Source organism: Lacerta agilis, chromosome Z (genome assembly GCF_009819535.1).
Source record: "Lacerta agilis isolate rLacAgi1 chromosome Z, rLacAgi1.pri, whole genome shotgun sequence".
NCBI lineage: Eukaryota > Metazoa > Chordata > Lepidosauria > Squamata > Lacertidae > Lacerta > Lacerta agilis.
Window position 1 is genome coordinate 20920872 of NC_046331.1, and position 144179 is coordinate 21065050.

General features: G+C 41.3%; 2 protein-coding genes and 1 long non-coding RNA gene across 4 annotated transcripts; 1 reads left to right on the forward strand and 2 right to left on the reverse strand.

Moving 5' to 3' along the window:
• Window positions 1–31760: 31760 nt before the first annotated feature.
• On the forward strand, window positions 31761–71554 carry LOC117040073 (ligand of Numb protein X 2-like). The gene is made up of 10 exons (XM_033137618.1): window positions 31761–31880; window positions 50968–51427; window positions 57036–57262; window positions 58570–58766; window positions 61479–61847; window positions 63375–63551; window positions 66439–66613; window positions 67461–67689; window positions 70438–70596; window positions 71254–71554. The coding sequence occupies exons 2-10, from the start codon at window positions 51027–51029 to the stop codon at window positions 71387–71389; spliced, it is 2070 nt and encodes a 689-aa protein (XP_032993509.1). The 5' UTR covers window positions 31761–31880; window positions 50968–51026; the 3' UTR covers window positions 71390–71554.
• Window positions 71555–74561: 3007 nt separating this feature from the next.
• LOC117040191 lies at window positions 74562–76334 on the reverse strand. The gene is made up of 2 exons (XR_004425825.1): window positions 76197–76334; window positions 74562–74949 (listed from the first exon to the last, which is right to left on the reverse strand). It is a non-coding gene; the product is annotated as an uncharacterized LOC117040191 (long non-coding RNA).
• Window positions 76335–99738: 23404 nt separating this feature from the next.
• On the reverse strand, window positions 99739–126265 carry CHIC1 (cysteine rich hydrophobic domain 1). Of its 2 annotated transcripts, XM_033137588.1 has the most exons (6): window positions 126027–126257; window positions 110860–110914; window positions 108539–108694; window positions 102915–102971; window positions 102485–102544; window positions 99748–100872 (listed from the first exon to the last, which is right to left on the reverse strand). In XM_033137588.1, the coding sequence occupies exons 1-6, from the start codon at window positions 126200–126202 to the stop codon at window positions 100822–100824; spliced, it is 555 nt and encodes a 184-aa protein (XP_032993479.1). In that variant the 5' UTR covers window positions 126203–126257; the 3' UTR covers window positions 99748–100821. The 2 variants fall into 2 exon arrangements, with proteins under 2 accessions (XP_032993480.1, XP_032993479.1); XM_033137589.1 differs by lacking the exon at window positions 102485–102544 and having other exon boundaries at window positions 99739–100872; window positions 126027–126265.
• Between the last annotated feature and the right edge of the window lie 17914 nt (window positions 126266–144179).

Consider the following 144179-nt stretch of genomic DNA (forward strand, 5'->3'; position numbering starts at 1 on the left):
CGTTTCAAATCTCTGTGATGGGGTGAGCTCCCATTGGTCTGTCCCAGCTCCTGCCAACCTAGCAGTTCAAAAGCATGTCATTGCAAGTAGATAAATAGGTACCACTGCGTAAACGGCATTTCTGTGCACTCTGGTTTCCATCATGGGGTTATGTTGCGCAAGAAGAGGTTTAGTCATGCTGGCCACATGACCCGGAAAGCTGTCTGTGGACAAACGCCGGCTCTCTCGGTCTGAAAGCAGAGATGAGTGCCACAACCCCATAGTCACCTTTGACTGGACTTAACCGTCCAGGGGTGCTTTACATTTTTACCTTTAAAAAAAAAACCCTCTAGCCTAACTCAATTAGTTCCCAAACTGGGGCATTCAATTATTTCCCACTGGGGCATTCCCAGTGCCCCCAACCCTATAAAAAAGCATTAGTCAGAATTGCAGTCTGCATGAATAAGAAAGGTAACAACACAATAAAATTCAAAACAGTAACAATTAATTGACAGCTATTCAAAATCCTATTAAAACTATTTAGTTTCATTAATTCCACAAGATTGAAGAAGTTAATCCAGTGATACCAGCTTTGCAAAGTCCGATAGTCATTTACGCTTCCAGTGCCTGCTGCCACCCCCATGCCTCTTAGTGTCTCCCTAGGTAATCCCACCCCCCCACCTCCTGTCCACTTTGGGAACCACTGAGCCCATTGGCTAGTCCCAGGCAAGATTGTTGCATGTCTGATTTCTTTTTATAGGCCTGTCTTGTGTCCTAATCCCTTTTCCAAATCCCTTAGTCACTGCATATTGTGGCCAGGGCTTGACATATTTCTTAAAAGTTTCCAAATCTTATTCACTGAGGACCTGCCAGGCAAAACCTTCCCCACCACTTCTTCCTTTTAAAAAAATACATTTTAAAGCATTCTCCATTTTAGACAAATTCCTCTAAAGCTAGATTTCTGGAAACTATCTCAGGGCACCTTACTTGATTCCCCTGCAGTCAGAAAAGCAAAGAACTCATATCCTTTTTCTAAATTTGATGGCTGAAGGACTACACAGGTCTTGAGCTGTTATTATAACTGATTGCTCTCAGGCTGCTTTTCCAAATCAGGCGGTTTCCCCATCCCCTGCCCCATCACTCCGCTGAGAATTTTAGCAATCTGGAGCAGGTCATGTCGCAAAGGAAGGCTTTCACTCACTGAAGTGGGAGGACAGGCTGTGCTTTTCCCCGCTAGCCAGAAAACGTGACAGTTCTGTGTGGGGTGAGCAGCTCTGCAGCCGTTGAATGCTCACAGACAAGCAGCTGAACTGCATACATCTTGGCCATGATCCATACTGGTCCTTGTACACTCACTGCTGGACACTGGACATTAACTGAATTCCACATTGCTTGAAAATTCCCAGTATACAACTTCATTCCCCAGGAAAGCATAAGTGTGTTTTTTATTTTACTTTTGCCCTTTGGGAACTAGACACAGCATGCTTTCCAAAGGAAACGAGTACTGTAAGAAATTTGTGACTCAACAACACTGTTAGGATCATACTAGGGCTGCAAACTGGGGGGGGGGGCGCAGCGGGGCACTGGATATTACCTGAGTGTTAGCCTGCAGTTAAAAACACAGCTACAGAAGCTGGTTTTTTAAAAAAATTAATGGTTTATTAAAGATTTTCTTGGGTTACAAAAGTACATACAGTGCCTGTGCTTTCAGTTCATAGAGTCCTTTCCACAGATCAGTTATATTCAATGTGAAACACTAATGTTATATAGACAGAATAAGGTTGGGGGAGAGAGGGGGGAGGGGAGAGAAGTGGGGGGAGGTAAACTTTCATTGTGTCAGCGTCACATGGGTAGGTTCTATTCTATTCTTTTTTTAGTTTTTGTTGGCAGTGAGAGAGATTTGGGGGGGGGGTCCAGGTTGGTTGCCTTCAGTTGACTGCAATGAGTTTTTTGTTGTTTATGAGGGGGAAGCTACAGATGCTAGTTGAAAAGTTGGCAACTTTACCAATAATCATCCAATCCATCTCAACAGTGGTACCATAACATAGATATGGTCAATCTACCATAACATAGATAAGAAAGATAGATAGATAGATAGATAGATAGATAGATAGATAGATAGATAGATAGATAGATAGACAGATATTTGTTCCTACAGCCCACCCTTCACTCAATGGTCCTAGGCCAAGTTGCAAAAATATCACAATTAAACAAAAAAACAAAGTAATCAATAAGAAGTTAAGAGAACAGCAGCAATAATAGTAGCACAGGAGAAAGGAAGACACTCATTCAACCAAAGGCTTTAGTCAAGAGGCGCATCTTGATCAGCTGTCAAAAATCATACACAGATGGCGCAAGAATTGAACTCAGTGAGGTGGTCACTTTCTCTCGGGCCAGTGCTCTTCATACTGTGGGGGGGGGAGAGAAAGGAGGAAGCAGGAAGGGAATGAGAGAGGAGGTGGCAGAAAGAGAAACAAGGCCTTGTGTACTTTGGCCTCTGGTTACACCCACTGCTGGATTTGGTCCTGCCCACCACCAGCATGTAACCTCCAGCAGATTATAGGAGAGGGAGTGACACAGCGGTGTGGCTGTCTTCTAGATGGGAGCCACCAGCAACATACCCTCCAACATTTGACAGATGACAATTGGAACAGATGTCCAAAAGCCTCCCCACTTCCTTCCCCAAGGCCCATAAATGCTTGCTGGCTTTGGGAAGAAGGCAGGGGGACTGTAGGATCGTCCCCGGAACCTCACCTCTACCCAGGCAGCTCAGGTCTTGCTCCATTTTGGGGACATTTCTGGATTAAATCAGAAGCCATCATGGCATCCGTATTTCTGGGAATGCCACAATGAAATCATGGCAGTTGGAAGGTATGCAGCAGTCTCCCCCCACTTGTCTGCTGTGCTAACAAGTTTGCAGAGGTTTAGAGTATTATTTTACAATCTAGTTAGCAGGAAGTTCCTTCTTCAAATCTTGCCTTTGCCATGAACCCAATATGTGCAAGCCAGTCTTTCACAGCCATCAGCATTTTAGTGTACATTTCTAATACACACAATTTTGCATGCAGTTTCCCCTAATTTTCTATGTTATTTTCACTGATATATGTGTTGTTGTTTTTTGCTGTTCTTATAGCTATTGTTCCCCCCCCCCCCCCCGCTTTTCTTTATTAAGGATTTTCTTGTTTTACAAAGGTATATGCAATGTCTCTCTCGTATTTTTCCATGTGGCATTTTTACACATCAGTTTTATTTGTTAAGAGATTAGGCACGAAGGGGGGGGAGAGGTGGGTGGGGTGGGGAGATGGGTGGGGTGGGGTGGGGTGGCGATGTTTCTACTTTACTTAATATATGTAGGGTTTGGTGTTAGCGTCGTTCGTGATATATGTTTTTTATGCAGTTTCCCGTACTATGTGCATATTTGTTTACATTAGTTTATTGAAAAACTGTATCACAACATTTGGAGAGGTGCAATTTCTCCCCAAAAGCTGGTCTTTGGTTCTCATATTGCCTCAGGAATTGCAAATTGGGTAATTTTGCATAAAAATGTGATCCAACCCCAATATCTCCCTTCGATCCTTACTTAACTTGCATGGTTGCTGTATGGATAATGCAACTGGATAATGCGTGTGAAGAATTTGGATGCTTGGGAGCATTGTACAAATGTCCAGTATAGTCTTGAATTTTCAGGGTTACCCAGTTGGCCTGTTCAATCAGGAATGCCAAAGCAAGGTATGAAAGCCGCTGCTAATATTGTGGACCTGCTTCACCACATTATGATAGCCAACTGGGGAAATGGCCAAGAGAAAAACAAATAAGACAGGCTGGGGGTTGGGGGAGAACTGTGTACAAAATTAGTAAGCCAGCTTCCCAGAAAACAACTCCAGCTCTGCTGGAAGGGTGAAGAGAGTGTGGCTGACCCTGAAGCATTTCCTGCTCTGAATATGGGAGTGCAGCTTTTGCTCTAAATATGGTTCCCACGCTTGCCTGTAACATGCTCCTTGCTGGGTTCCTCCCACCCAGCCAGCCAACGCTTCCTTTCTACTTGATCCTGTTCCTCTCCGAAGACTAAGTGGCCTCTTGCTATCGCGTAAAGCACGTCCAGCCATTTGGGATGCCATTTAGGGTCAATAATGATTGTTCCATAATAGCTAACTGCTGCAGACGTTTGACAGACGTAAAGCGGGGGATGGGATGGTGAGCCCTCTCCGCTGTCCTTCTCCCCCCCTTAATTCTTCCTCTTCCCTCTTTTCCAACTCAGAAGCTGAGCTGGAGGACAAAAAGAGAGGCACTGCTCCGCTCTGCATTGCCTTCTTCCTTCCTCCCATCCTTCCCAAACCCATCACCTATGTTAGGGGGGGTGGGTGGGCAGGGGAGAGGAGGAGAGCTGTTATTGGACATGGAGCTGCCACCCCTGCTCACATTGCCCACCTACCCCCCCTTGCCGACATACCACACTTTTTACACCTCACCCAATGACCCCATCCCCTCCCAGCTCCCTCAACTGCCACAACTCTGCCTACCCCCACTCCGTTGCCAATCCCTGTCCCCCTCACACAACTGGTCCTCCCTCCCCTCCCAGCTCACCCTAATCCCAAAATTGTGCTGCCACTTGCAGAGAAGAACAGAATGAAGAGAGAAGGTTTGTCTCCCCTTTGCTCTGCATCACCGACAGAAGGAAGTGTAGCAGCACAGCGCAAAGGGAAGAAAGAGATGAAAAGGAGAAAGTCTATATACATGTCTGTCACTGAACTAAATCTGCTTAGTACACTGTAAAGCAGTGGCTTGGATCTTTTAAGTGTAGATAGATTCACTGTTTAACCTGTGGTTCCTGAAATTTTGCAGACCACCGCCCCCTTGGTTCCATAAACTCATCCCCAGTGCTCCCTATCATACCCTATAAAAAGCATTTGCATAACCCACTAAGGAAGACACAATAAAATTCAAAGCAGTAACAATTAATTGCACATTTATTCAAAATATAGTCAAAACTATTCAGGGGCGCCCCCTGCTACCCCATTGCCTCTTAGCACAAACTCCTAAGTAACCCCATTTTGGGAACCACTGCTTTGTAGTATCCTAATGGAGGGTCTGGCTGCAATGGAAGCCTGGTGATGAACACTCCTGTTGGGAGATAAGGAAGGTATGCTGCAACATTTGATATATATATACAAGGTAAGGATCTACAATGCACTGTTGCAGTATATCTAAATAGTGCTTCTCTTCAGAGCTCAAGCCAAATGCCATTTGGGGTAATCACAAGGAAACGACGCAGGCCTGCACAGAGCTCCAAGTCAGTAACTTGCTCCAGCCAAGGTTGAGAGCAATCTGAGGTCACATCTGGACTACATATTTAAAGCACATTGCTTCTCCAAAAGAAAACTGGGAGCTGTAGTGACCTCAGCCTTCTTAAACCTCTGCCCCCAGGCTTCAACACCTTGCAGATTCTTAAAGGGCCAAACCACTGATCTGAAGATTCCTCCTCCGTTCCAAAGTACTGTATTGTGCCTGGCAAGCTCATGGACCGGTAATATCTTATGGGAGGCATTGGATATCTCAGGAGAAGGCTCTGTAGGGCGTTAGCATTTTCTTCTATGGGCTCATGTTAATCAGGCCCTGCGACCTCCTGATCCTCAGCAGCAGGCTAATAATAATGATAATAATGATAATAATGATGATAATGATGATAATGATAATAATAATAATAAATTATTTATTATTATAATTATTTATTATTATTATTATTATTAAATTATTAATAATAATAAATTTTAATTTCCCCCCCGACCTTCCCCGCCAAACCGGGCTCAGGGCGGCTAACACCAATAAAATCACAACGTAAACATAAAACAATTCATTGAAATACAGATTAAAATACAATTTAAAATTTAATTTAGACTGCAGCCTCATTTTTAAGTAGCCCACCAATCACACCAAAAGAATGAAACATCAGGGTTAAACTGAAACCAACCCAAAGGCCAGGTGGAACAGCTCTGTCTTGCAGGCCCTGGGGAAAGATGCCAAATCCCGCATTTGATCTGGCTCCTTCGCTGGAGACTCTGCATCCTCTGACTTGATTGCTTCTGATGATCTAGCCCACCCCCCTTACATGCAGGAACCAAAGCTAAAGTTGGTCATCCAACTTCTGTTTTAAAACCTCCAATGAAGGAGAGTCCAACACTTTCCAAAGTAGTCTGTCCCACAATTCTTTTCTTCAGAAAGTTCTTCCTAATGTTTAGTTGGGATCTCCTTTCTTGTCATTTGAATCCATTGATTTGGGTCCTACCCTCCGGAGGAGCAGAAAACAAACTTCCTTTATCATCCATAAAATACAGGTTTCGTTCCTTGGGGTTCAATGTGAATAATTGGATTTGGAATAGGCAGCAGTCAGGAGAGAAGATCAAAATCAGAAGGAGCTGAAGGGTTAACTTTCCAAGAAGGCAACCTGCAACCACATAAACCCATTATTGCATAAATAGTACATTGCACAGAAATGGATTTTGATAAATAATCTGCTTGTTGTGCCAATAAATTTGCAGGAACATTTGGCTCACTTTTCCCTTGAAGTGTGAGTGTGCAGGGAATTTGCATCAAGGAAACAGTCCAGGGGGGATTTAACCTTTCCCCAGCAAAGAACTACAGATTCAAAACAAAGTAGCAGCATTTACACCTTCAAAAATGGTGGGTGGTTATAGATCTCACCCTCTGCTTTGTCTGGGTATGCCTTAAAAGACTTAAGGGTTTTATAAGCAAATCTTGATGATAGTTTCATTGCGCTGATGGTATGGCTTGTTGTCTTATCAGTGGTCCTTAACCTTAGATGTTGAACTCCAACACCCATCAACCCTGACCATTGGGCTAAGATGGTTGGGAATTAGAGTGCTGCAGTTCAGCAACACCATGAGACCCAAGCTTGGAGAACACTGGTACACAGTTCATTAATGCTGCCATCCCACCCCTGCTTACCTGGGAGTAAGGTCCAGTGAATATGGTGAGACTTAGTTTCTGACTAAATATGCATAGGATTCCCATGGAAGTTACTGTTGTCTGGTGTTGGTGATTGCCTGTATGCTTGTGGTTGCGTGTTGTTTGATGTCTTGTTTTCCTCATTCCCATTCTTCATGATGCTGAAGTAGGTTCCTAGTTCCCAGTCCCACATAGAGATCATCAGCACACACCGCATCACACACTCTGCAAGCACCCCAAAGACATGCACACAGACTGCCGCTGCCACCACCCGACCCCCCCACCCTCCCGAACACACAGCACACATGGGGAGAAGTGCAATGATAGTTTATTGAAAGCACCCTATAAGATAGGGGTGCAATCTGGATATTTTTGTACTGGTTCAGTTGTTGATTAGCCAAACTTGTTGCTTGTCCCATCTCGTCACAGTACTACTAATATTCCCATTCTGATCTTTTCCATTGTTGAAAAATAGCTTGTCATTCTTTTCCTGAAGATTGTAACCATTGTTAATTTCAAAACAACAACAACAATGAACCAGTAATTGCCCAGGCTAGTATGCATCTTGCCTCAGAGTTGATGCAGTTGTTGATGTTGTTACAGCTATGTAATGTTGAAAAATTGAAACCTGAACAGAATGCAACTTCAAGCAGTGCACTCTATTAGAAGTTGATAAAGCTTAAAGAATGGAATGTATTTTTAATTATTTTACTCACTCACTCAGATGGCCAATGCATTCTTTCCATGCCCCTCCCCCCCAAACAGCACAACTTTACAAAGCAACTTTCTATTCACAAGATTACCATCTTTTGCGGATGGCAGGGAAAATGGTAATAATCACCCACTTTGCAAAGCAATAAATGGAATGACCTAGAGACATGCCTACGCTAAAAGTGGTATTCCATTGTCTCTGTGTGTGCGTAAACTGCATTGACTGTCTCTGTTTGCAAAGCACAGTTGGCCACCAGCCCAAATCAAGGTGTAAAGGAGACACTGTTTTAGATGTGTGAGTCAGTCTTTCCTATCTTAAAGAAAGCAAACTGAAGTGGCACACTGGGTGTCTGTCTGCAACACAACTGAATGCATTGGGTTAAACCAGATTAAAATATGGTATAATAATGTAGCCCAGTGGTGCTAATACCCTCCACATGCGTTGCGCACACTAAACTTGGGCATGGCCTACAAGTTGCAGTGGATGTGTTGTGCATCCCTTGCAGTCATTCACCCACCTGTTCTTACAATATGGAGATGCTGCTGCTAAAGGTGGAGGCTTCATTGTTCAAGTCAAGTGTTAGGGATGGGCCCCTGGGAACCATTATTCTTTTTTTAAAGTGGAAGATTTAAAATTATAATGAATTGGGATGGGGACTGCTTTAGGTTCCTCAGTAGGAATTTAATGGGGGATAAGTGGGACATATTAACATTAGCCAACTTTATATAGAAATGATTGTGGGTAGAGAATCCCTGAAAGGAAATAAATTGATTTGGAGCCTGAACTGGTGGGAAATGGGTAGTGATGGTAAAATGAATTGTAGAGGGGTGCTGAATGGGACAGGTTGCAAAATCCCAGTAGAGGGGTGCTGAATGGGACAGGTTGCAAAATCCCAGTGGGATACTGTGACAGTACAGTGCGAGTAATGTGACTTGCAGTAAGTGACTTCTATAAAGCTATTAAGTAACACTGTGTTATTAATTTACAGCTCATGATTCCCACCCCCACCCCCAAAAAGAATCCACTTTCTTCTAGAATGGCACAGCTTTCAGGGTCCTGTGTGTTTTAAATTTTCCTCTAACAACCCACTTTTCACAGAAAAAGGACAAAAAAATACAATTTGCATGGACTGAAAATAATAGTAATTAATAAGCATAAATGGGATGATAGAGAAATCAACTGTTTATTAAAATCTATATATATATATATAAATGTTCAAGATGGGTCATTTGATGTAGCCGCAATGCTCCGTAACCGCTTTACCGATTCTCTTTGAATTTGGACACAACATTCCATGGGTATATGGGAGTGATCTTGCGTACCTGGATTACAAATATACCACACCTTTCATAGGTAGAAATATGATTTTACATCAAAAAATTTACCCCCTCCAGTGGACGTTTGAAGGTATAGCACATTGCACCCGTTTCTAGCCCCTCCTCCTCTTTTTTGACCAGCACTGCCAGCAGCCAATAGAAAGACATATCGCCCTAAGACATTGCCCGACCCACGCGGACCTGCAAAGCGCTGTCCGCCATTTCCGACCTCACGTCGCCCACACGCAGAGTCGAGGCGCGCAAACTGCAAACCGGTAAGCCCCCATCCACAAGTTGCTCCCTACCCTCGCCCACCTACACAGGCAGTGACTTTTACACAGAGTGAGCTTATTGCGTCCCCACCACCCCCTGTGCAGAACCGAGGGCCGAAAACAAAACTTTACCCCATTCCCACTTTGTGCCACTTCCTCTGTCACCTCCATACAGCCAGTCCGCCAGAAAATCACACCTCCACAATTGCCACACTCGCCTCGACGTACCCAGAGTCGCGGAGCCGAGGCGCACAAACCGTAACCTGCAAAGCCTCCCCACCTCAAGTTGCTGCCTCCCCTTGCCCACCTCCACAGGCCGTGACTTTACAACAATGGAAACACCGCCTGTAAAGAGCAAAGGCGGAGAAAAAAGCCGCGGCAGCCATTTCCTCCCTCAACTCGCCCACCTCCACAACCAGGACGCCGAAAAACAAAATTTACCCAAGTCCTGATTTCGACATCCTACACTTCAACAAAACAAGGTATAAAAACCATACATTTCCTCTTTTTTCCACTATACTTCCTTTTCCAATCCACATTATTAGCCACAGCAACGTGTGGCCAGGTCAGCTAGTATCTATATATATATAAAAGTTCCCATTGTGTGTGCGGCGGACACCGATGTTCTCCATAACCGCTGGACCAAAACACATCAAATTAGTACAAAGCATAACATGACCACCGAGGAAGGATCTGGCATAATAAAAATTAAAAACCACACCTGTCATGCCTAAAATATAGAATAAAGGCCAAAAAATGGTGTGCCTATTATACCTCACCAGCAAAAGGAATGAAGACTCCAACAGCATCCAATAGAAAGGCAGATGGCCCGTCGACATCATCAGACCTGGCCAGAGCAACAATGCCTGTGCCCTCACCTAAAATGGCCGCCGCAGCTTCGCATGCTCCGAGAGAGAAAAAACCACGGAGCAGGAGGCATGACTGAGAGGTCGCACTGAGTAAGACCAGCTCTGAGGGGATTGTGTCGCAGGGGTGCGTGATTTTGGGACTGGGTAATTTTGGGACTGGGGTGGGGGAGAATGCTCTTTAAGGTCGCCAGTGCCCTCACCTAAAATGGCCACCGCAGCTTCGCATGCCTGGTGTTTTTACATGAGATTTTTAAAGAAATAAAATGGCTTAATACACTGAAAGCTATAAAACAAATATCAAGAGGAGCAATGCCCATTGCTGAGCAAGGTTGCTAAAGTAACAGTGACACATCCTTACTTGTTACATATTGCTGCTGGGTGACTTGCAAGGGAATTGCAATGCTTTGAGGGGAGCAAAGTTATAGAACAAAAACTGATTTGTAAAAATGTTATATGGAAAAATACGAGAGAGACATTGCACTACCTTTGTAAATCAAGAAAATCTTTAATAAAAAATGTTTTTTTAAAAAAAAAGAAAGGTAGAAAGTGACAAAAGGGGAGTCAGAAAGAGCTAACGTGAGAGAATCAGTAAGCTAGAGGGAGTTGGTGCTTAATACTACATGCAAGCATGCCCCAGAAAAGGCATCCATGACCAGTATTAGTCCCAATCCTATTTGTGAGACCATTGCTTCCTCTGGTGCTCCTATCCACTCTCATCAAAGTTCAACTGCATGAAAGATGATATTTCCTTTTAAGTCCCATTTTCAAAGTCTTAGAAAGGCTGGGGGTAACTTAAGTGCCAGTTGTTATACTGCTGCTCTTTGTGTCAATGTTAACATTCCCACTATGGCCTGGGTACTGCACCCAAAATCTTCTTCACCCCCAGAAGATCTCATTTTTTTCTACTCTAGATCTTCAGTGATGAAAGCAAGAATTTCTGGATGGAAGGGAAAAGAAGAGAAGCAACACTCAAGGGAAGGGAAACTACTGTAGGCACCACATCCCACTACAAACTGTTGGCTGCAATAGGATGCTTGTTTCAAGCCAAATTTCAAAGTGGGGAGGGAACCCTGTGGGCACCAGAAGAGGCACCTCTCTGTTCACATGTGTGCCCATGAGTGGCACATTCACACCCCTGACCTAACTACTGTACCACATGAACTCTCAGAATTAGACTTTCACTTCAAAAACAGTGAGTTGGGAGTGGTACCTTTTGCCCACTCTTCTGGCCACAGGAAAACTTCCATGGTTGGTGGTTTATTCTTGAATTTCTTGAGTCTCAGCTGGTGGACTCAGTAATCCTGTTGATGAAAAGATAAGGTCAGAGAGGAACTTAAATGGTTATCACACTTCCTCAAATGTGATTCCTTCCAATTCTTATTAAATCAGAGACTATTTATTTTTTATTTATTAATTCGTCACTTGTAACCCAAAGGTCTCCAAGTAACTTACATAAACACACACACACACACACACACACACACACACAATACCATAAGGGAGGGGGGAAAGAAGGGATCATATAATACATTTATATATCGTCTAACATAATACTTATGAAAAAGACAAAACAAAAAATCACGCTCTCCATATAAATAATAACAGCCGTTTCAATGTGTTCTTAAAAAAATTCCCTTTTTGAAAGCACTTCCCAAGCTATCCTACATCCCTAGCACAGAGCTAGACATTTGGTAAGTCATAAAATATTTTACTTAACAAAACTCTTCAAAGGTCAGATTCATTTGCTTGCTTTAATTTACTAACAACTTACCATCAAATTACAGTATTATTAAACAGTTAACAGTTAAGTAAATAATAAGTAATAGTAAATGAATAAATAGCCATGTAAATAAATAAGCACATAAATAAGTAAGTAAATATTGGCTTTGTGGTTTCATTTCAGTTGATAGTAAAAGGCAGTGAGATGTACCATCTAGATATTGTTGGACTCTATTTCTCATGATCGTCCATCAACATGGCTAAACGTCAGGGATGGAGTTGTAGGTAACTTCTGGCAAATGCCACAGTTTAACTATGTGTTGCATGAAGAAGTGTGTTCTTTTATTTGTCCTGAATTCTCTAATGTTCAGCTTCATTGGATGACCCTGAGTTCTTGTATTAAATTTTCTCCACACCGCACACAATTTTATATACATCTCTCCTCCCCAAAAGAGATGTTCTGCCTAAGGCAGAAAAACAGAATAGATTGGTGGGAGGGCTGATAGTCCAGGAGCTCACAAAAAAACTGAAGCTGCAACTTCCACCTCACCCCATCCCATGGAGGTGTACATAATGATGTCATTGCAGGTCACATAGTTGATGGGTCAATGTAATTGTGAGAAAAGTCAACTGTATCTTTCTAACAGCAGCAGGCACAAACGGAAAAGAAGGGATCTGCGATTGAGCTCTAGTTGAACAACGTCACATGCCACCCACTCTAACATCTTGCTCTGTGGAGAAAACAGACACCCATCCAGCCGGAAATGCTCTTGACCTCTGAATGGGGCCATTTGGTTACCAGGAGACTGGATGCAGTATCTAAAGCTACCTTTAACTGATTAACCACTTGTTGATCTGCTTACAAGTTTTTCACTGTCAGTGGTTAGTAGCTAGGGGCTAAATAAGCTTTTCCCAACCTGGTGCCCCCCTTCAACGTTTTGGACTACATCTCCCATGGTCATGCTGGCTGGAGCTGATAGGAGTTTAAAACATCTGTAGGACATCAGTTTGAGGAAGGCAGAATTAGCTTAAGCGTCCACCTTCAGAAGCTGCAGCTCTGCAATGAGGGTACATAAGAGCTTGGTTCTGTCTTGTGAGTATATACAAAAACAAGAAGAGCCTTGCCGTACTGGTGTAAAGGCTTGTTTAGTCCAGTCTCCTGTTCTCAGTGGCCAACCAAGTGGCAATGGAAAGCCAACAAACAAGACATGAGTGCAACAGCACTCTCCAACTCTGTTGCCCCAGTGGTAGTGTAGTGGCAAATTCAGAAGTGCCTTCATGATAGTCATAGCCATGCCCCTTACATCCACCCCCTTATACAATAATTTTATAAGTACATATTAACAATAGGGATGCATTGCAAAATCAATGCAGATCTTCATGTGTTGCTATGCAGCGACATCTACTATTTCTTTGCACTTATATTGGCAAATGATTTGGAGTGTTCTTTCAGAGTGACTTCAGTTGTGTTTTCCTTGAAGTTCCTGGATATGCATGGGGTAGGTTGTTGCTGCTGTGGTGACTGCAGAAGCTGCCTCTTCCCTTAGTTTAATGTTGTGGAGATATGCACTCCTTTTGAATCTGTCAAAACATCCCTTGCTTGGCTTGAATTCCATGTCTGCAGCACTCTCATTTACCTCCTCCACCGCCTTCTCCTTCAGGTCCTCAAACAACAAAAGCACTTTCTCCTGAATAAGAAGAAAGGGCAACAACATGCCTCCATTACTGTAGCATGCAATCCACTGCACTAACAGTCTCTCCAGAGTTTCATAAATTTCTGCCCATCCTCTTGGTATTTTGGGTAACTTTTCACTTTCTAGATTTCCGCACTTGTTTTTATTTTCTCACAATTGTTGAATACAATACAAATTGTAGACTTTGATAAGCCCATTGCTACAGAAATGAAGTTATTTTGCTCCCCACGATCCAACACTTCCAGGTTTACTTTCAACATACGTGCTTTTCCAGCCCTCCTGCTCCTTGCCAGATGCCAGATGTTTGGATTCTGACATAGACTCAGATCAAGAATCCTCTAATTCAAGTAGCTTTGCAGAGGAAAAATCTGATTCACTCTCTGGTCTTTCCCATGTGCATCCACTGGCACTGGAACCCAAATCTGATCCCTTGAACCCTAAATAGATACCTCAAACACTAGATTGATAGCACAGGCGAACCTTGAGTAGCTTTCCTCTAAAAAAAACCCTGCAGCTTGGAACTCCATTGGAAGCCAAATGATTCAGAAATGGCACAGTACTCTTAACTGCCCAGTGTAGTACTCAGGGGGCAGAGTTTTCTTTTTTCTTTTGAAAGCTTTTTATTTACTTATTATTACAACACACAAACACACACACACACACACACACACACTTAAAGAACAAACAGAAAAACCACAAAACAAATGATAAACATATATCCATAAAGCAGCAAGTTTCTGCACACGGACTTATGTTATCCTGTTTTCTATTTCCTATTCTCATTCTATTCTAATAGACTTTCTTCCTCCTCAACGTGGGTCTGATTTTATACTTGATAAACTGTTTCTTTCTTGTTTCTTCTTTTCTACCTTTCTCCATATGCTGTACTTGTAAATCGTATTTTGTTTGGAAAAAATACTCAAAGCAAGTTTTAATTTGAGGGCACTCTTTTTAAAAATAATCTCTGTACTTTCCTCACTCTTTTTGAGGTTTTTGTTTAGACTGGCCCCTAATCGCATCTTTTGCCAATTCAAGGTAATCAAATAGCATATCTTGTCACTCTTTTTTTGTTGTTGTTGGTACTGTTTCACTTTCCAATTTTTTGCAATTAGTATTCTTGCTGTCAGGGCAGTCAGGGGGCGGAGTTTTTATCTTGACTACTCAGTCCTGGTTATAAAGCTCTGCTAGCTACTCCAGGCTAGTGCTGAGACAACCTTCTCTTCTGCCTCAGCTGCAGGACTGCTAATCATGGTTCTGAACCAGTCCTTGTCCAAGGTCTGGTGTTGCCTTAAGCTTCTGGTCTGTTCCACAATGCTGAGCCTACTGTTCATTATCTTCCTTGTGCCATCTTCCCATAGTTGTGGACAGATCAGTTCTTAATACCTAATAACTGGCTAGAAGAATGACTTGGTGTATTTTATTGGTTTTCCATTTTTAACATTAATATAACATCTTATTTCCTTTTACAAATTTTTAGCTCCACTGAGCCACTCAACTTCCTTCCATCCCGTCGTCTGGTTTTTGTATACCTACATCATATTTCCACACATTTATACCATCTCAATTCTACCTTTTGCCTTAATATAATTTTAGTCTTTAAGCACATGTAGAAGCTTCTTTCTATTTAATGTTGTGAGATTTATCTCAGTCCTGCTAGTGTCTTTATATGTTTACAATGATTGTCTATATATAGAATAAATTTACTCCACTCTCTCTGGAACACTTGGTCGCTCTGGTTTTGGATTTCCCATCAGCTTTGCCAGTTACACATAGTCAATCATCTTCATTTGCCATTCTTCAGCTGTCGGTAATTCTTTTTGTTTCTACTTTTGGGCTAATAAAGTTCTAGCTGCTGTAGTGGCATACATAAACAATTTCCGGTCAACTTTTGATATTTCCTCTTCTGTCATACCCAACAGAAATGCTTCAGGTTTTTTTTTGGGGGGGGGTGTATACCTAAACATGTTTTTTAACTCATTATAAATCTTTTCCCAAAATAATTTAACTTTATCGCATGTCCACCACATATGGTAAAAAAATCCTTCTTTAGCATTACATTTCCAACAATTCTTAGTTCTCATTCTATACATTTTAGCTAATTTAGTTGGAGTTAAATACCATCTATATATCATTTTCATTATATTTTCTTTCAATGCCATACATGCCGTAAATTTAATTCCTACATTCCATAACTTTGACCATGATTCAAGTTGAATATTATATCCAAAGTCTTTCACCCATTTTATCATTACCTCTTTTACCTCTTCATCTTTTGTGTGCCATTCTAATAATAAATTATACATTTTTGACAGAATTTTACTTTTACCTCCCAACAGTTTCTAGCTTAGATCTTGTACACTGGCGGAGGAAGAGGGGGGCGGGGGGAGCACACTGCCCCCAGCACCACAATCCCGGTGGGGTGCCATTGTGGCTGCCCCTCCCATGCTGGGCACCACACCCCCGCAGGCGGTGCGCCACGCCCCCAGGACGCGTGCCAGCCATGCCCCCACCTGCTCTCTGTCCCTGGTGCCAGAGCATGAAGCTCCGCCACTGATCTTGTAGTTTCAAAGCCATTTTTCTTTTTGTCTTTGTTAAATATATTGTTTACTTGATAAATCACCAACTTCATCAAATGGTTTCATTTCTAACTCATTATCAGTTTCCATCAAAATCTCTCTATAGGTGGCCCATTTTCCTTTCATATTTAATCTTTCAACTGATATTGCTTCCACGGGGGATAGCCACCAAGGTGTTTTTCTTTCTAATAGGTTTTTATACCTCACCCAAACATCATATATGGATTCCCTTATTGCGGCAACATTTACTCCAGCAACACGAGAAGGAAACTCTCAAGAGTTTCAATTTGAATCTGCATCGAAGTGATTTTGCTTTGTGGCCTGAATCAGTTACTGCAATGTTTATTGTTCTGGCCAGATGAATTTCCTGTTCTGTAAATCTACACTGACATCTGCTGGCAGGCTTGAGGTAATTAAAAGCAGAAGTTTTTTATTCATCAAAAGTAGAGATCCATGATTGTGATGAAACTTACCCGCCAAAACATCCCATGTTCCCCTTCCTAAAGTTCCAGCTTTAATTTTTCTACCCAGGAAGCTGCTTCATACTGAGTCAGACCAATGGCCCTTTTAGATCAATACTGCCTACGCTGGCAGAAGTTCTCCAGGGTCACAACATGGTGCTGATCAGTGATACTACCTTAGTTTCAGCCAAGTAGTGGCCTCATGTATGTAGCTTTGGACTGTACCCAGGGCCCATCTGCTAGAGGAAATATGCAGCAATCAGTACTCTACCCAAATATTCAGTAAGAAGTAAGCATGTTCCTGATTTCTAGAATTTCAGGCCAATGAGTGCAAAGATCAAGGGATAGTTGAAAAAACACACACTTTGAACTTATTTTGATTATATTTAAATGTTGGTTCTATTACTGTGTCTTACATCACTTTAAATATACACTGTAAACATTATTCAGCTCATTTCACATTCATTGTGAAGATTTCCCAGTACTCCCTTCACCTTGTCAGCCACATTTCTGGCCACAAGCCTGTGACTGAGACTGGCTGGCAGCTCCTTTATGGAACTATAAATAGAATAATTTTCCATGCCAGGAAAGTTGATAGCTCCAGTTTTTGTGTGGAAAAGACAGTATATAAACCTTATGTATAAATAGATAGCAAACCCATTTTCTCATTGATGTTGCCAGGTTACACCTGTTCAGAGGGGTGATGGCTGGAACTTCCACTGCTACCAAATAGGGAACCTTTGTGATTGCAAATATAGAGAAACACTTGAGTCCAGTTTTCCTCCAGCCTGGTGTTTTGGACTCCAGTTACCACCAGCCCCAGCTAGCACAGCCAATTGTTAGAGGTGACTGGAGTCACATTTGGTAGGCACCAGGTGGTAGAAAGCTGCTCTTGATGCTCTGATATGGAATGACCACTTTAATCTACACTGAAACTATGCAAAGATCTCACTTGAACAAACTGGAATGCTTGTAAACTGAGTTGTTGGCATAAATGAAAATGAACAAAGCATAAACCCAAATGTTCTACTGGCAGCTTTATAGTTTGTGCCCAGTGTTGGCTGGCACCCATTGAAACTGGTAGAGCAAAAGGCAGGGAGACGAATAGTAGGTAGAGGCAGAGGCAATGGCAGGCAGGAAAAAAATGATTCTAATGTTTTCCCCTATCTTCCTCCCCAGTGAATTCTACAGGGGCAACACCGAAGCAACATTGTTGTTGTTGTTGTTCAGTCGTGTCCGACTCTTCGTGACCCCATGGACCAGAGCACGCCAGGCACGCCTATCCTTCACTGCCTCTCGTAGTTTGGCCAAACTCATGTTAGTAGCTTCGAGAACACTGTCCATACTCACACGTTTGTAGCAAAAAAATGCATTATTTTTCAATATGGAATTGTTCATGCTCATCCTCAATTAATCAATCTAGATTTATTCTAGCTCCTGACATCCACAAGGGTGGGTGTACATGTTCCCTTATCACAAAGAAGTCCAATAAAGAAGACAACTTTGATTGTGCAGCCTGAATTTGCTGCTGTGTGGTTGAATTGCATTTTGAAATAGTGACAGTCTAGAAGCGCCCTAAGCTTCTGCTGGCATGTTTTCTCTTCTTTGTACTGGTGTGAGTCTTCCCAAATTTTTGATTAATTGGTCTCTGAACTTTTGTATGCATGCTAAAATCTAATGTAGAAACTATTCCAAAAGAGCAGATTAACCTTGATTTAACAGCTAGCAAATTTATATTTAAAAAAAATTCATTGCCCATAAATGGGTAAAAAGTCAGGTCAAGTTCTGCCTTGGGAAACTGCTGTCATCTTCAGCATTAAGCATGCCATATACCATAATAATACTGCAAACTGACCACTGACTTGCAGACACTACTTCCTGAGTTCCATTAAAAAAGAAAAAAAGACCTGTTTTAACCTTCTCTTGCCTACTTAAGTTGTGTTCACCTGACCCCTTTAGACTATCATAAAGAGGTTTTTTTTCCCTTGGTGCATTACACAGTTTCCCTCTCATCCTGTTCACATCAGTACGACTTCATTAATTTCTGTTTTTGTTCATACAGCAGAGGGTGTCTTCACCCTGTGCAAAGGTGCTCACCTTGTCTAGAGACAAATTCAGAGTGGTTTAGGGACTCCAATCAATGTCAGTCTTGCTCCAACCTGGCTTTGTCACTGTGAGTCTGCATCTTTTTCCATTTCCAAAAGTAGTGATGCAGGCCTTACAGATCCCAAATGAATATTCAATTTAAGAGAACAATGTGCAAAACAGCAGGGCTTTTTACAACAAACATGGACATTTTCCCCACAACACGAAACTTGCAGAGGAGAAAAATACAGATGTGGTGGTAACCCTTTATGTATATTTTTAAGACCTACTTTCCCCCTCCCCGTTTTTTATTATATTTGATTTGATGCAATTTTATAAAGCTAAAAATGAAAACAATAAGTATGGCATAATAACAGAAAAGGAACATCCCATATTCCCCATCCTACCACCTCCCTAGCCCTCACAGTGTTTCTCACACTTGGGTCTCCAGCTGTTGTTGGAGTACAACTCCCATCATCCCTGATCACTGATCCTATTAGCTAGGGCTGATGGGAGTTACAGTCCAACAACAGCTAGAAAAGTTAGAAAAACACAATGTGATTCAGTTGGATTACAAATTAGTTAAGAATTCTGATGCTCTGGTGTAAGGACACTAGCAGCCTCTAAAATATTTTATCCTATATATCTCCATTGTGCAACTTGGAGTGATTGGAAGGAGTCTGGGTGGAGTTTTGTTTGTCCATTGTAGTGGAGATGAAAAAGACAACCATTAACCTCTCTAGTATTGCTATCTGATGTTCAGATGTTGATGTTATGATAGTATCTGTTGTTGAATGGGTGATAATTGGTCTGTCCTGTGATTGTCATTAATATATGAAATAAGCCTCCAAATTGTAAAGAAAGTGTCTAGTTTCTCTTTGCTTTGAGCAACATGGAAATTGTGTATTACCTTTTTGGCAATAGCCAATTCCATTTATTTATTTTTTATAACGTAGGTCTATATGTAAATCTTTCCATTTGGGAGCAACAGATAGATCTCAAGTCACTGCACGGTGTGGTGTGGTGTGGTGTGGTGTGGTGTGGTGTGAGGTAATCTCTTCCTTAAAGACTGAGGTATGGGCATTAAAGTTGTTTATGTTTCAGAAAGCAGACTTGCTGGACAGAGACTTGTTTGACAGAGTGCAAGCCATACAAGCTTCAAATGTGAGACATCTGATCTCCAGCCCACAACTGATTCCACCTAGCTCAAGTCCCCGCATTTGTGCAGGATGCATACATCTGAGGCTCTATCATGCTCACTGACTCTATTTGAGGATCTCTCTAATTCTGGCACAAGACAGCAATGAGGTCTCAATTCTACACTATTTAAATTCCTAGTGGACCTCAAGTATGAAGGTGGAGGCAAAGCATGTCAAGCATGGGAAAGAGATATTGGGTTTAAATTTATGAATTATGCCTAGGAAAGTATGTGGTCTAGTGCTTACCTTGACTGCTACTTCCATAGTCATACACAAGGCATATAAATATAACTAACACTGAAGCAAGTAATAATATGCTTAGAAAATCCCCTTTAAAAGCACAACTGCTCTTTTAGTTACTGCATCATTACAAAATGAAATTTAATGGATGCTTGTCCTTATATTATTGTGTTTATTGAATATATATTTCCACAAGGCAACAATTTGGCAACAATTTGTTAGCTAATTGCTCATTTTATATGATGCAGCCATTTATGTGGGAATCTCAGTTGCAGCACATAATAATTATTCAGACATTTAGATTTATCCCCCTGCCCTTTCACTCTTACCATGTTGCAACATGAACAGAACCATGTTGGAAACATCATGTCCCTTCACTTAAGCAGTGACAGAAACGTAGGTGGAACCAGCCAAGTGCCTCTTCATTATCTCCCTGTATCCTTTTTGTGTCCTCTCCAAGCTTTTCTCAAATTTGTGCTGCTGTCCATTACAGTACTTTGTTATTTATTACAATTAACATATAATTTCCCCACAGATATGGCAGGCAGGCACTTATGTTGCCTGCTGAAATTGCTAAAAATGCCACTGTTGTCTTTACATCCAACCTACTTAATGTTCCCAGTGACAAAGTAAGCAAATATGAGGTTTTATGGAAACAATTACAGGCAAATGAGGCTTTCACATCAGTCATGATGTATAACAACACCTCTCCATAGAATATTACTCTGATCTAGCCAACAAATAGATAATACTTATTCATAATATCTCAGCCCACATGATCAGCATATGCATTTGCTGCCTTAAAAACCTTTATCAACTTGCTTACTCGCTGGATCATCACCTTGTCATGGTGCATGGGCTTGCATGTCCCTGTGCTCCTTGTGAGCGAAGCTGTTGGGAGTCTTGTACTCCCAGCAGGGTCACCCAAGGTGGTAAGGTCAAAGGAAGAGGAGCTACAGCAGTAGTTTTCAACCAGTGTGTCATGGCACCCTGGGTTGCCTTGAATGATGGTCAGGGGTGTAGCAGGCAACACTGGCCTATATCCCTCTTTCCTTCCCTCCCTCCTCTGACATCCTCTCATGTCTCTGCTTCCCAAAGGCTTGCACACCTGTTTATTGCAGCAGCCATGGCTATATTCTCCGCAGGTGAATGGTGCCTCTAGGAGGCACCTCTCTTGGGTGGGGGGGTTGCAGCTCAGAGACCAGGGATGGCAGCAACAGCTGCCTGGAGGAGAGGGAAGAGGAAAGGAGGCTGGGGGAACACTCCAGAAGGGAGGGTGTTCAAAAAAGGATGAGAGGCTGCCAGCTCTGCAGGAAAGGGGTGACATAACTGGGCTTCTAAGCACCACAGGGGTGCCACAGAAAGATTGTAGTTGGTTAAGAGAGCCATGGGCTCAAAAAGGTTTAAAATCTCTGAGCTAGACAAAGAATGATCCAAGAAGTCCTCAATGTCAGAATAGGCAGAAGATAACAAGCAGTGTGTTACAACAGCTGTGAAGGCGGATGAAGGCTGCACCAGATAAGAATCTACTAGTTGTCATGATGCTCATGCTATCAGAATAGAGCCTTACTGCATGCACTGATCTCAACACATAAAACAAATTCACACAGAATCATCTTCCAAATACCCATCCCAAAACCCAACCCAACCCCAAAATGAACTTACTAGGGGCTGACATCCCAGGTTGCTTTGCTCACCAGTCCCCTAAAACCCCACCAATCCCCTTCCAACCCGCATCACCAAAGTCTGTCCCTCCTTACTCCTTGCCCAAGCCCCCTTCCCTAATCCCCTCCCTTTACTCACCAAACCTCTACAGCTTCCCAGTGATGCTGCACTGCACTTCTCAAACCAACTACCACCGCAAGCCCAGCTCCCTCACCCACTTAAACCCCCTGCTACAAGCCCAGGTCTCTTGCCTGCTGTCTCTCTTCCTTGCCTGTTCTGCCCTTCTCCTCTATCTCACCTGATGCTTCCCCCAGCCATGAGGTCTGCTTGGTTTGTTGCCTGTATCTTACTAGTACAAATAAAGAGTGTTTTATAAATAAAAAGTATAAAGAGAAACTTACATACCTATTCCAAACTCTTCCCATCGGGATCCTCCTTAGTCACATCTGTAAGTGGAAAAGGAAACCATTTATCCTTTCCTGTAAAAAAAAACCAACCAAAAAACAAACCAGGATAAATTCCAAATTTTTGTACCTTTCTTCATCAGGCTGGGGAGTCCCTAACTTGAAATAATATTATATTGCTCATGAAGTCAAACATGGTTCTGTTCATCTTGGAAGGTGACTCTGAGCAATGGGTACAATTAGAAACATATATAATAGATAATACCCCAACCACAGTCTACCACTTCTTTAAAACTAGAATTAAGAACACTACTACTATCAAAAATAGATTTATGCATACTATGTTTAATGTATGGAAGGAGACACTAGGAACATTGTCTCCAGGTTCAACCCCCCCTCCCTTTACGTTTCCATCCATTCTTTTGTAAATCTGTTCACCAACTCTCTGTGACAAGAGGGAAAGCCAAGAGTCTATACTGCTTAATGAACATTTATGACAGCAATAGCCCACTAAGGGTACGAGAACTGCAAACTAAATGGGAGAAATTCATATATCATGGCTACCGTGCTACCAATTGGAAGTTTTTCTTCTAGGTTGTCCCATGCCGCCGCCCCCCCCCCCCAATGCAGGGGCAGGGGAGCACAAAAATCACACCACTCCACTCTGGCTTGGAGCACCTAGGAGCCTGTCTGCCCATTCACAAGCTCCCCAGGCAACTCGTTTGCTGCTTTACAAGGAGGGAGGCACAAATACATCTCATTGCCAAGTGAGTAAGGGGTGGGTGGGGGTTTGCCCTGATACAGTTCCTTGCCAAGGGCACAAGGGAGCCTAGGTATGCCTCTGTTCCTGGCATGCTACTCTGTCCTGCTTTTTACTAGTCCAGCTGACCATTCTACTTCTATAGCAGGTTGGGTTTGTTTTCTTTAGCAGATTTCTAGCTGCACAAATGCCCTTCCCTATAAAAGTGGGAGAGCCAAACAAACAGAAAAAGTACCGGTACTTTGTCCCTTGGTTGCACTCTGTATCAGTGGAGGTTTCTCCATAGGAGTCAGTGGTTCTTATCTACTTCACAACAATGATTCATACATTTATCTACTTCAGTAAATAACAGGTGCAAAAACAGGAATATTTTAAGATACGATGATGTGTTACTTGCACAACTATAATGGATGAAAAAAATGAAGTTCTTACCAAAAAGAAGATGATGTTTTCATTTAGTTTGGGGAGTTTGTTTTAGGTATGGCAATTGAGCTTAGGTAATTTATTGCAAGTTCTGTTGCTTTACTCTCAAAACAAAGCAAGTGTGAAATTTAAATGAGAGACTACCATCAATTCCTTAGCAAATATATCATAGTGGCTCCCTATTTTAAAGAAGGGAATAATGTTTCATAGTGGAACAAAATGAGAGGAAATTAAATATTAATTTAAAATAATTGCCGTATTTCCAGAATCAAATTTAAGCTTGCCGTGAGATCATAATGACTGCATAACTACAGCAATTATAGCATTGGGTTTCATTAAAAAGATTATTAAGTGGACATGAATATTATTAAACTGAATAAACTAAAAAAAGTCTGGTACATTATTAACCTTATGCGATCTTCTTTTTTGTAAAGTTTTATATTATTATATGTTATGATGTATATAAAACACAGAGAACAATTATTATAACAAATAAAAATTAAAAAGATGAAAAACAAAACTATAAAACAGGCATGAAGAATGAGTACGGTTGCAAATGGGTTAAAAAACAAAAACAAAGTCCAACTAAGAATATCAAAGTTATCAAACCATCAAATCTGCTTCCAGATTTGCCAGAATTGCAATGAGGGCTGCCTTGAAAATGATAGTTCCACTGCATATGCCATAAAGGGATGCCAAATCACAGAAAAAGTGTGTGGCGGTTCTAGTCCTTGTCAAAATCTCAAATTATTCGTAATTTTTCCCATTATAGCTATATTCCAGAGTGATTGATACCAAGCATCCAGTGTAAGATTTGGGGCTGTATTCCACTGAGTTGCAATTACTATTCATGCTGCCCAGATCATAGCCTTATACTACTAATCTTTATACTTGGCATGCAAGCCTCAGTATTACGGGTTATCTTCCTATTGAGAAAAAGTATTAAGCTTTTCTCCTAGATATGAATATTTACCTTTCTAAAAACAAAGCACTGAGAAGGAAACATACTATACCCATACTATGTTCAGCACTTTAAAAAGTATATAAATTTTAAATTATTTCCTACCAGACTTAACATATTGGAAAGAACATTAATCATGACCAGTTGGGTCTTATCCCTCAAAGATATATAGCTGATCTGAAGGGTCTTTAGTTTCATGAAGTTCCATTAAATACACAAAACACCCCTAATACTAGTGGCCCTGGATGTATCAAAAAATGTTGACCCTGTTAATTGTAATTTTTCATTAAGCTCTCTTTCTTGTTATAGGTTTGGCCTCAAATTTACTGCCACATGCTATTTATTCAACCTACCACTGGATAGATATGAGCTAATGATCTGGATTTGTGGGGGGAGAGGGAGAGGGAGAGGGAGAGGGAGAGGGAGAGGGAGAGAGAGAGAGAGAGAGAGAGAGAGAGAGAGAGAGAGAGAGAGATGTACCAAACAGGGCTGCCCACTGTCCCCCAACTTTTCATATTAGTTATTGAATTTTTGGCTAACACTCTATGGTCCAACCTTAGTATCACAGGCATTAATGCTAATGGCACAGAACAGCCATTAAGCTTTTATGCTGATGACATTCTGCTCCTCCTACAAGACCTCCAGACAGTTGTTCCCCTACCTCATATCTGAGTTGGAAATTTTTGTAATGAGAACAGGCTTTTGAGTGAATTTTGGAAAGACATACGATGTCAGATGATGTATTTGAATATATACCCAAATTTCCTTATTCCAGATGTTAGGTATTCCTCTCTCTATAATTAATACTTTGGGGTATATAAGCATCTGCATAAATCATTTAGAGCAAATTATTGTGTCATATGGCAGAAAATACTTCCAGTGGAACAGACCATGGGTGTAGCCAGGATTTTTCGGGGGAGGAGGACTTTTGTTTCGGGGGCAGAACTGAGCTATCTGTGACTCGGTCGGTCAGTTTAAGGTTTTTTTTTATTATTAACTTGTTTGAGGGGGTCAGCTGCCCTTCCTGCGCCCATGGAACAGACTAAATTTAAAAAATTCCAGCTGTCTGGCAGCTATAAAGAAGGTGCTCTTCCCAAGCTGTCCTGCCTGTATATTTTTGTTTTTTGTTTTAACAACAGTGATTCTGTCCTCGGTACTAAGCTCCTGGCAGAGTATAGTTGAATTCTTAACTTTAAAAAGTCAGAGATCAAGAACCTCTAAAGTTCATAGATACAGACCTGCCTCTGAAGAAGGCTGGGACATTCCTCTATTTAAGATTTATTATGAGTCAAACCAGATTCAACATCCAATTTATTTCATGGCAAGAAGGCAAATAAATCAGTGGGTGTAGGTGGAAAAGGGAATCTTAGGTTGGATTATACAGACAGCATTCATTTTGTTAAAATGGTGTTATGTCACTTCTCTGAAAAGAAACAGACTTCACTTTGGCAGGGACTCACAGAAACACAGAAAATAAAGTCCTTTACCTAACATATCCTTCTAAATAATACTACATTATTACCTTGACTCTGCCTTACATGATAGGCAATTTAATATTAAAAACTTTGAACAGGCAGGTCTTTACAGATTTAGATATTTCATCCAAATTTCACTTGCCTTAGCTAGGGATTTGTCCAAATCTTTAAATTATATAAATTAAAGGAAAGTGTAAGCAAATGCCGGGTCTTTGAGCCACTATCCTTAGTAGGGCAACAACTGATCGATAAAGACTTTGGCACAGTAGACAAACTGAAGGAAGTGTGGGAATCTGATTGGTCTATTAATGTTGAAAATACCCATTGGTCTTCTATTTTTGGAACCTTTATTTTTAAGTCAACACCTGTATCCATCTAACAGACAATGCTTAAAAAATTGTTGTTCTTTTGCACCAAATACTTCAATCCTTCTGCTACTCCTGTGTGTTGGAAAGGATACAGAAAAGTTGGCTATGTGGTGGCTCTGTTGTAAGGTTTCCAAATTTTGGGATTTTTAATGAAATGAATAGAAAAAAATAACAGGGCAAAAAACTGTAAAATCCTCTGATTTGGCACACTTTTTCCAGGGAATAAATGTGGGAGTGCTATTTAAACATCTTATTGGAAGCTTATTTGTGCCAGCTCAGTTGGTTATTGCTTGATACTTGAAGGATGACACTGGAGCCACCATGGATAACTGGCATAGTAAGGTTGGGCAAATTGCATTATTGGAGGAGTTAACTAAACAACAGCATGCAAAAGTGTTGGTTGGCCATGATGCAATACTTCTCCTGCAGTACCCCTCCTTAGCGGCTCAGATGTGCCTGGCTAACAGAGCCCACCCACACCCATCCTGGTGTGGGGACATACCCTGGATTCAAAACTATTCCACCCAGCTACAGTCCTCCTGTGGCTCTTGGTGTATGTTATGTCTTGACGATGGAGGCAAAAGAAAATGCCCCATGATGCATATTATCTGCCGCTGTGGCTGAATAATTAGGGAACTGCTCTGTGGTGCGATGAGCTGAAGCCTCTCCAAAACTATCCATGCATTCTTAAGGAGAACAAGTAACACAGTTCTAGTGGAAATGAACCTCTTAGCTCTTATCCAGATAAGAAGGGAAATATTCATTAGGTATTCTTTTAAAAAAACACACACAACTGTGAGGTTGTACAGGTACAGTTTTATCAGTAGGTATATTTCTGACTTCAAAAACAAACAGTATCTTATGAATAAAGCTTAATTTAGAAACCATTATTGTACTCCACCAACATAAGTATCTTAGTGAACCTGGGGGGATTTTTTTATTTGGCTCTGTATCCTGTGGTTTCAGCTCAGAGCAAACTGTTTCATAATCAGTGCTGGTGTCTCATCTTATTCAGTAGGGTGTGTCCATTTGTTTCAGACATATAGAGACATATGACACCACAGAACAGGAAGAAAAATGAAAGACAAACCTACCTACCTACATGTTAAGAGATGCAGAGACACAGGATCTAATGCTGAGAAATGGGCAGGTACTGAAGAAAAGCAGAGGGTACTTGTTGTTAGTAAGGGCTTCTGCTGAGGTTTTCAGCTGAGTAAAATTTTGAAAGTTGTCTGTGAGGTTTTGAGGAATTTTAAATATTATGTCAAAATGAATTAACAAAATGAATTGGATTGTCATACGTTTCAAAATGAAGTGACTGTAATTGTATTGATGTATTTTTATCCATTTTTCTATTATGCTGTAGGACATTTTGGATATATTTATGTGGGAAAATGGTGAGCAGAGAAGAAGAAGAAGAAGAAGAAGAAGAAGAAGAAGAAGAAGAAGATTCTAGAGAAGCTATTTAAAGAATTTCAGTTGCAGTGATGTTTTATGGTAAATTTTGAAGTGCAGCAGTTCATCATGACAGCCCCAATAGCAATTTCCCTTGGGAGAGTTAAAAATGCAGATGTATTTATCTAATATTTACACACAAACATGCACACACATTAAAGAGCAGCTCTGTGCAGCATAATACTCCATGTATTAGAAAAAAGCATGACTGCCATCTTATGCATAGCCAGTCACCAGGAAGTAAGCTCCAATAAACTCAGTAGTATGTATTTATGACTGAAGAAGAAGAAGAGTTGATATCCTGCCTTTCACTCCCCTTAAGGAGTCTCAAAGTGGCTAACAATCTCCTTTCCCTTCCTCCCACACAACAAACACTCTGTGAGGCAAAGATGAGAGACTAGCCCAAGGTCATCCAGCAGCTGCATGTGGAGGAGCAGGGAATGGAACCCGGTTCACCAGATTATGAGTCCACTGCTCTTAACCACTACACCACACTGCACTCATTAATGCCAGTAGGGACTTCCGACAAGAGCTTCACAAGATCATTTTTTATAGCAAAGCCTACTCCATGTATTCAATGTTCTTGTTCATGTATTCCAGAAGAATGTGTAGCCTCCTTTTTCTTACTTCAGTTGTCCCTCTCCTGCTCTTCGAGTTTCTTGAAGTGCTGCAATATCAATGTTAAAACGTCACAACTCTCTTGCAATGATGGCAGTTCTGCATTCGGGATGCTCATTATCTGTGTTATCCAACGAAGTCCATATATTCCATCTTCCAAAGTTCAATTGTCTTACGACCACTGGGTGGTGACCCCACTGGGTGTGGTAATCCAGTCAGGGGAAAAGGAGGGTAGACTATGTTTAGGGAACCTTCTCTAGCCCCTCCGCCTTTTGGGGGTGAGCAGAGTGGATCCTAAATAGGGCTGCTCAGTCATGGACACAGCTGTGGAGCTGCTCAACTGCCTCATTCCTTAGGTCAGAGTGACTGAATATGTATCCATGTGCTGGTTCATGACTAGGGGCTTCCAGATTTCACAGTCCTGCCCCTGTTACCATTTGCTGATCACCATGGGACATTTTTGGGTTTGGAATGGGGTTTTGGAAGACACCTGTGCATGAATTTGTTTTATGTGTGTAGAGCAGCGCACACAGACCAACGCACAATTTTTGCAGTTAGGCTCTATTACGATGGCACAAGTATCACAAAGTGGTGCCCCGCTAGACGAAAATAATTTGTTCTGCGAAAATTTTCGTCTAGCGGGTTTTTCATCTTGCGGAGCGGCAATGACAGCCGCGCTCCGCAAAACGGAAAAAAAAAGACGAAAATTTTTCGTCTTGCGAGGCAGCCCCATAGACTTTTTCGTCTAGCGGGGCAGCCTTCCGCTAGACGAATGCCTTCGTCTAGCAAGTTTTTCGTCTAGCGAGGCATTCGTCTAGCGGGGCACCACTGTAGATTGTTATCTGCTGCAGCCTTCATCTGCCTTCACAGCCATTGTAACATGCCACTTGTTACCTTCTGCCTGTTCTGCTGTTGAGGACTTCTTGGATCCTTCTTTGTCTAGCTCCTCCCCTTTCACCTTACTGCCTTGGGTGACCCTACTGGGAATACAAGACTCTTTGCTCACAAGTGTCATAGGAACATGCAAGCCTACTCACCACGATGAGGTGATGATCCAACAAGTGTCTGAAAATCACAATACCAGTGATTGCATAGGGTAAGATGAATTCCAGATGACAGCTATAAGAATGAATGATATTGATCAATATGTCTAAAATAATGAAGAACATTTATAATTATATTATTGATCTTGTATCTTTTATTTTTAAATAAACTACCAAGAATGAGGGATAGCTGGGACATGGACTGAATGGCATAAAAGGAATATTTGGGTATCCTTAATTGGGGCCCTTGTGCATCAAGGGGAAGATAGTGTGGGATACTGTGCAAATAAATGATAGGCAGGGAGAAATGCCAGTTGTTGGGGAGGATGACATACAAATGTTATACATGGGTTAAAAGGGGAACAGAGTAGTGCTAGGTAATGGGTATGCATCCTATATATTGCTATAGGCTGGTTAGGTAATGAAACTATGAAATGCCAAATGTTTTATGTAGTACAGTGCCTGGGGTAGTGAACAGATAGGTTTGCCAACAAAGATAGCACAAGGATCCTAAAAAACCCTACAAAATATGAAATTACTGGCAAGAAAAGGGCTAGAAAGTTTTAAGAATTCCTCTCAGGTAGCATCCCATAGAAGATGTTTAAATTGGTGTTTGTATTTCTTAAGACTGTGGTTTGCTGTTCTTGTTATAACAGCACTATGAATTTTGTTTGCTCCTTGGATTTATGCTAATTCTTTTTATGTATATTGACTTATATTTTAATATTTTTGTCTTACTGTAATATTACTGCTCAGGGGCCTCTTGATGCAAAGGAAGCCAGAGGAAAAATGAAAATCTAGATAAGCTTGCAAATCTGAACACCATAAAACAGTGGCTGGACAGTTTGACTTCAAGGTCAGTTCTCTGACCTAGGACCAGTTGCTGTTTTTCTCCTCACAGAATATTTTTATGAGTTTGGTGCAGGGGAGTAGGCTGTATACCAAGACCCAAGTGTTAAAATGTAAACAAGGATTCAAATTCCTGGTGAGATGAAAGCCTAATTAATGGGCCATTAAGTGAACAAAAGAAGTGAATCTGTGCCAGACAATAAATGGGTTGAGCCCTTTCCTCAACTGGCTGGTAGTTAGAAAGACAAAGGCGAGTTGAGAGATGTGAGCTAGGAGCTAACAGCAGAAAGCAACAGGTTGGAAAGCCAGAGTTGTGTGATTTATGTTTAAATCCAAGGCTGTGGCTATGGGGGAAGCAAAGCCCTCTTGGAGTGTTAATGCTGTGAACCCCTCCATCCAGTGCCAGGTGGCCTTTTAGGAGCCCCACGACAATGGATCAAAATTGGTTTATTAGAATTATTGGTTGGTAAAATAAAAAACGTATTAGGAGATAATCTGCAAGAGGGGCCTGGATATTTGGACTGCCTAGGGGCCTCCACAGGCTTTAATCTGGCACTGCCTCCATTGTAGGCTCAGGTTGTATATATGTGTAAATAAACCATTTATCATAAAGATACCAGTCTCCGCTGTGCCTCATTCTTAAGGAAGTGATTGGAACCCTTGAAATCTCACACCACTTGGGAGTCTGGGGTGACATGCGTATAAATGTGGGATGCAAACTTAATAAATGATAATAAATATAAAATGGGCACAGTTTATGTAACACCCCACCACTTTTTAGGACTGATGGAGAAACTGTGTAGACAAGAAAAAACAAAAGCACATTGTGTTCAATGGGTCTGACTCCCTAGGATGTGCGTTTAGGATTGGGCTACAAGTGTAAGTTGTAAGTGTAAGTTGTAAGTCCTTGACTGGACCTAATGGTCAGGGGTCCCTCTACCTTTTACAAGTGTAAGTGCAGGAACCCATCAGGAGGTTTGAATGTTTTAACTTTTTTATATTTTAAAGTAGCGTTGCGGATATCTTTTCATAAACATCTTGTGTGTGTGTGTGTGTGTGTTACAATCAAGCGGTGTATGAATTATATGAAATAAATAACTCCCCCCCCGCACCTGCAAGGAGCATAAGGTGGCCTCACAACAACTCTGCTCGGTAGGTTAGGTTGAGAGCAGGCAAAGACGACCTGGGGGCCATTCACCGCGGCTTGAACCCTGGTCTCCCAGGTCTCTCGAACCGCGTCCGCACCGCGCTGTAGCCTGCGATTTGGGGCTACATTTTGGCCAAGAGCGGTGGCATCTGAGCCAGCCATTCATTTTATACATCTTTTGTGTGTGTGACAGAGAAAGGAAACTTATTTGGGGGGGGGGGGAGAGGGCACCTGGCCGGGGAGGACAACCAGCCGGGCGCGCGTGTGAGGCGTTGTTTTGAGGGGCGGCGGCAAAGGCAGGCGGGGAAAGAGGCAGCGGCAGCAACAGCAGCGGCGGCGGCTGTTTCGAGGGGTGGAGGCGGGCAAGCTGAGGCACCTGAGCGGCATCCGCCTCCTCTTCCTCCTCCCTCTCTCCGCCCTCTCGGTGGTTTCGTCTTTCTTTCTTTCCTCCGCCCGGAAACTCACAGGCGAAGCAGCCACGTTGCCTCAGCCCGAAGGACCTGGGCCGGGTTCGGCGGCAGCGGCGGGTCCCCTGAGGAGAGCCGGGAGCCCGCGCTTTTCCTTGGCGCCTTTCCCGCCCTCCCGCGGGCTTGAGGAGCCCTCTCCCCCTCGCCTTACCTCCACCAGGTGAGTCCGCCTCCCTCTTCCTCCTCCTCCCTCCTCCTCCTTCTCCCGAGCTGCCGTGGGATTGAGACCGGGTCAAGCGCGGAGGGGAAGACGCACCCAACATCGTTAATTTTTTACCACAACACACACACACACCACCCCGCACGTTAGAGTTTAAAAGTTTCGGGGTTTGGATGGGAAGTGTAAGTTGTGAAGGAAGGCAGGAACTCTTCGCTGCGGCTCCTTTCAGAAAGGATCGCCGAGTTCTCTCGCTCTCCTTTGACCACCTCAGGATGACTTCCGTGCCCTGAGAGTGAGAGGGGTGTGGAACCAATAATAGTAACAACAGCAGCAGCAACAAGGCATAAAAAATGACTCATGTGGTCAGGGAGAGCTTCAAAATGTTACTTGGTTTGTGGTGAAGATGAGTTCAGTTCAGTTCTGTTGTTGTTGTTTGTTGTTGTTGTTATTTTAACTATTCGCTGACTTCTGTTTTGAGAAAAATTAATCAGGCGATTTGCAAAACTCCGATTAAAAAATTGGATTAGTGGGGGAGGTTAATTTGAATGGGGGTTATGCTTGGCGGATTATTATTTCTCTGCTGTCTCTCTCTCTCTCCCCCCCCCCCCATAATTCCCTTCATGATACTTGTGTATAGGTGAATTTCTAGTTCAGAGCTCTGTGATGTGTTTGTCGCCCTCAGTGTCTTTAGGTCGAGCTAAGAGTGAGCAATTGTCCCATCTCACAGGGTGGTTGTGAAGATAAATTGGGGAGAGAGGTTCCATCGCTAATGTGGTCCTGATCCCCCATGGAGGTAGGGCAAGATAAAAATGCAAGTAGTTAGAATTGTGCAACAGGGTTTAGAAACTATGTCCTTGGTTCATGGACAAACATGAATGGGAAGGGTGGAACTCAGTAGAGATTCAGGTGCTTTATAATACAAATACATTATATTATTAATATTAATCTTATTGAAATGGTTGTGATCAACACAGAAACCAAACCGTGTTTTGAACCACCCAGCAACAGTGCAAGAGCAATTATTATGGATTAGTGACTTCTTAATAAGTTTTAGGTGCTCTTTTTGCCTTGTGACATAAGAAGTGGGTTTATTCCGTCATTTGATGCAATAGCAAGTTTAGATTGTACAGAGCATGTCTGCCATAGTTGTAACAACTTGTGATCTCCCAAAACTGCAAGCAAACCCAGCAGTCACTGGCGAGTTATTCTCTGTTTTTTTCTTACCTGCCTATTAAATACTGGGTGATTGGGATGGGTTTGTCAGGCTAAAATAAATACACACAGGCTGGTATGGTCATATTTGGTGTCTCACAGTTTGTGCAGCCTAACCCATGGCTATCACAAACACTGATGAATGTGTTTAGTATATTTCTATCCAGCTTTTTAAGACAAGCACTCACAAACTTGGTAAAAACAATTAGATTTAGAGCTAATTAGGCTTAACTAAGCGTTAGTCCCATTGAACTCAGTAGGGCTACTTCTGAGTAGGTTTTCTGTTATAGATCTGGGAGATAGCAGTTTTTAGTTATGCGGTGAGCGTTTCCTGAGAAGCAAATCACATCAAGGTCACTGGGATTTGTTTACCTTCTAGTAAGTGTTTAGTCTTGCATCCTATTTAGGAGTCATATGCAAGCCTACTCAGTAGTTTTTCCTGTTTAGAGAAATGCGTATAATATTGCAGTCTAAATCCTGATTAATTGTGATGTTATGTATTAAAATCTAACAGTTGCTTCTGAAATGCAGTGATCACAACACACCCACCCCATGTGCTCTTATGACTAACTCTATATGGTATATTTACTTCTGCCTAATTTACCATTTTTCCTTTTTTGTAGTGCCAAAAAAAGAAACCTAGTTGCAAAGCTAATGTAGAATAAACAGTATTCTGAAATAATGTTTTGATTCACAGTTGCCTTTTTCTATGTAAATCTGAGTTTGGACTTTGCCCTTTTTGATTACTGGTAGGTAATCTTGTTTGCCTTCAGTTTTGTGAAACAGGTAATAATTGAATTGGCTCTCTTTTGTGGAGTTCTTTGGAGCCTCTGTACAAAACCCATTGCTACGTAAGCATTACTTCACTCCAGGTACAATCCAAAACCTGGCTGCTACCCAATGGGCTTTTTGATGTAGCCTCTCCGTGCACCTCACAATGCCATTTTTCAAGGCTTTCCAGTGCAAGCAGGCAGAAGAGACAATTCTGTGACAGCAGAGTGATGTTGGTGTTACTCCACAAGTGCAGGAGAACAGGACTGCGCCTCCACTCAATCTAACCCTCTTCTACCCTGGCAGAAAGGGAATTTGGCGGCTTGCACAGTTTGTCTTGATTTTTAAATGAGCAATTACACATTTGTGCAATAAACACAGTGATCCAATTCACACATAGTAAATCATAATTAATGGTATGCTCTGTATGCTCCTCACTAGTGCTGGGGGGAAACAAACAAGCATCCCTGGCTCTGCATTGCATCTGAACCAGGGATCATGATTTGCTTATTCTGTGCCCTCTTAGGCATGAGCATGGTAAGTCATTAACCATGATGTGATGTTCAAATGGGGCCAATTTCAATGGCCTTTGTTTTCGAAATACGCAACTGAGAAAATAAATAGTGACACAATAACAAAAAGAACAATGTGTTTTGGCACCTTAATGACACACACATTTATTATGGCATTAGCTTTTGTATAATACAGCCATTTAATCAGATGTATGAGGTGTTATCTGAGTTGCAGGTATATATATACCCACGGGGTGGCATGTTGGAATTATAAACAGTCAGATCAAGAGTTCAGGATAAAACTTCATGCATCTGATGAATTGTATTGTGGACCATGACAGCTTATGCCTTAATAAATTTGTTAGTCATTAAAGTGCCACAAGATTTGTTTTGTTGTTTTTGCTGCAACAGATGAACATGGTTATGACTCTAGACAATGAATAACAAAGTGAAAGATGCATGAAAAATGTAAAGACAAGGAAGAAGAAATGTTTTTCTTATGCTGTTTTACTAGGGTGGGACTAATGAGATACATCCAGGCTCTTAAGTGTCATGTATTGCTTCCTTTCTTATGAACCATCAGTTTATTTTCCTGTGAGCTGATTGAAGTTGTGATGAATATGATCTCTCCTGTCCAAAGTCTACTTTTGTAGCTCATAGTCAAAAGATGAGAGACAGACGTAAATATAAGATTCTCTCATTTCAGCTTCCAGCTAGTGATAAATGAAAGAGAAGGATTGTAGAGCTCTACATATATTGCAGATAAAGATGGCTTTGTGCTTTCAAAAACCTCATCTTCCAAAAGCCCAAGTCTTACAGAGGAAATTGCTGGTTAAACCCCTGACTTTGACTTTCGAGGCAATATAATAACTATGTTTCTTCACTGAAAAGGATGGTTGAAGAAGAAAATTAAATAGAGCCTTACCTACATATTATGTGGATTAACCACAGAGAAATATAGAATCACAGAATTGTAGAGTTGGAAGGGACCACAGGGGTCACCTAGTACAGTCCCCTGCAATATAGGAATCTTTTTGCCAAATGTGGGACCTGAACCCATGACCCTGAGATTGAGTCTTGTGCTGTACTGACTGAGCTATGCTGTGGGCAGCGCAGGAGCAGAGTACATAATTTTTTTAGTCACTTGGGAGGTGTTTTCTTGATGATAACAAAGACTACTTTATATACTATCCATAGCATTTTTATTGAAATGTTAGCGTGAGAGTTCTGTAAAGATAATGTTAAGGGGAGCAATCATGCTTGCTTTTCTAACTGTATAATTCTTGGTGCTCTTTGTGTATCCTAGAACAAATAAGGGAGTGCCTAATAATCCATTGTTTGTAGAGAGAAAAAGTGAATTCTGATGTATGGGATACCAAAATCTGGTTTGTTGGTTTGAATGTCATGCCAAGCAACAGTTTGTCCAAAGCCTCATTTAAGGTTTGGTTTTACAGCTGCTCTCAGCCCATTGTTTGTCAGATGTTGTCTGTTTGGTCAAGGTTGGCTCGGTGAACAATGTCAGGACCATCTCAGTATATGGAACTATGGTGGAGCATGGACACGGCTGTCAACCTTCCTTTTTCTTGCATTGGGAAACGGCCATAGCTGCCAACCTTCCCTTTTTTGCAGTGGGAAACGGTGCTGGATTAGGGGAATTTCCCGCAAAAAAGGGGAAAGTTGACAGCTATGAGCATGGAGTGATCCAACATAGAACCTGAAAACTGTTGGGAGTATTACTACCTAGAAGCTCTAATATGTAGTCGCTTACACCTATGATGTAGCCAAGTTTGGGACTGTGAAATTGTGGCGATTGCTCATATTTTTTCTTTTCTTGTTCTTAGATGATACCATGGCCATTGGCTAGTGTAATGAAAGTTTACTGATTACTGAAATTGTATACAGGTAAATCCAGTAATTTTTAATACCTTGGCTTAAACCTTAGACTGGGCCTTAGGAATTCTCTTGAAACTGCTGTGGCTGTTGCAATCCACATAGTTCACCTATACCATGGACATTAGTTCCATAAGATGTGATGATGGTACCGACGTAGATGGTGTCGAAAGAGAGTAAGACAGATTGATGGCTACTAGACATGTTAGCAATATGCTACTTTCTGGAAGAGTACTTTTGCCTCCATGTCCTGCTGTTGACTTCTTATAAGAATCTGATTGGCTGCTGTGAGAAACAATAACTGGACTAGATAAGCCAGTGGTCTCATCCAGCAGGGTGGCTCTTATGTAAATGTGTAAGAACAAAGTTATGGGTTGAAATACTTTAAAAATGGTTCTATAATAATGTGTAGATTCTGTGCCTAAAACATCTGCACCAAAGAAAATGTATTCTCTGTCCATAATAAATTATGCTAAATAAATGTGTTTATTTGTTTTAGTTACCAGAAGCTGTTTTGCTGTTTTTCAAGGGTTAAAGGTGTTTTTGACAAAGGACAGAAAAGGAGTATCAGACGAACATGATGGTTGTGGCTAGATGATAAAGTAGTGGAATGAAGACATATAATAGTGATTGTGAGAGCCGTGTATGGAATTGTGCATGATAGTATAGATGTGTATGGAGTTGCGTGGGGTGTTGAGACCTTGCCCTATTAATGTGGAATTTGAGAAACTCTAAGGGGGAAGCAGAAAATTCACAGTATCATTCACAGTGCTATTTCTTCTCATTGTTCTGTTCCTGGCATGCACTATCTATTTCTGCTTTGTTACATTAATGACTGTCTGGCTAGACATTCTGATTAACATTTTCAAATTATATTAGATAAGGAGCATTTCTTACTGTGCTGTCTTGAAGAATGATAGGTGAGAGAAGTGTACAATTATGACTGTTTGGCTAGACATTCTGATTAACATTTTCAAATTGTGTTAGATAAGGATGATTTCTTACTAGGCAGTCTTCATGAATGACTAAATAATAGGTGACAAAAAGTGTGTGCCTGTGATCTGTTAATATGGACAGTTTCCCAATGTTGGAAGTACACGTCTGAGGCTGCTGACGCTATCTAGTATAGCATGATTGGACAGGAGTGAAAGAACATGCTAGAAATGTGGCTGTAGGCATTATAATTTGCTAAAGCTTCATAAGGTAAGGTAATTACTTAGCATTATCTCTCTTAAAATTAAGTAAAGTGGAATTTTCTGATAAACATATAGGATGATATGTGTTTTGAAGTGGGCTTTTCAAAGAAATTAGGTAGTAGACAAATGGTCTCCATTTATTAACACTTTACCACATCCTTGGAAGGTAACCATTTTGTTGGCAACTCTTCTTTTAGCTGCAGTTACTTGGATAAATCCTAGGTTTTAACTTTTGCTTTTAGTTGGGATTTTGTATGTTAATTGCAGGAGACATTATTTGTTCAGTCTTGAGCCTTAAGTTTGGGTGCTTTCTTTGTGAAGTCACTAATATCAATAAAAAGAATGGCGACACTTAATAAAGTATGATATATCAAAACAGCTTGTTAGTTCAAAGCGCATTTGGAAATGGAGGACAGTATCTTTCAAAAGGAAAAGTTGTTTAGTTTGGAAGACAGAGTAGAAACATTATTTAGCTGCTGATCGTGAAGTTTAATAGGGTAATTTTCTAATATTTTCACTTAGGCTTCCATCCTATACTTACTTACCTATCTGAAGAAGTGTGCATGCACACGAAAGCTCATACCAAGAACAAACTTAGTTGGTCTCTAAGGTGCTACTGGAAGGAATTTTTTATTTTTTATTTTGTTTTGACTTTGGCAGACCAACACGGCTACTTACCTGTAGCTGATACTTACCTGGAAATAAGTTTCTTTGAACATAGCTGTATACCTCACTCCTTAGTCTGAAGACATTCTGAGTGGTTTACAGAATTCTTAAAAACACCATAAACAACAACGTCTTTAGCATTACAAAACCCAGCAGTACAGTAAACTCAGCATAAAAGCCTAGAAAACTAAAAATCTGAAAGACTTGGGCAAATAAATTGTTCTTACCATGCATGCTAAAAATAAATCAGTGCTGGAAGCCTTCCCACAGTAAGTGTTCCATAACTTGGGTACCTCTTCAGAAAAGTTCCTCTCATTGGCCATTGGCCATCTTACTTTTGGAGGTGTAGGGACCCAGAGAATGGTCCTTGAGAAAGACTTTAATACTCAGACAGGTTTGTGCAGGAGAAGATTGTCCTTCATATATCTGGATTCTAGCCTGGTAAGATGAGAACTAGCAATTTGAATTGCTCCTGGAAATGGACTGGGAATTGGTGCCGATATTTCACTGCTGCTGAGATGTGCTTCATATGCTAATCATAAATCTAGTTTCTTTGTTTTGTACGAACTGAGGTTTCCATGTTGTCTTAAAAGGCAGCCCTTGTACAATGCATTATAGAGTACTCTTTAAGTGAGATTTTACCAGAGCATGGGTAAGCTAGTCACACTATCTCTTTCTGGGCATGTTTAGTACCATCATTAGTTAGTCAAATGTTCTTTATGATACAGAAACTACTTGGGTTTATAAATTTAAGGCTGAGTATAAGGGCAGCTCAGCATCTGGTTCTGATTCATTAGGGAGAGGGCAGTCTATCCAGAAAGGGATCCACTTCTGAAGCCAGACGAACTACTCATCAGAACTTCCTCCATCTTAATCCAACTTCAGTTTATTGGTCCTCATCCAGTCCATTACCAACTCAAGGACCAGTTCAGCACTTTCACAGCTTCAATCTAAGAAAAAGCAAAATAGAGTTGTAGATCTACATATTGATGACATCTCTCCTCAGATATCTAGATGACCTTGTTCAGTGGTTTCACATAGTTCAGAGATGGAGAACCTATTGCCCTCCAGATATTACTGGATTACAACTCCCATCAATCCCAACCAACATAGTCAGAGGTAGGGATCATGGAAATTGTTTTCTAATCGCAATTGTAGGGCCACAGGATTGATCCTCACCCCCAGTGCAGATATTAAATAGCCTAGGCAACAGTATCAGAATTTACATGTTATATAGGAAGAATTGGAATTATAAGAAGCATATGAAAAAGAAAGTTATTAATAAGGGTGAACTCCTAAAGAATATGGGAGACATTTTAACCTTCAGGGAACCATTTCTCCATAGACTAATCTTCTGAGGAAACCCTTAAACATTTCAGAGCACTCTAGGTCATGATTCGGGGTAGACAGTAAATTCACAGGTAAGTTTCCCTGGGTGTCCTCATTGTCCTGTGTGAAGTGTGCATGCTACAACATGCCCACAGCTCGACACAAATATTAGTAATGGTGGGCAAGCTGTCTCTCAAGAGAGCTTGTGCATTATTACAGTACTTCACACTTAGGAACTCCTCATAGACTTCCAAGGTTTTCTTGGAACAAATTCTCATAGAGTCATAGGTTTTCTTGTAACAAATGTGCAAATCACCAGTATATGAGAAATTGTGTGCCGTCTTCAGGGTGATGGCCATAGCTTGGTTGTAGAGCAGATGCAAAAAGTCCCAGGCATCTCCAGATGGGTGAATAAAGCTTCCTGTATGAAACGCTAATCAGGGTAGACAACACTTAACATAGGACAAATGGTCTGACTTTATAAGGCAGCTTCCATTGTGGATAGCTACTATTCTTCCTAAATTATTCTGCTTATTATCTATTGACTTTTTATATGCTTCCACCCACAATATGCCAGATAAGCACATGCTGAACTGCTTTAGTTCTTCCCTTTGACCTCTTTCTAAACTTATGCCATGACTACATTCCTGTGTAACCTGACTCACAAAATTCCTGTTTAGATCTTTAGCGTAGATAAATTTAGGTGGCTAGGCAGAAATTTATTTATAGGCATTAATAACTGGGAAGGGAGAAATCCACAATAACTTTAATTTATTTCTAGGCTCAAATATCCACTTGTTGGGAAAAGTAGAAGAGAGAGACTGGGCAGATTGTTTACCTGGTTAGTAGACCATTAAAAGTTACATGATTGTGTTGTTGTGTCCTCCTATATGTGTGGTAACAAAATGTGAGTGGTTAAAACCACCTCATTTCTCAATTTGAAGCTGCACATACCTGAACAGTATTTGTCAGTACTGACATCTATTTGACCATGATTGTGCAGAACAGCATTACAGTATCTGGTTGAATCATTCTTACTTCGAGGAAAAGCCTTGTGTAGAAATGGAGAGGCAACAAGGTACAAGAGGAACACTTACGGTACATTACTAGCATTTAAGTGAATTTCCAGTGTACAGAGTGCCCTGTGAGAGGCTGCTCAGCTCAGAATGTAGAGACTGAAGCAGCTTGGTTCAAGCTAGGCAAGATGGGAGCCAGAAGGAGCCAACTGGTTGGTAAGCTGCCACTTGACTACCCCTTTAATAAATCGGGTAGCCAAAATGGTGACCTCCAGATGTTGTTGATCATTACTCCTGACCATTGGCTATTATGGCTGGTTGGTTATTCCTGCCATGAGGTATGCTGGACCCTTGCAGTTTGAGGCTTTGAAGATAAATGCCAAGAAAATGATAATATGTGAAGCTGAAAAAATACAACTCTTTTATGCACCCTACAATCAATAACAGACAGGAGGCAAGCATTCATATATTGCAATAACTCAATCTTTTCAAGCAACAACTCAAATTGTCGTCAAGACCAGCTTGCCAATGTCAGTCACCAACCTGGCAGCCAGAGTTCTTCACATGGTCGCAATTGGCACCTGCCTGGCTAATTTCTGAACCTCAGCTCTCAACATCTCATAATATCTCTATTTATTGATATTTGTCCAAAGATACACAAATGGAGGAGGGAATGTAAAAGGGGAAATATGAAAGGAGGGGGGGGGAGAGAAAGGAGAGAGAGAGAGAGAGAGAGAGAGATGGAAAAAGGTAAAAGATTTGTCCTGCAGCTGAATGTAGTATCTACTCATTAACACCCAGCTATTCTATTTTCTATGACCCAATATCTTTCAATATTGCTCTCAACATCTTAGGCTGTTTGCTATGCTGGCTAAGGCACATGGCAGTTGTAGTTCACCAACTTCTGGAGAGCCACAGGTTGGCTTTCCTTGCCATTAAGGTATGTTGGGCCATGGCAACTCTTTGTCAGCCGCATGCCTGTAGATAGACCATCCTCTCTGAATGCCTTTTTAAGAGCTGGTGTTACATTGACTTTCTCATCCTTGGGTATGGAGGCTGATCTTATGGATACTTTGCATAGTTTTGTTAGAAGATCTGCACTTTCACATTTGAGTTCTTTAAGAACTCTTGGGTAGAGTTAGGGAAGTGCTGGCCTAAGGGATCTCCTGTCATTATGCTTTGCCTCGGCTTCCAAGACTCTAGGACTTCCAGATAAGTTAGCTCAGTGTTTTTCAACCACTGTTCCGCGGCACACTAGTGTGCCGCGAGATGTTGCCTGGTGTGCCGTGGGAAAAATTGAAAAATTACTTTATATATAGTCAATATAGGCACAGAGTTAAATTTTTTAACATTTTCTAATGGTGGTGTGCCTCGTGATTTTTTTCATGAAACAAGTGTGCCTTTGCCCAAAAAAGGTTGAAAAACACGTGAGTTAGCTCATGCACAGGGATCTGCCCTACATCTTCCACAGTGAAGAGAAATGATTTCAGCTTCTTGCCAATCTCCTTTTACTCTTTTAACATTTTAAGTCCCTTCTATACCAAAGGTTCAACCACCTCCTTAGCTGGTTTACTACTCCTAGTGTATTTAAAGAATTGGTGGTGGTGGTGTTAATTGTGGGCTTTGTGAAGGCAGTGTATATGGAAGACTGGCATCCACAGGAAAATAGGCTGCTGCAGGAGGCTGTAGTGAAGACTGCTTCATATGTTGCTGTAACACCTGAAACAGTGCTTCATGAATGTAGTTAGACCAGGAAACTGCTTTGAAGAGTTCTGGAAATAAAACCCTTTGAAAGTTGCAGAAGAGATGGCAATGCCTCTAGTTTAAAGACCTCAACACCTTGGGAGAGGTTGATTTATCAGCTTGTAACACAACTTAATAGTGAAAACAATCCAGCATGAGAGCAGTTGACAGGAAATGCCCCTTCTTGTACCTTCATAGGACCACATGTTTATGTCCTTTCACAATGTAGCCATTCTGAGATAGCTAAAGATGTGGTCTATATCCTATTTTGTTTCCAAAAGAAGACTGTAAGAGCCAGAGTACTGCTTCTGTTGAGGCAGGCTGGGTGACAAATTCCTAGTTCTAGTTACAGGTAGGTAGCCGTGTTTGTCTGCCATAGTCAAAAAAAAATAAAAAAAAATTCCTTCCAGTAGCACCTTAGAGACCAACTAAGTTTGTTATTAGTATAAGCTTTCATGTGCATGCACACTTCTTCAGATACCCTAGTTGTTAGTCTTTTCTTGCCCCACCCCCACCCCACCGTGTTCCTGGTGAGCACCTACATTTCAGGAGAAAAGTGAACAGTTATTACTCTGGTATTAATTCATCTCTTAATCCACCAAAAGAAAGAGCAGAGAAATATGATTGTGTTGGGGATGGGAAATAGAGTTTCTGCGAGCTAAACTCTCAGAACTGGTTGCACAAGTATTGTGGCTGAGAAACAAATTTGATCGCTGGCAGGCAAGGTTTTGCTACCCAGGAGCAAGGTAGCAGATGTTGTATCAAATGGTTTTGATACCACTTAGTGTTTTAAGGCTGTGAAATGTGACAATATCTTATGCTGCCTCCAAATTTCATGGGTATTAAAAGACTCTTGGAGAGTCTGTCTGTTTTAAATGACAGTGATCAAGAAAATATTATCTTTCCTCCACATTAACACTCTATATAAAATCTCCTTTGTTCTTGACCTCAGGGCCTCAGCCTCAAAAAGTGTTTGGCTAGGAGGAGACTAGAGGTTGGGAAGAGTCAGCTGCACACATAGTTGCTGCATTCCCTCGATCATTTTGGTTGCCCATTTCTGAACATTTTCAGTTTGGAGAAGTCCTTTTGGAGTTCGTCACAATTTTGGGCAAAAGATTCTTGCACTGCAGGAGACTGGACTAGATAATCCTTGTGGTCCCTTCCAATTCTATGATTCCATGATTCTTTTTGCTTTAATGCCTCTGAACACCATCAGCAAACCTGGCTGCCTCACTACTGTACTTGCACCTAATTTTAGATACAGTTGTATCTCTTGTTACGAATGCTTCAGGATGCATACAACACGGGTTACGAACGCGCTGGACCAGGAAATAACGGAACGCGTTACTTCCGGGTTCGGTGGTTCGCGCATGTGCGGACGTGCCGAATTGTGTCGTGCACATGTGCAGACATGGTGCTTCAGGTTACGCATGTCACGGGTTATGAACGGGGCTCCGGAACAGATTCTGTTCGTAACCAGAGGTACCACTGTAGTTTATTAACAAGTTACTTTTTAAATATTGATAGTCATTTCTCAGGTTACGGCCACTTCAGATTGCTTTTTTTCAAGTTAAGAATGTGGCAAACCCGGAAGTGTTTACTTCTGGGTTTTGCCGTGCGCACATGTGCAGAAGCGTTCTGCGTGCATGCGCAGAATGCTCTATCGCACTTCGCACATGCGCAAAACCGTCGCTCTAGTTGCGGACTTTTCAGGGTGCGAACGGCACCCTGGAACAGATCATGTCTGCAACTAGAGGTACCACTGTATTACTTGGACTACTTTCCAGTCCTAAAGTATGGAGGCTGATTTGAGGGGCAAGTTACATATTTTTGTTAGAAGATCAGCAATCTGACATTTGAGTTATTTGAGAAAACTAGGGTGGGTACCATCTGGACCTGGCTATTTGTCAGTTTTTATTCTATATAGGAAGTTTAACAAATTCAGTGTTGTACTTAACAATGTAGTGCTAGTCATGAGCAACCAAGAATTTGATGCAGGTGGATATGTAGGATAGTTGATGGCAGAAGGATCATACTCACATACTTCTTTACAAGACTGAACAAATGTATTATGGTGCAAGCTTTCACAGACTAGTCAACCTCATCAGATACAAGAAATGTTATCCTAGGTTGCCAAGTACATACATATATTCATATGGGTATGCATTGAAAAGTTTAAACCAAATACTGTAGCAATGAAACTGTTTTAGTAAATATTTTGCTTAACACTTTATCAGAATTCAGATAATCCCACAAACCAAATATCTCAAGTCCAACCATAGGGTTCCAAAATTTTGACTACAAGCTGACATAAATAGTGACAGTGACACTTGGCCTTTTGTCTGACTGTCAAAAGATATGAGTTGGCAGGTTGGCTGGAAGACATTTTTTATTAGTTAGTAATATATGTACGGTTGGTTTTGCAAGATTGCGTGATCATGGATAGGAAAAAGTGATGGCAGAATAGTGCAGTAGTTTACTCTTTTGGGATGATACTGATTGCATTAAACGCATACTTCCACCGGTTTTTCTAGTTCCTGTAGGACACTGGGTTGGTTGCACATAAATTCTGTTGCCATGTCTAATCTGCTTGTCAATATTTTTGCCACCTGGACTGTGAAAAGGCTCAAGACATATGACCTTCTCATGTTCTTATCAACCCTTAACACCGGGCTTATCTTTTGATCTACTCACAAAAGCACACAAGGACTGCTACACTTGTTTATTTGCTAGGCAAGGAACTGGAATGTTGCATATCCTGTCTTCTAGGATGAGGTCCATGCTGCTTATGCAATGTAATGTTCTATTATACAGTTGACTTAATTGAAGAATTAACTATGTGCAAATCTTTAAAGTTTGAGGATTCCACTTTTAGCATTTGGTGAATTGGATTGACTAAAATTCTTTTATTGAATGAGTGTTTTAGTTAATTTCAAAAGTGCATGTCAACTAGTCTAATATATGTTCAGAGTTTTTCTTACCCAATTCCTGTATTAGCAACAGCATAAAAAGGAATAAATTCCAGGGTCTAAACATGAGTATTGAAATTCATCTTGTTAGTTTTTGTCCAGTTCTCCAATCTGTTATAAAGTCATATTGAATCCTATCTTCTGCAGTATTTAGCTACCCCTCCCAGTTTTGTGCCATCTGCAGATTTGTTGAGTATCCCCTCTGTTCCTTCATACAAGTCATTCAGAACGCTACATATGACACTCCACTTGCGTTTTTTCCAGGGAGGTGAGAAATTGTTAGTGAGCCATCCTTGAGTTTGGTCAGTCAACCAGCTACAAATCCACCTAAGTTACATACATTGTTAGTTCCATGGTTCCCTAAGCATTTATTTCAAGTATAAAAATTGAGCTGCCCATTATACATGTTCCTACTAAACAGGCTTACCGGTATTCTGCTTTGTAGCAGCCTAGTACTAACACCTCCCACCTTGAAATTTCTAGTTGTTGGGTTTTTTTTTGTTTTTTTTTTTTTACTGCCTGAGGCCAGGATTCTATTTTACTTTTCCTTGAGATATATTATTATTTTGTTTGATAGGAAGAACAGAATATGATGTTGCCTGTAGGATCTTAAAAGCTAGGTGTTTTGCAGTTGAGCCAGCAAAAGTTGAAGAACACTGCTTTAGTCAGCATTTCATTCCTTGGATTTCTTCCTAGATTTGAAGATTAAATAAAATGCAAAATGAACTGAAAGACTCAACATTGTCTTTATATTTGGCATAACTAAGTTATTAGTATGCTATAATGCCATAGATGTGTAAATACAAAGAGAATATGTGTGATTCAGCAAATGGTGAAAGCACTGTAATTTGACATGATTAGAGGCAAGAGCAGACAACTTGCTACTATTGTAGGGAATAATTTTAAATTAGCAAGACTATAAAGCATAATGGGTGCCTCATTTGGCATTTTATAGCTAGAAACCAGCAGCATGCAATTGTTCTTTTATTTCAGGCATCAGGGGTTATTAGAACAGCGGTAATGATAATGTAAACTGGCCCCTGGAGTGGGGAGATAACCCTGCTGCTTGAAAGTAACAATATGGCTGAGAGGGTAAAAATGCCTGGAGTCTGCACACAGCACTCTCTACCACTGATGCATGCCCAGGGACATCCTTTAATTCCCACCACCACCCTTAAGTTCTGACTGTTGTTGGTCAGGGCTCACTGTTTAAATTTATTACAATGCTGTGGAACTCTGCTACATCAAGGTTATTGTGGAAAGTGATGGCTCCCAACTGCCCAGCACTTACCATGGCACTTCTGCCTGCCAGACAGCCTCTGCAACCACCACCAGGTAAGCCCTCTATGGAAAATCCATAGAATAGCCCCAATAGACAGGACTTTGCTGAGGAATCCTGCAAGCCTTTAACTGTTCAGGTTGGCTTCTGTAGCAGCCTTCATATAGCCACTGTTTCATGCTACTTAAAAATGTAAAAACTTCTCTCTGCTTTTGATGTTATAGCACAGCATGGGCAGGTTTTCAAAGGTTCTTCCTTCAGGAATCCATTCCATATTGACTTGGAATCCTCAAGTGTCTGCTATGGAATTCATGATACTGAAACAAATCGGAGGGTGTAGGTAGCTCACATGGAACACTGGCCAGTCGTGTTGGGTCTCATCAGCATATCCTAGGATGCATCCAACACACTAGCTGCTGCACATTGCTTGGGAAGCAGCGGCGTCGTGAGGGGGGCAGACCGCCCCAGTTTCCAGGGGAGGGGGTGACACTTGGGCGGGCCCTGAGCAAGCCACGGAGCGAGGCAGCCTCGCCCCGCAGCCTTCTCGCAAACCTGCTCTGTGGCCTGTGAGCAAGCAGCGGAGTGAGGCTGCTCTGCCCCAGGGCCCACCCACCGGCGCCGCTATGGGGCTGCCCCGCCCCTGCTGCTTTTCGCTCTGCGGCTTGCAAGGTCGCCACAGAAGCAGCAGCGCCGACCCAGACGGAGTGTGCCTGTGTGTGCACTCCATCGTCGGGCCGCTGCTGCTTCTGTGGCAACCTTTCGAGCCGCAGAATGAAAAGGTGGCTCGTGGAGCTGCCGATCGCGTGCGGTAGCCCCACAAGCCACCTTTTAGCTCTGCGGTTCGAAAGGTCGCCGCGGAAGCAGCAGCGGCCCGACGATGGAGTGTGCACGCCCCCAGGGAGTGCCTCCGTTCGTCACCCTGGGTAGCAAGGAGGCTTCCTCCATGCCTGTTGGGAAGAACAAGTAGTGGACAAGCTTTTAGAGGAATTTCCCCCTTGTTACCAATCTGGTTACCAAACACTCATAAGCTTGCATAGAATGCCAAGCTCTCTTGGAACACAGCTTGAAAACCAGTGAGCGGAATAAAGCTTCATTTCCTCTCTCAGTAATCTGGGAACTTTTAAAAGCTGAGTTTATTTAAACTTTAGAGCAGGGTTTCCCAAACCAGTTGTTGGGACTACAACTTCCATCATCCCTAGCTAGCAGGACCAGTGGTCAAGTATGATGGGAATTTTAGTCCAAAAACAACTGGAGACCCAAGTTCGGGAAACCCTGGTTTAGAGTAATAAAATACTGCAAATACTTAAGTTCTAGCCTGATAACTGTAGGATATATAATTTATATAGTTCTTCACATTTTTAAAAGAAACACTTAAGCAGTTCACAGGTATTACAAGCAAAGTACAAAAACTGCTATAAAATATTAGAGATAAAAATCAAAAATTATAAATACATTGCAGAACTTCCATCATTTAAAATACATTAACACAGCCAGTGACAGAACAGTTTAACCCTCCTACACATCAAAGAAGACAGTGTGTGAAACATTAAGTAGATGGGGCTTCGGGAATCTCTTTTAAGAGGTTGCTCCAGAGGGTTGTTGCAGCAGCTTAAACAGCTTGCCATGGAATTTCATGCACACTGCCGAAGGAGGGACAGGGTGCTGCATCTCTCTACTGTGCCCAGCATAGGCCTACTCACTTTTGTAGACCCAGAACAAGATGCTTTTTATTGATTATCAGCTTAATGCAACTGCATAGGAAAATGAAAGTAACCACAAGAACACTAACAGGTGGAGACTTGGCTCCAACCTATAATACCTGGAGACAATGTTTAACTTGTATCATTACCCATTACTACAGAAACCAGTTGGGCTGCCAGAGGAAGCAAAGCCCTTCCTCGTTTGTCATAGAAATGCAGGTAGCTACTACAGGAGAATCAGAACTCTTTTTAGCCTAAGAAGCATTTTTTGTGGGGCAATAACTTTTGCGGGTTCATTTACAAGGCTGAAATAATGCCCAGTTTTACACATAATTCAGAAACTCTTATTGAATAACACCACATGGAACATCTGCTTTCTGATTCAGTCACTGAGGACTCAACAGACTAGTTTCAGCTTGCCATGCTTAGGAGGGCTTTTCATTTTACCATTGTGCAGACAGGTGTGGATTGTCTTTCATCGCTAAGGTCAGGCCTGAGTTTTTAACAGTCTGAGCAGCTTCCTTTTATGGACTTAAGAGAAGTAATGAGGTATGTTCAACACTTTCTTGGATGTTAGAAATATGAGCCTCAGTGGTTAAGAGCTACTTCGATTTGATCTCCAAGAATTTTGGTGTAAAACTTGGGCAGTAATGGAGTAAAACATCAGTATTTGAAAGAAAATTTATTTTACTCTGTTTATTTTTATTCTGTCAGGACTTCAAGGGGGCTGATAACAATGAAGAATTAAAACAGAAGCTGAAATTGTATGTTGGGCAACTTACAGTCCTCCCCCCCCCTTTTCCTGTACATTATTATGAACCAGCATAATTTTTACCCCATTGAATGCAGACCTTGGCCAATCTAGGTGGGTTGCTCAAAGTGGTAGTAAGCTGTGATTAGCTTGATGGGTCACAAGGTGTTCAGGGCTATGTTAAATATGTAGAAATCTGAGGGCATAAAGCAGGGATGGGGAACTTGTGGTCCTCCAGGGGTTGCCAGATTACAACTCCCTTTGTGCCTGAACCATTGATTGACACTGATGGGAGTTGGAGTAGTATAACAACATTTGGAGAACCTTAGTCTCTACATCCTGCCATATAGACTGCCTTCCATTACTCTGATATTTCATTTTGTCATGTTGGGGAAATTCTGGGGTTCCAGACCAATACACTGGGCTGCCTGGAACAGCCAATAGAATTCAAACACTAATCATCAGTCAAACAGGAGGTCATTATTTAGCATTGCAAGGGACACTAATTAGGCCAAGGGGAAAGTGCCGCATTGGGTAGAAGGTACAGCAATATTTATACTTTAAGCATTCCTAAACAACAGCTATGTGTCCGACTAAGTCATGTGGCATATCAACTGCCTTCTGACATAGCAACAGACTTCAGCCTTACCTCCTTCCAACAGTTTCTCCTGCAAACACAATATTCACATTCATTTCCTCGACCCTTCTCTCACACATTTCAATTTTCATTCTATAATGTCAGTTTCTCCCACAACATATTTTTAGTCCTTTTTCATTGCATCTTTTCCCTGTTGACCAGTCTATTTCCTTATAATTTGTTATGAGTATCTATCATAACAAATTTTAAAAACAGATGTAAAATATATCTTTATTATGTGATTATGAAATGGGTTAGGTTGGAAATGTAAAATAAAGTTACATAAATACAACTAGAGTTAGATATTTTACTGAGTGTTTGTACTCTGTTTATAATTACTATCTGCAAGGGTCACAATGAACATCTGCTGAATATGACTTTAGTTACTTAATGAAGGGTGTTAACTGCTTGCAAAGTTAATAATCTTATTGAATTGTATTATAAGATGCTTGGGTGATAACAAAAATATTCTCTTCTAAGTTTGTATTAGAAATTGTCTAAGGAAATGACACTGATATCTGTATCTGTTTATAGTTGCAAAACTGCTCGGCTTAAAAGCATCTCTTCTCAGACAGCTTTGTCAATGTCAAGCAATAAATCTGTCAGCAGACTGAAAATGAGTTTTGAATTGGATCACAAGTTGCAAAAGTAGCATAAATGTTCCCAATGACATCAGTCTTAACTGGGTGGGTGGAGAGTGGATCAATTGCAGGTAATTTTAAATGGCCTTACAAACAAATGTCTTCAGTTATCTAAAGTACATTACTTATATAAAAATATTGTATCTTTTACTACATAAAATTTGTATACATTGGAGAGTAAAGTAAATTAAAAATTGATTTGATGTTTTGAAATATTACCTAATTTAAAATTTTTCCTTTCTACCTTATCAAGTAGGAAGGGGCAGAATTCCTTCTGTAAAGATCCATTGCAGCACTTCCCGGCGTTGTAGTTGGAAATATTGGGATAATTTGTTGACTTAACACATTTCACACAACTCCTGCCACTGTTATTGAATAGTGGTTCATAGTTCTTATTCACATCAGTAAATATTTACCAACCCAAGCCACAAGGCAGAGAATGTAAAGTCAGACTAATTAATGACCTCAGGTGAAGCACACATTGCAGGGGAAGATCTCTAACCATAGAAAAGCACTTTTGTTTGCCCCCAATCATTTTCTTATTGATGCTGCCCTGGTGAGAATTTCATGGATAAAATTTGAAAGATGCTGTCTACCACTTTTTTGTTAAACACATTGGCCCTTATATCATCAAAGATAAACTTTTTAAAGTGTACTTAAACAAAATAGGCAAGGAGAAGAGTGACATGTGACATCACAGCTTTCCCCCAGAAGACCAGACTTGGATCAGTCTGCTGGTGTAACCTTCTGATAAGCATTCGTTTCTTCATTTTAGGTATCTTCTCTTCACTACCGCCAAAAGACCTGCCTTGCCCCTGATTGTAAACACGCCAGATGTTGGGTGCCATGGCTGAGACGGCAGGAGAAGAACCAGTCTTCAAAGTTGGAGAACTGTGCCATGAGTGTGGGCAGCTCCACTTGTTGCCAGACAATCATCTTTATAACTTCCAGGATGAAGTGGATGATGAGCTCACTTGCCATATTTGCCTTCAGCCTTTGCTGCAGCCTATGGACACACCTTGTGGACACACATACTGTTTTAAGTGCCTTGAGAACTTCATGCAGGAGTATGACTTCTGCCCTATGGATCGGAAAAAACTGTCCTTCCAGCAGTGCCGGAAGTCTTCCCTTTTAGTGCGGAATTTACTTGATAAGCTCATTGTCCTCTGCCCCTTTCAAGAAGATTGTAAGCACACTATGCAACGGTGTGAGTTAGAGGCTCACTTACAAAACAGGTGTGTATACGGTTCAGTAGTGCCATTAAGTATACTTGCATCTTATCCTCTCTGGCTCCTTCACCTTTATTAGTAACTTAAAATTTTTGTTTATTTTTGGCCTGAATATTGCATATATTAACAATAGAGGGCAACTGAGCAGCATTCTTGGTTAAGAAATAGATTGCTTAACCACTAAAGTATGTTAATAGGCTATTTCCCATTTTTCAAATGTGTGTATTCATGTGGAAGTTTTCTGTTTCTTTTTAAATAATAATATTTATTAAATTTTCTATTTTAACAATCCAATAAAACCACATTAATAACATTCCAAATTATATAATAATCAAATGATCCAAATTTTATGCCAAATTATAAGTCTTTGGTTGGCTTCCCATGCCCTGAGGTTCGGGGGGTGATGATAATCTCACATTTATGCTGCTTCTCTTAATTAGTTCAGGTAGTTCCAATAAAACAATCCGATGTTAAACCTTTGTTTATTTTTAACAGCCTCTGAGTTCACCTGGCAAGCAGGTTAGATCAATATAGTACGTTTCTGTGTAGGAGTTTACTTTCTTTATTTCTCTCTTTATAGTCTTTGTACTCCGACAGTCTGTCTGTGGTGTTTCACTTTCGCTCTCTCGCACCTGTGATTTTCCACTATGACACGTCCCAAGATGGAGGAAATCCAGGTTTCTGCCAATTGTACCTGGCATATGTCCAAACTTCTTTGTTTTATCTCCTTCCGAAACAAACAAGCCTGTACTTTAGCTAGAAACCATAATTTCCATCTTCTATTCTTAAAAATCTGTTGAATGTAATTGCAAATTCATAAATCATTTCCACACAGTTAATAATTAGACCAAAATTATAACAATAATAAAATATTCTCCAGTCCTGCTTGCATACATAAGCAATCCGGCAGTCAGTCCTTCCAGGGAGATTTGCCAAGTAAGACAGCAAATACAAAGTATATAAAAAAGAAGTAATGTAGGCTCACCCCCCCTTCCGTTCCAACATACCAGTCCCGTAGTGATGGTAAACCTTCTTCCACTCAAATCCTTTGGCACCCCAGTGGCTGAATCAGTTAGCAGAGTAATTTACCTCCCCTTGCTCAGAGCATGCCCGTTAATTAAGTCCAAATTTCATCTTAAAAAGCAGGTGTTCATTGCTCATGGCAGTGGTTTGGGAGAGTTGCCAAAGAGATGCACGGTGCTTTCCATCCAGCGCCCCCTGCCCGCTCATTCCTTCTGGATTGGGAGTAGGTGTTGGGTGATCTGCGGGTGAAGCTGCCCTCCCCCCCCCCCCGGCCCTGGGGTGGGGTGGGAGGGTGATTACTCCCATCTTATCTTCAAAATATTCCGTGCAAGACAGCTCTGATGTAATGGGCAGCTGTTCATCATGGCAGCCAAACAGGAAGTCTGGAAGTTTTCTGTTTCAAAGGAAGCGGGCAGATTATAAAAGTAACTTAGACATTTAATGTCAGTATACTTGGAGAGGGTGCATATGAGGATGAACCAGATAAATAGGAGCAATTTGTGGTAATGAAAAGCAAGGCCTCTTGCTGACATAACTCTGCATCCCTTCTACCCACAGTTTTTAAATAGCAGGCTAGTCTTATGAAAGTGCCATCCTTCCTCTTTCCGGAGTAATTTTAATTCCCCTTTCCTTTCCTGACATAATCATAGTCTTATGTTATGTGTATGCACTAATGTAAACCATCTTTCTCTAAATTAAAATATTGACTAGTGAAGAAAGCTATATGGATAGTTTCAACAAAAAATGTTTTTACATTGTCAGACATATGAAGTTTTTGACTATAATCTTAGCCTCACTTCTGAGTAGACATGGTTAGGATTGTACTGTTAAGCTGCAAAGCTGCTGATGGCTCTCACAAGCACCTGCATGTGAAGAGCTGCTGGTCTAATTGGACGTTAATTGTTCATTTGGCAAGTATTCACACAACAAGCTGATAATTTCTATTATTTCTTATGGGAACATTTCTAATCCATGATATGTCTCTTCTCTATCCCTCCCTGGTTTCTGCCTGAGATCGCTGCAGCCAATCAGGAAAGGCCAAACAAAGGGAAAACAGCTCTCCTCCCTGATTCTCCAATCTCTCTCCCTGCCCCCCTGAAATAGCTGCCACCAACCAGCAAAACACAAGAAAGAAGTGGCAAACTCAAGCTGCTTGGTTATCTGAATCAGCCATTCGGGAATAATTATTTGTGTTCAGATAACAGATTTCAGATACCGAGCTTTCCAGTAGTGGAGCCTGCCTGTATTACAGCCTTTTCTCTGTAGGTTGTGGTGTGCCTATAACATTTATTTCAGTACTAGATTGTAAACAGAACCTATCTTGGGTTTAACATATATATCATACATATCATGAGCTAATAAAAAGCTAATAAAAAGAGCAAACGTGTTTTAGTAATTTGAAGGCTACATGTTTGTTTCTAGCAGAACAACATACTTTTTTCTGTAGCTGTAAGGTGTAACATAGCAGACTGGTGCTGATACAGCCAGCCAGACTGAAGACTGTCCAGATGGCAATTGAGTTAGAATTTCAGTACTGTACTGTATGTCTGAATGTTACTTTTAAAAAAAGTTAATTTTTTTCTGATATAGTGCACACTCAAAAAAAATCTTTAAAAAATACTAAAACAATTCATAATTTGTAAAACAGCATTGCAAACAAAGTCCAAAAATTTAAAATATTCTAATATTTTGTCCTCAATCTCTTAATTTTATAAAGAACAGATAATGTTTTGGCGAACTAAGACCTTATTAACTGTTTCTAATTAGGATATGTATTTAATGAGCCCTGTACCACTGCTTAACTGATCCAAGAATGATTAAGTGGTCTCCAACTAAGTTTTACTCAGAGTAGACCTAATGGACCTAAATTAGTCACATTAATTCATTTGAATGGGTCTACTCTGAGTAGGATGTGCATTGGGTACAACTCACCCTTCCTCAAGCTGGTGTGTGGACAGCTTGGTATTCTGAAAAAAACATTTTTTAGATGTTTCGATTTAGTGTTTGTTTGGCTGCCACCCTAGGCAGCTTTGGAAGGAAGAGCAGGTTATACATCTAATAAATTAATAAATAGAAACGGTAGTTCAAGTCAGACTATCCTGGAAATGGGCCATGGATTTGTGACTTTCCTCCTTCCTTCTCATTTGGCTTAGCTCTTATCATATTTAACACAAACAGTACGGTAGTTTGAACATTTGTCATCTCTGCAAGCTAAAAGTGAAGCCAAGAGAGAGTAGGATGGAAGAGAATGTGTGAGACTGCTGCTAATTTGGCTTTTCAATTGAGCCAATGGGTTATAAATGGATAATCTATTTACATTTAAGACTTAAACCCACCTGGTACCACCTGGTAAGGTAAAGGTAAATGGATCCCTGACCATTAGGTCCATTTGTGGATGACTCTGGGGTTGCGGTGCTCATCTCACTTTATGGGCCGAGGGAGCCGGCGTACAGCTTCCGGGTCATATGGCCAGCATGACTAAGCCGCTTCTGGCGAACCAGAGCAGCACACAGAAATGCTGTTTACCTTCCCGCCGTAGCGGTACCTATTTATCTACTTGCACTTTGACGTGCTTTAGAACTGCTGGGTTGGCAGGAGCTGAGACCGAGCAACAGGAGCTCACCCCGTCATGGGGATTCGAACCGCCAACCTTCTGATTGCCAAGCCCTAGGCTCTGTGGTTTAACCCACAACACCACCTGCGTACCACCTGGTACAAAGTCTCAAATAAACATGAATAGTTACGCTTCCTCTGAAACATGGTTCTCCTAACTAAATAGAGTGTAGTTCTTATGTCCTTCTGAGTCAGTATCATTGGGGAGTATTTTCGAAGTATATGGCTTGAGGATATTGGTCGTAGTGCTTTGTGTTCTCATGATGGAGCTCTAGAGTTCATATATTTCCGAGAGAGTAAAAATGCAGACTTTCCCTCTTCACAGAGCTGTAGAATTAATAGTGCAGTGAACAGAATGCAAAATTAATAGTGTAGTTTTATGCTATGCAGAAGCAAGCTCAATCAAGTTCAGTGAGTCTTAAATTCCAGGTAAGGGTGCATAGGATTACAGACTAATGTGCTCTCTTACTGGTATTAGGTAAGCCTCTCTGAAGCCATTGGGACTTGCACCTAAGTGAGCCTCAATTGACCTGTGTATCAGTGTTCCAGAGATATCAGCTGGCCAGCGTTGGAAGCTGGATGCTATGCTAGATGGACCCTTGTTCTGATTTAGCAGGACTCTTCTTACATCCTTAGCCATTGCAACTTTTGGTGTCCTTTCACACAGACACTTTCTGGTATGGACTTGAAATCACAGAATTGTAAAGTTGGAAGGGACCCTGAGGATCTTCTAGTCCAACCACGTGCAATGCAGGACTTAGCAGAAGGCTGTCTCTTTTAGTCACTCACATTCTTGTGTCTTTTTAGATCTTTTTCTTCTCACATTTACTCAGCTCAGAGTTTTAAGTTAGAGTATGACTAAGCTGGAATGTTTAATTATGTATTAACCTTAGGAAGAAACTGAAACCCAACAGAAGCAGCAGGGAAGGGGTGGGCTGTAGGGAAACGTTTGAGTTGAGGAATATGGATGCCGAGTCAAATACAAAGCTAGCAATACACTAGCTTATGGATTTGAGGTAAAGGTAAAGGGACCCCTGACCATTAGGTCCAGTCATGGATGACTCTGGGGTTGTGGTGCTCATCTCGCTTTATTGGCTGAGGGAGCTGGCGTACAGCTTCCAGGTCATGTGGCCAGCATGACAAAGCCGCTTCTGGCAAACCAGAGCAGTGCATGGAAACGCCGTCCCTAGAAGATGAGATACTTCCTAGTTAATTTTTGCCCTAATTGTCAGAACTTAAATGCACACTAATGATAATGCTTGGCAGCATCACTGATAAACCAAAGAAAAAAGGAGGGATCCTTATTAACATAAATGCAAACTTAGTACCAACAAGTCCTCATCTTGACTCATCAATGTGCAACCCACCCCCCAAATACCCCTAAGCTCTAATGCATCTGGGAGTCTAAATTTGCTGTCTTGTTCATTCCTTGGCAGACCTAGACAGAGCTTAACCTTTGGAAAAAAATCTTTGAACTAAGCAAACTTAAATAAATGAATCACTGTAACCTGTTATATAATTGACTTGACAGAAATCATTAGAAAATATATGGGACGTACAAAGCACCTCTTGAAAACTAAAGTCGTGGACTACCAATATGCTTAATTCACAGCAATTCTTTTGCTCTTCTTGAGTCCCAAATATTTGCTTATGCATTAAAAGATGTATATATTGTAAATAATATACAGTGCTTGATTAGTAAACAAGGGAGCAAATGAGAGTTACTCCATAGCAAATGAAAGTAACACCTTTCTCTCTTCTCTGATTTCTTAAATTTACGGATTTATTTAAGCTGACAATGGCATCTGCATATTGGATAGGAAAACTATGTGAAAGCAGCCACCCCACCCATCTTGTTGGTGGAAACTGTGTGGTTGTCAGAATTTGTGGTGCTTTGTGAAGTACTTACATGTCCCTATCATAATGGTGTGTAATGGAAGATACATCTCCTTTCATAGATTTTTGCCTTCTCATGCAGGTGTCCTGGGTTCAAGAAGTTCAAAGCTCATCTTGAAAGGAAAAAGAACCCTCGCCTCAGGTTGAAGGGAGATTCTCTTTCCAGACAGGAAGCGAGTACTATAAAGGAGCCTGAGATATTGAACGTAGTGTCATCCCTTGTTTCTGGAAGTTCAATAGCTGCAGTGGTTTCCCTGGAGACACCGGAACCTGGATTGATTAATCCAGCCTTTGATGGGAGTGAAGAAGGTATGCATTCATCTCTCAGAATGAATTCTATGGTCAGAGAAAGCAAGTCTGCCTTTGCAAAAATTATTTTGAGTTTTCATTCCATCTGATAAGTTTGCAAAAATTCATTAGTTTGTGGTAAAAGAGTTGAAAGCCACAGTTTTATAAGCAAGGCTGCTCAAATTGTGGTATAATCAGACCTCGGTTGTCGAACGTAATCCATTCCGGAAGCCTGTTTGGTTCTGGAATGTTCAACAACTGAGGCGTGACTTGTGATTGGTTGCAGGAGCTTCCTGCACTCAAGCGGAAGCCATGTCGGAGGTTTGGCTTCGAAAAACATTCAAAAATCAGAACATTTACTTCTGGGTTTTCAGCGTTCGGGAGCCAAAAGTTCCAAAATGGAGGCGTTCGGGAGCCAAGGTTTTACTGTACTGGGGGCAGAACCCAACTTTCTAAGAATCTTGACTTTACAGTGGAACCCCGGGTTATGCACATCCCGGGTTGCGGACGTTCGAGTTAAGAACACTTGCAACCCGGAAGCATTTCCGGAGTGCACGCAACCCCCGGATGCGCAGAATGCTTCTGCGCACTTTGCAGATGCACAGAAGCGCTCAAATCGCGGTACTTCCGTTTTTTGAGGGGGCGTTTGTGTTACGCACGCCCGTGTTACGTAGCGCGATCAGGAATGGATCACGTGCATAACACGGGGTACCATTGTATTTTTTATTTTTTTAAAGGTAAGTTGCAAGGATACATGTTTGAAAGTGTATAGACAATGCATTTGAAATCTCAGAAGCCAAATAAGTAGCTTTGTAGGATTTCTAGTCATTTGTAAGCAGGGATTCAGTGTCTTACATAGATTTTTACTCTCCTATGAATAATAAAACCTAAATAAGAGGAAATGGTCAAATCTGCCCATTTGCATTGTTTATATAGATTGCATAGTTCAGATTTTCTTAGTGCAGAAGTTTAAGTGTAGAATACATAGCCCTGTTTATATAAGTTTCTATTTTAGTTTATTTATTTCTGTCCATAATAAGCACAGGTGCTGATGATTGTACTGTATTTGTACAATACATATCCACAGATGAACCAAGGAGAGGAGACAAAAGTGCACTTTTGGAAACATCCTGTATAGTTCACTTTTGTTTCTGTTTTGCTAGGAATAAATGAAAATTAAGTCTTAGGAAATGGAAAGTTATATTTATTTTGCATACTGGGCTGTTCAGAACCAGTGAAATGGGTAGCCAGTATTTAAAATTTCTAGATTTGATGTGCAAGTGTGTCTCCTTTGTCTTCCCACTCCCATCTCTGATTCTCACTTTCAGATTTACCCCAAAGAGCCAGTCTTTTAGCAGAGACAAGTACAATTGAAATTCACCGAGAAGACCCTGAGGAAGAACTTGGGATGCGGATAGTTGGGGGTAAAGACACCCCACTTGGCAACATTGTTGTCCAAGAAGTTCTTCGGGATTCAGTTGTTGCTGCAGATGGAAAAATAGCGCCTGGAGACCATATCCTGGAAGTAGGTTTGATATAATTAAAAGGCTTCAGAGTAAAATTACAAATCAGTTCCAGGACATTAAAATGAAAAATCATGTTTGAAAATTAGTTTGCAAGGGGAGGAGATATATGGGAGCATTTTGAAAGTCTTTAAACTGGTGTAAAGATTTGGAAGAAAAGAATATCCACTATAATGAGAATCTATTCATTTAAATGGATATCAAACTATCCTTAAAATGACAAGTGGCAAAACACTAGGATTGGATGGATTCCCCACTGAATGGTATAAGACATATATAGATATATATATTGGCACCAAAACTTCATTAATTATATGATGAGATATTTTGTCAACAATATTTAATCAAGCTTACATTACAGTTATTACCAAACCAGATAAAGACCATACACAATGCACAAATTATTGCTCTATATCCTTGATCAATGTTGATACAAAGATCCTAACAGTGATTCTAGCAAATAGAATTCAGCAGGTAATAGCAGCGATTATCAAGAGTGATCATACTGGCTTTATAAAAACAAGATAAACTGCAGATTATATTAGATTAGTGGTGGATTTGGTAGCTCTAAATAAAAATAAAGCCCATTTGTAATCACATCACTAGATGCTGAAAAGGCTTTTGACAAAATCTATAAACAGTATATGGAAGTAGCTTTACTTAAATTTGAATTTCCATTGGATTTCATAAAATGGATTAAAGTAATGTATGAAGCACTTACATCGAGTCAAAGTGAATGGTATTATGTCTACCACTTTTCCTCAGGCCTGAGGAACCAGACAAGGATGTCCACTCTCACCGTTGCTTTTTTTAAACATTTGCTTAGACCCGTTGGCTTGCACTATTAGACAACATTGTGAGATTTACAGTGTAGTTCATAATACATTCAAATATAAATTAGTTTTATTTGCTGACAATATTTTATTGTTTATTTCGAAACCTCAGACTAGCATTCCCATTTTGATGCAAACGATTGATGCTTTTGGTAAAATAAATGGTTATTCTATTAATTGGTCCAAATTGGAATTGATGTCAGTAGGTCAAAATCTGATTACACATTCTTTCAAGGAGTATCAGTTCCGGATTTGTTCTGAATATATTAAATATCTAGGCATCCTAATACAAAGAGATATAGTACAGATAGTTAAACTTAATATAAATTAATTAATAAAAGAGATTTCTTCTGATATAGACAAATGGGAGTCATTGAACCTTACCCTTTGGGTGGCGCTGTGGGTTAAACCACAGAGCCTAGGGCTTGCTGATCAGAAGGTTGGCGGTTCAAATCCTCACAACGGGGTGAGCTCCTGTTGCTCGGTCCCAGCTCCTGCCCACCTAGCAGTTCAAAAGCACGTCAAAGTGCAAGTAGATAAATAGGTACCCCTCCGGCGGGAAGGTAAATGGCATTTTCGTGCACTGCTCTAGTTCGCCAGAAGCGGCTTTGTCATGCTGGCCACATGACCCGGAAGCTGTACGCTGGCTCCCTCGGCCAGTAACGCGAGATGAGCACCGCAACCCCTGAGTCGGACACGACTGGGCCTAATGGTCAGGGGTCCCTTTACCTTTACCTTTAATGCTCTCAAAATGAATATTATTCCCAGATTAATATATATTTTGAGAGGACTTCCAGTTTTTATGTCTGAATCATATTTCCAAAAGATAAACTTCCTGTTTAGGAAATGCCTTTGGGGCTCAACAAGAAGAATATTCTTGCTGAGAATGCAGTTACAAATTAAATAAGGCAGTTTTGAAATTCCAAACTTGGAACTATAACATCATGCTTATTTACTGTCATGTATTAAATTCTGGAAACCCACTGTTGGTTTTAATTTACAAAATGTACAAGTTATTATTAGAATGGGAAACAAAAGATGAACTGGTAAAATCAACTATGATTCACTGGGCAAGAGATATAGGTCATAATATAGATATGAGTGCATGGGAGAAACTATGGAATTTTTTAAAAAAATACAGCATGTTACACATGAAAATAGTTAAGACTTACTGGGATATTATATATAATGAACTGGGAGAAAATGTTTCAAAAGACATTTGTTAAAAGCCCAGAAACTTTTATTTTAGGTATAATAGACATAAGTGTATTTAAAGACCAGAAATCACTTTTTATGTATACAGCAGCAGCAGCAGCAGCAGCACAAATGGTATATGCTCTGAAGTGGAAAGAAGATACAATACCAACAAAGGAAAAAATGGCAGATGAAGTTAATAGAATATATAGATATGGCAAGATTGACAAACAGAATAAGAGACCAGGATGAAAACGTATTTAAAGAAGAATGGAAATGTTTTGTAGACTATTTGAAAAATTAAAAAGTTAACAGTAAAAGAGTAAATTCAGCAGTAAGAATTGAGATATAAAATTGAGAAAAAGAAACTATTGGGGAAATTAGAATATGTAATGGAAAATAAATTAATAAAATGAACCATGGAAGGGGGAAGGGAAGTTGAAAATAATTGTGTGTTTTATATTTGGATTATTCTTATTGCTTCAGTTGTAAAAAGGGAAATGATAAAAAAATGAAAGAAATTATTGAGGAAATGAACTGCTCCTGTGAAGGGCCAGCAATCTCCCTGCATTGCTTTTCTATATTTTCTTTTTTTTTCCTGGAAGAAGGGAGGGGCAGGATATCATAGTATAAGGCTCTTTACCAAGTAGTATAGTGATCAACTCCTTGTTTTTATTTTCTTCCAAGGTGAACGGTGTCAACATTAGCAGCGTGACCCATACTCAAGCTATCTCCTTACTGCGTCAACGCTGTGCTGTGTTTCACTTCATAGTACTGCAAGAGAAAGGGTTTACCACCAGAACTGGGCAACTGGATTCCAGCCGTTCAGTAAACCAGGAAGTGATCCATGTTACCCTTATAAAGAGAGACCGATCTGAACCCCTTGGCATCAAATTGATCAGAAAAACAGACGAGCCTGGGATTTTCATTCTGGACCTTCTAGATGGAGGCTTGGCAGCCAAAAATGGGAAACTTAGTCAGAATGATAAAGTTCTGTCTATAAATGGCCAGGATCTAAGACAGGGAACTCCTGAAGCAGCTGCACAGATAATCCAGGTAACTAAGTCACAGGTGGGGAATTTTGGGCCTGTTGTTGAATTTGGCTCTCCAGATTGCTTTACAAAGGTAAGTGTTGTATTTGTTGCCATGGGCACTTTTTGTCTTTGGCCCCCAGAATGTTAACCACGAGGGAATTCAGCACTGGCTGTAAAGGGTTCCCCACCACTTGCTTTAAGGAGTGCCACAGTCAACACTCTAATAACCTATTTGAATTTTCAAATGTTGCAAGAGGGAAGCCTTGGTAATATGAAAAGATCTCTTTCCCAGACCTGCAAGTGGGATCTTTTTATTGATGATAATTGAACCTGGTTTATTTACTATTTATTTTTAACTCGCACAACAAAGCAGTGATCTGTCTCTTCCTTTTGCAAACGTTTGGAAGTTCTGTCTTCAGCTCGTTGTCTTTGCATATACTCTATGTATAGACACAGAAATAAAAATAAATTAATTTCACAGTTTGCCCCTCTCATTTCTGTTTTAATGCAAAATACCTGTCAGCTATACAAGCGAAGATTTTAAATTAGTGCTTTCTGTTGAATATTTAAATCAATCCACTCTGTCTGCCCACTTTGCTGCAGTGCTGTCCTGTGCTTGATATGTCATGTTTTACTATTAGATAGGCATTGATTCAAATATGAGTAAGCAAGTGTTGTCTCCTGGTTTGTAAACCATAATTTGGAGGGAGGCAGTCTTGTATCTGCACTGGAACTTTAAAAGAACCTGGCAGCCAAGTGCCAGACTAACTTCAGCATTCATATTATAATTATATTATAATATTGTTGGCATCTTTCTCAAGAGACAATGGAAGTGTGTGCCATCGGGGGCAAAGTCAAACTGTTGGAGAGTTACAGCTCCTGTTGTGGCTGTAGAGACCAGCATGGAAGAGACATGTTTTATTGCAGGTGGGGCAGATGAAGGTGTCTGGTTTTGCTGGGGCAGATACGCCATGATGTTTCTTCTCTCTGCATTCCTCCCAGCCATCATTTCTCCTTTGGTTTTTGCTGTCTGTCTCCAGGCACTGCGGTCATCTGCAAGGGATTCCCATATGGTGGAATTAATGTTCCCAACCTTCATGTCGCATCACATTTGCAGACATCTTTATAACAGAGTTGGTCTGCCAACAGGCCTGGTACCTGAGGCCAGATTCCTGTAAAACATAGCCAGTGCTTCCTGCCCCCCAGGGGGCACTCAAGGGTACACAGTACCAGCACTTCTATTTTTATTGTTTAAAAGTGTGGCACTTACCGTAACTACTTCATGATGAGTACCGGCAACTAGTTTTCTAGAGAAAAAGCACTGAGCATACCATTGGAGATCCTGCCATCTTCCATTCTATGTACATGACCAAGCCAGCTTAGAAGAGCACATATTTGTTTGAGACTCTGTCTCAATATATAATATGTACGTTATAATATACAAATTACCTATTATAATTTTTCTAGTGACACACTGGAGAGATCCTGCAAATTTTCTTGCTTGAACATTAGCATTTTAAGCTTCTTTCCTTTTTGGCTTTCTTGACAGACTTGTGAAGCGAGAGTAAACTTTGTTGTTCTCCGTCAGTCTGGTGTACAACTCCCAGAAACACTTGAAGATGGCAGCACATCAAACACCAGCAGCAGTAGCAGTGGGGGAAGCCCAGTGCACCATCACAGAAGACCTGAACAGAATCATTATCGATGGAAATCCAATTATCAGAAGGTATTGGTGATTTTAAGTTCTGGTTTTGGGTGGGGATTGGCTTGATTCCTTTCCTCCTTGAGTACTGAGTATTATGCAAATAGCACCACCAGATAAGAGAAAAGGCCAAACAGTGAGTGATAAAATATGGGTTTATATTAAAAACAAATCCTTTTTTTAAAAAAAAAAACAACCCATAGACTCATTTATTGATGAAACCCCTGTGTGTTTGCCATAGCATCTCAGTGTTCCATTGCAGAAAATTCCAGAGCATATTCTAGAGGACATGCTTGGTTCATGAAGGTCACATGGCCTGTTGGGCCATGCTGCTGTTCAGTTTTAACTGAGAGTATGGTCTTCAATACTAGTAAAATGGGTCAATAAAATTTTATCAGGGTTCCTGATTTATCAATACAGAAAGGTTATGTGTAAATCACCTTGAGATGATGGTTTAGAAGGTGATTAATAAATTAATTGTAGTAGTAGTAGTAGTAGTAGTAATAATAATAATAATAATAATAATAATAATAATAATAATAGAGCATTGAACATAGGAATGGGGTGTTGGGGATGGGACTGGCACATGTGCCCCTACCTCTTCCCCAAGCACACTTGAATAGGAGTATAAGTTGGCTTGGAAGTTGTTTTTGGCTTGAGGAGGATTGAGAGTGCTTAGATTTGGTTAGATGCCAACCACCAGTTAGGGGGAGTGTGAAGGTTCTTTATCAGGCATCCCCAAACTCGGCCCTCCAGCTGTTTTGGGACTACAATTCCCATCATTCCTGACCACTGGTCCTGTTAGCTAGGGATGATAGGAGTTATGGTCCCAAAACAGCTGGAGGGCTGAGTTCGGGGATGCTTGTCCTTTACCAAAATGAAGTTTCTCCATTTGGATTGATGTGGAGCAAATGAAGATTCTTCCTCAGTTAGAAGCTAGTGGAAGGTGTCTGGAATTGGTGAAGGTAGGGGAGAGAAAGGATCCTGATGGGAAGATGGCTGCTTCCTCTAAAGTAGCCTATGTAGGTTAATAAGAATAATAAGTGAGAATAGGGTTGAATAGCATAAGTAGGACTAGAACAGGTTGTGTTTATCATCACCTGTTTAATTACATATAGCTGTTGGCCTCAATAGCTTCATAAGTTTTGGAGTGTGTAAAAAAGATCTGTTACATTTACTGTATTTTTGTTGTTGGTTAACTGTTGTAAATACCCACAATATAAATTGGTAAACACCTGATTATTCAATCTTTTAAATGTGGAAATCCAGATTGTAAAAACCTCTAATGCTATTCCACATTGCTAAAATGCATTCTAAGAAGGATTTTCAAGATGTTTTAGTTGTTCCAAAGAGCAAAGTACATTTCTAAAACAAAGTAATGCTAAATTCCATTGCTCCCTATAGATTTCAGGCTCCCCACGCCACAAGAATTGTACTTTGTGATTATGCTTTGAGTGTAGACGATTAATACATTAATCTTGAAACCTGCCACTCTGACAACCTTTATAGAAACACAACCAGATGCTCTCCCCTCCTCTTGTAAGGGGAACTTGAATAGAGTGTCATTCTGATGCCAGTCCCTTGCAGATTCTTTTTTGTTTAAACTGTCTTATGTGTTAAAAAAAAATCTTCTTGAACTGGTTGAGAACCTTTCATGTGGTTTAATTTTTCAATCAAGTTCTTTATAGTTTGATGCTGTCATAAAGCTGTTTGTGCAAGAAATTTATCTTTCCTATATTCATTTTATTTCATTCCTTCCTCATGGCCTGACAGGATGATTGGACTTTTTAAAACACTTTTTTCTTGAGTTGTATAGGGTGATGTTGGTTAATTTGGGGTTAGAGGTATGATTTTCAATGGTGCTCCATACTGACCTGCCCTCACATTGGTTGTAACAATCATTACCATTAGCACCATAGTATGTTGAGAAAAATCTTACCCTAAATGTGACCTGAAAATGTTAATTGGAACTTGGTAGTAATTGGGTTTGTTCACACTGCAGTAGTTTAGTGCTATGTGCACAAGCCGGAACAAAACCATGAAAAGCCTTGCGTTCATACTAGCATTTAGTTTCATTTTCACAGAATCCCAATTAATGAACCAAAGATTTTGGTTTAAAACAAGCTGGTCTTAACAAACCAACTTCAAAGCATGGCTAAATGCCAGCCAAGTGCTTTCCACTGCATGGGAGAGTAAGTGGGAGGGCTTCACTGTTAGACAGAAAGGCACTAATTGGTTTTGTCCTGTAATTATTAGTAGGAATCTGCAGACGTCCCTGTAGAATGTGATCCAAAAGCAGTTGCAGTTTAATCACTATGTGATTGATATAGTTGTCATTTTCTGTTGCTTTTCCTATATTATATTATATATATATATATATATATATATATATCCCAAATTTTGATTACGATTATTGTTCATTCATGTTGGATCCACACTGCCTGACTGCTAAAACTCTTATGACTTGAAGCACATTTCCATTAAATAACACCACAAAAATCATGTGTATGCTGCAGAAATACTATAGCCAGTTACTACTCCATGCTGTGCACACAAGGGCAAATATGATCTATTCATTCAGTGCATTAAAATATTGAGTAGCCATATGTAGTATCATCTGGGGTCCTTTTGCAATTCAAACAAGCCTGGTTGAAGGTGGAAACAAAGTGTGCATCCCCAATGGTTTCTTCCCACCCATTTCCCATTCTCTTTAGTCATTTCATCACACAGCCCTTAAGCCCTTAAGGGGGGGGGGGAGAGCAGAAATAGCAAAAAGTGGTGATTCCTTATCCTAAAATATCAGGGTTTTTAAACAATAGCTTCATGGAGTTATTTCTCCCCACATCCTGTTTTTTGCTATCCCATTAATATACGGTACATGCTGTTATTTCTCTCCATTCCCCTCTTTCAGGCACTCCCTCAAGGTTACCTCAGCCAAGAGAAGGTAGTTAACATAAAGAAGGAGCCAAAAGAATCTCTGGGAATAACCATTGGAGGTGGAAGAGATAGTAAAAATAAACTCCCTATTTATGTAACTAGCGTACAACCTGTTGGATGCCTCTTCAGAGATGGTAGAATTAAGAGAGGTAAGATGCTTTGGAGCACCTGCTTTTTAAATTTGGTACATGGGCTAGCACAGGGGTAGGCAACCTAAGGCCCGTGGGCCAGGTGCAGCCCAATCGCCTTCTAAATCCAGCCCGTGGACGGTCCAGGAATCAGCGTGTTTTTACATGAGTAGAATGTGTCCTTTTATTTAAAATGCATCTCTGGGTTATTTGTGTGGCCTGCCTGGTGTTTTTACATGAGTACAATGTGTCCTTTTATTTAAAATACATCTCTGGGTTATTTGTGGGGCATAGGAATTCGTTCATCCCCCCCAAAAAAAAATATATAGTCCAGCCCACCACATGGTCTGAGGGAGGGTGGACCGGCCCACGGCTGTAAAAGGTTGCTGACCCCTGGGCTAGCATGAAGAGAACAAAGTACCATGTCATTTTGTACTAAGGAAATTGCAAAGGTTTAAATAGCTATACAAAGAAATGGTCTTTATATATATATTTATATACAGGTATATATATCCCTGTGGGGTGAGCTCCCGCTCTGTCCCATCTTCTGCCAATCTAGCCGTTCAAAAGCACACCACTGCAAGTAGATAAAATGGTTCCACTGTGGTAGGAAGGTAAAACGGTGTTTCTGTGCACTCTGGTTTCTATCACGGTGTTCTGTTGCGCCAGAAGCGGTTTAGTCATGCTGGCCACATGACTCGGAAAGCTGTCTGTGGACAAACACCGTCTCCCTCGGCCTGAAGCGAGATAAGCGCCACAACCCCTTAATCGCCTTTGACTGGACTTAACCATCCAGGGGTCCTTTACCTTTTTACCTATAAATATAATGCTTTATATTATAACTTGTCCTTTTTTATTTACATAACAGGAGATGTATTGTTGAGTATAAACAATGTTGATCTGACTCATCTTAACTACAGTGAAGCAGTCTCTGCACTGAAATCAAATGCAGCACTGCATACAGTGACATTGAAAGCCTTGGAAATTGTGGTAACGGAAAAGACACCTGAATTTACTGAGGCACCAGATACCAGGGAAAGTGGGTTTAGTTGGGCTAGCTGGGCTCCTCTCTGGATCATGTGGCTTGGATTGCCTAGGTAAGTCTTTCTGCTTGATGTCACTGTGGGAAATTTTCCCAATAATGCTATGTCAGTTACATTTTGAGATGATCTATTCTGGTTAAAATATTGTAAATGAAAGTATCACTTGCTTTTATCAATTAGTCTTTCCTATGAAACTAAAGCACATAAGAAAACCGAAGCTTTCAGTACTCCCAGTTGTGCCTTTGGAAAGTGATGCTTGAAAGTATTTTTAAATTGTAAAATGTACTCAGAAATCAGTGACTAAGAGATTGAACCAAAAGTTGTTTCACTATGGTTTGGCCTGGTGTCTGAATTAACAAACCATGGTTAGGGTCATTGCCCTTTTTCCCAGAAACTGCAGGTGAGAGTAAATTTATAAAATTTAGAGCACAGAATACAAAGGAAGACAAACAAGTCAGCCCATCCCCCATTCAAGGAATTCAACTGATGTAAAGCAAACCACCTCTCTTTGCTCATTTAAATAGTCCTTAAATATCCATTTTCTTACCATGGCTTTGGGAGGCTAATTTGTGTTGCCAAGTGCTGGCTTTTTTAAATACACTAGGTGGGCTATTTTGTTGGTACACTCAAATCAGTTTATTTCAGCTTTAAGCTCATAGCAAGACAAGACAAAAAATGCAGGAACAGCAATTACACTCACACAATTGAATTTAAAAGGAAATTGGCGACAATAAAATTATTGGCAATAAAAGATTTAATAAATATACAGAAATAATGTGCATGTTAAATAATGTGCATGATTGTTGGTACACTGACTTACCTATTCGTGGGATGGAATTGGATATTGCTTTTAACTGGTTTAACAATTGAAGTTTAGGGATTTATATTTGTTTGTAGCTGCAAACATGTTTGAGTGGCTTCTTTGCTAAAAAAAAGTCTAAAAGCCTTTTAAATATGTCTTTTTAAAAAGTTATTAAAATAAACCATATTTTCCTACCTCTCTAATGTTTTGGTTTGAGTTCTAACCTATGTTTACCAGTGATTAGAAATCATATCTTGATTGAACTGAGCCACTCTGTCTTAGAAGGCAGAATCAACATCAAGTTGATGTGGCCTTTGTGGCTTCAGGCTATAAAATATACTCCAGGAAGATGCTGCCAGATGCAAAGACAAAAGTGAGTTTCCAATCAAAGACTCCTGCATCAAGTTCTCTCTCCTTTGTCCATAATATGTGATGCTGCTTCATTGTAGAGTGGGGCTTCGAAAATACACGGCATAGTTGCAGCATGTGGAAGAGCTAGTGGAGGCATGATTCACAGAAGAGGAATGGAGTGAAGTGTTGGGTGGCATTAGAGCGAGTGACTGTAGAGAGTGTTGATTTGGAAACAATAGCCAGCCTCTCTTTGACTGTTGATTTGAGGACTGTTTATGCCTTTTCTATCTTAGAAGGCATAAACAGCAAGCAAGTTGTTCATAGGGTGTGGGGGCAAGGCTTTCAACCCATTTTGAAGGAATCACCAATAATTATTTTTTGGTAGTTCCAAAATGTTTAGAAAAAATGCCCTTTCCTTTTGGATTGGCCCCAACGTTTTTACAATATTTTTGAAAATCTTATTTGGAGAAAAGAGTGGACAAGTTATTTCCAACCAAGGTCACAATTAAGCATTTTACAGGCATAGCACTGCATAACATAGTTTTCAAAGCTAGAGCAGGCTTCCTGGATGTGTGTTCCTTTCTCACCTCCTTTCTAGCTATTAACCATAGCTTCATGTGACATGGGCACTGACACAAATTATAGTGCTCTTATAAACCAGTGACTGTAGCTGTTGTTTGAGATGTGTTTGCAAACCATTACACTCAGGCATCACTTTCCAAACACAATGTGTTGCCAGTCAATTGTTTGTTGTGTGAGCATTCACATAGCAAGCTGACTATTTCCATTATTCCCCATGGGAACATTTCTAATCCATGATTTGTCTGTTCTGCCTCCCTCCCTCCCTCCCTCCCTCCCTGGTTTCTGCATGAAATGGCTGCTGCCAACCAGCACAATTAAGGAAGTGGACAAAGTCCAACTTTTTGGATATCTGAATCAGCTGTTTGTGTAGTGAGGTTTGGGTATAATTCTTTGTGTTCAGATAACTGAGATTTCAGATGAGCATTCCGATAGTGGGACCTGCATGTATTATGACGGAACTAAGGTATGGGGAAATTGCTTCAAAAGAGGGGAGGAGGGAGCATTTGTTTAGAAAGCAGAGTTTGTAGGTCAGTGTTACATCTTCACTTGTCACATTATATTGTGATGGTGAAAGGGATCCAAAATTTATTCTCAAATACCGGGAATTTTGTAACTTTGGAGGGCATTTTAATTCTGAGAATCCACCCCAGCCTGTATTGTTACACATATACTATATATATTTGAAGTCTAGTACAAAACGCCATTTCAAAAAAAAAAAGGTCCTGATTTGGGTGTTTGATCAAGGTGGCCTTTTCCAACATCGTATTTGCTTTCGATAAAAGAACGTGCATGCTGAATGCAGTCTTTGTTTCTGGTGCATGATCCACCAGAAACCAGATATTGATTCTCAAGCAGCAGTGCTGCTACTGACAATGATCTCATAATTGTATTGATTTCAAGGAATGCTCAAATGTAGCACAGACTTGGCATTTCCTGCTTAGCTTCCTCTAACACTAGATGGGGTGAAGCCAGGAATGCCATAACGGTGAAAGTTAATACAGTCTCCACATAAAAAACGAAAGTGGGAATTCTGTATGGAAGCCAAATAGTGCTGTTTTCTATTTCAGTCACCTCCATTGCTGTCAAGATATTATCTTGCATAAAAGCAACTCTGAGAGCTGGGGATTCAGCATAGTTGGTGGGTTTGAAGAAAACAAAGGGAACCAGCCATTCTTCATTAAAACCATTGTGCCTGGAACACCTGCTTTCTGGGACAGAAGACTGAAGTATGTACATACACTGTTGTTTCTATTACTTTTGCATTCTTTATGAAATCTCTGATGTTGCAATGTAATGACTCTTTTTGATCAAACTACTGGCCCAGTTAATCAGATTCAGATGGGTTTTTCATAAGAGTGGCTGGTGAGGGCATTTTATGCCATAACAGCTGTTGCAGAAACACAGAAATTACCAATTTTTAGCAGAGAAATAAATCTCTCTGAGGGTTGGTAACTGTTGGGTTCCTGTTGTTGTTGTTCAGTCGTGTCTGACTCCTCGTGACCCCATGGACCAGAGCATGCCAGGCACGCCTATCCTTCACTGCCTCTCGCAGTTTGGCCAAACTCATGTTAGTAGCTCATGTGTTCCTGTACTGCGTTGAATTATCTAATTTCTCCCTAATTACTTGCCTGTAACGAAGGCTGCTTAGAGGTATGGACAGATTTCTGAATTATGCAGTGGGACAGCCACCTCACAATGGGCAAGTTCTTTGGGCTCATGGACATTTTTAATTATTTAGAAAGGTTAACTAGCAAGTCTGTCATTTTTTGCTAAGCAATGTACTTGATGTTTTAACACAATCAGTGCAGACCAATTGCTGCTGTAGCAATAGGAACATATATCAAGAGCATTACTAACAGTACTTTTGCCTTTTTTTTGACTAGATGTGGAGATGAAATTGTGGCTGTAAATGGAGTGTCTGCCATGGGAATGAGCAATGCTGAATTGATTCCCATGCTGAAGGAACAACGGAATAAAGTGACTCTTACTGTGGTGTCCTGGCCTGGAAGCCTTGTGTAAGACGTAAACTCGGTATAATTTTGGGACTACTTTGGTGCCAGATTTCAAGGCTTTGAGTGATGAACCAACCAAAGAAACAGTGAACTGATTTAAGATGGATTTTTTCAAGGCTGTCACCTGGAATCCTATTCCTATGCCAAAGGCAAACTGCTTATTTTATTTTTCACCTAGCTTCCTGGCAGATAGAAGTCATGCTTCAGTGATCAATTAATATTTTTGTTTTGTTATTATTGGAAGTTGAACATATGAAATCTAAGCTACAGCCAGTTTCTCCTCAACTCACATTTTATTCCTCCGATAAACTGCTTTGGAGTTTGTTTTTACAATCAAGGGGTATATAAATTTTATGAAATAAAAATAATATATACAGGTATATATGCGTACAAGAGAAACCTGTAAAAAAAGGTTTTCATGATTACTCCTGGTAAATTCAATAAACACTGGCTAATATTTAACTTTATTAGCTTTGAAGATGTTGATAAATAAATCCTGCAAGTCATCATTAAGGTCTGCCTTACCATAACTATTGTCCCCTTTTCATGCTTGGTGGAAAGGATATGTGAATGCCATCATTTGGGTAAGAATCACAAGATGTTCTTCCTCCTTTTTTCTGCTCTGCTGTGCCTTGTTGAACTTGAGACCATTTGCAATGTAAAGCTTGTCTCTGAGCATTTGTGTTTTCTGTGTGAGGATGTGATGCACTAGTGTGATGCCTACTGCACCAGCCTTCTTCTGCTTGAAGACAGGATCTTTATTGCTGATGAAAATGAGCTGAAGGACCAATGGACTAATGTTCCTATTGATGCTTTAGCAACTAGAGATCTCTCAACATTTGTTTGTGTAACTGCTGCTTGTTGCAATTCATGCGCTGGGTGGCAAGTTGCATCTCATTCCCACTATCTCTCTGAAAGAGTTGGGGATTGGCATCTAAAGCCAGTGATGGGAAAATTCTGCAACTTGAAGAAAGTTGAATGGATGGCACCTGTTCCAAGAACTGAGACTGTGTGCAAAGACTGAATGTAAGAGAAGTCTGACAGTACTTTAAGTGAACAAATCATAGAACCAAAATAAATGTAATGGCAGCAGACCCATGTGCAGAATTGGGCCTGCTGCAGAAGTGTAAAATATTGTACAGGTACCTGTATGTGTAAATTTAAACCACAACCACCCATTCTCACAACATGCTTTTTTAAAAAAAAAATATAGCCATGCTTATACTTCCAGTCACATAACTAGCAGGGCCAAAATGGCTTAAAAATGATAATAATATGGAGGGAAATGTATGGTTGCTGGAAACCATGCAGATCTATCTAGAAATGCTCTGTTTTAAATTTTCTCCTCTGCATCCCTCACTCCCAGTTGTGCCCTTGTGGAAGGGGAGACAAATAGCTGTTTGGCAATTTTGTGTAGCTTGGGGGACAAACCCTATCAAAGCCTGTCCATTCCACTATTGTCCTTTTCCCACCCCACAATGTGATGATTTTTAAAATGGCATTACTGCTTTCAGTATTGGGGCTCTCCTGCTTCAATGTTTCTTTAGTGTTTAAGATCCAAGTAGGAAGGGACATTGGAAGCAGCATTCTACCAAGTCAGAACATTGGTCCATCTGGCTTATTATTGTCTACACTGACTGGCAGCAGTTCCCCAGGGTTTCAGGGAGGAGTCGCTCCCAAACATGAAATGCTGGGATTGAATTTGGAGCCTTCTGCCTGCAAGGCAGATGCTCTAGCACTAAGCCGTGGCCCTTCCCTGCAATTCCCTGGCCCTTTTTCGCCAGAGGCCTGCTGTTAATAGTTGGATGGCATGTAGAAATTGCTGGGCCAGATAGTTGATACAGAAGTGTGGCATCTGCAGGTAAAATTCAACTACGCAGTTACCAAGTACACCTTGTGGGGTGGGTGGGAATGAAACCCTTAATGTTGACAGGACTGTGGATTTCAATCTTAGTAAAGATATAGTCTTCTTCCCTAGGCAACCACAGTTCCAAGCTGGTCTCCAAGTGTAGGCTCTGTCTCTCACAGCTACAATAAACCTACCATTAAAATTATGGACTGGTCATTTCTTCGTAAGAAAGCAAAGGGGCAAATTTAGCAGGGGATCAAATACTTCCCCCCTCACTGTATTCCATGATTCTACTAGCTTGATTGTAAACTAGATACAGTAAGTTTGAGGAAAATTCCATAGAGATGGCAGTGTGGGGGTGCTCCTTTGTTGTTCTAAGATTGTGATTTGCTTAATGTGAGTCTCTGCCCCTGTGAAAACTGCTTGCTTTACCTGCTTACTATAGGGCAAGTGTAATGCTTAAAATAACTTTTGGTCCAGCATTTCTGTATACTAGTAACTTGTATAAAATGCAGGTTGAAATCAGACTAACAACTGTGTGAAATACAAGTTCAGTGGTCAACTTTCAGGAGGAGCAGTCCATCAAATCTACATGTTTTAAGAATCCAAAAGGACCCAAGGAATGATTCAAATTGCCATCTCTGATTTAAATGTCTTCATTGCCTCATTTGGGTGTTGCAAGCTGTTGCAACTGCCATGTGTGAGAGGACATTGATCTAACAGGGCATGCGATTTTCATGTAGGTGAGGTGTACCTGCAAGTCACACCATCAATACTGAGTGTTAATGCCTCTGTGTAAATGTGGTTTTAAAAGGAATCACCATTTACATCTCCTTGCAAGGCGTAATTACAGAATCCACAAGACCCAAGGAGGAAGCCAGGAGTAATATTTGTCTCTTGCAATGACTGTAGAGAGGAAATTGTATGCTTTTTCCAAATGAAGGGTATGTGCTGCCTCAGCAGCAAATTTCACTGTAATGCCTCAGCAGCACTATTTCACTAGTTGTCTTATTTCAAGGTGCCTTTAACAATCACCAGTAAATCTACATTGTTTTGCACCAAAGAGATTATGGTACGTTGTTAACAACTCTGTTATTATTTTGATGCATTTATAAATTATTCTGAAGTTATTGAAGCTGTTTTGATATGTTATTCTGATCATATTGGCTCTCCTAGCATGCAGCAACCCTACAACTAGCTTCTAGCTTTTAGAAGCCAAACTAAGCTAGCTGTCAGCAGCTTATTGTGATAATTTAGTCATAATACTTTCCTTTTTTTGGACAAAGCTATATGTGGCTGTTACTGTTCTAAAAAAAATAAAAGTCAATGATTTGCCAAGTATTGTCCTATACTCTAAATGCATTAGTTTGCATGGAAGCTATCTCCTATAAGAAGCCATGGGATCTCACATGTAGGTAAATAACTGCTTTTTTTGCTGCTGTTTTTCTCTTTCCAAAAATCTGTGAATGTGGTCTGCTTTCACAAAGGGGAAGCTTGTGCCCATGTTTGGTTGCTATTCATTTCAGCCGTTTAATTTCTCAGAGAGAAAAAATAGCTAAAGACAATCTGGCTGTAAAAGTGTCACTATTGTTTTTGGACCACAGATTTGCTCCTTCGAGGAATCCTGTCCATTTCTCTCCAGTACACCTTCCTCATGCCTTCTTTTGTTGTGCTTGTGATGCCTTTGGCTTACACCTTCTTTGCTCTCATGCTGCTTACTAGGATTGGATAAAAATACAAGAAGAATTAATGCTTTGCTCCTTATCATAGAAATACAACTGAATCCTTGGTGGCTTTTAAGCAAAACTCTAAACTTATCTGTCAGATTTTCTAATACTGTACTGCCAACCCAACATCTCAATGCAAGAGATGTTGGTTTTTTTTACTCTGTATTACTTTTTCACTATAATAGAGTTAAAAAATGGAGAGGCAGATGATTGGATGCAAATCAGTGTTATGCATCAGCTCTGGACTACAGCCATCCTTGTACAGAAAAACTGGTCTTGGAGCTCTAACATCAAGAGGCCTTTTCCACATGCTGGGAAAATGTTCCAGTAGGAACCTGAAACACATGGTATTTCAGGAAAATCAATGCAGAAGAGACTGACATAACAGTGATCAGTGAATTTCTACCTCAAGGGGGAAACTGATGGGAATGCAACACACTCTTATCACAGCTGTGGGGCTCTCACAACCATTGCTGCACCTGAATGATGCAGTAGCAGTCAGGTATGCTCCACATACCTGCTGCACATCTTTGTATTCCCAAGGCTAGGCTACAGATAACAACCTCTATGGGACTGTCCTCTAGTGCCTGGAAACTTCAGCTAGTGCAGGAAGGAGACTGAATATATATATATATATATATATATATATATATATATATATATATATATATATATATTCAAATCAGTATGAATCAGACTGGAACACAGTTTAACCCTACATAATTTAATGCTCCTTGTCCTTATCCCAGCTAGAAGCTCCAACCTACCATTGGGAAAAGCCTTACCACCATGACTTGTGTTTGCCTGCTTCCTCTTTGTTTCTCTGCCTTTGCTCCCGATGATAGTCTTCTTGCTCTCTACTGTGATAGACCCACACAAAATCATAATTACATTCTTGGCTATAGTAACGATCCCTTTCATCATCACTGAAATGAAAGAATGAGGAATAGTGACTTAGAGAAGAAAAAAAGGGTTTCAAACACTGTTCTCTCAGTTTCATAAATAGGTCACAATATTTACCTACTGGAACCTCATCATAAACTCAGTTGTTTCAAGAAATGTAAACACTTGGAAAGTTGATCACAAACCATGTGAAAACACCAGAACCCACAATTTTTTAAATTGTTCCATTGTTTTAACAGGTATGGGAATGATAGGAAGGGTATACAAAAAGAGCTCCTGCCCCAGCCCTCCCCCCAAACATGGATGGCCAATGGCTGAACCAAGTCAGAACAAACCTAAGTCAGGTCAGGAAAGGTGAAGCCAAGGAGGTCTTCCAGAAACGTCCATGCAAGCCTTGCAGGCAAAGCCTATTCCTTTACAGAAGCATATTCAATAAAATTTGTCTATAAACATTCAATTTAAACCAAATTTGATATTATAGTTTTCATTCTAACATGAAATTCCCAGTTACAGGTAGGTAGCCATGTTGGTCTGCCATAGTCAAAACAAAATACGAAAGCTCATACTAAGAACAAACTTAGTTGGTCTCTAAATTACTACTGGAAGGAATTTTTTATTTTATGAAATCCCCAGATAGTGACCTCTAATGTTTTACTATCATAAGTTTAGCCACTGCCAAGAGAACTAGGCATAAGTCTTTGGGTGTTAAAACCTCAGTGTCCATTTCTGGAATATACAGCAGGGCGATTCTGGGGCTGGGAGTCAATGATTGATTTGATAACCAACAAATATATTTAATTATTTTGGTCTAAAATGACCTCTGGGCAGGTCAACCACATGTGGCGGAGAGATCCAGCCATCCCTCCTGCACCTATTACAGCCTTTGTCCATTATTCTAAATAATTGTAGACAGAAATGCCAGATTGGAACACAGTTTACCCCTACATAATTTAATGTTCCTTGGCCTGATCCCAGCTAGAAGCTCCAACCTACCATTGGGAAAAGCCTTACCACTATGGTTTGTGTTTGCCTGCTTCCTCTTTGTCTCTGTGCCTTTGCTCCCAATGATGATATTCTCGCTCCCAACTATTATCTCTACTGTGATAGTCCTGCCTTAAAATCTGGTTCTTTTTCTGCATTTCTAGTTCTTCCTTGTGGAACCTAAGCAAAAAAATCAAAAATCAAACCAATAGCATAATACAGCCTTTGTTAGCCAAGGCACAAAAAAAAATTGAAGTTGGAAGCTTGCTTTGTTTATATAACCAAAGATGGTGGTTACCTGCAGGGAAGCTTTCACCAATCTGGAGACTCTCCAAATGGTTTGGAGTACAGCTCCCATCAGCCTCTGTTGCTGTCCAACAACATCTGGAGGACCTTCAGAATGTGTTTAAGAGTCAAAAGTAACCACACACAAACACACACACACACACACACACACACAGAGAGAGAGAGAGAGAGAGAGAGAGAGAGAGGAGAGAGAGAGAGAGAGAGAGAGAGAGAATGCAGCAACTCACCATTCCAGATGTTGCTGCATGAGTCACTGATCTGAGCATGCCTGTAATTGAACTCCCCTCCCTGCAATGACCATTTAACAATTGCAAAGCCTTCTCAAGGTGTGTTGTAGGGAGAGAATCTGCATTGGGAAAGAGATAGGGATAGAAAGAGCACTTAACCATTCTCCTTCCAATTATTTTTTTAGCATGAAATTCTCTCCAAGCTGCTTTTACCAAGTGGCTACTACACCATGTACGAAAACTTGTCCTGGCAGCTGAAATGAATTTCTACATATACTGGTTGACTGACTGAGGAAGTGACTAGAAGCAAGCTCTGCAATAGTTTTTTGCTGTTTGAGGTTAATAATAATAATAATAATGATAATAATAAATTTTTATTTATACCCCTCCCTTCCCAGTTCAGAAACCCAGGCTCAGGGCAGTTAACAGCAAATTTAAAACACTTAATTGTAATACAACATAAAAGCAGCATAAAATACAGTATAAAAGCATGAATAACAATAAAGTTCAAAGTTCAAAAATCAATTTTTAGGGAAATCCATCCAATAAACATATAGTCACCAGGGCTACTTAGTCCTACTTAGGCCAGCGAGGAGGCCAGGGGAGAATTAGCTGTGGGGTCCCAGAGCGGGTAATCTTCATAAAACAGGGAGGGGGGAAGAGAAGGGAAAATAAAAGATCAAGCTGAGTTCAAATTAAAGGCCAGGTGGAATAGTTCTGTCTTACAGGCCTGGTGGAAGGAGGTTAAGTCTTGTAGGGCCCTAGTCTCATGGGACAGAGCATTCCACCAGGTCGGAGCCATCACTGAAAAGGCCCTGGTCTTGGTGGAGGATAATCTGACTTTCTTAGGGCCCGGGACCTCTAAACTATGGTCCTCTGCAGGGCATACTCTGCAGGTTACCATCATTTGTATGTGTGTGTGTGTGTGTGTGTGTGTACACACACACACACACACACACACACACACACATTTATTTACAGAATTGTGTCACAATGGATTTTTTAAATTTAAGATTAATAAAATTAAAACATTTCATTTAAATGAATGTGTGTGTACACACACACACAGAGAGAGAGAGAGAGCGCTCAAGTGTACTTGACTTATTCATATATGCACGTGTGTGTGTGTGTGTATCTTCAAGTAATATTAATAATAATAATTTTATTATTTATACCCCGCCCATCTGTAAGCGACTCTGGGCAGCTTACAGCATATATCAAAGCATACTAAAACATCAAACATTAAAAACTTCCCGATAGAAGGCTGCCTTAAAATGTCTTCTAAAAGTCACATCGTTGTTTATTTCCTTGACATCTGATGGGAGGATGTTCCACAGGAAGTGTGCCACTACTGAGAAGACCCATCTGCCTGGTTCCCTGTAACCTCACTTCTCGCAGTGAGGGAACCGCCAGAAGGCCCTTGGAGATGGACCTCAGTGTCTGTGCTGAACGATGGGGGTGGAGATGCTCCTTCAGGTATACTGAGCGGAGGTCATTTAGGGCTTTAAAGGGCAGCACCAACTCTTTGAATTGTGTTCAGAAACGCATTGGGAGCCAACAAAGATCCTTTAAGGACCGGTGTTATATGGTCCCGGTGGCCATTCCCAGTCACCAGTCTAGCTGCCGCATTCTGGATTAGTTGTAGTTTCCAAGTCACCTTCAGAGGTAGCCCCACATAAAGTGCATTGTAGTAGTCCAAGCGGGAGATAACCAGAGCATGCACCACTCTGATGAGACAGCCTGCAGGCAAGCAGGTGGAGCTGGACACAGAATTGACCTGCACCTCCATGGACAGCTGTGAGTCCAAAATGACTCTTAGGCTCCGCACCTGGTCACTCAAGGGCACAGTTACCCTGTTCAGAACCAGGATGTCCCCCACACCAGCCCACCCCCTGTCCCCCCCAAACAGTACTTCTGTCTTGTCAGGACTCAACCTCAATCTGTTAGCCGTTGTCCATCCTCCAACCGCCTCCAGTACACCTGAGTTCCACCTCTTACCTTGATCTGGTTTTCAGCACTGACAGGGGCAGAAGACTTCAAGCCAAGTTGAAACCAGTGCTGTTTTTCACAATAGGCTTTCCATGTTTCCTCATTGAATCCATAATTGAAGTAATCAGAAAGGTCAACACCTGGGAGGGAATGAATGAATGAATGAGGCAGGTTCCATATACCTAGTAGAACGAGATGGCAGAATCCCGAGGTGGGAAAATGCGTCATCCCACTTCAATCTGCAGTGGAGGACCTCATTTTAAAATATGTTCCTACGTTTTAAAAACAGCAGGGCAATCTACACGCAGAGAGAAAACTAGCATAGACAGAAACTGCTGATACATTAATTTTCCACTTAATTTTCTACTTACAGAGGAGCATTCATAAATGCTCACTTGCTGTCCAAAGCTGTATTGTACACTTTACCACTTCATTCTCCTGCATATGTAGATCATTTCAGACTTTGAGTCATAGAAAAATTAAAATATCCTCAAAGAAATTAGCTCTGGGGTTAACACAGCTGTGGTGCTCTTATATGTTGTGGTGGGATACAAAGGAAGTATCAAAGTCTGGAACAATCTAGCAACCTCTGAGACAAAATGTATTTCATTATAGTAAATATCAGCATTCACATTAACAGTGATAATCCCAGACAAAAACGGGTGAATTTCTGAGAACCAAGGCACAACATTTCAAATTTTCAACCACAGTGGTTGATCTGTGCTAATTTTATAGAAAATGAGGTGCTGTAACTCATCATGAATGTCTCTCTTACTCTCTTATAATGGCAATGGCACCCACCTGAGAGGGGCTGGAACTGAGTTCTGGTGAGTTCCACCTGAAAAAAGTACTGGGTTGACCAGGACTAGCCTCTTAACTATGGACTGAAGTAGATTTGGAAACCATGGTTATGAGACAATCCTAGCTAAAGCAAACTTTGAAAAAACAAAATAAATCCATGCTGATTCCACTAAACCACAATTGTATTTGTAACAAGCTCCAAGGTCCGTCAGTGAATGGGCCTGCCATGATTTAATTGCATTTGTCTAAAAAAAGGAGGAACACTGTATTTTGGGGGCATTAACCAAATCAGTCTGGGATCATCAGCATGTGAACATTGCCATCCTAACAACTGACTATAGAAATCAATGCCCAAAGTATCTAACTTCTCTTATGTATAAGCAAATCACATAGAAGGAATTAAATAGCATTTCAGTTTCACAGCAATGCCTGTTCTATTATTGTGCCAGAATTATATTTTTGGTGTTGTTCAGTTAAAAAGGAAGGGAGAAAATCCAAGCTGCAATGTAAAATGCCAGGGCTGCCAACTGATTTAAGGAATTGGTAATCAATCAATCATCTGTCTTTTAGCCAACTACACTTGGATATATTTTATACACTAGCATAGCCCCAATTTAGATGTCTTTCTGATATAAGTTAGGAAGTGAAAGACAAACCAATCAGTCAGTGTCACAAGGAAAGGCCATCTCTAATATTTGCTTCTGCGAGGGAAAAGCCTGCTTTCTTGCTGCTCCATTTGCCTTGCAGGAGCCAAAACACAACCTAAATCAACGAAATGATTCAGACTCTGTCATAGAAAGATTGGGGTGGGGGTAGGAATCTGGGCAATAACTGTCCACCTTCATCTGATCTCAGTGGAGTGTTAAATCTTCAGTGGAGTGTTAAATCTAAATTGCAAGAGCTTTTAGTCGATAGTTCCAATAAATCATTAGGGAAAATTTATAAATATCTATTAGAATGGGAATTAAAAGATGAGGAAGTGAAATGTGTGATGACAAAATGGGCCCAAGATTTAGGAAGACCAATCTACAGAGCGCAATGGGATAAATTATGGAAAGTTAATATGAGATTTACAGCCTGTACTGGAATTAAGGAGAATATGATGAAATTAGTTTATAGATGGCACTTAACCCCAGAGAAAATAGCAAAAATTTCTAAGACGCAATCGAAGGATTGTTGGAAGTGCCATGAAAAAATAGGCAGTTATTTTCATTGCTGGTGGAAATGTTCAAAGATTTTTGGTTTTTGGAGTGAAATATACGAAAGATTAAAGAAGATGCTTAAGTGTACGTTTGGGAAAAAACCAGAGGTCTTCTTATTAAGTATAACTCCTGAAAATATCCCAGAGGATAGGAAAAATATTCTTTTGTATGCGTGCGCAGCAGCCAGGTTACTTATAGCCCAAAATTGGAAAGGGGAGAAAATTCCGACAATTCAAGAATGGTTGATTAAATTAGTGGAATTCATGAATTTGGCTAAGATGACGGCAGCAATTCGAAATATATCCAAACAAAGATCTAAGGCTGAGTGGAAATATGTGGAAGACTATCTGAAAAAAGAAGGTATAAGAACGGATTTGGTGATTTGCTTAGATTGAGATATATGTGGGGAGAGTTATATGAAAATGTGAGCTATTTATTTAGTTATATATTTTTCAAGCATTGTATAAGGTATAGCAAGTTTTGTTTCATTATTAAGGGAAGCGATACACAGGCAATTGGAAGTCCATTTTTAATTGTTATTTATAATTGTCGCTTTTTTCTGTGTTTTGTTTTTTCAAATATTATTTTTTGTGGATTATAATGTATAGATTATATGTTTCTTAGGGAGTTTGTTTGTTTGTTTGTTTGTTTGTTTGTTTCTATTGATTTGATATGGTTGTATTTTAGAAGTCTGAAATTAAATAAAGCTATTTTAAAATTTAAAAAAAAAAAAAATCTTCACCTGGCAAGTACTTATATACTTGAGTATAAGCCTAGTTTTTCAGCACATTTTTTGTGCTGGAAAAGCTGCTCTCGGCTTATACTCAAGTGAGGCAGGCGGTGGGGGGCGGCGAGAAAAGCATGGTTGGTAAGCTGATATGTGTTTGTGGTTAGGCAAGGGATATGGGCTAGGGAGAGTCTTGAGGTTTAGGGGGCTGCATTTGTGCCTCTGCCCCGAGGTTCCCCAACCCACTGATTTAAATAAACAAATGCAATGCAATGCAATGCAAAAGCACTCTAACCTTATGGCATAGTTGACCATCTTTTGCCAGCAAACTGAACAACTTCCCAACCATTCTGGGTCTCCTCTTCTTCTGTTAAGTTTGGCAAAGAGCTAAACCATTCTTCTAAACCAGCCATCTCCAACCTGGTGCCTTCCAGATGTTTTGGACTCCGAGTCCCATCAGCCCCGGCTAGCACACCTGTATGTCGTTGGCTGAGGCTGGTGGGAGTTGGGAGATCTAAACAACAGAGGAGCCACTAGGGTAGAGATCTCTCAGCTTGATTATACTGTACTACTTACTTGCTGTACCAATTCTCGTTCTTCATCACTGACAATCTTTTTTCTCCTTGGGGATGTCTTTTTTAAAGGATGAGGTCCTGTGTCCCTGATAAACACAGAACACATACAGACTAGAACACACGTGTTTCTCAAAACACATCTCAGTCACAGTGATCAGCAAGTCTGGCAAGGTGACAGAGTAGTGATTGGTAACCACAATCAGCAAAAGAGACCAAATAAAATAAATACTGTTTTCCATTTTCTATTCTCCTCCCAGCTGTGTGTTAGTTAGCAAAAGACAATAGCAATGTTGAGTGGGGGGAGGTTGCCAGGGTTACAGGAGGTGTGGTGTCCATACGGGGTGTGTGTGTGTCATTTTAAACAGAGGTTTTTGAGAAAGGTTTGGGGGAACAAGTATGGAGGGGCAGAACTCCATGTGGAGGAGGCTGAACCAAGAGACAGGAAGTCACGCCTGACTTCTGCTCTGGACCATAGCTTTCTGAAGCTATGATGAGATGAGCAACAAGATACACTATTGGCGTGCAATTTTCTGCATTCCCTCCACCTAAACTCAGGTGTAAATATGTATAAATAAACCATATTTCTAAAAGATACTACAGTCAGGAATTGGTCCATCTTCTTGGTCACCGATGTCACATGCAAATACATCAAGAGGAAGAAAAGTATATAAAAGCTTCAGAAACTTTTAGAGAGAGAACATACCGCTGCATTTGCATACATTCCTCCCTAACAAAACATGCAAGATGCTTATATCACTTTTCCCCTTTGAAAAATTCAGTACAAAATATTGCCACTGTAGTATGCTAATGAGACACCCTGTCCAATAGAGGGGAGATGTGTCTGGATACACAAAGAAGCAGCACTAACTCTGGATCCGCTTCATGCTTTGCCTCACATTCATTTCCCAGGGCTGTCCCCCGCTCTAGGGCACACACAACCTCCTGTCATCCCTTTTGCTTTCCCTTGCTACCAAGATTCTTTTAACTTTGCTTTGGCCACTGCAGCACCTGTTGCATCCCATTAGAGGCTTCTAGTTGGTCCTTGCTGCCTTCTGTTAGTCATATAGAAACCCTGCTGTCTAACTTTTTCCTTCCCCATCAGTGGTGCCTAAACCTGCAGGCATACAGAGCCAGTGGGAAGCTTCAATAATGCCACTCTGCCTAGCTGGCTGCCCTTACTAAGCCTCCAGGGAAGAATGTTCACCTACTGCCTTCTCTTAGGATACATCCCCTGTACATGATGTTCACCTTCTACGAGAAATAGGGACTCATATTCAATGCTATGCAAAGTAAGTGTCCAGCTGGTGCAAGGATTCCTGCTTGCACAGCATAACTCACTCTCACATCTATTTAGTGGTGGAATCCTTGCACTGACAGCAGGCAGTGCACTGGATACAAGGGAAAGTGTTTGGTACACGATCACCTAGGCTGTCCAACTCCTTGGCTGTTAATATTACGCAGGGGCCATCAGTACTTTGCTTCAGACCCTTCTGCTTATACAGGCCTTTTTCTGATGTATAGCTCAATTCATCGGTTATTGCGTATCTTAAAGGTGAAATACTGAAGGCACAAATGCAGACAATTCCAACAAGAAGGAAAAAAGTGGGAGGCATTTAAAGAAACCGGCTTAGAGATGAGCTGAGATTTAAGAAGGAAAGATATAAAAAATGAAGGAAAGGGAAAATCACAAATGAGGAATATACACGAGTAGTCAACAGCTGCAGGGAGACAGTCAAGCAGGCCAAAGCTCAGAAGGAAATAGGTTAAAAATAACTTTACAAGGTTTAAACAAAATAAAAAATAAAAAAAAAATCCTTCCAGTAGCACCTTAGAGACGAACTAAGTTTGTTCTTGGTATGAGCTTTCGTGTGCATGCTTTGTTCAAAGCAAGAAGCAGAACAAGTAAGCCCCCTAGTGGAGAAGACGGAGAAATACTATTGAGTGACAGAGAGAAGGTGGAACTGCTTGACACCTGCTTTGCCTGTTTTCACCCAAAAGGAAAGCAATACTCAACATGGGCGTACCGAAGGGGGGGCAGGCGGGGGCAGCTGCCCCCCCCCTAGAAGCCAGCTGCCCCCCCCAAATAAAAATGATCGGCGCCAGGCAAGAGGAGCAGCAGCCCGGGCTGCCCGGCGCATCCATTTAGGCTGAGGAAGAAGCGGGGCAGGAGGAGACGAGCGGAGAAGAAGGAGGCTGCTGTCCCTGCCGCCCAAGTTCCTCCCTTTGCCCCCCCTTGCCCAAGGCAGCTCCTGTCCCGAAGGAGGAGGAGCAGGCTCACAGCGGCTGGCTCCCTCAGCCTCCCTCCCTCCCTCCCTCCCGCTGTTCTGGGAGGGCTTGCCCTCAGCCTCCCTCCCTCCCTCCCTCCCTCCCGCTGTTCTGGGAGGGCTTGCCTGTTCCTGGCGTTGTGTTGTCTGTCATTCCTTCACCCCAAGTTTTAAAGTTACTTTACTGCTCTGAAGTTGGTGTTTCCCTCTGTCCCCCTTTTTCTGATCTGTTTAAAATCCCTGCTTTTCTACTGCTAGCAAAAATATCTCCTGGGTTGGTGTTTCGCAGCATCCTTTTACCTGCCGCTAGCAATTACTGTTGTTCAGCCCCTCCCTGCCTTTTGCTGTGTTAAAACCACCAGGTCTCCTTGTTGTGGCTTCTCCCTGTTCCTTAGTTGCTGTTTTGCCCAGCAGCATTTAACTCTTTGTTTTCCATTTTCCTGCCTTCAAGTCTTTATCAAGTCTGCATTCAAGTCTGGTGACTTCTTTTTCAGTGTATCTGAAGAAGTGTGCATGCACACGAAAGATCATACCAAGAACAAACTTAATTGGTCTCTAAGGTGCTACTGGAAGGAATTTTTTAATTTTTTTTAATGAATTTCTCAATGCATTTAAAAATGTTACTTTCCTGGGAAGGATTTCCCAGGTGGGCTGGCGATGATAATAAATACTCATATTGTGAAAATAATAAAAGGTGGGCTGGCGATGATAATAAATACTCATATTGTGAAACTGTACAGCCGGAGACCATTTCAGGCAATTGCCAACTCATAGATCCTTTTGGACCTGGAAAAAGGCAAAACGGGTGGAACAGTGGCGGGGCAGGAACAAGGCATAACAGGGCAGAACGGGGTTTGCAAGATATAAAAACGACTTCAAAATTCCTCTCCATGAACCTCAGCATTGACCAAGATGCTACATAGTGACCTTCATAGGAATCTGTGGCTGAAGGGGCCAGAGAAGGGTTAAAAAGGCAATGCATTGGGGGAAACACCCCCCTCCCAACAACCTGGAATCAAAGAGGGAGGGGAAGGAGGGAAGTAAAGCTCCATCTCATCCCTCCCAGCCCAGGTCCATGCCAGGTGGGGGAAACAAGAGAAGACTAGATGAGCAAACTTGGCTCTGTTGGAAGAGGGTGCCAACCTCTGTGGCATCCCCCCTTGGCAGAGTGGAGCCCACTCCCCAGTCAGCCAGGTAGGGAAGGGGGAATTGGGTAAGGCGGGTAGAGGGGCAAATGGCCCTAAGGATGGCTGGAGTGCCCCCCCCCACCAGCTAGGCTGGGAATAACTGGTTGTTTCATTTTTTTTCTAATTCCCAACATTCCAGCTATTTATTTAATCTGCAAATAAAGCAGGGGGCGGAGTCATAGCTCTGTGGCAGAGCATCTGCTTTGATGCAGAAGGTCCCAGGTTCAATCTTTGGCATCTCTAGTTAGGGCTGGGAAGTGGGAAAGACTCCTGAAGAGCCACTGCCAGTCAGTGTGGGCAATACTGAGCTAGATGGACCAAGAGTTTGATTTTGCATAATGTGGCTTCCAATGTATCTATGTCTTAAGGGGAGGGTCATCCCCTTAAGTGGTTAGAACACCTTGCACCCAAGTTTTCCTCCCTGGCATCTGCATGTACGGCTAAGAATCTCCCCTGCCTGAAACCCTGGAGAGCTGCTGCCAGTCAGTGTATGCAGTACTGAGCTAGATGATTTGACTTGGGGAAAAGTACCTTTCCAGTAACACAGTCCATATTTGTTTGTTTGCTTGTTTTCTTTATTTACTACATTTATACTCCTCCATTTCCCCCAAGGTGTCCAAGGAAGTAAACATGATTTTCTTTTCATCTTTGTAACAACTTTGCAAGGTTGAGAGAGGACAACTGGTCCAAGGTCATGCAATGAGCTTCTTGGCTGAGTGGGGATTTAAACCTGGGCCTCAGGTCCGACCTAGCCCAACATTCTTAACTGCTATACTTCCCTGGCTCTCTTATTTGCTTAATCCTATTTTTTTCATGCTCCTGCCAACCTAGCAGTTCGAAAACACATCAAAGTTCAAGTAGTTAAATAGGTAAACAGTGTTTCTGTGCACTGCTCTGGTTCGCCAGAAGTGGCTTAGTCATGCTGGCCACATGACCCGGAAGCTGTCTGTGGACCAACACTGGCTCCCTCGGCCTATAGAGCGAGATGAGCGCCGCAACCCCATAGTCGCCATTGACTGCACTTAATCTGTCCAGGGGTCCTTTACCTTTTACCTTTTACTTCAAAAATACAAGGAAGACACTTAATTTTCCAGTAAATGAGGAAGAAGAATGCCAAGCAAACTTGAGTAAATACTACTGGCTCACTTGGGCTTCCTATGGACAGAGGACTCCAAAAAGTTTGAGAAATTATGAAGCCAACCCCTGACAAATCTGTTTCCAAAATGTTTATGTAAACATCAGATACTGTAATTCTGGAATGAAGCTAGGATTACTTTTACTCATAAAACATATCAAGGTAGTTTAAACCAGGAATGGGTAACCTTTTCCATGAAGGACCATTTCTCAGGGGTGGCATACTAGTGGTGGGCAGGACAGGTGCAAAAAATGGGTGGGGCCCCTCCTTTTCTGCCAGTTTAACAAGGGACACATGACCTGAGGAAATGAAATATTACTTTTATAGAGGGATAACTTAACCAGAGTTGTATCACTGGCCTACCTAGCTCCATGGTGTCTACACTGACTGACAACAGCCCTCTGGGGTTTTTATGCAGTCCTATTCCAGCATACCTGGATATGTCATGGACTGAACCAGGGACCTTCTGCATGTCAAGCAGATGTTCAGCCGCTGACGCCAGTTCTAGAGTAGACCACACATTTAAAGCACGTGACTTCCTCTAGAGAATCCTGGGAACTGCAGCTCTGTGAGTGGGAAGCTACAGTTTCCAGGATTCTCTGGGTGAAATCATGTGCTTTAAATGTGTGTTGAATGTATGATGTGGGAAATGGGAGGCGCCCTCTGGAGGGATCTTTGTACTCCGGCGCCGGATATGCTTAAGATGCCCCTGCACCTAACCTTAATACGCCTCTGGTTATTGCCCCCTGCATCACGGGAGTCCTGGGCCCATTTCATGCCACCCCGCCAGCCAAAAGGTCGACAACTCTGGGAAAATGGGGGGGGGCGACCATGGCTTGCCCCCCCCCCTAGTTTTGATCCTGGGTACGCCCCTGATACTCAATATGGGCGTAGCTAGGATTTTTGCTGCAGGGCTGTGCCTCCCTACGTCCATGATACACAGCCTGGTGATAACATAATAAATGATGCCAGGAGGGAGCTGCAGCCCAAAATACGAAAAGAGGTGGTAAGGGAACACCTAGCTACTTTAAATGAATTCAAATGTTCAGGGCCTGTTGAGCTGCACCAAAGGAGCTTGCGGGTGTAATATCAGAACCTTTGTCTATAATCTTTGAGAATTCTTGGAGCTGAGGTCCCTGCAGACTGGAGGCAGGCAAATGTTTTCAAAGGGGGGGGAGGAGACCCATGTAACTACCAACCAGTGAGCCTATACATCAATACCAGGAAAGATCCTAGAATAGATAATTAAACTGTCTGTAAGCACTTGGAAAAGAAACCCAGCATGAGTTTCTCGAAAACAAGTCACCTCTGATGAAACCAAGGTTGTAACTCTAACTCTACAATTCTATGATTCTATCAAGACCATAAGCAGTGCCTGCTGGATGAGGCCAATGGCTCATCTAGTCCAGCATCCTGCTCTCACTGTGGCTACCCAGATGCCCCAGAGGGAAACCCTCAAGCAGGATTCGAACACAGGTCTCATCTCCTGCAGTCTCTGCCTTCTTAATCTAATTTAACCCACCCTGCTGCTTTCAGGGGTACCTTCCCAAGCCCAATTTAAAGTGCAAGGTCTAACTTTTGAAACCCTGAAGAACTTGGGACCTAGTTGATTTAAAAAAACTGGGCCTTTTAAACCAATGTGGTCTGGATCTATCAGTTTTTAAACCTATGTTTTAACTTTGGGGGTGAAGTGAATTTGAGGGTTGTGTGTCTTTATGTTGCTTTTGATTTTAAAGTTTTAGGACATATTTGGTATTTAAACTGGTTACTTACTCGTCAATTGTAATACACCCAGAAAACTTTACATTATGGGGCAGCATACAAAAGTCATTACAGCTCCTGTTATTTTAAAGCCTTACTAATTTGCTATTTTGGTTTGCAAGGTGCTGCAAGAGCTTTGGCTGAACACTGCAAACTTTAAAGGAATGAAGTTGCAACCCCTGTACTGAGTCAGTCTTACCTGGGAGTCCAAGTGCCACTGAACTCAGCCGGGCTTACTTCCAGGATCGCCCTGTAACAAATGTGCAAGCTCCTCGGGGAACGAGATCTCTATTTTTTAAAAAAATTATAATTTTTGCTTGTGACGCTTTGGAGTGCCCTGAGGATGGGAGGCAGGCAATAAATAAAGAAATAAATAGCCACAGTCACTACAAGGCAGGAGGCTACCTACGACTCCTTGAGGAACCGGATAGCGAGGGAAAGATGCTCTCTCTCCGAGTTGAAGTCCAAAGCGACCCTAGGCAGACGCCCCTGCCTCCTCCTCCTTCTTTTCCTCACCTTCCCTAGAGCAGACAGCTCAGCGGCGTCAGGAGCCTGCGGTGGGTTTTTGCCACGCAGATCCCGGCAGCGACGCAGCGGCTACACACTCTCCGGGCAGCTGCCCCAGATCTCCGGCCAAAAGGGGAGATGTGGGAGGGGCCGGCGGAGAATTGAACTTGGCGCGGCGGGTGGAAGTTTGCAAAGGCGTCGCTAGGTCAGCATGGCATCCTCCCTCCTTCCAGCGTGCGTGCGCGCTCCTTTCCCACCCTCCAGAGCAGCAAGACACAGAAAGAAAACAAGGGGTCGGGGCCGCCGTCTGCAGGCCTGCCTACCTCCTTCGTTAGAGCCATTGCTCCTCCTCGTCCTCCGTCTGCATGGCACTGCTTCCCAGATACGTGGCCATGGCGGAGGCACTTGGCTGCGGAGCCCAGAAAGGAAAGCGGGCCGGGAAGAGGTTGCACAAGAAGGGAAGGAAGGGATCCAGCGAGCGAGGCCTCTCAGCAAGCGCAGCAGAAGGCTCCGGGGAGGATTCAGAGAGGGAGGCGCGCTTCAACCGGCTCTATCCTCCGCGCGGAGCTATAGGAGCAGTAGCCCCGCACCGGGGCCGCTGGGCCAAAATGCCGCCATCGCCCTTTCTTGGGCTTTTAACCCCGGAAGGAGAGGGGGTGGGAAAAAGTGGGGGGGCGGGGGGACACCTCTCAACGTCGGAGCAGCGGAGGCAGAGAGGTGGTTGCGGCTGCTGTTGCGGGAGGAGCGGCCGGGTCCTAGCGCCCAGCCAGGAATATCTCTGCTTGGCTTCGGAACAGCTTTACAAACGAAATTAAAATTTAAGATAACTCGGGGCTAGTGAATCTGATCACGAGAGCGTTTCCTCCCAAGAAGGCTGGTTGATGGGTAGGTGGATTTGCATGGAGAAAGATGGCCCCATAAGAAAGGAAAAGTAGCATGAAAGGCTGCTCTCTTAAGTCAGAGCTTTTCAAACTTTTCAAGTTGGTGACACACTTTTTAGACATGCATCGTTTCATGGCACAGTAAATTCAGTTTTATTAGCAAAACGGAGGTTAAACTAACCCGTTACAAGAACGCGGGGAGCGTTCGCGCGACTCAAAGATATGCACCGTCCGCTGCGTTCCTCCACTAGGGCATGATGGAGCAAAGTGTGTAGGCCTATCTTTAGAATTTATATGGGGCTTTTGAGCCAGTCAACGATCAAGGTGCTTCTCATACAACAGCCCCAGGAAGGTTATCCAGTGTCAGCCCCACTTTTGCAGTTGAGAAGGCAGAGAGTGAAAAAGAAATCTTGCTTAAAGCGCCCCTGGCGTGTGCGGGCGGGAGATTTGGAGCAGGCTCTTTCCATTCCTAGCGCAATGTGGCAGCTGCTTCAGTACACTGGCTCAGCTTAACGTGTGACCCCGAAATTCCAGATTCCCCCCCCCCACACACACACAATTGATGCCAAAGTTCAGTGCTAATTTGTGCCGCGAACCCGTTTTGTGCCGCCCCTCAAACTGAATAACTGACACTCAAACCGAGGTTGCAAGTAAATGTCCAAAAACCCAACCTTGACGATTGATTCCAAACTGGTGCCAAAGTAGGGCACTGGTTTGGTGCTAAAATTTGGTGCTATAATGCCAAAAAACCCAATCTTGTCTAATTGACTCCAAACAGGTGCCAAAGTTTTGTGCTGCAAACCCCACATTTTGTGCTGCCTCCCAAACTGAGTAATTGACACTCAAACTGGGGGCTGTAGGGACACCCCAAAACCCAACCTTGTCTGACTGCAAACTAATGCTAAAGTTGTGCAAATGGTTTAGCACTAAACTTTGGCTTCAGATTGGAAGGGGTGGGTCTGGAATTTTGGGCTCACTCACACATTAATGAAGCTCACTGACTCTGTAAATGACTGGGTGTGCAGCTGGGAAACACAGAGCTAATCTGGCTGCCCAGCTGCATGTGCCCATCTAGTTTACTATTTTGTGTGAGTTTTGAATACTTCTATATGTAAAACATAAAGAAGACTGATCGCCGAAGAATTGATGCTTTTGAATTATGGTGCTGGAGGAGACTCTTGAGAGTCCCATGGACTGCAAAAAGATCAAACTTATCCATCCTTAAAGAAATCAGCCCTGAGTGCTCACTGGAAGGACAGATCCTGAAGCTGAGGCTGCAATACTTTGGCCACCTCATGAGAAGAGAAGACTCCCTGGAAAAGACCCTGATGTTGGGAAAGATTGAGGGGACGACAGAGGACGAGATGGTTGGACAGTGACAGTGTTCTCAAAGCTACCAACATGAGTGTGACCAAACTGCGGGAGGCAGTGAAAGATAGGCGTGCCTGGCATGCTCTGGACCATGGGGTCACGAAGAGTCGGACACGACTGAACAACAACAACAACATATGTAAAACAAACACACAAACATTGCAAGAAGAAAATCTGCACAGAAAGGAGAATGTTGTGCCAGAAACAGCTTCTGTGATGGGTTTTCTACTTGCCTGGCTGGTTTGGTGTGTGTGTGTGTCATTTTGAAACCATAGGAGAACATTCAACATTGGTATGCCTCACCACCTGCTGGCTGAAATGGCACAGCCTGCCCACCGTCCCCTGCCTCATTCTGCTCCATTGGTATGCCTTGTCTTTGTCTCTTCCAGTTTACATACATGAATAGTTGTACGGTATATGTTATTGGAAAGAAGGGGGTACACTTCTCTTTAAAAGGCAAAACAGGCACAGATAAGCAGCACTTGAATGCAAGTTCATTATTGCAGGGGTAAAACTAGGCTCATTTTTGCCTGGGTCAGAGATCCAGTTTGCCACACATCCACCCAATGCACATTTGCTTACACACACACACACACACACACAGGCAGGCTAGGAGTCTCAGTGGTGCCCTTCTGGAGGCTTCACGCTGTGGAAGATCACCAGCATTGCATACCAAAGGTCCCAGGTTTAATCCTTGGCATCTCCAGCTAGAAAAGCCTCTTACCTGAAGCCCAGGAGAGCCACAGTTAGTCAATGTACCGTAAGCAGTATTGAACTAGGCCAGAATCAGGCCTTCAAGGGGCATCTTTGGAACCTACTCCCTTTAAATATCAGATACAGACCTTATTTGTTCTTTCCACAGCTGTTGTAGATGTTCCTTTCTTAAAACAGTCCCTTCTAAATGAATATTGGAATTGGTATTTGAAATTATTCAAATTGGAATTGAAATTAGAGAGAGAGAGAGAGAGAGAGAGAGAGAGAGAGAGAGAGTTGCAGTTGTTTTACATGTAATTCAATTATGTTTTTATTGCATTGTAAATTACTTTGCAATGTTTCTTAGGAAATGATTCATAAATGAAATAAATGTTAGCCAGCCTGCTATGCTCACAGCCAGAGGGAAGGCAGCTATATTGGCAAGGGCCACACAAAAGTTTGGAGCCAGCCTTGTATTGGTGACAAGGCAGAAGCCCCCTGCTCCAGGCAAGGAGCTTTAGATTAATAATGTACTATATATGTACAGTAAAGTTGAAATTAAGCATGCACGGTATGCCATCAGCCTGTATGACTGCACCCACCAAGCAACCAAATCACGTAACTCCCAACACTTGTGCACAATGCAAGATCTCATTTGATATCCCTGTCTGCCACAAGTAGACTGTGCAAGTTTTGTAACATCTGTCTAGTCTTATCTGTCCAGGCTGTTTTGTGCCCTCATTAAATGCTGATCTTTCAGGTGCTGAAATAAAAATACTCAGCATTTTCCTAAAAGGGGAAGAGCCTTCAGTATAACTTATCCTTACCCTGCATAGTAAACCTACCCATCTCATTACATGTCAGTCTGATATTGCACACAAAAATACAACATTATCCCATCAAGAATTAAACAGGAGCATAATGCCGGAAAAATCATGAATGGCCAGCTACTGGGAACACGCAGGACAAGATTAGTATTGTGCAATCTATGCCAATGGTGCAGATTTGACTGGTCATTATACCAAGGGCTTTTACAGTCTAAAATAATATCATTGGAAAAACAGGCAGATGGTGTAGAAATGTTTTAAATACCATATTTTTCCATGTATAAGATGACCTCTATTTTTTTGAACCCCAAATCAGTATTTTTGGATTGCCAAAGTTGTTGATTGCCCATGTACAAGATGACCGCCCATTAAGAAAATGTCTTATACACAAAAAATACATTAATTGTGGAAAACCCTTTCAATTTAGTATCAGTAGAATCACAAGCACTTGCTTGATACCAGTGTGTTTTATAGAGGTTCTGTCAGGTTAGGATGGGAGAAAATTCAAGGACCCACTTGGCCATGAACCTTCAGCCCATCAGTATCAGCCTAACCTACCTCACAGGGTTGCTGTACATGACAGAACGACATATTTGTTGCCTTACGCCTGGATATAAATGAAGGAAACTGCATTGCAGAAACTGTATTCCAAATTAAAATAGGCTAAAGTAGATTTATACAGCAAGTTGTTGTTGGCATCAATCTCAAGACTGGAGTGTGCTCCAAGGGGTGAAGTCAAACCACAGTGTTAGCACCTAAGTGACCTCTCCAGGGCGCAAGCCTTGGCAGTGTGTGGAGGTCCTGGGCTGCCCAGATGACAAGACCAGCCTCTCGGCCTCACTGATGTAGTCCAAAGAAAAGCAGAGCAATATGTTTGGCACCAGCTTTGTTGGAGGAGTTGCTGAAAGGAGGTGTACAAGGTGCCATCCAACCACCTTAGGGACAGGTTTGTGTAGGGTTTACTGCTTTGACTTTTCTTCTCCCAAAGATGTCCTGCAAGGCAGCAGGTATTGATTTTTCCTTGGGGTGCACTCCTGAAGCCTTTTCACAAATGAGTATAGCCGTAAGGCAGTGGAGGTTCTGGATTAGTGTTTTCCTTCTCCTAGATGGGCTACCATTCCAGGCTAACAAGCCCTATCTGCCCCTCACTTCCATCTGCAGCAGATGCAGAAACCACCTTCTTGACTGTTGGACCTACTACTGGGTCCGTTCAATCTGCTGGAGCCTGTCTTTGCATGCAGGGGTAGTCCCTAACTCTCTGAGGGTTTGAGACCCATTGACTACCTGGCTTAGCTGTCCAGCTGAAATTATTTCCTACGGTATGGCCACTGTAGCATGCTGACAGCTTCTACGAGCCAGAGGTGGGAGCTGAGTGCAGGGTGGGGATCAAAGGTGGGCAAACTACCCCAGAAGGAGCACCATGTGTCCCCAGTGGCATAGCGAGGGTGGGGCGTAGGGGGTGGGGCGCTCCATGTTCCAGCCTGGGGAGGGTGACACTCTGCGCCACCACCATCCCCGCGACTGCAACTCCCAAGCCGCTGCCTGGAAGCCCTTCCGCGTGAGCAGCCACCACACAGAAGGGGTGCTGGGCGGCAGCTTGGGAGTCTGGGTGGACTGCGCATGTCTGCAGCAGCCTGCACAGACTGTGTCTGGACATGCGCAGTCCGCCCAGGCTGCTGCAGGCATGCACAGTCCGCCTGGACTCCCAAGCCACCGCCCGGCACCCTTTTTCTGTCCCTTCTGTGCGGCAGCTGCTCGCGCGGAAGGGCTGCCAGGCGGCAGCTTGGGAGTCGCACTCGGGGGGGAGTGGCTGGGCAGTGGCTTGGGATTCTGGGCAGACATGCGCAGTCCGGGCTGTGCTCCGTAGCACATCTGTCATGAGTTGTCCTGGATTATTAGGAGCAGTCACCATCTATTTTCAAGGGCCTCTATATTTTCCAAGCACTAGTCTGGAGGCCAGAACAATCCCAGCACCTCACCTTGTGGCTTGTCAGAGTTGATAGTGCTGGTTGGCAACCCTGAAAAATAAAGTTATCACTTGTATGGATCAATGAATGATCTCAATATCATTGACTGAAAGACTGAATCATTTTATTCAAGAGGTAGATTAGGGCATGACCTGAAGGCACATGAAGCTACCACTGAAGGAGATCCAGGTCTGGTCAATACTTGAATGGGAGACTGCCTAGGACTGCCATGTTCACTGAGCTTTCATGATGGAAGTTAGGTAGAATAGAAATGTACAAAAATAAACAGTCTGACCACCAGGGGGCAGCTAAAGTTGCTTCAGGGCTATGTTAAGACTGCAAGTTGACTGTCCCCTTAGTGCATATTAAGTATACATGGATGCAGCACTTGTGAACACAGCCTGTTTACGGACTGATGTCTGGTAGGATCCTATAAAGAAACCACAGCAACAGAAAAGCTCTCATCACAAAAAAATGGTTCACCAGTAAACTATTTCCGAAAGCAATTCACAGTGGAAATACCTAGCATCCGTATGTTGGATAAAGGAGACATAGGGCAATGCAGGAAGTCACAGACACAAAGTTTAATTAGTTTTTTATTTTAAAAACTTCAAGGCATGAGATCCTATTTAAAAAGTGGCTGTTAATTTGTAAACTGAATAGAAGTATTGAAGGCTTAATTAAAATGCATACAGTTTAACAAGTTTCATGAGTTACGAATAATTCTAAACAAAAAATTCACAAAATTACAGAATGTGAACATATTTTAATGCAATGTTGTTTACTAAAATGGTTAAATTATTTACACTGTGTATCAACCCACTGATCCCCCTCCCCTTATTGCTCAATGCTAGTGTTTTCAGGTGGAAGTGATCAGTCATTGTCAGGACACTAAAATGCAATATTCACAGTTGAGCATGTAGAGTTTTGAATCTTAAATCAGCATGAGAAAATGGATTTTTGAATTTATCAGTGTTAGTCATATTCAGGAACAGACCCACTGAAATCAATGGGTTTTTCAATGGGTCGGCTTCAAGTGTGACTTAAAATTGGATATCTATCACACATTCCGCAGTTTGGGATGGGGCAGAGCCTCCCAGTTCTGCAATACTGATGCAAAATGAACAACCAGTATACGTTTTATATACAAAATAAGGTGGTACACTTCTGGACTGTACCAGAAGTCTGCAGGTGTGCAGTATCCAATATATGAATGCTCTCCCAAATTAAAAGCACCAGTACACATAGTAAAATAGTGCATCAAGGAGAAAGTTTAGTGTGGCCCACCCCCTGTGGTTCTAGTTTAGTACATGCGGAAAGCTTTGTTACTTATAATTTGGAACAGCATTCATATGTAGGACACTCCTCACCTACTGAATTCTACCACCTCTCCTATACCATACAAAATGGCTTTAAACCTTGTAGGGAACGACAGCATAAAATCAGTGACGGCGTTTGGCTTGGGTTTTCCAGTTTGCCAATGAAATTCCATAGCTTTATGTATACAGCTCTGTACATCTGAAATGTTCAAGGCACTTCCTCTTCCACTACTTGGGCATGTTACTATAGATCATATGGGTAAATCTTCAGCCTTCCATATGTTACTGGGACCACAGCTCCCAATGCTGGCTGGGACTAACAGGTGTTGGGAGTCCAACTTCTGAAGGCCTACAAGTTTCCCATCTCTGCTGTAGATCTACATGACTGTTACAGGTTATGAAAAAGAATAGAGGAGCTTCTGTCGTGCGGATGGCCCAACTGCACAAAAAATCAGCTGAAGAGGCAGCATGGAAGGAGCAACCAATTCAAGATGTAAATCACTCGAAATGGCACTAGGGAATGCTGAAAACACAGTAGGGAATGTGAAAACCAAGGAGATGCTCCACAGAATCATTTGTAAAGCCACTAAGTATACTGGGATGCACCTCTCAGGTGGTGGCTACATTAACTCAGAATAGCAGAATGGCTTGAGCAGAACTTGGGTTCTTACAGAATTAGACTCCAGGGGTGGTATTCTGTCCTCACAATCCTACTCAAAGTAGACCCACTGAAATTAATGAACCCATTAGTCATATCCCTTAATTTCACTGGGTCTGCTCTGAGTACAGCTGCAGTTGAATAATACCCCAAATATAATTTACTGTCAGACTGAAGGCTACGTGGTTCTATCTTACAAACATTTGGATATTAAGAAAAAGATGACCAGATTATGAGCCAAGTAAAGTCTTCCACATTCATGGGCATTGAATTCAATGTTCTCAAGTGTTGGAAGGGAGAGGTGGACAGTAATAAGGAAGGAGGTGGGGAAATTTATCCACAGGCTGCATCTTGGCTCCCCATGTGGAACCCTCAATCCTAGAGCAATCTGAAGGTGAAGAGGAAGTAAGGTTTGGGGCAATCTTTATAGCTTTACACATAGCTCCTGCAGCTTACAGAAAATTGAAAGGGCTGACATCCCCATTCCTCATAACATTTCATTGCTGTTGAATCAGTATGAGGACAAGAGGAAGGGGGGAGGCTCACACTGCGTAAACATGCCTCAAATACTACCCCAAATCGGATGAATTGGGTAGTATTTTACATCTGTAAAAATGCAATACTTACATTATTTGAATCAACAAAATTCTGCATGCTACTATTAGTAGCAACAGTGTTGGGCCATGTTTTTTTCATTAGAAATTGAATTAACAAGCATTTGGCTCTTATACACCTAACAGGTAACACGTATGGACCCTTTGTCAGACAAACTTTGGAATTCAACTGAGCTTTTAAACTGTCTGAGACTTGGAAGATTTGTAACCTAATCCTACAAAAGGGGGGAAATAGAGGTTAATTGGAAACAAGTCACACTAGAGTCTATGGAATTAGCTTCTAAATAATATGATCAGAATGGGAAGGTGGAGGTGTTTTTGTACAAGTCTTAATTTAAGACATACTACCAAAATGAAAAAGTTCCAAGCTTGGCACAGTGTTATGATTATTTGAAGCAATAATGGGGTGGGGCGAGAATCCCACTGTAACCACTGAGCAAATAAATGACATGCATCTAAAAAGACACATGGATAGTATTCAGAATTCATTACAAAGAGTGTCAAGCACACACTGAAATCTTCTCAGTGCTAAGAAACTATCCAAAGAAAAACTCACAGGGGGAGGGGAATAATAGTAGGATTTGTGGGGTTTGGGCTATTCTGTGACAGTTAATGCAATGTAGCATAAGAAGCTTCAGTTATATCAGGCAAGAATCAATATTTAGAGGTACTCTTTTTGGCAATACTGTACACAACTCTCAACACCCTTTATAATGAATGGAAAAACACTACACTGCATTTCACACTGTACATTATTTGGCTATTCAAATATTCATTCTGCTTTCCAATACTCCTCTGTTCAATACCATGAACATTTTAACAGAATGTGAAATACCGACACTGAGTAATAAAAAGATCTAAGTAGCAAGCAGCACCTAAAAAGTTCTATTTAACTCATATTCCATTTTTAATACTCAGTGTTCCATTTTAAAATCCAACTGGATAGTTATTGCCATCAGGAATTTCCTCCCGGAGCCAGAAGCCTAGGCACCACTAAATATTTCAAGGTTCAAGTTATACCCCATACCTTAGAATACATTGCTTTCGCAGCTGTGCAGTGTAAAGCATGCTAAGGAGCACCCTGTTCAAGTCCATGATATTAAGGATTCCAAAGGCACTCTGGCACATGCATAGAGCTCCAAGTAAGCAATGGCTCCACCATTCTACTATATGCTATGGACAACCCTAAACATGCAAGTGGTATATGCATACATAGATCCAAGCAAGTTCTTGATGAAACAGGAGCTCTGGTCTGCACAAGAAGCTGCAATGCAAGGCTCATGATAGTGGTAGCTTGCTTTCTTCATCACCACTGTTACAGCAGTGCCACAAGCAAACAACATAAAATTGCAGGCACCTTCCCACCCCATTTTAGTCACAATTATAGCAACATAACGGGTAAAACTGGAATATGTAGTGTGAAAATATATGTAAACCAAACATTCCAGAGTCAACGCTAACATATTCATCAAAGAAATATTTCTGATGAGTTTTTGGCTTTCCAATTCTTGAATCCTACCCTGCACTCATTAGTGGCTTTTCAGAGATATATTCAGAGATATTCATAGAATCATAGATGAACACCTCATCTCCAAAATCAATCTGTCAATGAAGACCAAGCAAAGCAAGAGCCACCAAGCTGAGTGCATGTCTTGACATATAATTATTCAAAGAGTAACTTAATGAAATAGAGGAACCTGGTGGCTTCTAGATCTGCTATGCTATTTCAGTAGTACAGCTTACCCAGATTCTTTGAACTTTTTAGAGGAATAGTCTTCATAGAAGGATGAATCATGTTATGTTCAACAAAATAATATTATAAGAGAATACCCAAGTACAACTCTGCTAAAAAAAAAAAAATCTTTACTGTATTTCAGTTCTGCCACAGTCCTAAAGCATAACATAGATTACAATCCTAACCCTGTCTACTCAGAGATAAATCCCATTGAATCCAATGAGGTTTCAATGGTAAGTGGAGTTAGGATTGCAATTTTAGAGTAGATAGACCATACTCAGGACTTTTGAAAGTTTCCCCAGTTTCAATGGAAGCTAAGAGGCATGCTGTGGAAGAAATTCAAACCAATAATCCCATTGGGTTTGTGACTCCTTTGAGATATATAGGTGTTGCAATAACACCTTTAGAAATGTGATACATTTTCGCATTCATTTACTAACAAAGTGCACCTGAGTGGGACTTTTGGTAGTATGCACAAACCCATTATTGGCTTCATAGTATGGCACACTAATGGGTCATACAATCAGAAGAATGCTTACAGACATAATTCATAATAAATCTATGTAGAACAAATGTAAAACAATAGGAATTATATTACATTTTGTAAACCTTCATGTAGTATCACACTTAACATTATACAATGAGGCAATATTTACAGACCCATTGTCTGTATCACAAATGAACCCTCACCCCGCTCCCACAATGTAAAGTTAGCAACTTTGCAAGTGCAGGACAAAACCAGTGCTGTTGTTCATTGTAAGTCTTATACAACTGGATTATAAAACTGTATTAATAGTTACTGAAAGCTAACCTTGGTTGTTTCTTTCAAGAATTTAAGGTAGTGTGAAACTGATGTACCGCGTCAGAAGGATGTATGTTTGGAAAACAGGTGGATTTCAAATTTCATAAGGCAGCATGCTCAAAAAAAGGCTACAAGCAGCACTGATTCTATATCAATAGTGGCTATTATATCTGTATTGACAACTCTGCATCATTAAAGAAGTTTAAAATAATAATTCAGGGTACACACAGAAGCCTCATTATTTAACATTAAAAATGTGCAAATTGTTTTCTTCTTAAAATAAAAGAAAGTAACATAGCAACGAAGCTACTCTACTAAAGAACACCTTTGTGTTTAAAAATCCCAGAAAAGTAGACCATCTTCTCTCCAACATCCCCTACAAGGCACTACAGGTAGGAAATGACAGATAACATGAAAGGTAATACTGCTCCTCAGTCAGGTCGAAATATGGGATATTTTGGTAAGAATTCTATTAGTATTACCTATAGAAGGGAAAAAACACAAACATTTATTAACCAATACATTCAGCTCATTAGTGTACAGAATATTAGGTAAGCTACAAGTAATTAAACATGTTGGGTAAAATCATGGGTGGTACTTTATACCAAAACAATCACTGACCCATTTAATTCAACTCTTTTATACTGATTGTGCTAAGGCTGTTGGGTGCTACAGCCTACGGTGAAGTGTACCAAATTGACAATATTTCAGACCTTGCTCCCCCTAGTGGATTCTGAAGGTGCTTTTTCACTGAATCTAACTTGGCAGTTTTCATCTTCTGAGCTATAGCTGCTTTTTGGTTGTTTATTCCCCAAGTGACACCTGAAGTGGCGCCTCCAACACAGGAACAGAGTTATCAGCAATTTTGTTGCCTTATACAGCACTTGAATGAGCAGTGCAATGTAGGAAATGAAGCTTCTGTGACACTAAAGTGGCAAGTCCATAAAAAGGGAAGCTTGAAACTTCCCTGTTCACAAACTCGACAGCCACTGTGGCACCGTGAACAATCTCCTCTCTTCCCACTGCTCATACATGCCACCAGTGAGCAAGTACAGGACTGGTTACAACAGGTGACTCTGCCAATCTTAAACCTTTCCTGAACAAGTTATGCCCCCAAACTAATTACACATGGAGAGGCCCTAACTAATCTAGGAGGAGGTGAATAATTCAGCACTAAAGGCTATGGGAATCTGAGCTAAAGGTCTGCACATACATGCATGTAACTGAAAATTCCCCGAGTGCCATAGCACTCAAATGTTCAGAAATTCTAGTATGGTTCTGTAAAATTCAAAAGATATAGTTTATGTAATAGAAGGTACATGACTAACAGCTTGCTTAAGAGCCACAGCTGAAATCTGTGATTTTAAAAAGGTCTGATGGGCCAATCTGCATCACCTCAGGGCCTAAGATGACCATATTTACTTAAATATATATATATGAACCAGAATGGTTAAGGATTGGGGGGCGGGGGCGGGGGATGATGACGATGGGACAACAAAGGTAAACGTAGATTCATGATATTCACAGGACGAACAGACAACTTCAGAAGAAAATCAGTCTGCACCATTAGCAGCATGAGGACCCAGTGCCAAATATGCGGAAGTCCAATAATACAGCATGTAACAAATGAAACCAACATATATGATATGAACAGAAAGGAAAGGGGATGGGGGTGGGTAGGGAGGGAGAGGAGAGGAGAGGGACAGCTCTTTTCCACCTATCTAAATTGCACCACATGAGCAACTGGAGGCAATGACCTGGACCGGAACTACAGCTTGGAAGCACAATATCATATTAACCGTTCTTCCCAATGCTACCAACTTTCTCCAAATGTTGAAATAAGGCAGACTTTTTAGAAAAGAGAGTGCCCCAGTGAATTACACAGACGGATACATAACCAACCCTATCCAGGTTTACTTAGAAGGATTTCCTACAGATTTCAGTGGGGCTTATTCCCAAATTAGTATGCACAGAACAGAAGAGCCAAGAGTGTTTTGTTCAAAGTAAGAGCAATTAATTGACAAATCAGTCAGAAAAATAGGGAAACACCTTTGTAACCAACGATCTGTTAACAGAGAAGTATAAAGTACTTACATACTCCATCATATTGCTAGTTTCGCATTTCCTTTTACTCAATTTCCAGTGCAAACCAAGCTAGGAAAGTAATATAATGTTTAGCATTACCTTAATGGGAGCATAATATTTAGCATAATGTAAAATGACTATCTGTGTGTATGGTTATTTTATCTGTCCATTTGGCATACAGTGGTATCTCGGGTTAAGAACTTAATTCGTTCTGGAGGTCCGTTCTTAACCTGAAACTGTTCTTAACCCGAGGTACCACTGTATTAGCATTTGTAAGGCTACAACCGGGGCACATAAGCAATACAGAAGCATCTTTAATCCAGCGATGTGTCTTTATTAATTACATACTACTTGCTTATAATAAATGTATTCACACTAAAACTGAACCCCCCCCCCCGAAACACTCCACCAAAGTTAAAGCAGCCACTTCCCTTCTTACCTTATGATATAGTCTGTTATTTTCCCATTCTAACAACTTCTGAATTGATCTTCTAGTCTAGGAAAGATGACCAAAATAGTGTTAGAATATGGACACCAAACTGGCAGGGGTGGCTAATACCCCAGAGGACACGATCACACTTCAAAATGACCTTAACAGATTAGAGAACTGGGCCAAAGCAAACAAGATGAATTTTAACAGGGAGAAATGTAAAGTACTACACTTGGGCAAAAAAAAAGAAAAGAAAAGAAAAGAAAGAAAGAAAAGAAAGAAAGAAAGAAAGAAAGAAAGAAAGAAAGAAAGAAAGAAAGAAAGAAAGAAAGAAAGAAGAAAGAAAGAAAGAAAGAAAAAGAAAGAAAGGCACAAATACAGGATGGGTGACACCTGGCTTGAGAGCACTACATGTGAAAAAGATCTAGGAGTCTTGGTAGACCATAAAATTGACATGAGTCGAGAGTGTGATGCAGCAGCTAAAAAAGCCAATGAAATTCTGGGCTGCATCAATAGGAGTATAGCATCTAGATCACGGGAAGTACGGTAATAGTACCACTGTATTCCGCTCTGGTCAGACCTCACCTGGAATACTGTGTCCAGTTCTGGGCACCACAGTTCCAGAAGGATACTGACAAGCTGGAACGTGTCCAGAGGAGGGCAACCAAAATGGTCAAAGGCCTGGAAACGATGCCTTATGAGGAACGGCTTAGGGAGCTGGGTATGTTTAGCCTGGAGAAGAGAAGGTTAAGGGGTGATATGATAGCCATGTTCAAATATATAAAAGGATGTCACATAGAGGAGGGAGAAAGGTTGTTTTCTGCTGCTCCAGAGAAGCGGACACGGAGCAATGGATTCAAACTACAAGAAAGAAGATTCCACCTAAACATTAGGAAGAAGTTCCTGACAGTGAGAGCTGTTCGACAGTGGAATTTGCTGCCAAGGAGTGTGGTGGAGTCTCATTCTTTAGAGGTCTTTAAGCGGAGGCTTGACAGCCATCTGTCAGGAATGGTTTGATGGTGTTTCCTGCTTGGCAGGGGGTTGGACTGGATGGCCCTTGTAGTCTCTTCCAACTCTATGATTCTATGGATTCAATCAGTTTCCTTAAATATGGCCCAAAAAAGTGGCCCGTGTGTCCGTTGCAATTGACAAGGACTTCTGCAAAGGATCTCTCATCTCTTTGTTGTTGTTGTTGTTCAGTCGTTCAGTCGTGTCCGACTCTTCGTGACCCCATGGACCAGAGTACGCCAGGCACGCCTATCCTTCACTGCCTCTCGCAGTTTGGCCAAACTCATGTTAGTAGCTTCAAGAACACTGTCCAACCATCTCATCCTCTGTCGTCCCCTTCTCCTTGTGCCCTCCATCTTTCCCAACATCAGGGTCTTTTCTAGGGATTCTTCTCTTCTCATGAGGTGGCCAAAGTACTGGAGCCTCAACTTCAGGATCTGTCCTTCTAGTGAGTACTCAGGGCTGATTTCTTTGAGAATGGATAGGTTTGATCTTCTTGCAGTCCACGGGACTCTCAAGAGTCTCCTCCAGCACCATAATTCAAAAGCATCAATTCTACGGCGATCAGCCTTCTTTATGGTCCAGCTCTCACTTCCGTACATTACTACTGGGAAAACCATAGCTTTAACTATACGGACTTTTGTCGGCAAGGTGATGTCTTTGCTTTTTAAGATGCTGTCTAGGTTTGTCATTGCTTTTCTCCCAAGAAGCAGGCGTCTTCTGATTTCGTGACTGCTGTCACCATCTGCAGTGATCATGGAACCCAAGAAAGTGAAATCTCTCACTGCCTCCATTTCTTCCCCTTCTATTTGCCAGGAGGTGATGGGACCAGTGGCCATGATCTTAGTTTTTTTGATGTTGAGCTTCAGACCATATTTTGCGCTCTCTTCTTTCACCCTCATTAAAAGGTTCTTCAATTCTTCCTCACTTTCTGCCATCAAGGTAGTATCATCAGCATATCTGAGGTTGTTGATATTTTTTCCGGCAATCTTAATTCCAGTTGGGGATTCATCCAGTCCAGCCTTTCGCATGATGTATTCTGCATATAAGTTAAATAAGCAGGGAGACAATATACAGCCTTGTCGTACTCCTTTCCCAATTTTGAACCAATCAGTTGTTCCATATCCAGTTCTAACTGTAGCTTCTTGTCCCACATAGAGATTTCTCAGGAGGCAAATGAGGTGATCCGGCACTCCCATTTCTTTAAGAACTTGCCATAGTTTGCTGTGGTCGACACAGTCAAATGCTTTTGCATAATCAATGAAGCAGAAGTAGATGTTTTTCTGGAACTCTCTGGCTTTCTCCATAATCCAGCGCATGTTTGCAATTTGGTCTCTGGTTCCTCTGCCTCTTCGAAATCCAGCTTGCACTTCTGGGAGTTCTCGGTCCACATACTGCTTAAGCCTGCCTTGTAGAATTTTAAGCATAACCTTGCTAGCGTGTGAAATGAGTGCAATTGTGCGGTAGTTGGAGCATTCTTTGGCACTGCCCTTCTTTGGGATTGGGATGTAGACTGATCTTCTCCAATCCTCTGGCCACTGCTGAGTTTTCCAAACTTGCTGGCATATTGAGTGCAGCACCTTAACAGCATCCTCTTTTAAAATTTTAAATAGTTCAGCTGGAATATCATCACTTCCACTGGCCTTGTTGTTAGCAAGGCTTTCTAAGGCCCATTTGACTTCACTCTCCAGGATGTCTGGCTCAAGGTCAGCAACCACATTTCCTGGGGTGTATGAGACCTCCATATCTTTCTGGTATAATTCCTCTGTGTATTCTTGCCACCTCTTCTTGATGTCTTCTGCTTCTGTTAGGTCCTTTCCACTTTTGTCCTTAATTGTGGTAATCTTTCTTTAGCTCTACACAAATAAGATACCGGTAGGATGAAGGAGAACACAACAGAATGAGAGACATACAGTCTTCTCCAGTTTAGATATAATCCGCATTGAACACCGTTTGCTATGAAGCACAAGTCTGGAGGGTGCTGTTGTGCTCATGGCCTGTTTGTGGGCTTCCTAAAGGCATCTGATTGGTCACTATGGGAAAGACTAGAATGGCCTTTGGTCTCATCCAGCAAGGCCATTCTTATATATTTTGTTCTGTGAACCATCCTGAGACCTCTGGGTATAGGGAGGTATATAAATTCATTCATTCATTCATTCATTCATTCATTCATTCAATCAATCAAAATTAACATAAAATGAAATATATGGCCAGACTGCTTGCAGTATTTACAGAAGTTGCACAGGGGTCAGGAATTTTGATGATAATTAGTGTCTAGCCCCAAAGTAAAAAGCATTTCTGGAGTGTTCCAATTCAAGATAGATGACAGTGGGGAAACTATATTATTGAATAAATAAATAAATAAATAAATAAAAATTCATTCCAGTAGCACCTTAGAGACCAACTAAGTTTGTTCTTGGTATGAGCTTTCATGTGCATGCAAGTGTATCTGAAGAAATGTGCATGCACACAAAAGCTCATACCAAGAACAAACTTAGTTGGTCTCTAAGGTGCTACTGGAATGAATTTTTTTTATTTTTTATTTTGTTTTGACTATGGCAGATCAACACGGCTACCTACCTGTAACCATATTATTGAATGTTCACTATATACTTGTTCCTAGTCGTATTGCTAGGAACGAGCAGAAGAGTGCTATTGCACTCATATCTTGCTTGTGGGCTTCCCATAGGCATATGGCTAGCCATTGTGAGAGCATAATGCTGGACCAGATCCACCTTGGGCCTGATCCAGCAGGGGTCTGATGTTCTTAGGCTGTGCAGGAAGGACTATGAATCAAGAGATCAGCTTTTCAACCTAGCCTTCTCTAGAAATTTTTCTATATACACAGACTAGTTTTTTGCTGGAGGAAGCATTCACTCACCCTACCTCTAACTGCAGTCTGACGTAGTACAGCCGAGAAACATATTATGAGTCATAAGTTTATATCAGTGCTGGGGAACCTGTGGTCCTCCAGATGTTGCTAACTCCAACTCATATCACTGCATGATCATTGGCCATGCAGGATGGGGCTGAGGAGAGATTGAGTCGACCAACATCTGGAGAGTCACAGGTTTCTCACCCATGGCTTATGCCATATTATGTAAAGTATTTTTATCCTAATCTTGCAGTCTGAAGACATGATACACAAGGGAAAAGGGAGGAGGAGGGGAAAAGGAAGGTGAGGCATCAGTACTTAAAGTTACAGTTCTTATAAAGACCAGCTGTGATGGAAACAGTACAGATAGCCTGACAGAAGGGCTCCCACCAAGTGATAGTTGATGGGAGGGCCAAAGGCCTGTTAGCAGAGGCTATGGAATAGCCTGGTGGAGTAACTTGAAATGAGAAGGAGTTAATTTCCTTCATGAGTGTAAATCATTCTATGAATGAGCTAATCACAGGTACAAGGTCGACCAAGCCAGTGTTCTGACTATATCTGTGATATGTCATGGCAGCTCCGTGTATCAGCTTGTGGGTCTGCAGTTTGTCCATCTGTCTGTTGGTTAGTAGGTCGATATTACCTATCCACTGTTACATCTTTACATGTTACAAGTTATTTAAATTATTTAAAGCAACCAAAATACAAGTTATTTAAAGCAACGAAGATACTGTACTTTGTAGTTGTATGCATCTGTATATATCTATTTGCAAAAACCTACAAGCTATATATATCTATGTCCATAACTGTTTTACTGGGTCTTATCTTCTGCAACAGTAAACTATCTGAACCTTTCTCAGCTTACGTGTGGTTACTGGTACTGGAAAACTTCCACTGTGTGGGTATCTCACCTGAGACTCCCACCATAGCTCTGCTTCTTTTCTCCCCCTCTGCTCTATGACCTGATGGAATAGTCCTATGGGATTCAGTTGCAATACTATTGGAGTTTTGGCACATGTGCACAGGGTGATCTTGGTGGCAACTGGTTTGAGGTGAATTAACACTCAAGCAAGAATATACCAACCAGATTTAATACTGGGCCTACTGAAATAGCTATGACCTTCATTTCTCTAATTTAAAGTGAGTAGAGGTTCCTAGAGATCTGCCTAAAACAGGCATAATTCTGTACCTTCCTTATTTTCCAAGCCTGTGTTGTCTTCTGCTCTCTATCAAAATGAATGCATTATGAGCAGTTAGCTAAGGTTTGGGTGACAAGAGCTTTGAAAGCCTCAAGAAGGCAAAACTAAGGCAATTAGGGTTTATTGAAAGGACACTGAACAAATTCAGGCATCTAGAAGTATTGATTGCATTTCCACAGAAATAACTTAATAGGCAAGTAAAGAATTTAAGGCCATGAGTTACACAGGAATGTTTAGAAAAGAAAATAATGTATGAATCAATTAATTAAAAGAATAAATTCCACAGATCATGGTGTTGTAATTAATTTTAATCATTTGTATATAAATCAGAGTAACAGAGTTTTTGTTGTTTGAAAAAATGAGAAAAATGCTGACAGAAAAGGACAGATGTTCTAGGGTCAGTACAAGAAAGATGTGAATTATTTTGATACATATTCAAGATCAAAGGTTTGTGCAAAGGTTTGTGTGATCTAAAAGCAATAAAGAAATTAATAGGTCAAGCAGCTGCAGGTAGCTGCTGGTAACACTAGTAGCCTAATATGTGTACTTACTCTTTTGTTCAGACAGACAGCAGGCCACAGACTGCAGCCAAGTGTGCAGCAGCAGCACAAACAGCCACAAAGAAGCCATTTCACACTGATAGGGAGATTCTTTTTTAAACACACATTTACACGACTGATACTTGTCTTGAATTCTTCCGGAGCAACCTGGAAAAACAAGAGATAAACCTATACTGGGAACCATATATACTGTATATAGAAAGTAGAAAAAGAAAATATAATTATGGGATTTATTTATTTCATAAAATTTATATACGGCTTGATTGCAAAAAAAATATTGTAAAGGCTGTCAGGAATTAGAACTCTACTGCCAGTTTGTGTGTGAGAAAATGCAGTAATCACTAAGAATGAAATTTTTGTTTAATTTGTTTTAGTTATTCTACAGATACTTTTGGTATTCTTACTTGTGTTTCTTGCCTGCATAAATAGATTTAAATACTTCAACTTTATACCAAATCAGTTATTCTTATTATCATCATCATAATCAATGTTACACATAGTAAAAAGTGAGGTCTCTCTCTTTCCCTCCCTCTCCCTCTCCCTCTGCAAATACACTTTCAGCAGGCTACGATAAGCACCACAGTCCTTAGGATAATGTCGCATGTGTGAATTATGGAATCCTTTTCAAACATCCTCTCACACAAAGGTCACAAGGTATGGAAACGTGATGATCCTCAAGGAGCAAGCGACAAGAATAGTGGTCCTCAGTAAAACAGTGTTTTAGGAACTTTAGAAATTTTCTGGAGGAAAAACAACTCAAATACCCAGACAGCATTCTAAGAGATTTATTTTCGGCCCAGTACACCATAAAAGGGAATAAAGGTGGAGGGAAGGGTCATAATATTTTACAACAGGATACAAGAGAGGAAAGGAGCAATGACCAGCAGACTCACTCTCCCTTCTTCAGCCATCATAATCACAGCCCAATCAATCACACCTTGTGCCAAATTACAATACAAAGGGTATGTTTTATGACTTACACTTCCTTGCCTGGAAACCAATTTCCCCACAGAAGTCCTTGTTGTTTTAAGATCAGGACTGGAAACTGGACTTTCCCCCTAAAGGATTATTGATTGATCCAAGTGACAAGGAAATGGCAGTTTTAAGGCCATATATCACAAGCCAATATTTTCATCCATCCAACTGAAAGCTAGGACTGAGACTTCTTGCCTGAACATGGAATTCTGTTGCATGTTGAGAAGATTACCAACATATCCATTAAAAGAATTAAGTGAACAAAAAAAGGGACAAGAGTTCGGGGAGAACTCAAAGATTTACCAAGGGAAAAGAATGATTGTAAAGCTGAAAAGGGCCTATATTTTGAGACACATCCCCATTCTGCATCTTGTCTTTTTAAAGCTCATCATAGGCTTCCTACTTACAAACCTCCTTTTGTACAAATTAAAACACAATCTCAATCCAGCTATCTCAATTCAAAAAATAATTACACAAAATATGTTCACATTTTTTATTTATGAAGATATTTCGTATTATCAACACATATGATCAATAATATAAGAATTCAAATATCAAAATACAATCCAGCAATCTGAAATGTGGTGTTTAAACGTAATTGTTCTGTTGCATCTTAATCCTACAAATATCATTTTTTAAATGTAAAGGTAAAGGTACAGGATTAAATACACTGTATAAGGAACAAAACACACTCAGCAGAATATCTTCACAATATTTGTTATAACTCAGCAATATCTTACTATTGCTAAAATTAGTATGCATTAGCATTGTTATAATCCAGAATTCCATGATATTAAGCGTTGCATGGTAATTGGTACTGACTTTAACTTATGGTAAGTATTTTAAATTATGCCCGTGTTGAAAATGAAATGGATGGTAGTTACAGAACCAAAGATAATATGTATTCCAGATAGCATCATCATTTAAAATTTGTTAGTGCTTAAAATGTACAAAGCACTGTACATTTAAAAGTGTACAGAACCCTACTTCACAAGGTATTAGTTGTGTGCCCGGACATTAGAAAGTTGAAGCAAGATTTGGGGAAATTATAGATGCAAGAGAGAATAAAACAAAATGAGGATTCTGGGAAGAGCTAAATGAACCTTGAATCCAATCAGATGAAGTGACTAAGATGTCAACAAACCCTACACCTGGTACTCTGCTCCACAACACATTAACTTGAATGTAAATTCCATGAAAATCAGTGGCTGGATCTCAAAATATAGGAGTACAGGTCAGGATCATCAGATCTTTCAGTTCTTTCAACATTTAAGACATTCAACCGACTGAAAGAAAAGCATTTTTGCAATTTACAGGGGGTACACATGCTGACTTACCTTCCCTGTCAGAACAGAGGGAAATTCGGTGTCAAACTTGTTGGTCAAGCCAAACCTTAAAAAAAAAAGAGAAAAAGTATTTCCACCTAACCTGTTTCTAACGCCATAAGTTATATATCGCTGCTACTTTCCACATCAGCTTTCAAGTGTTCATAGTACAATTTAAGGTACTACTGAAAACATGCAAAGAACATAGCTCCTTTTATTAACACTTAATTTAAAAACCACAGCCAAAGGCATGCACCTTCCTCCCTCTTTCATGGTTATAGACTATGAGGGCAATTGATGTTTCTATTTGTATTAAGTAGTGAATATAAAGTTCGTCCATTTCTTGCTTATGCCTACAGCCTGATGAACTGTAAAGAGTACTTTGCTGAGATTATTGTGGAACCTGAAAACTAAAGGAGGAATTCAACATAGCTCTTTACAATTGTTTCAGGCAGAATGATCCCTCCTCTTCTCTCCCCATATCCTGTTCCAGATGTTCTTGTGACCCCCACAATTTGTGGGGGGCATGTGGGGGGAGGGGGTTAAAGCTGTGGAGTCCTTTCTTGGGATTCTGTTAGTGAGACACATCAGATGAATATGACTCTAGGAATTAGGGGCATAATCCTTTCAACAAAACTGATGCAAAAATTATTGTACTTTGAACACACACACACACTTTACTGATGACACATCCCTTTGGATGACAAAATGATGCAACACCTTAACAGTAATCCCAGTGGGTCCCTCACAGGATGGAATCACAGCAGTCTCATTTTGGCTTTGCTACCTGCCTTGCATACACCAGGGCTGGGCGATGTCTGGTTTCCAACATCAGGTTAGATATCACCAGCTAAACTTCACAATAAAACAATGTATCACAATGTCTGAAATAAGGATGAAACTATGTGGCAAAGAGATAATTTCCTTAAAAAACACCAACAACTTTTATTTTTAATAGGGGGGGGGGAAGCAATTTATGGGGCACCAAAAACATAAACTCTAGAAAATGAAAATGAAAACACTTCTCTCCTTTTTCACCAATGGGTATGGGCCAGAGGGAACAAAAAGAAAGGCGAAGAAGCACATAAGGAAGCATGGGGGTATGGGAGGGGAATGTGTGAGAAAGCAAAGGGGTGCCGCCTCTCCGCTGCCTCCCTCCCGCGCTTGCCGCCCCTCGGGAGGGGGGGTGGGCGAGCGGGGGATGAGGGGCGTGGCGCTGGAGCGGTGCAGGGCTCTGCGCGCCCTTCCAGTGCTTCCGTTTCTTTCGCAGAATCGAGAGACGGGAGGGTCAGCGAGTGCGGAGCTGACTCTCTTGCCCTGGCAAGGAAGGACCCGCTTCCCCTCTCCGTCCGTGCCCCGGGCGCGCACACAAGAGCAGGAAGCGGAGCCTCGCCAGGTCCCCCGAGTCCTCCGCGCCGGAAGTCTCCTCTTCTTAACGACCTGCTAATTTTATGGAACTGAGAGTTTGTCGTCCTCTGGGGACTTTCCGCTTCCCAGCCCGGTTTGGGTGCTCTGCCGGGCAGCCTGAGGGCGTGGTGTGGCCAGCCAGCTCCCTTGCTCCGCCGGGCCGCTCAGAGGGCGCTGCTGGCAGGCGCTGTCAGCGGGGCTGGAGGGTGGAGGCGCCCTCCAGGCCATTGCGCCCTGGCACGGCGCGCCACCAGCCCTAATGGACGAGATGGCTCTGAAAATTGGGGAGAGTATGATGGTAAGGAGGAGAAAATGGGAAACGTAATGAGAGGGGGGAGACACATACATGTGTGCACACACAGAAGCAGAGAAGAGAGGAAGGGGACAAAGACATGAGGGATACACAGGCACACATTCATGCAAAGATTTTGGTTCTTCTCAAGCCACCATGGCTTGGCCATTGCAGGAAAACTTTGCAGCAAAAAAAAGCAACCTTTCATAAAGTGGCACCGTGCACAAGGCCAATATTTGGCGCCCCCAAGTGGATCTTCTCAATTTTGTGCCACCTCAGATTTTTGGATGCATGAAATTAACTATGTAAAAACGAGAACAGACATAATGGACTGTAAACTGTGTTAAGTACCCTGAGGAAGAAAAAAATCTCCCCCCCCCCAATAATTTTAATTAATTTTTCATTTTTTATCAACATAACATGTGTGACATGAACAAGTATTTTTCATTCATTTTCTCGTTTACACATTTTATGTTTACTGTTTTTAAATTCTCACTAATTTCTATTTACACACGTATTTCATATATCTACAATGGCTTCCAATCTTCCTTAGCTGTCTTCCTTCATTCATATTTTACAGTGCTTTGTTTTACTTAAAACATAAAAAGTTACACTTAACGCACAAAGGATTTTGTAACATGTATATACATAATTAATTTGCTTGTTTCCCCTTTGTTGATCCAATAAACTTTATGTATTTGAGAAATACAAATGCCAAATGTGATTTATTTCAACTCTACTGCTATGTAATCCATAAATTTCTTCCATTCCCTGTCGAAAATTGCCTCATCTTATTGTCTGATTTTTCCTGTTAATTTGGCAATTTCCGCATATTCTATTATTTTTTGTCTCCAGTCTTCTATTGAAGGTATTTGCTGTTGCTTCCATACCTGTGCTAGTAACAATCTTGCCCCTGTAGTTGCATACAGAAAAAAATTTTTGATCGCTTTTCTTAACGTCATCAGTTACCATTCCCAGCAGGAAGGCTTCTGGTCTTTTCTTAAAAGTGTATTTGAAAATTTTATTTACTTCATTGTAAATTCTGTCCCAGTATTTTTTAACACTCTCACATTTCCACCACATGTGAAAAAACTCTCCTTCCTCCTTGTCGCACGTAAAATGTACCTGACTCTCTAAAATTAAAGCTGTAGAAGTAATTAGTAGCATGGATATGAAAGGAAAGGTGAGAGGAGGTTCCCTTACAGACACAAGGGAGACACACACGGAAGCACACACACACACAGAGAGAGAGAGAGAGAGAGAGAAGCGGAGACGGTACGAGAGAAGCTTCAACAACAGAGCAAGGTTTATTATTATTATTATTATTAACAACTCATAAGTAAATAGCCCACATTTATTTTTCTATGGAACAAGTGGTGGCTTACAAGCTGATCCTGGCTGAGGCCAGCGGCAGTTAAAAGGCAGCACTGGACAGCTCAGCTCTTGAGAAACAAGGCAAAAAAAGCTTTCAAGTTTCAGGAGCTGCAAAGCAATGGAGAGTGAAGGAAACCCTCTCTCTTTATTTACTCCAACACAGAGAAACAGAGGCATAAGGTTTTCCCGGCTTTCAGAGATTGGTGCCAGGGCTCTGGCAGCATCCCAGAGCCTTCACGCCACTCTCCCAAAGTAAAACAAAATGGATCTTCTCAAGTTTGTGCCACCTGCACAGTTCTCTGCCCTGGAGAACTGCCTTTGTTTTGTTGTTCTGCCAGCACTGTTCTGGCCCTGGGAAGGAAGGGCTCCGGCACGGTCCTAGAGCCCTTCCCTCCTTCCCAAAGATGGGCAAACACTTACTATGCTTCCGGCAGGTGTGTGCGCGTGCGCACAGTGCCAGGGGTTTGGAAGCATCTCAGAGCTCTCCCAAAATCAGACAAAATGGAGGCAGTTTGTAATCTTTTACAAAATGGCACCTTTGCGATGCTAATATTTGGTGCCCCCAAGTGGATCTTCTCAATTCCGAACCATGTAGGACTTTTGGATTAATTAAATAGCATAGCACTGTGTAAAAATAAGAACGACAATAATGGACTGGAAACGTTATGAACCTCGCGCCCCGCCCCCAAAAGCAGATCCTACATGGAGTATATTATATGATAAATGAGGTTCTGCTCTTTGAAAAGGCATGGAGTTTGACAGACTGAAATAGCGTCCTACAGAAAGGAAAATGGCTGCAGCTAGGGCTGGACGATGTCTGGTTTTCAACATCGTGATATGTCACCAGCTAAACATCGCGATATTACCAATATAACACAATGTCAGAAATGAGGATGGAACTATGGGGTTATGTCCCAGCAACTGCTATTCCTTAAGGTTCTGAAACATAAATATCTACTTACCTTCAACATATTGTTACAACTATTCTGTAGAACAAATTTTAAAATTATTACACTTTCTCTAAAATTAAAGCTGTAGAAGTAATACAGATATGTAGTAATAGATATGAAATGAAAGGTGAGAGAAGGTTCCCTAACAGACACAGAAATGGGAACACAAGAGAGAGGAAGAAAGGTTAAACAACAGAACAAGGTTTATTATTCTTATTATTTATTCAGATGTAAAATAACCCCCGTCTATTTTTCCATGGGACAAGACTTTGCTTCCCAGCAAGCCCCAGATGAGGGTGGTAGCATGCATCATTTTAGAGATGAGGCAGAAAGCGCTTTCAAGTGTTAGGAGCCGCAGAACAGAGTACGGTAAATTGATAAGTGGAGAACAAAGGAAACCCTCCTTTGCTCTCATTCCCACCCACAGACACCTGAACAAAGCTGTGATCCCATAAGGTTTTCCAGGATTAGGGAGGGTGGTGCTAGGGCTCTGGCTGCCGAAAAATGGGCAAGCATTTACTATGCTTCCCTCATTGGGAAGGCGGTGCCAGGGCTCTGGCAGCATCCCAGAGCCCTTGTGCCACCCTCCAAAAGCCAGACAAAATGGAGGCACTCTGTGATCTTTTATAAAATGGCGGTTTGTGAGTCCGCTATTTGGCACCCCCAAGTGGATCTTCATAATATTGCACCACTTAGGACTTTTGGATGAATGAAATAGCATAGCACTGTGTAAAAATGAGAACAGCAATAATGGACTGCAAACAGCATTAAGCACTTGAGGAATGAAAAATCCCTACAAGAAAAGCAGGTCCTATATGCAATGTATCATATAATATATGAGGCTCTGCTCCTTGAAAACACATGGAGATTGACAGACTGAAATGAGCATCCTACATAAACATAGCCCAGAAAGGAAAATGGCTGCAGCTAGCGCTGGACGATGTCTGGTTTTCAACATCGTGGTATGTCACCAGCTAAACATCGCGATATACCAGCATAACACAATGTCTGAAATAAGAATGAAAGCAACTGCCACTACTTAGGCATCTGAAACTTATAAATATCTCCTTGTCTTTAACATATCGTTACAACTGTTACTTTATAGCACAGATAATTTTTAAATTAGGACAATCTCTAAAATTAAAGCTGTACATGTAATTGGTAGCATACATATCAAAGCAAATGTGAGAATGTTCCCTGATAGACATGAGAGGGAGACCAAGACACACAAGCATGCCCACAGATACAGAAGGGGAGAAGGGAGAAACAAGGCTTAAGCAACTGAGGGCAGCAGTTATGCAAAGCGGTACTGGACAGCAACATTCGCATCTCTTGCCATGTGAGACAGAAAGGGCTTATGAATCTCTGGAACTAGAGAGAAATAAATAGATAAATGGAAAACCAAGAAAACTGTCTATCCATTTATTTATTTCCTGTGCATAGAGACATCTGTGCAAAGGCATAATGTTTCCAAACTTTGGGAGGATGGTACTAGGGCCCCAGGAGTACCCCAGAGCCCTCCAGCCACCCTCCCAAAGTCAGATAAAACGGATGTTCACAAGTTTGTGCCACCTTGATTTCTCTCTGTGTGCTGTTCTGTGTAAGAAGAAAGACCCAGGGCTCTCTGAGAGCACTCGCCCTGCCCTCCCAAAGTCAGACAAAATAGAGGCACATTTGAGGAAGACCCAGAAAAATGAACACACACACAGAAGGGGAGAAAGGAGGAATGAGGCTTAAACAGCAGGGCAAGGCTTATTATTATTATTATTATTATTATTATTATTATTATTAACTCAGGTGTAAATGACCCCAGTCTATTTTTCCATGTGAGGGACCCAGCAGGGCTCAGGTGTCAGGGGGTGAGGTGGGAGTAAATAGATTAATTTAAATAAAAGGAAACCCACTCTCAATTTATTTATTCCCATGCATGGAGACACCTGCACAAAACTGCAATCCCATAAGGCTTTCCCAGCTTTGGAGGGGAGTGTCAGGGCCATGGCAGAACCTTAGAACCCTCATGCTGCCCTTCCAAACCTTTTGAGGCCAATATTTGTCATCCACAAGTGGAGCTTCTCAGTTATGGATCTTGCAAAAAGCTTGGGGAACTGTACTGCTAGCACTGCGAGCACCGCTCTGGCTCTGGGAAGGAAGATCCAGAATTCTGTTGTGGTCCTAGTGCCCTTCCCTCCTTCCCAAAGATGGGCGAACACTTCTTGAGCTTCCGGCTTAGGGGAGGCTATGCCAGGTCTCTGGCAACATCCCAGAGTCCTTGCGCCGCCCTCCAAAAGCCAGACAAAATGGAGGCACCTCTGTAATTGTTCACAAAATGGCGCCCTGTGTGAAGCTAATATTTGGCGCCACCAAGTGGATCTTCTCAATTTTGCTCCACCTAGGACTTTTGGATGAATGAAACAGCATAGCACTGTTTAAAAATGGGAATAGCAATAATGGATTAGAAAGTGTTAAGTACTTCAGGGACGAACCCCCGCCCCAACCAGAAATGTAGGTCCTACCTGCATGTTTTGATAAATGAAAATGCATGGAGACTGACACACTGAAATGACATCCTACAGAAAGGAAAATGGCTGCAGCTAGGTCTGGACGATGTCTGGTTTTCAACATCGTGATATGTCACCAGTTAAACATTGCGATATACCGATATAACACAATGTTTGAAATAAGGATGAAATTATGAAGAGACAAATGGGGTAATGTCCTGGAAACTGCTGCTACTTAGAGGTCTGTATTACCTTTAACAAATTGTCCCAACTGTTGTTTTATGGTAGAGATAATTTTTAAATTAGGACACTTTCCCTGAAAATGAATTGTATAATTAGTTGCATAGATATCAATGGAAATGTGAGAAAATGTTCCCTAATAGACATGAGGGAGACACAGGTGCACAACCCTGCACACATATATAAAAGGGGAAAAGGGAGGAAGGAGGCTTAAACAAAAAGCAAGGCTTATTATTATTTTTAACTCAGAAGTAAATAACCTCAGTCTATTTTTCCATGGAACATGTGGTGGCTTCCAGGCAAGCCCAAGCTGAGGGCAGCAGCCTTCAAAACATGTGCAGCTCTTGCAAGTTGAGGCACAAAGGCTTATGAGTGCCAGGAGCTACAGAGCAAACAGAGCTCTGGGAGCCACCACCCCCTCCCCAAGTTAGACAAAATGGATTTTCTCAAGTTTTTGCCACCTCAATTCCTCACTGTACTGAACGGTCATTGTTCTGCGCAGGAAATCTGCAGCACTGCTCTGGCTCTGGGAAGGAAGATTCAGGGCTTTGGCATGGTCCTAGAGCCCTTCCCTCCTTCCCAAAGATGGGCAAACACTTCTTAGGCTTCCGTCATTGGGAAGGCGGTGCCAGGACTATGGCAGCATCCCAGAGCCTTCGTCCCACCCTCCAAAAGCCAGACAAAATGGAGGCACTTTGTAATCTTTCACAAAATGGCGCCCTGTGCGAAGCTAATATTTGGCACCACCAAGTGGATCTTCATAACATTGCACCACCTAGGACTTTTGGATGAATGAAATAACACCACTGTTTAAAAATGAGAACAGCAATAATAGGGTTAAAACAGTGTTACGCACCTCAGGGGAGAAGAAAAAACCCTACAAGAAAAGCAGGTCCTGTATTCATTGTACCATATCATAAATGAGGTTCTGCTCCTTGAAACGCATGGAGATTGAGAGAATAAGATGCCACCCTACAGCTGCAGTTAGGTCTGTTTGGTTTTCAACATCGTGATATATCACCAGCTAAACATCGCGATATATCAATATAACACAATGTCTGAAATAAGGATGGAACTATGTAGAGATGAATGGGGCAATGTCCTGGCAACTGCTGCTACTCAAAGTTCTGGAACTTATATTTACTTAGCTTTAACTTTTTGTTACCACTGTTATTTTATTGTACAGATAAATTTTAAATCGGCACATTTTTTTTCTAATATTAAATCTGTAGAAGTAATTAGCACAAGTATGAAAGGAAAGTTGAGAGAAGGTTCCCTTACAGGCACAAGGGAGACACACACACAGGAGCACACACAGAGAGAGGGGGAAGAAGGGAGGGAAGAGGCTTAAACAACAGAGCAATCTTTATTATTATTTTTAACTCAGATGTAAATAACCAAAAGCAAGCCCTGGCTGAAGGCAGTAGCAGTTCAAAAGGTAGTGCTGGACAGAAACATGAGTGGCTTTTAGGAGGCACGGCAGAAAGGGCACAGGCACCTGTACAAAGCTGTGATTGCATAAGATCTTTCAAGGGTGTGCCATCTCCCTCTAGCTCTGGGAAGGAAGATTCAGGGCTCTGACATGGTCCTAGAGACCTTCCCTTCTTCCAAAAAAATGGGCAAGCACTTACAGTGGTACCTCGGGTTACATACGCTTCAGGTTACATGCTCCGCTAACCCAGAAATAATGCTTCAGGTTAAGAACTTTGCTTCTGGATAAGAACAGAAATTGTGCTCTGGCGGCACAGTGGCAGTGGGAGGTCCCATTAGCTAAAGTGGTACTTTAGGTTAAGAACAGTTTCAGGTTAAGAATGGACCTCTGGAATGAATTAATTACAGGGTACCACTGTAATATGCTTCTGTCATTGGGAAGGCGGTGCCAGGGCTCTGGTAGCATCCCAGGGCCCTTGCACCACCCTCCAAAAGCCAGACAAGATGGAGGCACTCTGTGATCTTTTATAAAATGGTGGCTTGTGAGTCCGCTACTTGGCACCCCCAAGTGGATCTTCATAATATTGCACCACTTAGGACTTTTGGATGAAATAGCATAGCGCTGTGTCAAAATGAGAACAGCAGTAATGGGGTGGAAACAGCATTAAGCACTTGAGGAATGAAAAATCCCTACAAGAACAGCAGTTCCTATATGCAATATATATTATATGAAATATGAGAAATAGAAAAGGCACGGAGACTGATATATTGAAATGAGCATCCAACATCAAGTCTGGTTTCCAATATTGTGGTATACCAGTAGGTGAACATCATGATATATTGATATAGCATGGTGTCTGAAATTAGGATGGAACTATGTAGGGACGCGGGTGGTGCTGTGGTCTAAACCAGAGAGCCTAGGGCTTGCTGATCAGAAGGTCGGCGGTTCAAATCCCCATGACGGGATAAGCTCCCGTTGTTCGGTCCCAGCTCCTGCCCACCTAGCAGTTCAAAAGCATGTCAAAGTGCAAGTAGATAAATAGGTACCGCTCTGGCGGGAAGGTAAGCAGTTTTTCCGTGCACTGCTCTGGTTCGCCAGAAGCGGCTTAATCATGCTGGCCACATGACCCAGAAGCTTTCTGCAGACAAACACCAGCCTCCTCGGCTTATAGAGCAAGATGAGCGCTGCAACCCCAGAGTCATCAGCGACTGGACCAAACAGTCATGGTTACCTTTACCTCTATGTAAAGGCAAACGAACTCATGTCCAGGGCCGTCTTAAGGAGATCAGCCGCTGTGGTGCAGCGATCCCTCCGGCGCCTCCAACATGCCGCCTCTCCGCTGCCTCCCTCCCGCGCTTGCCGCCCCTCAGGAGGGGAGTGGGCGAGCGGGGGATGAGGGGCGTGGTGCTGGAGCGGTGCGGGGCTCTGCACGCCCTTCCAGTGCTTCCGGGATGGGAGGCGAGGGTGGGCGGCTCGCGCTCCGCCGGGCAGCCGGATGGCGCGGCGCAGCCAGGCAGCTCGCGCTCCTGCACTCCGCCGGGCAGCCAAAGGACGCGGCGCGGGCGGCTCGTGCTCCTGCGCTCCACCGGTAACCGGAGGGTGCGGCACAGCCGGGCAGCTCGCGCTCCGCCAGGCAGTCGGAGGGTGCGGCGTGGCTGGCCAGCTCGCGCTCTGCCGGGCAGCCGGCGGGCGCTGCTGGCGGGCGCTGCCAGCAGGGCTGGAGGGCGGAGGCGCCCTCCAGGCCATTGCGCCCTGGTGCACCGCGCCACCAGAGTAAATGGATGAGACGGCCCTGCTCATGTCCCAACTCCTGCTACTATTTAGAGGTCTGAAACATAAATATTTACATACCTTTAACATATTGTTATAACTTATTTTATGGCACAGATAATTTTTAAATTAGCACACTTTCTCTAAAATTAAAGCTGTAGAAGTAATTTAGTAGTACAGATATGAAAGGAATGGTGAGAGAAGGTTCCCTTACAGGCACAAGGGAGACACACACACAGGAGCACACACACAGAGAGAGAAGGGAAGAAGGTACAACTAGGCTTCAACAACAGAACAAGGTTTATTATTATTATTTTTAACTCAGTGGTAAATAACCTGTCGATTTTTCCATGTGACTAGTGGCAGCTTGTAAACCAGCCTAGTTGAGGGCAGCAACCATTCAAAAGGCGGCAATTGACTGCAACATATGTGGCTTTCAGAAGGTGTAGCACAAAAAGTCAGGGGCTGCAGAGGGAAGCAAATACTAAATGGAGAGTGAAGGACACCCACTCTCCATTTATTTATTCCCACGCACAGAGACACCTGCATAAACTGGGATCACATAAGGTTTCTGCTGGCTTTAGGAGGGCGGTGCCAAAACTCTGGCAGCATCGCAGAGCCCTCATGTCCTCCTACCAAACAGGATAATACAGATAGACTTCAATGCCCATATTTGTCACCCACAAATAGATATTCCCAATTATGAATCTTGTCAACATTGTGCAATCTCCACTTGTTAGACTGAGCAGCAAAACTGCCAGCAGCACTCTGGCTGGGGCAGCAGCCCATTTTTACATACTTCTATGCTATTTCATTCATCCAAAAGTCCTACGTGGTGCAAAATTGAGAAGATCCACTTGGGGGCACCAAATATTAGCTTCGCACAGGGCTCATTATGAAAGAGGGCCTCCATTTTGTCTGGCTTTGGGAAGGTGGTGCCAGGGCTCTGGCAGCCTCTGCCCTCCTAAAGCCAGAAGATATGGAGGCACTTTGTAATCTTTCATAAAATGGAGCCCTGCAAGTAGCTAATATCGGGCACCCCGCCCCCCAATGTATCTTCTCAAATGTGCATCATCCCAGCTTTGGATGACTGAAATAACATAACACTATGTAAAAATGAGAACAGCAATAATGGACTTGAAACAGTGTTAAGTACCACAGGGAAGAAAAAACCATACAAGAAAAGCATGGCCTGCATGCAGTGTATGATATCACATATGAGGTTCTGCTCCTTGCAAAGGTTTGGAGATAGACAGACTGAAACTAGCATCCTGCATACGGTAAACCCAGAAAGGAAAAGGACTGCAACTAGGTCTGGACACTGTCTGGTTTTCAACATTGTGATATCTCACCAGCTAAACATCTGATGTAACACTATGTCTGAATACATAGAAGTGTGCACACATACACAGCAGGGAAGAAGGGAGGAAGGGGGCTAAAGCAACAGGGCAAGGTTTATTTTTATCTTTAACTTTAGAAGTAAATAACCCCAGCCTATTTTTATATGGGACAGTTTTGGCTTACAAGCAAGCCCACCTGCCCAGGCTGAGCGAGGATCCAAGAAGGAAGATCTAGGACTCTGGTACAGTCATGGAGACAGTCCCTCCTTCCCAAAGATGGGCAAGTACAGAGCTCTTGCGCTGCCTGCACTTTTGTAGTCTTTCACAAAATAATGCATTGTGCAAAGCTAATATATGGCGCCACCAAGTGGATCTCCTTAATATTGCACACCTAGCACTTTTAGTGGAAAGAAAAAGCTTAGCACTATGTAAAAATAAAAAACAGCAATACAGCAATGGACTGGAAACAGAGCAAATACCTCAAGAGGAAAAATCCCTACAAGAAAAGCAGGTCCTACATGCAATGTATTATATGATGGCCACCTGTCATGGATGTTTAGCTGAGCTTCCTGCATTGCAACAGGTTGGACTAGATGATGCTTGGGGTCCCTTCCAACTCCACAATTCTATGATTTATGAGCTTCTGCTACTTGAAAAGGTCTGGAGATTGACAAACTGAAATGAGCACCCTACATAAACAAAGGTCAGAATGGAAAAGGGCTGCAAGTACAGTGGTACCTTGGGTTAAGAACTTAATTCTGGAGGTCCGTTCTTAACCTGAAACTGTTCTTAACCTGAGGTGCCACTTTAGCTAATGGGGCCTCCAACTGCCGCCACGCCGCTGGAGCACAATTTCTGTTCTCATCCTGATGCGAAGTTCTTAACTCGGGGTACTATTTCTGGGTTAGCGGAGTCTGTAACCTGAAGCGTCTGTAACCTGAAGCATCTGTAACCCGAGGTATCACTGCAGGGGTGGGAGATGTGACATGTCACCAGATAAACATCATTATATACCAGTATAATACAATGTCTGAAATAAGGATATAATTATGAGGCAGAGAATGGGCTAATGTCGTGGCAACTGTCACTACTTTGGGATCTGAAACTTTAAAATATTTACTTACCTTTAACATATTGTTACAACTTTTATTTTATGGTACGGACAGGGCCGTCTCATCCATAGGGGCTGGTGGCGCGGCGCACCAGGGAGCCAGGCCCCCCAGGGGCGCCCCCGTTAGCCCGCCGGCATACTGGGCTCCCCCTCCCCAACCCGCCCCCGCCCCCATGGGTGGGCGGGCGGGTTGCAAGCCGGCCACCCTCGCCTCCCGGAGCCCCAGCTTGCTGGATTGCTGGAGCTACAAGCCACTGAACTACAAGCCACGAGGCAAGAGTGGCTGGAAAATAAATCAAATTTGGGAGAAACAAGCCTTGATTTGTTTGATTGTCTGTGGGAAAATTCATGGTTTGTTCAACAAACCATGGCTTAACCATGCAGATATTCTATTCACCAAACAACCACAGGAATTAATTAATATATTAATTTAAACATTAAATTTAATGTAGCCAGTGTATTAATTTAAACATTTTTGTAAACAATTTAGTGATTTAACAAGAAATGAGATGCCTAATGGAGAACTGAACATATTCATATTTCTCAAAATGAACCAAAGAATAGCTTAAGCCAGTGATGGCCAAACTCGGCCCTCCAGCTGTTTTTGCACTACAACTCCCATCATCCCTAGCTAACAGGACCAGTGGTCAGGGGTGATGGGAATTGTAAACCCAAAACAGCTGGAGGGCCGAGTTTGGCCGTCACTGGTTTAAGAAGACAGGATGGGAATACAGAAGAAAGAAGAAAAATATACTGAGATAACATACTGGACAGCAGGAAAACAAGAAATACAAGATGTAAACGCTACTCCAAAAAGGAATAGATATAGCAATAATGTCTGAGAAAGGTTTATTAAATAGAGTAGAAAAAATGAAATACAGAGTGGGTGCAATCCAAAACATCCAACCTGATGTTTGTAAGAAAACAGCTGAAAAACAAATTGACAAGTACGGTGCAAAGTACGCTCAATTATTTCAAAGATCAAAGAGTCTGAGTGCAAATGAAATAAATATAAAATGATATAGCAATGTTTATGGTGTTTAAAAGACTACAATTATTAAGGATTAATATTAGAAGATGCTTTTTTTAAATGATATGGTAAAAATAAAAAGTATTTATTAGAAATAAAAGATGGTTCCCTTGTTGTATTAAGATGTTTCTTTTCTATTCAGTAGCACAGTATACAACACTGACTATCATGAACCATTTTTGAGAAGTGTGAGTAAAATTCAAGAGCAATATTAACAAAGAAGTGTAGTTTTCTTAGCATAAAATATATTTTGTAAATAAACAACAATACATGTAATTTTTTTCAAATGACCCTATTTGTGTAAACTATCAGCAATTATGTGAGACTCAAGAGTTTTGGTTCTAATCCAAAGAGAACTTCTGAACTGTTGCCTTACTCAAAATATCAGCCCTGTTCAGTTTCTAAACTTTGCAACATTTAAATAAATTTTGTGTACTGCTCTAACCTATTTTAAAGTTGTATATTGCATTTAAAATGTTGGTTGCTTTTAATAAACGTGCTGCTAACATTAAAATGGAAAGATGGGATCAAAATGCCGCTATGAATAAAACATGCAAAACCCATATAGCTGTGCCTTTTGCCTTTACTGCAGTACAAAACTCAACTGGCTAAATTAAGCTAGACGAAAAATTAGCAAACCAACCAGCCTAGAGAGGTTGATTCTATTTTGCAGTCATTCAGAAAAAAAAAACAGGATTCTTATGACAGCATGACCAGATTGTTTGGAGCTGTCCATTTACTAGTCCTCCAGGCCTCAAATCAATCTAATTTTACTTGCCTCAATGATGTTTTATATTCCTCTTTTCCCTGGAGTAATATAATTATGGGCCCTCTCCCTATCCCAATTTAGCAATTTAAAAAAAGTTTTAAATTAACAGGATTTTTTTGTTTTTTGATGCAACCAAAAGATAGACAGCCATAACTAAATCCCAAGGCATCTAAGGGGATGTGGCAGGTGTCTGTGCTGTGGGGTGAGGAGTTGTGCTTATACAGTATTTATTTGTAGGTTGACCACAACCCATTCAATGAAGCCTCAGTGTGGTATCTCCAGATTTGCTCCATTTCACAGCAAACCTCAACTACGAAGTCTTTTCCCCCTTCCAAGCAATAAAATTGGGCACTTGTCATATAGCCATTATCCACACGTGCGCGCATACATTTGTACCCCAAACACCTTCTGAGCGCGCCTCCTCCGCTGCACGAGGATTTGTCAGAAAAAGGTCGACAAATGAAAACACAGTACAAAGCTGCTCGTGTGGATCGCAGGGCCCTAGTGCCGAGTAAGATATTTCAGGAGGGACCCCCCGCATAACTCTCCCGAGCTGCAAGCACTTCCAACGAGAATGAAATGAAATGTGCTGCAGAAAGGGAACTCTTCACCTCCTCCTTCGCAAGGTCTCATCCCCATGAAAGGAAGAAAACGAAAAAGGGCTGCACGAATGGCTCTCTGCACACACTCAGGGGCTCCCTCTGCTTCACGGAGTTCCGAAGCCCCTGGTGAGTTGAATGAGGAAACTGCGCTCTCTGCACTCCCTCAGAGGAACCCTTGGCGTCATGCAGGCCAGTAGCCAGCGAGCCCAAACCACTCTTCCCCCCCACAACCCTCAACCGCGTCACCGCCGCCTTCCCCCTTTTCCCCCTCGCCCCGCCCCCTTTCGCCCCGCCCCCTGCCCAGTCCCGTCAGCCAGCAGCCGCCCTCTCCCTCTCCCCGTCATCCCCTCCCCAGGTTCCTTACACAGTGATATGCCCGGCGCCCCTCACAGCCACGGGTTCAGGCGCGTCCCGGGGCCGCGGCAGCTCCTGACTCCTCACCACAGTCTCGGACTCCTCCTCCTCCTCCTCTTCGTCTTCCTCCTCCTCCAGCTCATAGATAGTGTCAAAGTCCGCCATGTTGGGGAGCAGGACGCTCATCGCCCCCCCTCCCTCTCCGGCTCGCGATCTGGAAACGCGCGTGCGCCCCGCGCGCGGGAAATGGGGGGGGGTTGGCCCAGGTTGGCGGCAGTTAGTCGCTGGCTCGCGGGAGCCCTGTGGGCATGCGCCGAGTCGGGCCGCCGCCGCTGCTGAGGTTTTTGGAGACGAAACCGAAGCTGAAGGCAGTTTGGAGGCGGGGAAGCACCTGAAAAATTAAGAGGTGGTGCGATTTCGGCTGCGACGACCCACATAGCCTGGTTGTGTTAATGGTTTCCCGGCTTTCTGGGTTGAGAAGTTGTCAGTGGAAACACGCAGGTGGTTTGACATAAGAAGTGCGAAAAAAATTGGCGGCTGGCCCTCTCAGAAAGAAGTACTGTATGGCACGTCAGATGAAAGTAAAAAGCAACCAAGTGAGAGACTCTGAGCTCCTTGCCACGTGGAAAAATGCTGTTTTTTCGTAAAACCCACACCCTTTAAAGGCAATGGTCTTTAAATTATTAAACATAGACGATACCTATCTGTATAAAAAGCAAGTAAATGCACAACCCCAACTGCTAAAGGAAAGTGCTTGTGGGGAAATGGATAAATATCCTCTTCTGGGTCTCCACCTCACAAAGCGATGAACAATTAAAAAAAACTATTTAAAAAACAAAACAAAACAAAACATGAATGTTAACTGAATTGTATCTTTATTATTATTTGGTTCATTTAACAGTATTTGTTAAATGCAGGAGAGGGAGAGTTGGCAGCAACTGAGGTGCAAATGTGGACTGCTGTGGCAAAACTTGCCTTGCTGTTCGTGAGGATAGGGAAGAATAGAGTGCAGTGCTTTGTGCAGGATGGATTTGACAAAAGCCCTAGTCCCTAGTATGACAGCAAAACATAATAGTCTGCCACCAGTGGAATATACTGGCACTGGCAGCACCATTCCATCAGTGAAGGTATGTTGACAGAAAAGTGGGAAGGCAGCAGCAGCATAGAAAAACACCCTGGATCCAAGAGATTGCCAGTGTGATTCCCAGCAGGCACCAGTGTGCTTGCCAGTACCTCCTATGGCACTTGCTAAATGTCTCATTAAATACCGCCTCAAAAATCTACAGAGCACAAGACACTGTTTGCTCTTCCTGCTGGCTTAGCATCCTCTACAATGAACACTTCCTTAACATGCCCACAATTCATTAGGTGTCAGGATTAGGCAGCTACCATCCCTTGTGTATTGCAGAAGAGGCATATAAAAAGCTTTCCTTTGTGAATGCAGCAATGGCTGACGCTGGTGCCTTTTCTTCATTAATGGTGTGGGCCCTTTTCTGCTCTTTTGATGTGGCAGCTATTTTTTGTGATGTCACTCAGCCAGTTAGTAGTGCCACACACCCATGGCAGCTGTTAGACCAGGGTCTACTGCACTTTTATACCCATTGGCCTCCTAACATTGGTGACTCCTATTTGATGTATGTTGTATTCCTTACTGCTTGATAATGCCTTTATGGATGGCATAACTTTATACAGGGAAGCTCTTTCCCATTGTCTTAAAAACATTGCATAACAGTGCATAGGATACGGTGTAATTCAGCACTCAAGAGCAGCAAAACGCCACCAGTAAATAAAACCCCACACAAGGAGACTAAAACTCGGGTGACAGGACATCTGCCGTATTGCTACATCTCTAGCCTCACTAGGGATAACTTTGGTAATGGGAGAAAGGTCTTCACAACACATGGGAATGGATGAGTTTGCTCTGTAAAGAGCCCTTTGCCTGTATTGCAGGTGCAGGGGAAAAGCAGTCAAAGTGGATAATGAGGGTGATCCTAATTTAGTGCAAGATTGGTAGGTTCAGGCCCCAGGCTGCTAGTTGGTTACCCTTGTTCCAGACAGAAGTAGAGAATTCAATACAAAATGACTGCATTTATTTAAGGTAAAGGGACCCCTGACCGTTAGGTCCAGTCGCAGATGACTCTGGGGCTGTGGCGCTCATCTACCTTTACTGGCTGAGGGAGTCGGCGTACAGCTTCCGGGTCATGTGGCCAGCATGACTAAGCCGCTTCTGGCGAACCAGAGCAGCGCACGGAAACGCTGTGTACCTTCCAGCCAGAGCAGTACCTATTTACTGTATCTACTTACACTTCGTGCTTTTGAACTGCTAGGTGGACTGGAGCAGGGACCGAGCAATGGGAGCTCACCCTGTCGCAGGGATTCGAACCGCCGACCTTCTGATCAGCAAGCCCTAGGCTCTGTGGTTTAACCCACAGTGCCACCCGCGTCCCTGCATTTATTTAGGAACATGTTATTTACCACTATAGCTGTAAATCTACTGTATAATAATGTGGTAGTCTTCTTCATCTTTGGTGATCACTCATAGCTGAGTAAGATTGTCTTCCATGAACACTGTTTTAACAGTGAGTCTGAAAGTGACTGTTGAGGCCAATTCTGGATCCACACGTGGGGAAATAGGTTTCCGGCTAGGAGTTGATCACGGTGAGAGTTTGCAAAGCGTACCTTCCTCTTAGCACGTTTCTCCCTTTCGTCCTGTGGTAGTGCAAGGTACATAGCATGCATTTTATAAGTGTGTTGAAATGATATTTTACAATCATAATTATTTTGACAAAACATTTCCTTGCCATTACGTATGTAATCCTCCAAGACATTGCTGAAGAACAAGTGAAATAACATAATTGCATATTTTAAAAAACTATTATTAACTCAGAAATTAATCAGTTTATCCATGATACAAATTTATAAGAAAAGTTGAGCCAGTTGAAAATACAATCCTGCAGGATTGAAAAAATATTGTATTCAAAAGATTTGAATAATCTCCATATTGTTACTTACAGTGTGGAAAAGTACTTTCATTTGATCATGTACAATCTTATCACAATGTAATCCTAAACATGTATACTTAGCTCAGAAATAAGTCCTGTTGAATTAAGTGGGGTTTACCTCAAGATAAATGTGGCTGGATTGCAGCCTCAGTGTAATGTACAGTACAGTACTTGCTATTTTAAGCCGTATTTTAATTAACTGTTTGGTTGTTTTTGTTTCTATTACGTTTTATTGTAATTCACATTTGGTGTTAGCCGGCCTGAGCTCCATGTATTTAGAAGTCACTGTTCAGACATTTGCCTGAACACACCAATACTCAACATGTCAAAAGGGCAGAATCCATACAAAAGTCCTGCCTGCAATTTTTGTTTGGGCCCTCTTTGGTCCCCAACGTTCCCTGCATTGTGTGAGGAAGGGATTAGTGGTTTTTATTTATTTACTTTAATAATATGTATATATGATATAATTGGGTTTCTTAAAAAAAAATCTTAAGAGGTTTACAACAGTGTAAAATAAAACATTAAAATTATTGATAAAAAGTTAAAAGCAGATATTAAACATATTAAAAAGATTATTGAAATAAACACTGACTAAAAATAAATAAAACACATGTAACTTCTACAGTGTTGATTTGGGTTCTTAACAAAACTTTCTGATCTTCCCAGGTTGTTTTTGATGTGAAAGTTTTGGAACAAACTGTAATGCAAAGTTTCCTTTAAAGTAGTTCCCTAAACTCCATTGAGGTGTTAAGATGAAGCACATGCCACACAAAAGAGCAGCAAGAAGTTCTTATTGAGACCTCATTTCACATTCAGACACACAAACCAATTGGTTTGGAATTTACAAGCCCTAAACAAATGTCAACTTCTCTTTCATCTCCAGGAAAACAAGCGGACAGAAATAGATGGATGCCTAATTTCTTTTACTGATTTCTGCAAAATCTCAGAATGGAACCCTGTTCAACTGACTATGGAAGTTTCTTTAAATAGTGCACTGAGGCATATTTCGCTAAAATAGCTATATCCTTTTGAGTGAAATCCCTAAAGGTGATTGTATAATTTCCGGCTACCTACCTGAATCTGTATAATTTGTTGTTATTGCTCATTTAATTGTTATAATTTGCAGCCCAGTCATATGAATATTTACTTTTAAATCACTGGAACTTAGTTCATTAAGACTCCTTAACAAGCCTGCATAAGTATTCACTTATATGCACAGTTACTTAGGAGTAGATTCTTCAGATCTCACAAGGACTTACTTAATGGTAAGCAAACCTAGGATCCGTCTGTAAGGCTGCTATGCACATTTTATTTGGATTTAGCCCCTTGTATTGAATGTGGCTTCTTCATAAGCATGCATAGAATTGGAGTACTTGGGTCATATTTCATCCAATGCTAATCATACTGAAGAGCAAACTTGTTGAAATTAAGGATACAAATAAACATAGGTTTCAGCTGGTTTACTCTGAGTATGATTCAGTTGGATACTACCCATAGTATGTTCACATTTCAAATGCTCAAAGCAGTTCCTATGCATTGGATAAGATTTATTAAAATATCTGTAGTTTCTGAGTTAGAAAAACCTTTCTGTGACATATAATTACATTTTCAGTTACAAAGTGTAAAGTCTTAAAATTGCAAATGCAAGAGATAAAATTCAAGTGCTCTTATTCTAACACCTCTTTAGTAAATAAGAATAACAGAGATGAGGGAGGGGGAGTTTAACCTATTCCCCCCTCATAAAATTCACAGAACATTTCTTCTGAAGACAATAAAGCTGAAAGAAACTTTTTTTTATTTGCTGTGAAGATTAGCACCCTTTCAGGCAATTTAGCTGCTGAACAAAAGAGAAGGAAGACACAGTTCTGCATATCAAAGCTGTTTAAAAGAAGTGTTAAAAAGGTCTGTGGCTCACTATGAGAGGTCTTAAAACCAATGGCACACTTGGCTAAGAGAAAGATAGTTGGCACAGCTCACTTGCATTGTGAAATTAATATTCAGATTATACACATTTTAGAAACATAGGAAGCTGTGTTATATCAGTTCAGACCATTGGTCCATCTGTGCTGATTTAGCAGTGAATCTCTAGGGTTTCAGCCAGGAATATTTCCCAGCCCTTAATGGAAAGGCTAGGGATTGAACCTGGGACCTTTACCTGCAAAACATGTGCTCTACTATTGAGCTATAGTTCTTCATTTAAGATACATAGGAACATAGGAAGCTGTCTTATACCGATTCAATCTAACTCAGTATTGGCACTGACTGGCAGTGGCATTCTAGGGTTTCAGACACACTTCTCTAAGCCCTACCTGTAAATGCTGGGGACTTGGCCCTTTTGCATGTAAAACAGTTGTACCACTGAGCTATAGCCCTTCCCCTATTTCTTGTGCCTTTGCATTATTATAAAAAATAGGGGAGGGGCTTCTTATTTCATCTTTTCAGCAACCCATTGTATATGCTCTTGTGGCTTTTTTTTAGAGACCCTATTTAGGTAAGGATTTTTGTTTCTCACCAAGCTTCCTGTCTTTATTCCTCAGGAAGACCTATATTTCTGGTGATTCCTGGTTCTAAAACACTATTGTTGCAGACCATATAGAGTCTATGCAACACATCCTGGCTTAACAAATTCCTGGCAGCTTCTTCTATTCAGCAAATATTTCCCCCTCCTGATGCTAACTTCTTTTAAATTATTTAATTTTTTAAAAAATATGCTATCCTGACTTTCTTTTAAAACAGAGCTTTCCAAATTTTCATGTTAGTGACACACTGTTTAGACATGCATCATTTCACGACACAGTAATTCAGTTTAACTAGCAAACTGGAGGTTAAACTAACCCCTTTCCAGCCCCTAGAGGAGGGCAGGGAGTGTTTGTGCGACACACCTACACACTGCAAGTGACACACTAATGTGTCGTGCACACACAGTTTGGAAAACTGTTTAAAAAAGTAAACCAACCCAAGCCCTTCAGGTTTCACATGCATGGTTACCCTTGGAAACAGCTGTCTGGCACTCAGACCCTCAGGTGGGGGGAAACTTAGACACCTCCACTCCTTGCCCTCCTTTGTCCCCTACCTCCAGCTTGCTTTGTCTTAAGTGGAGCAGTTATTGGGTTTACTTACACAGTAGTTATGTGAAACATATAAATCTGCCCTGTGCAAATGCCCCTGTGTTAAAAAAGAAAAGAAAGATTAATTTGTATCCAACGTAGAGGACTTTTTGTATATAAAATGTACATTGCTGATTGTGTGTATTTAGTACTGCATCTTAATTGCAATATGCAAAGTTCTATACAGTGGTACCTCTGGTTACGAACTTAATTCATTCCGGAGGTCCGTTCTTAAACTGAAACTGTTCTTATCCTGAGGTGCGCTTTTGTTAATGGGGCCTCCCGCTGTGCGCGCACCTCTGGCACACGATTTCCGTTTGCATCCTGGGGCAAAGTTCGCAACCAGGAGCAATTCCAAGTTAGCGGAGCTCGTAACAAGAAGCGTTTGTAACCAGAGGTACCACTGTATTGTAATGCACTGCGGGGGGAGCCAATATTATACCCTCTAACCTTTGTTAGACTCCAATTCCCATCAGCCTCAGTTAGCATTACCAATGGACAAGGATGATGGGAAGCTGTAGTCCAAATCAGCTGAAGGCCACTATGTTGGCTACCTCTGCACTAAGAGATAATCTAATAAGGCTGTAAAATGTCCAGTAGTGATTGGTTGAACTGCTCTAATGCCGCAGAATCTGTTCAGATCATATGCAGAACCCACTGTCATGGAATATCTCTCATCTCACTAAACATCCTCCCTCCAAATACACAGAAAAATAAACAAATACCAGATAAATAAAGCAAAGGCATGCAGCTGGAGGTGTGAACTTTTTTTGCTGCAGCAAAGGGCCCCTTGCTTGAGCCATACCATGTTTATAACATGTATGACATCTTACATAAAGTGAATGAAAATAGTGGTCACGTTTGCCTAGAGGAGACATGGATTCAAATCTCTGCTTATATAAAAATTAAATAGTATTATTTTGTAATGAAGATACATTCCTCTGTTTCTCAATCGAAGGAGGCCTTTAAGAGTGTCTCCCAACTTGTTTTCTGTATGGGAATTCTGTTGGTGATTCTTTTGAAAGAACACACACTGGAAATGTTTCATAGGAAAGTCTTCCCCAACCTGGTGCCCTCTAGTTCTCTTGGCCTGCAACTCCCATCAGCCCCAGCCAGCACAGCTGATTAAAACTTAGTGAAGCCATGACAGACATTAATTTTATGTATTTCATGAGTTTCTGCACTGTTTTTCAATAAACATTTCCAGGGCACTTTACAGCAAGAAATAATGAACAATGAAAACAATTAAAGCAGCATAAATAACTTTATTTTTTACACCAGTAAAGCAGCAGGTAAAAATAGCATTCTTCAAATCTGGAACTATACTTGATGATCTGATAAAGTTAATAGTCTTTACTTAGACTTCGTTATTTTAACTCATGTGCAACTGCTTATTCTACATGCCTGTTTTATAGTTTTGTTTTTAATTTTTGTCTGTTATAATTGCTCTCTCTTTTATATACATTGTAAATAATAATAAAGCTTTACACAAAAATATCAGTATTTAAAATTCCATAGATATTAAAATCTCAGTAGATGTTTGGAAATATAAGTATTTGCCTGGGACTAAAAGTACAGTATGTTAAATTAAATATCAAACAAGTCTCCTTGGTGTGCCACAACTGATGTGAACCAGTTCTGCCAGTATCCTATCTTCAGTCTAAACCATGCCAACACAATAGTATTTTGGCTTATATTTTATACTGTTCATTTTTATCTTTTATTTACAGGCATTTTTAAGAACCTGGACTTAGACTCACTTGAATCTGTATTGCCTCCTAATTTTTTCAAGCAAAAGTAGTAACAAGAGAAGCACGAATGTTTTGGCACAAGAACAATCACCAAATGAATCTCAGCATTGAATGATAGTACCATTAGTAGAAGAGTTGTTTTACAAGCTGCTGTAAATTGATGGGTTTAGCATCTTGCAGGATTAGTCTACTGTAATTACCCTTCTCCTTGGTACTCAGTGGCACACTTCAGGCACAATTTTGTCAAACTCTTTTATATATATAATTTATTAAGTTTTTACATATATTTTCCAAACATCATTTAACATTCCTTCATATCTTATACAATATTTTTTGGACTTCCATCAACCATGTCTAAAGATTTCCAATTTTCATATCTTAATCTTGTATTTTCATAGTTTCACTTTTACTTTTAATAATTTATAACCAATTATCATCTTCCTAAGTTTTTTCTGTAATATTACAAAACTTCTTGTAAACCTACAACAAGTGTTATTTGTTGTTTACAATTGTTTTTCAATTAATTCTCAAATTTCTTCCAAGAACCTCTGGTCCCGCCAGTTTCAAATTCTTCCTGTCATCTTGTCCAATTCTGCGTAGTCCATTAACTTCATCTGCCATACATTTTTGCCAAACTCAAGCACCTTTAAGTCTCAAAAGTTTTAATGGGAGACATTTAAGCATGTGCTGAACTCTGCCACTGAAATCAATCAGCATGAAAAAGTGCTTAACGTCATCTTAATTCTATCCTTGCACCTTGCTAGAATTGTCCATTCTTAAATTCAGCATACACAAAGAAGAGGTTACTTCTGGCATACATGTTTCTATTAAAACAACCACAACAACCCTTTCTGCTTTAATTTGGGCCTTCAGGAATATATATTTAAAACAGATGGCAAAAACTCTTCTGTATAACTATAAGTCATTTATTAAATAAGACACTATAATGGGGAAAATTACAAATTATGGCAGATGATCTTAAGGCACTTCTTACAGTAACAATAATCATAATCATAATCATAATAATTTATTTGTACACCGCCCATCTGGCTGGGTCCCCCCAGCCACTCTGGGTGGCCTCCAACAGATATTAAAATACATTAAAATATCACAGGTTAAAAACTTCCCTAAACAGGGCTGCCTTCAGGTATTTTCTGAATGTCATATAGTTATTTTGACCTCTACAGAAGGCAGACATGGTTTTCATTTGCATCTAAGTCAGTAATTTATTGTACTTAGTGAGTGTTATCTAGATAAGTCATAGAGCTCATCCATTGGGTATGACTAACGCTGGATATCACTCAATGTATGCTTTTTATTTTAAGCATGTTAATATGAGGTGAGACTCCTTAAACATCAGAGCATCATGAAACTAAGCTGTATCAGTCAACTAAACATTTGGGGGCAGCAAAATATAGCTCTCTTATAATGAATATTTTTTCATACATTAAAAATATCATAGGATAACTTTATTGGAAAGACTGTATTCTAATGTAAAAAAAGAGATGCTATTAAGAAAAATAGCATTTGTTCATAATACTCTGGCTCATGCTGCAAAGTGCTGTAGATTCAACATCTTTCAAACCTAAACAAAACAAATGTACAGTATAAAACTTTGAAACTTGCAACTTCGCGAAGGTGAAGTTATTTCAAGCTACCAAGATTTCAGCCTTTAGAAGTTGAAATTATGTAGATTTAATTTACATAAGCACAGAAGTTTCATTTCTAAATAAAGGTTCCAGCAAAGAGTTAAGAAGTTTTAAGTTCCACTGATTTCAGTAGGAAAGCTAAGCATTTGCTTAGTGCACTTTCACTCTGTGAGAGGAATGAGGAATAGATACGTGTGGGATTTAAAACTTCAGATGGATCATGCCAAGTTCTACTAGAGAAGAAAAGGGTTTTTTTTGGGGGGGGGACAGATTACGAGGTTGGAAATATAATACTGTCCACTTATCTTTATTAGTAGAGTACATGCATTTCCTCATCCATTCATAAGATGGGTTTTGTCTTTGACTGTGGAGAGAGACTTGATCCATATTAATTGTTTCTACAGAAGGTGAAGCCACAGAACCAGTAAGATTTGGAGAGCTGTGATTAGCAGCACCGTATGAAACCCATTTAGGAGAAAAGGAATTTATTTGTAAACAGGTATCTGTCCTGGAGGCTCCTTGGTCGTAAGAATGCCAATCTTCCCTTTCTAGGTCATAATGAGAACCCCAGCTCCCCAAAGACTGGTTTACCAGTACATGGTTTTCCATACTTGGCAGATGACAATAAGTCATGCAATCTGTATATGGTGCTGTGGAGGCAGAGTTTTGTGTTGTTAGATGGCTATTGTTGCTCCTTACGGAATCTGGTTTCTTTTTCCAAAAGATGGCTTACATACGTGACAACACTGACTGGTGAATTTTTTATTTTTATTTTACATCCTACTTGTTGGCTACTCTCTTCCTATTTAAGGTGAAATATAAGTTATTGCTGGTCTTCAGAACACATCACAATCTGATTGACTCTATTACTGTACTCTATTTTGAATTAACAGTCAATGTGTTATCAAGCTTCTGGTAGTCATGGTTTAGGAAGAAGTCTGCCAACTCTCTAATTGCATGTCCATTCAAATGAAGAGCTGACACATCCAAGCAACCCCACCTTTCTGCTAGCTCTGTCTTGCTCCCTTTGTTTACATTTAAAAAATAAAAATAAAAACCTAGATCATGTATAGCTAAGCACTAAGCTACCAGTATTTGTCAAAGGATGTTCTTGCAAAAGAGGTGTGACATATTATGAGGCCTTTCGCTTTTCAGATAGGTGGATTTTCTTTCACAGCTCTTTACACCTTGACACCATTCAGACTAGCACATCCATACTAATTCCATGAAAGAGGGAAGCTGTGACCATCAGAGAGATGGGTAAAAGGCAAGCAAGAGACTTTCTCTAACAAGTGAAGGTGAAGGAATGGTCAATATCTAGAAGTGGAAAGTTTAACTCTCATTTTCAGTAGTGGGGAAATTCAGGCTTAATGACAAAATGTGACTCTCCAGGACTCTTATCTAGCCCTCAGAAGTCTCCACAGGCCACACACCCTCACTGGCCCTGCTTTGCACCCTCTTTGAGTGTTTTTGCCTGTCTGGAATGAGCCCTTGAACTCTGACCATGCCTCTTGTTTCCTGGATGAAAGATGAGGGGTGTGTTCTTCCCACTTTGCCTCTGGCACTGCCCACAAATGACATGTCATCCTCAGAAGATTGTCCAGCAGTCTTGGGATAGAAAAGGTTCCCCACTCCTTCACTTGTTTTCATTTCCTTTGTAATATGTTCAGATTTTGATGGCATTCAGCAACAAATGGACATTTCAGTCAGTATCTGGGGATTAGTTGGGAACAGAGAGGGCTCCAAACTGTAAGGCAACCTTCCCCAACCTGGTTTCCCTCCAGATGTATTATTATTATTAGTTTTTCTTAAAGATTCTCTTGTGTTACAAAACAAACACGGAAAAGTGCATAAGAGAACTCACTCTGAAACTTACCTATAGATGGTACCTAACAGTATGGAAGCTGGCACTGGTACACCCAGGAACCTCACCTAAATGCTGGAAAAGCTGCCCCTCCAGATATTTTGAAATATGACTCATATCAGCCCTAGCTTGCATGGCTGTTCCCAAAACATCAGAAGGGTACCAGGTTTGGAAAGGAAAGGCAAAATGAAGTGGGCAGTGACTTGTCACTCACAATCCACCATCAGTTCCTGAACAATGCTTATTGAAATGAAATAAACTGCATAAGAGCACAGTAGTTTCTGATTATTGCAATGGAGCATGTGCAGGAATCTTTCATGATGTATTGTGCCCTATATTAACAGATGGGATAATTGTTGTTTAGATATTTCAGCCATCGAAATGTCTTGGTCTAGCCTTCTGCTCCATGGAAGAAAGAAGGTTCAGCACTCAGGAAAGAAATGTTGAGGGCATGAGGAATAATTGGCTTCTTTCCCAAATTCAGGGACCAAAGATGTCTGGAAGGAAGGCAGGCAGACATACATTCTTTCCCCACATGCCAACAGTTTCTCTGATCCCTGGTCCATCTCTTTCTTCATAGGAAATGCAACAAAATGACCACTCTTGTACAAACACTCTGGCCACTCTGGCTGCTGCTCCAGTTCTTCTCTTTGTGTTTATGAAAGGATGTGTGCAAATGGGGAAAAGGAAATAAAGTGCTGCGAAGTAAAAACATACCTGCAAAATGTTCTGGCTTTCCACTTTATTTCACAAGCATTTATTGCATAAAATAGTTTTTTCTTTGTTACAGTTAACAAAATACTAATTGAATCAAACTTCCTGCATGGTTTTCAACGAGTCAAATTGATGTTAAATAATCCTTATTGTTGTATGCCACTCCAGTCTTTGAGCTATGTAAGATTCCAGGGGTTTCAGGCTGTTACTCAGGGTCCGTATTTCCTTTTGGAAATGTGGCACATCAGAGACTGTGGTATTCGTAGGATATATAGTGTATTTACACATATATACAACCTGAGCCTCCAGTGGAGGTGTTCACAGCATTAACACTCCAAGCAGGCCTTGCTTTTCTCACAGCCAAAGCCTGGAATTCAAATAAGCTCTCAAACCTTACTCTCAGAACATTGCTCTGACTCTCCTGTTCCTGCTTTACTTCTAGGTCACATTACTGCCTCTACCCTAAGCTTCTAACTCACATTGTTTCTAACTCTTTATTTTAAATGCTGGCTTTATCGGTTGCAGGAGGGGCCGCATCCATTTGGCTGTCTCACTAAGTCCCTTGGAGCCCATGTTTTCTGAATGGCCCATAACCTGCCTATCACCTCAAAAGGAAACTAGCTGAGCTTAATTATATTTTAACACTTGCTGATCCACTCTTAGCACCCCAAGCGTTAATTAAATTCTAATACTTTGCTGGATCCGAGGATTGTAGTTGTCTGGTAGTTTTCCGAAATTAGCAGTATTTGATTAAATTCTAACACTTACTGGTTCCATGGATTTAGTGGAACCTGGCACCCACAAACTCATAACACTATATACTACTAGGCTAATGATAGCTAAGGCATTGTTCAATTTTATAGCAATATACTTTAATTAGGGCTGTCAATAGATTAGACATATTTTAGTTATTAATCTACCTTTTAACCAATTAATATATTGAGTTCAAATATAGTTGCATTTTTTCCATGAGATACTACTTTTGTGCTACTGAGTGAAATAACTTGCAACTTGATTAATAAAGGATCATTGTTAGAAGGATACTCTTTATCATTTCCTTACACATTCTGTATTGCAGTAATAAACTAGGGCTACAAGTAGCTTGAAAACTATATAAACAACTGTGCTCTTAAGGTATAACAGCTCCAAAAAAGTTGTCTTTTTGTTCTTAAATCTACTGATTTAAACTTCAGTTCTGATTTTAACCTTTGGGTACTGCCTTATTAAAAACTCTGCTTTATATTACATACTAACTGCATCTAATGAAAACACACTGCAATCAAAAGTAAGCAGCATTTTAGCAAATTAGAATTAAAATATGTCTTCAAAACCTTTCCTTATCTTCCTTCAAAATTATCTCCTGTATGTAAACAAGGTAAAATAGACTGGTTTACCAGATAAACTGATCCTGCAATGATCCTGGGACAAGTGACTAAAGTGCAGTTTTTGTTTTGACATCCCAAATTTTCACACCAGGAAGTGTAAATTTCTCTTCCTTTAATTGCCACCATGGAATTTCTAAGAACTTTTAAATTATGTTTAGGAGGATAAAAGCAACATAATCCTTGCTTTGTTGATTGATAGCAATGTAAGTTTATGGCAATTTGATATTGCATGGGCTGCTCAATATGACTTCTTTGAATTTTTGAACTGAGATATAAAAGAATAATTTTCTTGCCTACATTTTAATACGATCAGTTAGTGTATTTATTGTATCATCTGTATCATTTATTGCAACCTTTGCCATTCCATCCTGGCTGGAGCTGATGGGAGTCCAAAACATCTGGAGGGTACCACATCAACAAAGGATGGTTTGTTAAAAATTGTGTATATAAAACAATTTTAAGGTCTGTTATAATGTTTGTTTAGTTTTTTTTAGAAGGCGGAACCCATTGTTACAGCCTAAGATAATCAAGAGTCTTTGAGCTACAAAACAACTTTCAAAACTGTATAACAGAAGAAGTAATGTAAAAATGAACATATTTAGCAGTTTCCACTGACCCACTCAGGAGATGAATTATTTGCTTTGTCTCCTGTTCATTTCACCGTCCAGTAGTTAATACCGGTATTTCTGAAAACGATACACAGGGCCAGACTTGGAACCCTTCCACATGTCCTTTTTTATTGTGCATTCATGATTATTTGTGCTCATGATGGTAATGGGATAGTTATATTCAAACTAGCTTTCAATACTGTTGGTGTCTGCAAAAGTTTTGGGGCCAACATACTGCTTTATTTCCAATCAGTGTGTGTCCTGTAACTTCCTACTGAAATCTGGTAACTTTTTATACCACAAATCTTCCATTTTATCTTTTTTTTTTTTGTCAAATTCAGTGCTTTTTTCCTAGAAAAATAGGTGCCAGTACTCACCATGAAGTTGTTACAGTAAGTGTCACACTTTTTAACAACAAAAAGAGGTGCTGGTACTGAGCACCATTGAGTACCCCCTAAAAGAGCACTGGTCAAACCTAAGTTGCATTACAGTTTAAGAGTGCACTTCAGTTATATAGTTGTGAAAGTTTAGTCAAAACCTGCCAATGGGTCCAAATCTTTATACTGTCTTTTTATATAGTTTATAAAAGGTTCCCACTCCTTTTTGAAATCGATGTTGTCTCTCTCATATATCCTCACTGTCAGCTTAGCCAGTTCTACATAGTCCATAAGCTTAACTTGCCATTCTTCCTTTGTTGGCTGGTAAAACCAGCAGGGTATAGAATTTGTTTAATAAATCAATATGGAAATATGGGGGAAGCCAATATGGGGGAGGGGAGAAATATGGATATATAAATTGTTCAATTAAGATTTGTGGTAAAATTGTTGTTATAATTTGAAAATTCATTAAAAAATATTTTTAAAAAAGCGTGCACTCCAGATAGCAATAATGGGAAACATCAACTAATAAAGCAGAATGAGATGTGGACAGTCCGATATAAATCTACCCTTAATGCACTTTTGCTGTGTCAATGACATATTGCAGAACACACCTGCAGAAAATTCACCAATCTGGGTGGCCCGAGATGTGATAGTTTTTGGTTGTTGTTGTTCAGTCGTTCAGTCGTGTCCGACTCTTCGTGACCCCATGGACCAGAGCACGCCAGGCACGCCTATCCTTCACTGCCTCCCGCAGTTTGGCCAAACTCATGTTAGTAGCTTCGAGAATACTGTTCAACCATCTCATCCTCTGTCGTCCCCTTCTCCTTGTGCCCTCCATCTTTCCCAACATCAGGGTCTTTTCCAGGGAGTCTTCTCTTCTCATGAGGTGGCCAAAGTACTGGAGCCTCAACTTCAGGATCTGTCCTTCCAGTGAGCATTCAGGGCTGATTTCTTTGAGAATGGATAGGTTTGATCTTCTTGCAGTCCATGGGACTCTCAAGAGTCTCCTCCAGCACCATAATTCAAAAGCATCAATTCTTCGGCGATCAGCCTTCTTGATGGTCCAGCTCTCACTTCCGTACATTACTACTGGGAAAACCATAGCTTTAACTATACGGACCTTTGTCGGCAAGTTTTTGGTAGTTTGCCCCCATTACTGTAAAAAAATTTTTTTGAAAAAATATCTGTTGTTGGAGTGGACTGGGCTATTGGGTTGGACTTGGACCCCAGCTGTTTAATTCTTTCCTCTCTGGTAACTTTTCTCCTCTTAATTGCTCTCCTCTAGCTGCCTTTGTCCCAGAGCAGTGTGCTTCTAACAAAAATGGCTGGAGGAGAAAAAGGTTAAGCAGCCCATTCCTGCATTATTCCTCCATTTAAACTTGAAACTTCTCATGTTTGTTTTGTTTTGTTTTAGCATAGCAGAAAGATACAGGTAAGTATGTGGCATTCTAGTTTGGACCACAACCTATGACTTTTTGAAGATGGCTTTGGATGCAAACAGTGTAAGCTTCTTCCATCAACAACCTGCATAGAAATCTGTGCAAATATTAAGTCAAATGTTTTGGCAGACTTTGGTAAATTTGAAACTGATTACATCTGCTCTTGTTTATCAAATTTAAGGATTTTCCTCTGTAACATCTAAACAAATCAAATACATGCAGTTAAATTAGGTTCAATTCAGATAACATGTCAAACCATGGTGAAGAAAGCTTGAGGCTGCAATCCTATACCTATTTAGTAAATCCCATTGAATGTAATTGGGCTTATAGGGTCCTCATGTTTCATACTTTATATAGAGGACAGTCTCAATCCAATCCATGTTTGGTCAGTGGTGCCACCTGGGTCAGATTTTGGGGCAGAGGTACAGGACCACACTTAGAATGAGGAGGGCCCTCAAATACAGCAAGAGAGCCTTAACACATTTTGAGGTAAAGGAGTGCATATAAAGAGAGATAACATCATAAAACTATTAACTCCAGGGGATAAAATAATGTATCTGTTTAAAGATACCATTAGAAAGGAATGCAAGGCTTGGACTACAGACTGAGCAGGAATACAGATACCTGGTCACACTCTTTCCCACTATGGAGATAAGCGCCAGAGTTGTATTTTAAATTATAATTATTTATTAATTTGCATCTATACATGTAAATCAGAACATGCAAATCTGTGCCCTCTTATTTGATTATGTGTTTCCTCCATGGCGACACAAAAGTGGCCAAGACAGTGATTTCCTTCTGAGAATAGCATTTTTCTGTAGGGAGTGCTTTTGTTTCTGTGTGGTGTCTGAAATGGCAAGACACAGTTTTGTCCAGAAGCTGCTGCACTATGAGTGGGGAGTAAATTTATGAAGCTTAGCAGACAGAATGTGAAAGCACACCTACAGCCCTGAGCCATGATTTTTCTTTGGTAGACAGATACTATTCATAGGATTACACTAACAGGTTATAACATTGTATGGTCTACATTTAGCACACAAATCCTGGTTAAGTTTCCGAATGATAGTGCAAACCATAGTTTGGGATGATGTCTCAAATGAATCATGATATGAGGGGTTCTTGAATACTGTATTGGGATATGTCAGGGCTTGAAGTGGGAACTCATGGTCTGAGGCAGGTACCATGGATTAGGTGCACTCAAGTCACAGAACCCTTTTCAGGTACAGAAAGAAATAGTAGCATTCAGCACCAGCCCCTGAGATAAAGTGGCAGCAGGCCTTTGGAACTGCCAGGCCTTCTACAGCTACTAGGAGCCTGGCACTATGTCCTTATCCTGGTTACTGACAGAGTACCCCACAATTGGGTCAGTGGATCACAGGTGGGGAAAGAGGGGCTGCACTCTAGCTTGCAGTTTTCCCATGGCATCTTGTTGGCTGCTGTGAGAACACAGTGCTGAACTAGACAGGCCTTTGGTCTGATTCAGCAGTCAAGCTCTTATATTTTTTAATATTAAACTGAGAACTGAACATGCAGCTTCCAACACACTGGCCTGTTTCAAATACTAATTTAAAACATGGTTGAGATGATTTAGCTCAAGCCACAGCTCACACAAGCACCTCCTCTTTCACAGAGTGAAAGCTTCTGCTCTTGGTTTTGGCGAAACCATAGCTTCTCATTATGTATGAAATCCAGGGAACTGTGGTTTGATCATTGTTATTAACTAGAATTAAATAAACGGCAGATCCCTAAGTTTGTATGTAATAAGAAACTGGTGTAGTCAAATCTGAACATAAAACTTTTCATTCTTGTTCTCTCGCATTCAAAAGGATACTGGAATCTCACTGCAGCTAATTTCACTCCAAACCAGGATGGAGAATGTGTGACCCTCCAGGTGTTGTTGGAATCCAGCTCCCATGAGTCCTAGCCAGCATGGTCAATGGTCAGGGATATTGAATGTTGAAACCCCAGAACATCTGAAAACCACAGGTTCCTCATCCCTGATCTAAGCCATACTTTAAAACTGATAACCTGAACTCAGCTTTTGTGGATGCATATTAGGTGCAGATGAGTATCACATTTAGTGTTGCAAAGTATGGATGCAAATGTGGCTTCTCATTTGTCTTTCCATTCGAAATACACATCCTTACCTCTTTTGGAAGCTGCTGCATCGAGGTGCATACAGTATAACTAGGTATGTGCAACCCCTTTTTGCACAAGTCTCTCCTGTTCAGTTGAATTTTAGAAGTAGATTTTAGTTGATCAAT

Coding starts and splice junctions, on each gene's coding strand:
- CHIC1 (XM_033137588.1), bottom strand. CDS start 126,202: ATGAGCGTCCTGCTCCCCAACATGGCGGACTTTGACACTATCTATGAG. Junction 102,972..108,538: donor CTGTCTGTCTGAACAAAAGA/GTAAGTACACAT, acceptor CATCTTTCCTAG/ACTAGAAGATCAATTCAGAA. Junction 102,545..102,914: donor ATAACAGACTATATCATAAG/GTAAGAAGGGAA, acceptor TTACTTTCCTAG/CTTGGTTTGCACTGGAAATT.
- LOC117040073 (XM_033137618.1), top strand. CDS start 51,027: ATGTTGGGTGCCATGGCTGAGACGGCAGGAGAAGAACCAGTCTTCAAA. Junction 58,767..61,478: donor CTGGAGACCATATCCTGGAA/GTAGGTTTGATA, acceptor TTTTCTTCCAAG/GTGAACGGTGTCAACATTAG. Junction 61,848..63,374: donor CAGCTGCACAGATAATCCAG/GTAACTAAGTCA, acceptor CTTTCTTGACAG/ACTTGTGAAGCGAGAGTAAA.